This window comes from Panicum virgatum, chromosome 8K (assembly GCF_016808335.1).
Source record: "Panicum virgatum strain AP13 chromosome 8K, P.virgatum_v5, whole genome shotgun sequence".
NCBI lineage: Eukaryota > Viridiplantae > Streptophyta > Magnoliopsida > Poales > Poaceae > Panicum > Panicum virgatum.
The window spans coordinates 38,410,086-38,551,255 of NC_053143.1; the positions used below are offsets into that span (position 1 = coordinate 38,410,086).

General features: G+C 44.0%; 8 protein-coding genes and 4 long non-coding RNA genes across 26 annotated transcripts; 8 read left to right on the plus strand and 4 right to left on the minus strand.

Annotated features, from left to right (window-relative positions):
• Nucleotides 1-388: 388 nt before the first annotated feature.
• On the minus strand, nt 389-3,205 carry LOC120644570. 2 transcript variants are annotated; one of them, XR_005663824.1, is made up of 4 exons: nt 2,684-3,205; nt 1,681-2,531; nt 1,135-1,165; nt 389-598 (listed from the first exon to the last, which is right to left on the minus strand). It is a non-coding gene; the product is annotated as an uncharacterized LOC120644570 (long non-coding RNA). The 2 variants fall into 2 exon arrangements; XR_005663823.1 differs by having other exon boundaries at nt 1,135-1,460; nt 2,405-2,531; nt 2,684-3,195.
• Nucleotides 3,206-9,108: 5,903 nt separating this feature from the next.
• Nucleotides 9,109-12,967, plus strand: LOC120644571. Of its 2 annotated transcripts, XR_005663826.1 has the most exons (6): nt 9,112-9,294; nt 9,388-9,452; nt 11,518-11,557; nt 11,662-11,744; nt 11,911-11,969; nt 12,641-12,967. It is a non-coding gene; the product is annotated as an uncharacterized LOC120644571 (long non-coding RNA). The 2 variants fall into 2 exon arrangements; XR_005663825.1 differs by having other exon boundaries at nt 9,109-9,294; nt 9,388-11,557.
• Nucleotides 12,968-20,891: 7,924 nt separating this feature from the next.
• Nucleotides 20,892-31,200, plus strand: LOC120644572. Of its 2 annotated transcripts, none has more exons than XM_039921212.1 (3): nt 20,892-21,395; nt 27,893-28,474; nt 30,363-31,200. In XM_039921212.1, exons 1-3 carry the CDS (start codon nt 21,264-21,266, stop codon nt 30,879-30,881), a joined length of 1,233 nt encoding a protein of 410 aa, XP_039777146.1. In that variant the 5' UTR covers nt 20,892-21,263; the 3' UTR covers nt 30,882-31,200. The 2 variants fall into 2 exon arrangements, with proteins under 2 accessions (XP_039777146.1, XP_039777145.1); XM_039921211.1 differs by lacking the exon at nt 20,892-21,395 and adding an exon at nt 24,384-24,835.
• Nucleotides 31,201-46,181: 14,981 nt separating this feature from the next.
• LOC120644574 (nudix hydrolase 13, mitochondrial-like) lies at nt 46,182-49,412 on the plus strand. Of its 2 annotated transcripts, none has more exons than XM_039921216.1 (6): nt 46,182-46,548; nt 46,612-46,778; nt 47,099-47,219; nt 47,441-47,524; nt 48,668-48,817; nt 48,909-49,412. In XM_039921216.1, exons 2-6 carry the CDS (start codon nt 46,675-46,677, stop codon nt 49,092-49,094), a joined length of 645 nt encoding a protein of 214 aa, XP_039777150.1. In that variant the 5' UTR covers nt 46,182-46,548; nt 46,612-46,674; the 3' UTR covers nt 49,095-49,412. The 2 variants fall into 2 exon arrangements, with proteins under 2 accessions (XP_039777150.1, XP_039777149.1); XM_039921215.1 differs by having other exon boundaries at nt 46,624-46,778.
• A 2,448-nt stretch (nt 49,413-51,860) lies between these two features.
• LOC120644573 (retinoblastoma-related protein 1-like) lies at nt 51,861-57,732 on the minus strand. 2 transcript variants are annotated; one of them, XR_005663827.1, is made up of 18 exons: nt 57,543-57,732; nt 57,355-57,453; nt 57,155-57,273; nt 56,964-57,060; nt 56,817-56,863; nt 56,429-56,612; nt 56,245-56,311; nt 55,956-56,135; nt 55,674-55,861; nt 54,719-55,586; nt 54,010-54,166; nt 53,846-53,918; nt 53,588-53,761; nt 53,390-53,503; nt 53,157-53,299; nt 52,963-53,075; nt 52,433-52,548; nt 51,861-52,340 (listed from the first exon to the last, which is right to left on the minus strand). XR_005663827.1 is itself a non-coding variant. In XM_039921213.1 (18 exons), the coding sequence occupies exons 1-18, from the start codon at nt 57,603-57,605 to the stop codon at nt 52,187-52,189; spliced, it is 2,940 nt and encodes a 979-aa protein (XP_039777147.1). In that variant the 5' UTR covers nt 57,606-57,731; the 3' UTR covers nt 51,861-52,186. The 2 variants fall into 2 exon arrangements, 1 of the variants encoding a protein (XP_039777147.1); XM_039921213.1 differs by having other exon boundaries at nt 53,157-53,283; nt 57,543-57,731.
• Nucleotides 57,733-60,557: 2,825 nt separating this feature from the next.
• LOC120644576 lies at nt 60,558-61,589 on the plus strand. Its single transcript, XM_039921220.1, has 2 exons — nt 60,558-61,156; nt 61,255-61,589. Exons 1-2 carry the CDS (start codon nt 60,708-60,710, stop codon nt 61,358-61,360), a joined length of 555 nt encoding a protein of 184 aa, XP_039777154.1. The 5' UTR covers nt 60,558-60,707; the 3' UTR covers nt 61,361-61,589.
• Nucleotides 61,590-63,164: 1,575 nt separating this feature from the next.
• On the plus strand, nt 63,165-74,899 carry LOC120644575 (ATP-dependent DNA helicase At3g02060, chloroplastic-like). 3 transcript variants are annotated; one of them, XM_039921217.1, is made up of 15 exons: nt 63,165-63,778; nt 65,391-65,616; nt 66,494-66,739; nt 67,235-67,369; nt 68,582-68,706; nt 69,383-69,522; nt 70,114-70,184; nt 70,573-70,734; nt 70,915-71,001; nt 71,806-71,979; nt 72,711-72,755; nt 72,874-73,044; nt 73,130-73,315; nt 73,959-74,323; nt 74,418-74,899. In XM_039921217.1, exons 1-14 carry the CDS (start codon nt 63,180-63,182, stop codon nt 74,058-74,060), a joined length of 2,469 nt encoding a protein of 822 aa, XP_039777151.1. In that variant the 5' UTR covers nt 63,165-63,179; the 3' UTR covers nt 74,061-74,323; nt 74,418-74,899. The 3 variants fall into 3 exon arrangements, with proteins under 3 accessions (XP_039777151.1, XP_039777153.1, XP_039777152.1); XM_039921218.1 differs by lacking the exon at nt 63,165-63,778 and adding an exon at nt 64,123-64,320 and having other exon boundaries at nt 65,374-65,616; nt 74,418-74,892; XM_039921219.1 differs by lacking the exons at nt 73,959-74,323; nt 74,418-74,899 and having other exon boundaries at nt 72,711-72,783; nt 73,130-73,205.
• Nucleotides 74,900-75,513: 614 nt separating this feature from the next.
• Nucleotides 75,514-79,988, plus strand: LOC120644577. Of its 4 annotated transcripts, none has more exons than XM_039921223.1 (4): nt 75,514-76,651; nt 77,932-79,293; nt 79,354-79,433; nt 79,606-79,987. In XM_039921223.1, exon 1 carries the CDS (start codon nt 75,722-75,724, stop codon nt 76,622-76,624), a length of 903 nt encoding a protein of 300 aa, XP_039777157.1. In that variant the 5' UTR covers nt 75,514-75,721; the 3' UTR covers nt 76,625-76,651; nt 77,932-79,293; nt 79,354-79,433; nt 79,606-79,987. The 4 variants fall into 4 exon arrangements, with proteins under 4 accessions (XP_039777157.1, XP_039777158.1, XP_039777156.1 ...); XM_039921224.1 differs by having other exon boundaries at nt 77,932-78,756; XM_039921222.1 differs by lacking the exon at nt 79,354-79,433 and having other exon boundaries at nt 77,932-79,353; nt 79,606-79,988.
• Nucleotides 79,989-87,056: 7,068 nt separating this feature from the next.
• Nucleotides 87,057-119,079, minus strand: LOC120644579 (putative disease resistance RPP13-like protein 3). Of its 4 annotated transcripts, XM_039921226.1 has the most exons (4): nt 118,456-119,061; nt 111,526-111,744; nt 88,871-90,041; nt 87,057-88,629 (listed from the first exon to the last, which is right to left on the minus strand). In XM_039921226.1, exon 4 carries the CDS (start codon nt 88,526-88,528, stop codon nt 87,383-87,385), a length of 1,146 nt encoding a protein of 381 aa, XP_039777160.1. In that variant the 5' UTR covers nt 88,529-88,629; nt 88,871-90,041; nt 111,526-111,744; nt 118,456-119,061; the 3' UTR covers nt 87,057-87,382. The 4 variants fall into 4 exon arrangements, with proteins under 4 accessions (XP_039777160.1, XP_039777159.1, XP_039777161.1 ...); XM_039921225.1 differs by having other exon boundaries at nt 87,057-90,041; nt 118,456-119,071; XM_039921227.1 differs by having other exon boundaries at nt 87,057-90,041; nt 118,456-119,063.
• Nucleotides 119,080-124,075: 4,996 nt separating this feature from the next.
• On the minus strand, nt 124,076-125,907 carry LOC120644580 (probable protein S-acyltransferase 6). Its single transcript, XM_039921230.1, has 3 exons — nt 125,751-125,907; nt 125,458-125,640; nt 124,076-125,374 (listed from the first exon to the last, which is right to left on the minus strand). Exons 1-3 carry the CDS (start codon nt 125,874-125,876, stop codon nt 124,334-124,336), a joined length of 1,350 nt encoding a protein of 449 aa, XP_039777164.1. The 5' UTR covers nt 125,877-125,907; the 3' UTR covers nt 124,076-124,333.
• On the plus strand, nt 125,532-126,386 carry LOC120644582. The gene is made up of 2 exons (XR_005663830.1): nt 125,532-125,669; nt 125,767-126,386. It is a non-coding gene; the product is annotated as an uncharacterized LOC120644582 (long non-coding RNA).
• Nucleotides 126,387-134,411: 8,025 nt separating this feature from the next.
• Nucleotides 134,412-138,610, plus strand: LOC120644581. 2 transcript variants are annotated; one of them, XR_005663829.1, is made up of 10 exons: nt 134,412-134,703; nt 134,928-134,978; nt 135,069-135,807; nt 135,955-136,063; nt 136,432-136,488; nt 136,892-136,934; nt 136,965-137,323; nt 137,421-137,514; nt 137,632-137,701; nt 138,343-138,610. It is a non-coding gene; the product is annotated as an uncharacterized LOC120644581 (long non-coding RNA). The 2 variants fall into 2 exon arrangements; XR_005663828.1 differs by having other exon boundaries at nt 136,892-137,323.
• Nucleotides 138,611-141,170: the final 2,560 nt, after the last annotated feature.

Below are 141,170 nucleotides of genomic sequence, written 5' to 3' on the forward strand. Positions count from 1 at the left end.
TAGCTTGCTAAAACTTGCAGAAGATTATTAGTGTGATTATTGGTAGTTTGACAATTATATTGAATAATAATATATGAAGGTGTCATCATCATTCCATATACAGCAGGGACTGAAACACGGCCATGTTGCAACAGATCACAAGGCAGACGTAGAGCTCCTCTCGGACAATATCATGACCTACTTACCCTGTTTTTAACATCGGGAGAGGCTGAAAGGATCGAGGCCCAAGAAGAGGGGTTGAATTGGGACTTTTTCAACTTCTAGCAAGTCCTTAACTGAGCATTAGTGTTGCCCAATCTACAAATTTGAAACCTACCAACTAGAGCACACTAACAAAGGATCCTTAGGTAAGTACTAGTAAGATGCTCGTGCTAACGTCACGGATAAATTTCAGACGTAAACCAAACAACACATGATCTATAGTTCAAACTAAGAAATATATGTTTCACACAAAGTACAAAGTTGTTATGTTGATTACACAAACACATCCACATAGTAAATTTCCTTCCTGGGTTTGAATGTCCATATTGAGATGGTCACCAGCTGTGACGGCATCGAGCAATGTCTCTCCAACATTGGCCTTTTCCTGGTTCCCCCTCTATTAAGCAAAAGTATGTTAGTAAAACATTTTTTAATTCAAATGGGGAAAGCCAGCGTGCTTACAATAGACAACACATGATGTATAGTCCAAAATAAGAAATATATGTTTCACACAAAGGAGATGTAACATATAATTATTATGTTGATTACACAATCACATCCATAAAGCAAAATCAATTAAAAGCAATGAATTTCACATAATTTTTAAATTTTCTCAACATCTATTTTTCTTGATAGGAAAATTTAAAACCAATGAATCCTGAAAGTCTAACATAAAAGCATCAAAATACTTTTTAAAGCTCGTAATTTAAAGGATTTGGTTTCCAAACTCCAAAGCTTGCTCCTGTTTGCCAAATATACTGACAGCATGTGTTGTAGCAACACAAGTGATCACACGCTTTGAGTGGCTTTATATCAATCAACTGCTTGCTACCTTTTCCAACAAGTCAACTAATCTAGCTGAGTGATTATAATCTAAAAAACAAAAGGTATGGATTCAGCAAATAGTAGTACTGTAGAGTGATCAATTCTCACCTAGTATGAATCTAATAGCGCCCAGTAGTTTCTGAAAAATAAACAGAAAGCAGTCATAATTAGACAATTAAAGTTGGTTATATCCAATGAGAATGAAATAAACCACATCAACTGGCTCAAAATGTTCTATTGATCACAACTGGTTGAAAAAGGACACTCGGATGGCAAAACTTAAAATGGATAGCAAACCAGGGCCAATAATCATGTAGTTCATGATAGTGTTGATTGTAGACTGTTTGCTGAATATAAAGCCCCTGCAGTACATGGTAGCTTTGATTGTAGGCTCATCTATTTCATCTAGAGACAGGATATAGAGATGAACAAACCTGCAATTAATGTTTTCAAATCGGCTGGTCGGTCCTGGTCGCCTAGGGACCGACCAGGCGATTAATCGCGATTAGTCGACGACCAAGTCGACCTGGTCGAGCCTGGTCGTTCCCTAATCATCCATATGTCTACATGTTCAGTATATACTATATAGTGTATATATAATTATATATATAATATAGTATACAGCAAGCAATTCTGCAGGTTTTGGTGACTTACTTTTGATATTTGCTCTCCAGAACTCCAGCTTCTTGTCCAAAACTCCATATTTTTCTTGCTGAATCCCTGCTGCTGAAACAAAAAAATGAAGTTGTTAGGAGAAAGTGAGAAACCTTCATGCTGCCCTGGTCGAGAAATGCCCTGGTCGACCGACTAATCGCGATTAGTGGACGACTAATCGGACGACCAGGTTTCTGGTCGCTCTGGTCGGGTCGGTGGTGCTGGTCGGACTTGGAGAACCGACCTGGGCGATTAATCGCGATTAATCGGACGACTTGAAAACATGGCCTGCAAAAGGATCCCGGTTAGAAATTTGGACCAACAGAGTTCAGCTATCGCAGCTGTTCATAACAAGCATATACTACAAACCAATGGAAACAGGTTTGAATATTTAGACTGAAGGACACATTCAGAGATGGTGGCATTTTTATGGATCCCGACATTCAGTTAACAGTCCATCAGAAATGTCACATGCCTACCAAGTCGGTTGAGTTTACCTTCACTACTATTTGTCAATACAGCTATTTATCCTACATCGAAAGTACCTTCCCTTGCAAAACATCCTAGATCCTATAATTTCTGCAGATAATTGCTTGATTTACTTTGTAAATATGTATAGCTCTCTTCTTAAAATTCTGCATCTATAGAGATTTTAATTACTGAGCAAAACCATGAAACAGACATCATTATTCATGATAACTTGATCATCGAGTCAGTCACCTACTTGTATCTTGAACTGAATGACATGCTTGAATCCATGAGGTGAGGAAGCAGGCAAGGGCATACTGCACCACATTGTGCAGAACTTTGGAGCTAGCCAAATAAGATAAATTTTCCTCTCTTGATGGATACTAAAAACATTGAAAAAAATTGCCAACTATCAGATCTCATGAGAAGGCCTGCCCTACACAGGAATTTGAACGAACACACTCCTGCCTCAACTATCAGATCTTGCGAAAATACATCAAAAGCCAAAAGCAAAACAAGATGGAGAACGACGAACCTCAGCCACCCCTCGCTGCCTTCGTTATTGAACCAATCGACATCAGCACCAATCGAGACAGGATTCTAGGGTCAACAAATAAGAGGAGGCCGCCCAAGCTCGGCAGAAGCCGGGATCCGCCCTCCTCCGCGCGTTGCGCTGCTCGCTCCGTCGCCCCGCTGCCGGGATCTGCGCCGTCACCCGCTCAGGCGCCGGAGACGTCGCTGCCGGGACACCGGAGCTGTGCGAGCTCGCCCCGCCGCTGGGATCTACGCCGCCACACGCTCACGCGTCGTCTCCGCCGCTGCCGGGATGCCGGAGCCGCGCGAGCTCTCCGATCCCCGCCGCCAGGATCCACGCGGCCACGCGCACACATGCCGGAGCCCCGCGAACTCGCTGCAGCGCTTGCACCTGTGCCGCCAGGATCTGAGGAGAGAGAGAGAGGATGGGGAAGAATCTGAGAGGGGGGGTGGGTGTTGGGGGGTGCGCACGAACTTGCTGCAGCCAGGATCCGAGGGAGAGTAGGAGCCGTGCGCGACGATGGTTCGCCCGTGAGGGAAAAAAAGAAGCGAAGGGAGAAAAGAAAGGAGTACCAGGATTCGAACCTGGGCCGTCGACGCCTGCCGCCGCGCGTGAGGAGGCGGGGGAGTGGGGCGGGGGTTGGGAGGCGCGTTGAAGCCAGGGATGATCCAAAGAATACTGATCGTCGGATCGAGTTGAGCCCATCATTCAACCATTGTGAGCCATTGATTTTGATGAAGAGGAATTTGTGGGTACACTTTTCTGGGTGTACAGCAGTTAGGCTCCTCGGGGGGACGCATTGGCGGGTGGCTCTAGAAAAATTTGAATCGGTGCTTTAGTGGAGGAAAACACACGACATACTCGTCTTGCCTAGGAAAAACCATACTAATAAGAATAAAACCTAGTCAAGCGATCACACTATCATGTATGTGTCCTAAATAAAAGACATGCAATCAAGAGCGAGAACAAATATAAAGAAATTTAATTGCTTGAAAGTAAATCCAAAGGACACGAGACAACTGGATTTTTTTCCCATAATGTCGAAGAGTTGACGCTCCTCTCTAATTCACGTTGGAACACCCACTAAGGGTTTTGCTCCCTTGCCGCAAGAAACAAGTCTTCACTAAAAATATTCCTTCTCCATCTCCGGAACGACGAGCTTCGCACCGTGTACAATCTTCTCTTCTTGGGACTTCCACAAACTTCAAGAGCTCACCAAAAACCTCCCGATCGCCAAGACCGTCTAGGTGCCGTCAAACACTAAAATTAACAAGCTCTTAAGTTTTTACTTGACCTACACTAAGTCGGCCCTTTGTTAGCAAATAATACGAAAACAAGATCGAACACGAGACACGATTTTTACGTGAAAAATCTTTGCGGGAAAAAACAACGGACACCAACCGGCGATCTTCACTATAATGAGTGTTACAACGCAGGGAATACAATGAGTCGTCCACTCTTCCCATGCAGCTTACAAGATGTATATATAGAGCGGACTGAACTGACTGCAGTCAAATACGGAAACAAATCCACTAATCACATAACCCAAACTGTGGGCCCTCCAGGCGTCCCCACAAGACACACATTATAATTCGGATCACATCTAGCAAACTCTACCTTGAGACGAATTTCATCTTGTAGCAAATGAAGTATCATCAATAAACTCACTTCAATAATAAATAATCGCCGACGCCAAAAGTAACTAGGACTTAAACTTTAACACCAACCAAGCTTGAGCATAACTCAAACTTAGCTACAGGAACAAGCTTAGTCATTATATCAGCAGAATTATCATGAGTACTTATCTTGCATATTTTATCATCACATTTAGCAACAACGCCTCGAATAAAGTGATATCTCACATCAGTGTGTTTTGTTCTTTCATGAAACATCTGATCTTTAGTAAGACAAATGGCATTTTGAGTATCACAATGAATAGTAATGCAAGAAGAAACCCCGCAAAGTTCAGAGTATAAACCTCTCAACCAAATAGCTTCTTTACAAGCTTCAAAAATAGCCATATATTCAGCTTCAGTAGTGAACAAAGCAACAGTAGCTTGTAAACTTGCTTTCCAACTATCAGCATAACCACCAATGGTGAAAACATAACCCATAAGAGACCTCCTCTTATCCAAATCACCAGCATAATCAGAATCAACATAACCAACAAGTCTATCTCTAGATTTTCCAAACTGCAAACAAGCACTAGAAGTACCTCGCATATATCTAAAGATCCACTGAACTGCATTCCAATGTTGTTCACCAGGATTAGCCATGTATCTACTGACAGCACTCAATGTATGAGATAAATCAGGATAAGAATAGACCATGGCATACATAAGAGAACCAACTGCACTCGAATATGGAACTCTAGACATGTACTCAATATCATCATCTGAAACTGGACATAAAGCTAAAGATAATCTGAAATGTGCAGCTAATGGAGTACTCCCTGGTTTTGCATCATGCATATTAAAACGACGAAGAACTTTTTTAATATAACCTCGCTGACTAGGGTATAATATAACAGATTTTCTAGCTCTGATGATTTCCATACCAAGAATTTTTTTAGCTGCACCCAAGTCTTTCATCTCAAATTTTTTATTCAATTGTGCCTTTAACTTAGCTATTTCTGATTTATCTTTTGCAGCAATCAACATATCATTAACATAAAGAAGCAAATAAACAGCTGAACCATTAACTGTATTCAAATAGACACGACTATTATAATCAGACCGCTTAAAACCATGAGAGATCATAAATGAGTCAAATCTCTTATACCATTGCCTAGGAGATTGTTTCAAGCCATAAAGAGATTTCTTTAATCTATAAACAAGGTTTTTTTTTCAGGAACAACAAAACCTTCAGGTTGGTCCATATAAATGTCCTCTTCTAACTCCCCATATAAGAAAGTAGTTTTAACATCTAATTACTCAAATTCAAAATCATGCACAACAACAATACTAAGTAATGTGTGAATAGAACTGTGCTTCACAACTGGGGAAAAGACATTATTAAAATCAATACCTGAAATCTGACTATAGCCTTTAGCAACCAACCTTGCTTTATACCTTGCTGGCTCACTTGGACACATAGCTTCTTTTCTTTTGAAAATCCATTTGCAATGGACAAGCTTTTTATCCTTGGGCAATTTGACTAAATCCCAAGTACCATTTTTTTCAAGTGACTCCATCTCATCTTGCATAGCGGTCAACCAATTGCTGCAATCAGCAGAAGTAATAGCCTCAGAATAATTGGAAGGTTCTGCAACACCTTCAATCTCTTTTGCAACACTCAAAGCATAAGCAACATTGCATTCTTCTATCAATCTTTTAACTAGCTTAGGAGCCTTTCTGGCCCTATTAACTACAACAGAATGTTGTGGAGCCTGCACAACTGGAGAAAAATGCTCAGCAACAGCTGAATCAACAACAACTGGTGGATCATCAATAATAGGTGCATCTTGAACATCAGCATTATCATTATCATTATCATTATCTGGTGTGCTATCAACATTAAGAAAATTCTCCACCTCACACTTGATTTCTCAACAGGAGCATCAGTAGATAGGTTGTGAGGTAACATAACAGACTCATTAAAGATAACATTCCTGCTAATCACAACCTTCTGAGTTTGTGGATTCTACAATTTATAGCCTTTAACACCAAATTTATAACAAAAAAACGCACTTAGTAGTTCTAGGTTCCAATTTACCATTATCAACATGAGCATAAGCAGTACAACAAAAAACTCTCAATTGCGAATAATCAGCTGGAGAACTAGACCACACCTCAATTGGAGTTTTCTTATCAATAGCAATATTGAGTGAACGATTAATAAGATCGCAAGCAGTGGAAGCTGCTTCAGCCCAAAAACGTCTATGCAAACTAGCATTAGACAACATGCAACAGGCCTTGGAGATGATAGTCCTATTCATACGCTCAGCTACACCATTCTGTTGGGGTGTATAAGTAATAGTGTAGTGTCTAACAATGCCTTCAGATTTACAATATGCATTAAATTCTTTAGAACAGAATTCCTTCCCATTATTAGTACGAAGCATCTTAACCTTCTTTTTAGTTTGATCCTCAATCATTACCTTCCACTCTTTAAATGTTGAAAATGCTTCTGATTTATCTTTCAAGAAATAAGGCCATACTTTTCTAGAATAATCATCAATTATGGTCAACATATAACGAGTACCACCAAGAGAAGGCTTGCGAGATGGTCCCCATAAATCAGAATGCACATAATCGAGAATATCTTTACTTGTATGAGTAGAGGTATTAAACATCACCCTCTTGTGTTTGTCAAACACACAATGCTCACAGAAATCCAACTTGTTGATGCTATGCCCATCGAGAAGTCCTCTCTTGCTCAACACTGCAAAACCATGTTCACTCATATGCCCAAGACGCATATGCCAAAGATTAGTAGCATCAGAATTGGATAATGAATTAGAAATTACAGCAGCATCACCTGTAATTGTAGTACCACGAAGACGGTACAGATTGGCAGATTTCAAATCACCTTTCATGACAATAAGAGAGCCTTTTGACACCTTTAAAACCCCATCTCCACCGGAGTACTTGTACCCTTTGCCATCAAGAGTACTCAAAGAAATAAGATTCTTTCTCATATCTGAAATATGCCTCACATCTATCAAAGTTTTGATAATACCATCATGCATCTCGATCTGAATAGAACCAATACCAATTATCTGAAATGGACTGTCATCACCCATCTTAATAGAACTACCATTAACAGAATCATATGTGTTGAACCAATCTCTATTAATGCATGTATAAAAAGATGCAGCGGAATCAAGAATCCATTCATCACCACTATTTGCACATCCAGCAAAAGCAACAGGAACCTCATTACCATCAGAACTACCCTCAGTAGCAACAGAAGCATTATCTTCTTCATTGGGTTTACCTTTCGGTCTGTATGTGCCAGCTCTCTTTTCTTTGTTCTTTAATTTAATACACTTGGATATGAAATGAGTGTTCTTCTTGCAATACTTGCTGAATTTTTCATCCTTGTCTCTTGACTTTGAACGGCCATGATAGCCGTTCGAGCTTTGCCTCTATAAGAATTATTTGATTTCTTTTGTGTCCTGTCACGAACAGACAAAGCTTCTCCATTGGAAGTTGAACCTTTAGAAGATACCATTTGTTTCGTCTTTTCTTTAGCTTGCAAAGCCTCATAAACCTCATCAAGCGTTAGAGTATCATGACTGTATAATAATGTATCTCTGAAGTTTGCAAAAGAACTAGGCAGAGAGCACAAAGGAATAAGAGCCAAATCTTCATCATCATAATCTACCTCCATAGACTGTAGATAAGAAACGATCTCCTTGAAGACCGAAAGATGATTAAGCACAGAACCACCCTCTTGGAGCTTGTGCGTATATAATTTCAACTTCATATGCATTTTACTTGTTAAATCCTTTGAAATGAAAATTGACTCTAACTTGAGCCATAAAGTAGCTGCAGTTTTCTCCTACAAATAATCTTGCAAAATATCATTTGAGAGATGAAGTTGAATTTGAGACAAGGTCTTACGATCTTTTCTCTTCTCCTCATCGGTCCAAGACTTTGAATCTTTGTTACCGAATTTATCAAGAGCATCATTCACTTCAGTCTGAATCAGCATAGCTCTCATCTTGACTTGCCATAGAGTGAACCTTGTGGTGCGATCCAGAGGTGGAAGATCATACTTCATCGAAGCCATTAAAAATAACAAAAAAAAAATCTGCAGTAAATAATTTAGATTTAAAATTGTGTAACTCTAAAAATAACCTACAGCCTGTATACATTTTCGTGCACGTTCAGCGATGAACTGAAGAAACTCCTAGTACGCTTCCTGGGTGCGCGAAGCAAAAATCTTCAATTTGGAGAAAAGAAGGCGCACGGCGAGTGGCCTGCTCCTCGATCCGCGAGCAATCACAGCAAGCTCCTTCGATGCGTGCGCAGCAGGCGTGCGCTGACGAACCACGTGAGCGGCGCTGGACCTGCGACTTGCGTGCAGCAGTAGCGATTGACGGGCTCGCGAGAGGGCTGGCGGCGCTCCCTAAATTCCGAGCGCAGCAGCCTCTTGCAGATCGCCGACTCGGCGTAGGAGCACGCGAGCGACGCCGGGGAGCAGCTGGTGAGCGCGGGCGTCGGCGTGGTCGATGAATCCGCCGACGGTGGATCGGCGGCGCGCGGCGGCGAATAGGGATGAAACACTAATTTTTTTTCTCAATCGATCTCATGTACGACTCTGATATCACTTGTTAATAAATAGGTAAAGACTTGTTTCCAGCGGGCCGTAATTTTACAGGGTCGCACGGCCGCTCAAACAAGCGATGCGCGCACAGCTCATGTGTGTCTAAAATACTAGTCCCACATGTCAGAAGCAGCAATTTATTCACAACATGGGTTCTCACTGAGTCATTCTCAGGCTGTCTGTTCATTTCGTTCTCATCCCCTCTCTCTAGGGTTTCTCTCTCTCCTCTCACATTCAGCAGCGACATACTCAGATTCCCCTCCTGGGCGGCATCCATTCCCGGATCCTGTGCGCACCCGCGCAGCGGCATAGGGATGGGCGGCGCAGATTAGGCACAGGTGAGAGATCCCTGCTCCTCGCACCATGGAACAATCCATGTTTCCGCGTCGATTTTGAGTTTGTTTTCGTATTTGTTGGATGGATGTCATCAGTGAGCGCATGTGGGATCCGGCGAGCGCATCCGCTATGGTTGGAGGAGGGACTAATAGCGTAGAAGGTGTGTTCATACCCCCGTCCCTGTGCACCCCCAAATGCTCTGAGCTCGTCACATTGATTTTTAGGGGATTTTTGTGGTTTGTTCTGGTTTTTGGGGAGGTCATTTTGGTTTTCGAGGGTAAGGGGAGAGGAATTTCACACGCGTGCACCAAACGCTGTGGATCGTGGCACACATCAATCCTCTGCACTGGGTGGATGTGGATGCAGAGGATTTTTTAGCATGTAGATGTTCACTGGGGTGTCGGGAACACATCCAAGCTCACATCGGGTTGTTTTTTCACATCAATTAGCAGGGATTTTTTTACCAGTTTTTAGCTGGATTTTATTCACATTTTTATTCCACAATCCATGAGCAACTAGGAGGATTTTTTGTTGCTTCATTCAGTTTCAGTTCAAGGAACAATATACCTAGTTGCTAGATATTAGAATGTGTGGGTCAAGTATCTGCCTCCACACTAACGAGCCAACAGTGCTTGATTTTCAATAGCAGTTCCTATGACATTTAAACATGCTCATGAACAAGCTAATGAACTACTATATTTCAATGTATTTTATGTTCCAGTTAGTTCTGCATTTTAGGTGGACAAGTTGATATAGTTGAACAAGTGCAGACAGCAGAACTTGTTGTAAATACAGTAGAGAATAGGTAATTAGGATCACGAGCTAGCCTTTATAGTTCTCTATTGTATCTGACATGTAAACATGCTAACATGCTAATGAACTATCGTAATTCAGTTATTTTTTCTGTTCAGTTTAGTCCTGCATTTTTGGGTAGATAGGTTGATCTAATTGACCAATACAGGCAGCAGGACTTGTTGTAAATATAGAAGAGGATAGGTATTTAAAATCAGGAGCTGGCCCTCATAGTTCAATTATTATTATTTTTTCATTCGCCCCCTTGTCAGCTACCTGAATGTTAGCTAGTGATGGGGTGGGGTTAGCTTACTGATCATCAACACATAGTTTTTCTAGGTTGTGAAAAAATATTACTAAATGATCCCGAGCTATAAAAATATATCTCCTATCTGACTGGGAGGCATACTTGGTGTCTCTTAGCAGGGATGGATTTGTGTTGCAATTACATAGCTGATTTTTTTTTAAAAAAATCTAGGTGTCCTTTTTGTATTTATCTGGTTAATTTTAGGTCTTTTTTGACATGTGTGTGGGGGGAGGGGGGCTGAGTGGCATATGTGTTTATTTGGGACCACAAAAATCCACCAGAGTGCTTTTGCGGTTTGTGTTGTTATGAGGTGTTTGGCAAGGAGGAATGTATTTTTTCACAGCCCCCTGCACAAAATTTGATTGCTAGTCTGCGGGCTTGATTGCACATGAACTATATATGCATTTCAACATCGTATTCGCCAATCTATCAGTAGAGTTTGTTGCTGATTTACCCTTGTTAAGCTGCAACAGTACTTAAAAGCCATGGTTGCTTTTCGTCTGCTTTGGTTTAGACACGTTACTTAGGTTAGACAAGTACTTTTTTTAGTTAGGCAAAGTAATGTACTTAGATAGGTAAAGTATTATTATTATTGAGGCAAAATATTGTTATTAATTTAAGCAAAATTTAATTTTTGATTTAGGCGAATTATTGTTATTAGTTAGCCAAAGTATTATTATTAGAAAGGCACTTTTCCTTTTGAATTAGTAATATACCAAACTTAGTTATTTTCAGCTTCTCAGCATGCTTTTTAGATGGCTGGCTTGTTTTTATGTTTGATCATTGTCACCTCATTAGAAATTGACGAAGCGATACATATTTGTTTGATTTTAGTTACCTCATTGAGAACTGACAAAGCAAATGTTTTCAGGCCAAATCAATAATCTGAATTGGTTATGATTTAAACAGCAAAATGACATGCAGCATATATGGATTAGTAAAATGTTATACAGAAATTGAAAGTGCCAAAGCTTGAACCTTTTAGTGCACTGTACACATGCACATTATTTGTCTTTGGCTATCTAATCGAAGCCCCCCTCCATTGCTGAAGTGCTCTGGGTTTTGTCGAATTTTTTCTCATTGGTTTGTTGCTCATCTTGGGTGTGCGAGGATTTCTATGTGGCAGCATTCACGCGTGGTTCGTAGAATCACAGATCGAGGCTAAGGTGAGCCTCCTTTGCCTCTTTTTCTCTGTGCTCCCCTGTGCGTCCTAATCGAAGCCTCCCTCCATTGCTGATGCTTTTGGGTTTTGTTGATTTTTTTTCATCAGTGTGCTGATCAGTGGGCGGCGGGGGGAGATCCCTGTGTGTTGGCATCCTATGCGGGGTGCGCCGAAGTGCGTAGCAGGTTAAGGTGAGCTTTCTCTCCCTCTTCTCTGTCTGCGGCACATCCAAAATCGCGCTCACCTGTGTGTCCAATCGAGGTTTTGATTTGGGGGGTTTTTGCATGGTGTTTGTTTTTTGGAGATGGTCATGGAGTAGGATACTCGTGTGCTCATCCTCAGTTTGATTTTTTGCAGTTATCAGCAGAGTATGTGCTTGGATCATTCTAGGTAAACATCGCTGCCGCTAATTGCAGGTGAGCTACCCTCATTGCTGGGATCATTTTTCAAATATGTTTCACACTTCATACTAAGCAACTTTTCTGTTTGACACAGGCATTAATCTGATCATAGACAGGCAATAATATTCTATTAATTAGGCAAAGTACCATTTATGTGTTGGCTAGTTTATGGTATTTCTGATGTGCTTTTTTTGCTCCCATTTGATATGATTTGCATATCAATTTGTGTAGATTACGCAATATGCCCCACAAACCTTTATCTCAGTTTTGGATCAGCAAACCAGCAGCTTAGCGCTTCAGATTGAATTGTTTTTTTAGGTCAGCATCATTTTTTAGCTCCCCACATGTAGAACTAAGCATAAGTTTTTAGGCTTCACAACAACAAATCTGATTTTTTTAGACAGCAGCAGCATATATGCAGCAAAGCATTATAAGTCATTTTAATGGGAAATAATATGTTCTAAATAGGCATATCAGTGGTTCTTGGTCAGGTAATTATGCATTTCTTCTTCCAGATTTCTTTCTTAACCAGCATCAAAGCCATATAAGTTAATGTAACAGGCAATAATATGTTTCTGAACAGGCATATCAGTGTTTCTTGGTTAGGCAATTATGCATTTTTTCTTCCAAATTTCTTGTTTAATCAGCATCGAAATCACTAATCAAAGGTTTCTTCGTCTAATCAGGTCTACAACAGTAGATATAGGGATGGAGGGCAACGAGGTGTATCCACCAAATCAATTCAGAAAAGGCAACTCTTTCAGCATCACAAAACAGATCTGTCCCGGAGAAGATGCGATTGTCTTGGGAGCATCTGCTTCGTTGTAATTGCTCCGTTGTAATTGATTGACTATATAATTTTTTACCAGAAAAGGAAAGATGTCCGTACATGATTTGTCTTTTTCGGTTTTTCCCAAAAAAAAAAAGAGGATGCGATTGTCCTGGGAGCATCTACTTCCGTTGTAATTGATTGACTATATATTTTTTACCAGAAAAGAAAAGATGTCCGTACATGATTTGTCTTTTTCCCAAAAAAAGAGGGGCCGTACGGATGGCATAATTTATGGCCGGCCGTAAATTTGCCGCACCCTAATAAATAATGTTAAAACAAGATCGAACATAAGACACGATTTTTATGTGAAAAATCTTTACGGGAAAAAACCACAGGCGCCAACCGGCGATCTTCACTATAATGAAAGAGTTACAACACATGGAATACAATGAGTCGTCTATTCTTCCCGTGCGGCTTACAAAATGTATATATAGGGCAGACCGAACTGACTACAGTCAAACATGAAAACAAATCCGCTAATCATATAATCCGAACCGTAGGCCCTCCAGACATCCCCACAAGACACACGTTATAATTCGGATCACATCTAACAAGCTCAAGCACACTTGCTACACTCAAATGGATGATTTCTTTTGGTTTGGATCAACTTTCAAGCTAATTTTCAAGCTCTAGATCTTCATATCATGGCTCAGACACTCTTCTCTTTAGCTCTTGGGTGGCCTCAGATATTCAATACATTAAAGGCATCATAAATGAGCCAGGGGGTGAGCTTATATAGAGTGGAGAAGCCCCCATAGCTATTGCAAGCCACTGCACAAAAGTCGTGGGCATCGGTTAAACTGATGGGGGTGCATCAGTTAAACTAGTCACTCTGAGACCAAATAGTAGCCGTTGGAGAACTGACACAGTGTGTAGGCTTGCGTCATTACACCGATATTTGCTCCTATGGGACATCGGTTAAACTGGTGCTGAAGAATTTTTTGATTCCACCAGAACATGCTCTCTAAGTAATAGTAAACTGAATGCACCAATGCCTATCTTGGTACCATCGGTTAAACCGGCGCTGAAGCAAGGTTTCGTTCCTCCAAAACATGCTCTCTGGACAATAGTATGTTGAATACTCCGATGCATGTCTTGGGACCATCAGTTAAATCGGTGCCTAAGGATTTCTGACTTGATTCCATTATGCACAGAAAGTTGCACCGATGCATGGGCGTCAGTCATCGGTTTAACCAGTGATGCTGTTTTTCTTTATTTTCTATTGAATTGGCTTGGAGTTAATTCTTTCTTTGACTTTTTCTTCTTTCAAGTATTGTTTTGACTTCTTTGAGTTATCTTGGACTGAGTTTGAACAAGTGTGCTAGATTTTTTAAGCCAACTTGATTTGGGTCAAGCTACTAACTCAAGAACCCCCTTAATAGTATGGTCAAGAACTAAAAACTATAAAATCTCAACTAAATAAAGTGTCCTTCATCTCCTTGCTACACTTGATACTGGAAAGGCTCTTAATCGTTATAAACGAGTCCTTGGCACGCATAAATATTTAAATTGAGGGATCTTCTTTAACATTTCGTATGTGACTTAATTTGTAAATGATATTTCCTTCAAAACACACGTTAGTCGTATACAGTGGTCATTAATCACCGAAACTTACTATAAGCATCTATTAACTTAGATGCGCTTCAGAGGCAAAAGGCATAGGATCCCCAATGAGTCGGCAGTAGAAGATGCTAACATATCAAGACCGAGCTGAAAGATCGTGTCAAACAATAGTATGTAGGTTTTATTTCAAAGAAAATCTCACTTTGTTGTGTGGCTCATAATTATGCACCTGCACTATGAGATTCACATCTCGTGAAGTAGTGTGTTATTACATCACCACGGTAAAAAAAGCTGAAATATCATTAGGTGAAGCCTGCCTATCTGTTTCACACTTTAATAATAAAAATCAACTTGATTATTTATCTTCCACCCACCCCCACTCCCAAAAAACCTCAAATTGGTCCAATTCATCTATCCAATGTCTGACTTCTTTTCTTCTTCTTTTTTTGGTTTCTCCTCCTACAAGTTGTCTTTGCGGTTCAAACCTTGGTGTGTTAGATAAATAAATTAACTTCTCATATATAGTTATTTTCATGCACCAAAGGTTCAAGTAATGTCAGACTTACCCAACGGACATTCCCGGGGAGTAAATCAGGGCACTATTTTGCAATGGGGTTAAACAGATAAACCAAACAGTTTAGGGTACCAGAACGGTTTTTTTCTCCAAGAAACAAGTATTTAAAACAAATTTTTCCAGCTGCACGTAGCTGTTTGCTAAATCCCCACCCTGCTTGGTAAAGCATTTTCCCTGACTCCTCCCACTACTACTGTACAGCAAGGACGATCAAGATCCCAGCGAGAGTGTGTCCCCCGTGAAGATCAGTCGAATAATTATGTAACCATTTTCCTTATTACAAGCACGTCATTTCTTTTTCAATACAAGCTACAAATGTTTTGTACGAATAGGAAGCGCACATGATCTGGGAACCGCGTTCCAATATGCCAGGGAGTACGTTGACACTAATCATCTCCTGATGATTAAACAACAAAACCAAATCCCATATCCCAACTCTTCTCTTGGTTCTTTTTTTGAGTACAGTACAACAAAGACGCTCACAACACGCACGCACACTCACCCCTATGAACACACGTACGCAAACCCTACCCCTATGAGCCCCTCCGAAGGACTGGACCGGCAGATCTGGAGATTCCCGAAGTCACCATTGACGCCTCGTTGTCGACGGGGACGTCGCTTACCACTTAACGCATAACGCCGGAAAATCCTGGAATAAATCCAGAAAAGTGCGAGCACTCGTGCCAAGTCGAGGACTTGAACCCGGGTGGATAGGTTCCGCCACAAGGGACCTAACCAACTGATCTACGATCAGTTCGCAATACACTCTTGGAGTCTTGGGCATTTTAGATCGAGTTCAACTTGGGCCCGTTCCAGGCGTAGCTGGGCTTTCAGACTTGGCATGAATTTGTATAATTGAGAGCCCATTATGAGAAGAGGTGTGCTGTTTTTCGCGGTGAAGTTTGGAATTTGGATGGGCCGTGTGGCCCGGTACCATTGTTTTCATAAATGATGAGTCTTTTTGTGTCAACTGTTTGATTCCTTTCCAAACTTAAAGCTCAAAGGTGTTGCACCAAACAGTATAAGCAGCAATCTAAAAAAACAGTATGAGCAGATGATAAAAGTTAGAGGTAATTTGATTGGTGTTATTTTACTACTAGGATATAGTTGCGCAATTACCACTAAGCCATTGGCAGAAAAGACCATAACGTGGTTGTAGTCCTCCTGGGTGCTTGGGGCACAAAGTGTGCTCAACTCGGGAGAGGTATTGAATGAGCATGATTCTTGTGGTATTACAAGAATGAAGCTCTCATGCTCATCAACGGAATCCTTTTCTATAAACTCTAGAGTTGGCGCCTCACAAAATTCCATGGCCCATATATTCTCCATCTCAAGAGATTCATCGTGGGAAATCATAGTTGAATCCCATGTGTCATGGCCTGTCCTAAGCTGATTTGCCTTGGTCTTTGGGCTTGTTTTGATCCAATTGATCCTAAACACATGCTCTGATTGGTCGACGTATTTTGCCTTGGATTGAGGAGTGTGTTTCTATTATTCTTGAGGTGCGTTTTCTATCTTATTTCACCTACATACAAATATTTAGCAACACTTGTGGAAATAGTTAGTAATAAACCCCTACCACTAGGTTGATGCTCACATTTTATATATTTATGCAGGGATTGACGGCCTAAATTTGGTGTTTAGCAGCAGTCAACACCTTCTCCCCGCGCTGGCCTCCTCCCCACGCTAGCCCTTCTATCCATGCACACCTAACTTCCCGCACGCCGGAGCTCCGGGCCTCCTCCTTCTTGCATGCCCGAGCTCCGGCCGAGCTCGAGCACGCCCTCCTCCCTCCTGGGGCCGCCGGCTGACCTCGCATCACCACCTCCTTTGATCCGTGCCACTCCTCCCTATGGGGCTCCTACTCCCCATCCTCCCCTTGGTTTGCTTCAGATTTTTTTCGTTGAAATTAGTTAGTGAATTAGCTAGTAAATTATTTAGTGAATTAGCCGGTGAATTTCATGTGATATTCTGAAATGTAATTTCATGTGAAATTTGAATATGGCGAATTAGTGAAAAATATCATAGTTATTTCATAAAGATTTCTTTATCATAGTGAAATTTGATTGTGAGAAATAGTGAAAAGTGAAAATTGTTCCATATGATTCCATATTTTGGACAGTCTTTTATTCCGAGCATTTTGTGAATTATGAGTTTCAGGATCCATAATTATCTTAGAAAGGTAGATATTCTGTGGTGGTGGCGGCCATTGTGGTGCTGGCCGTGGATGCATGTGTGAGGACGCATTGCCTCATCGTCCAGGACTACACGTCTATGAAGCCATTGCCTTGCCGCTGGGCGATCGACCCGGACCAATTCTCAATGCTATAATATTCATTCATTCTTTTAATATATTTTTTACTACACATGAATAATTTCTAAATTTACTCACATACAATGCAATATATCAACCTTATTAGATGGCTCAAAGATGTTGTCAAAGGTTTGGGTAGTACTACTCCTGTGGTGCAAACCGAAGTTGTTCGTGAACCTCATTTCAAAATGGTACATATTTCTTTTTCAAGTACTTGTTCAACACATAGATTGACCTCGATGGCACTAGGAGAGGCCACCCTGATGGTTTCAGTTACCGAGGTGGGTGGAGTAGCACCAATTTGGGTAACTTATGAGAGGCTAGCCATGGAGGCTTGCCTACAACAGCTTCAGGATCATGGGTACTTTGTGCGTAACTTTTCATATTTTTTAACTAAGTAGCTCGAGGTGGGAGAAAGCAATATTATTCTGACTACTTTTTTAATTAAGTAGCTCGAGGTGGGAGAAAGCAATATTATTCTGACTACTGAGAGGCTTTGTCAACTTAATCAACAAAACATAGTATGAGATATTCTTTTTATATTAGTAACTTCAGTTATGTTACATCTTTCAACTTTCACAATGTTATTATCAACTTTTAGGATCTCATCTATGGTACTACTACCATTGCGGTAGCGAGCTTTCGAGCTATTCTGGATCAAGTCTTGGAAAAAGTTGGATTTAACCTACATGGGTGGAGAGCCATTCTTCATCAGAGGTTTGAAGTTCCAAGCAAAACTCACCTTCTATATAGAAAATCAGCTTAACACTGCATTGTTTGATATTTATAGTTTTGAATATGAGTACCATTGGGAAGTGGAGGAGAGTGCACTCATCCGTGCCCTAGCTTATTTTGATGAAGTTCTAGGCTGGACGATTGGAGATCTTAACTATCTTCCATATCTACAGAAGCGGGCCGGAGTAGCATGAAATTTGTAATATGCATAGATGTACCTTTACCCTTTTCTTATGGATTTGAATAGCTTGTACGAACAAGTATTGATTGATGTACGAACTTAAGAACTAAAGTATTGATGTACAAAAGTAGTTATATATTTTAATTGCATATACATGGTTATATACATTGTTATTTGAGTGTTGGATCTAAAATGGGTTAATTGAGAACCTCATTTTAAAAATTTGGCATGAAAATGGTATAACTTTTTGGCGGGAAGGATATGACAGGGTGGGTCAGCCCCCCCCCCTACAAATCGATTTTCAGGGGCGGGTTAGGGGGTAACCCGTCTCTGAAAATGGGTTTTTATGGGCGAGCGCATTACCTGCATCTAAAAACAACATTTGTAGCTGCGAGAACTAGGGACTGGTATCACACCCGCCCCTAAAAATTGTTTTCGTAGTAGTGCGTGGAGTTAGGTTTCACGCCTGAAATAAATTTGTTTCTTCTTCTCTACCCAACTATTTGTTCCTTCTTTTGACGGGTACAATCTGTTTCAATGGATTGCACCAGTTAGAACGCTACCTTTGCCTTGTGAAGACATAATTAAAGAAGATATAGATGTATATGTATTGTAGATAGACACACACAAACAATTCTTCTTTCTTTTTCTTTTTTCTTTTTTTGCTCCGCAGGAGATGGGTGATAACTAATTCAATACAGGATAGCACACGAGGAAACTAACCTAACAGCTCAAATGAAACAGAGGGAAAGCAGAAGAAGCTAAGTGTAATATTTGATCAAAACATACATGCAACTTCTCTTAGTATTCTACATGTAGATGGCATTCTCGTGTTGTGCATTTAGAGGAAGTTTCAAAGGACGAATAATTTGCAGCTAATAAATATATATTGATCATCTCAGGGACATTTGCTGCATGGTCAGTTCAACTCATAGATCATGGATTAAGTAAGAACAACTATATATACTAGTAAACAATTTCTGTTTAATTCTCTCCTTTTTTATCATGAAATTTAATTATTGGTTCAACAACTGGCAAGCAGCCTGCATGGGTGGACCCAGGGCCCGGCGAGCCTTGGCACGGCCCAGGCTCCGGTGTGATGACTGCAAGAGGCATGCTGAATCTGCTAGAGCCAAGCTACTCAAAATGGTTGCCATGGCCTCAGAAAGGGATGGATATCTTAGATTTTGCCCAGGCTTAATTTAATCCCTTGGTTGGCCACTGGCGGCGGCAAATGTTAGAAGTCGTTCGGGTTACTGGCAGTCAAACTATCGCACAAGGTCCAATAACTACTTTTTGTTCTGGAACAAATTTTTTTTGTTTCCAAACAATTGTTTTGTATTGCTAGAACAATTAAAAAATTATTCTGAAACAAAATAAATTTATTCTAGAACAAATTTCACTATAAACATGTTTGTTGGGCCAGTTTAGACCCAATAACATAAATTTTGTATTGGGTAACAAGTCTGCTGGGGGGTGTTATTGGGCCAGTTTAGACCCAATAACATAAATTTTGTATTGGGTAACAGGTCTGCTGGGGACAACCCCCAGCAGCGCCCCTGGCGGCCTGCATGCTGCTTCTGCTACTGATATCCCCCCTCTGTTGTGCTTTTTTTTTTTTGCTGCCCGTGATTGGGCCGTGAATTGTTCCGGTACTGGGTAGATGGCCATAACGGGACATGCGACATATGCCTTACCTAATATAAACTCCACTGTATCTATGGTCATATATCCATGCTTCAGGATCATGGGCCATGCTGAATCTTAAAATTTGTAGGATATCATGTTTGATCTACGAAGAATCCAATTTTAATATTTTCCTACAAATTAGTTTGGAAGTTAAATGACTCAGGTACCCTAAATTTATTTTTTGAAAAGTGGTACCCTAAATTTATTGCAGTCATAAGTGGCATCATGCTTGACATTGAGGCACTAGTGCCACTTCATCAAAACTACCTACATTTTCTTTTGATTGATGTATTATTTAAATTGAAATTTTCTCTTTTGATCGTCTGTTTGAGTTGTCATTCGGGTTTGACATGGACTGAGGAATATTCATGAAAAATCGTTGCTACTAACAAATAGTGCATGATAATTTAATTAATTGGATGATAAGTAGGACCAGTCTCCTGGATCATTGTGATTAGGTGAAATAGGTCTTTTAAGCGAGAATGGAGGGAGTATGTATGAGAATCCGTCGATCCAGTCTTTCTAGTCGCTTGTAGCGATAGCGAGTGCGTTTAGGGGTAAGTGCACCTGCATAAAAGTTTAAGGATAGAGGAAAAGAAAAATAACATAGTACTGAAGTGTTTTAGCATTTGGAACCCAATATAGACGAACGAAGAGTCCCACTTCCATAGGGAGAAAATTATGTGCATCGATCCTGCAATCTATAAAGAGAAAAATTTCCTGCTCTAGAGTTCCATCCAAAAAAAATTCGTCCACGAAGGCATATGATTAGTCAGACGAGCAGCCGATGAGAGGCTCCCCATCCCATGACTTAGCAGGGAAGGAAATCGCTTCGCTGCACTTTCTGACTCGCTGTACTGCAAAGCATCTCGTCTGTGTTTGCTAGGAACTCGGCTGTCCCAGCTCTTTCTTTGAGTCTTTATTAGAGCGGAATATTTTCGCACCAAGTGCCTTCGGAAAAGCACAAAGGAGCTGAGGACGTGGCTTCTTAGATCCTACCAGCTTTAAATCACCGCGGCCAACCTTTTTCAATCGTGCATAATAATCTGTAAAAAGACCGTCCCTGCATGACAACCAACTAAAGAGGACAGCAAGACAGCCTATACCTAGGTCGGTCTTCCACTACGGCTGATCAGCCTGTCACTAGCATGAAAGCAAGATCGAGTACTGCATTTTGAAAGCTAAGCAAAGAGTTCGGGAGCTGGGACTTATCACTTATTTGCATGATACTAGTATTTTATTAGTAGCATTTTTGTCCATTCCAACGGCAACAAGCTCGACTCCGACTCCCCCCCCCCCCCCCTCCGGCGCCGGCGGCCCACCGCGGCGCCCCCGTGAGGCGGCAGCTGGACTTCACCAACGCCGACGCTGGCGCCGGCGCGGGTGGCGACCTGGAGCTCGACGAGTTCGTCCTCAGCGCCATGGAAGACATTGAGCGGGGCTACAGCGAGGCCAAGCGACGGGCCCCGCTGTGCGTCTGCCGGCGCGGCCAGTGCGCGGTGCGGCAGGACGAGCAGAGCGGCCGGTGGATGTACGTCTGCTCGGCGCAGCCGGTGAGCCTCCCTGCACCATCCAAAGATCGTTTTTTCCCCCTTGATTTTTGCTCAGTTGGGGGAAGGATGGTTCCTGAGACTGCTTTGGGTGGGGGAAATTCACGCCCTGTTTGGTTCACGTTAGGAAGTTCATACTAGCCACTTTAACCGCTAATTATGGGTATTAAATAAAGGCGGTTTGCAAAATCAATTTCAGAACCTTGCACTAGGAACCTTAAAGAATCTATAATGAGGTCTTTGACCGCACGATAAGTACTCCGTGCATGCGAGATTTTTTTTTTTGTAAAACTTGCATGTTAGAATCCTAGCGCGATCCAAACACAGCCTCAGTCCGTGGGGAGGGTACTGTTTAGATGGGGGGATCTAGATTCTTGAAACTTGGTGGTGAAAGGTGTTTGGATAGAAGATGCGGATTTGAGAATGTTAGCATCTGGGCTGGGGGATGGATGCAGAATCCAGGAATTCGGGGAGCGTTTCCTGGGTTGAAGAGCTCTTGCAGGGGTTTTTGCTTAGCCAGTGATGTCCTTTTTATCAGTGAGCAGCTGGTTGTGGTTGGTCTGTTGGATGAAATGTAGTCGACATGTAGTGGTTCCAGGGGAAATTGCGGCTTGTCTGGGCCAAATTTGGCAGTCATATGTCACTTTCGGGCAGTTGGGCTGAAATTGGGGTTGCAGGTTCCCCAGTTGCCAGCAAAGAGATCCTATTTTCAGTTTGCTAAATCCCCACCCTGCTTGGTAAAGCATTTTCCCTGACTCCTCCCACTACTACTGTACAGCAAGGACGATCAAGATCCCAGCGAGAGTGTGCCCCCCATGAAGATCAGTCGAATAATTATGTGACCATTTTCCTTATTACAAGCACGTCATTTCTTTATCAATACAAGCTGCAAATGTTTTGTACGTATAGGAAGCGCACATGATCTGGGAACGGCGTTCCAATATGCCAGGGACTCAGGGAGTACGTTGACACTGATCATCTCCTGATGATGATTAAACAACAAAACCAAATCCCATATCCCAACTCTTTCTCTTGGTGGTGTACACTCTTGGAGTCTTGGGCATTTTAGATCGAGTTCAACTTAGGCCCGTTCCAGGCGTAGCTGGGCTTTCGGACTTGGCATGAACTTGTATAATTGAGAGCCCATTATGAGAAGAGGCGTGCTGTTGTTTTCTGCGGTGAAGTTTGGAATTTGGATGGACCGTGTGGCCCGGTACCATTGTTTCTTTTCATAAAAGATGGGTCTTTTTGTGTCAACTCTTTGATTCCTTTCCAAACTTAAAGCTCAAAGGTGTTGCACCAAACAGTATAAGCAGCAATCTAAAAAAACAGTATAAGCAGATGATAAATGTTAAAGGTAATTTGATTGGTGTTGTTTTACTACTATTCCTTCCGTTTCAAATTATAGGTCGTTTGATTTTTTTTTTACCCCAAGTTTGACCACTCGTCTTATTCTAAAATTTGTGCAAAATATCACTTCTTTTGTTGTGGGTAGCTTTATTAATACAAGATCTTCAAAAATGATTTAAATTTGACAATGTTTGTACAAATTTTTTGAATAAAATGAGTGGCCAAACTTAGGGTAAAAAAAGTCAAACGAATTATAATGTGGAACGGAGGTAGTAGTATATAGTTGCGCAATTACCACTAAGCCATTGGCAGAATCACTGCCCTCATCTAAACCCACCAATGACCAGCGGCCCTCAAGCCCTAATCTCTTGTAATCACGGCCGTGTCTTCAAGTCCGCGGTTGCATAAATGGAGTGGCGCGCTGTGCTTAGTATTTCTCCATTTCTTTTGCAACACAATTTCGTTACTTTGAGTGCGCAGAGGATTTTTCCTAAATCATTTGAGAAACAAATTTCTGTTCCCTTAAATCCAAATTATGGCATTTATTATTATATTATATAGTGTATAGCTGGGTGAATAACAAAAGGCGGGATACACGTGTCTACAAAAATCAAAACAACTACAATTTAGAATGGAAAGAATAATTGATTTTATGCATTATTTAATCTCTCGCGTTCCAATATCCTATAGCATCTTGAGGGAAATTTTTGATTTCCTTCTCATACAGAAACTCCATAGAGATTCTATAGGACTATGGTCATGTTTGGTTAGAGGGTGAAAAAGTTTTCATGAAATTTTTTCACTTTTTTTACCACTAATTAGAGATATTAAATGAAATCTAATTACAAAACAACATTCACAATTATGGTACTGTAGCATGTAATGTGGTTAATAAAGTCTTTGATCACATGATTAGAGGATGATTAGAGACGGTTAATGTAGTATCACTATAGCCAATTATGATGAAACTTGATTTATTATATTCATCTCGAAAAATTATATTTATCCGTGAAAAAGTTTCACAAATATCCATATATGCATTCGTTTTTTTATAAAAAAAATTCACGAGAGTTCGTTTTTATATAAAAAAAATTTCACGAGAGTTTTCTGTACTGCGAAGTTCGCGTGACTCACGGGCCCAAAAAAAAAATCATGTTCCTTGTTCTTCGGTCTACACAAAAAATGGCCGTTGGTGACAAGACAGGAAAATAAAAGCCTGAAAACCCTATACCCTGTGAACATACTATACTACTCCCTCCTTCCCTGTTTATAAGGCATACACGTATATCAAGATTCAAACCTTGTCATCTTTGACCAATAATTTGACTATTAAATTTTTATTTTTATAATGCAAATTTCATATGATTGGATTCATAATCAAATATATTTTACAATGATTATAAGTTTATAATCAAAAGTGATATAATATATGATAAATAAATGGTCAAAGTGTTGTTTAGAAGACCGTGTCATGTTCCACCATGCCTTATAAACGGGGAAGGAGGGAGTAGTATTTTATTAGTACTATTCCCTCTGTTTCAAAATATAAAAGCCTGAAAACCCTATATCCTGGGAACATACTATACTAGTATTTTATTAGTATTATTCCCTCCGTTTATGAACGGAGGGGTAGCATTTTTGTCCATTCCAACGGCAACAAGCTAGAGAGAGAGAGGAGTTTCCCTAGAGAGAGAGGCGATGTGATCATCGGCGGCGGGGGGAAAAGCAGGGGCAAGGCGACGGCGAGCGCGGCAATGAGCAGCGCCACCGCCGACAGTTACCCGGAGAGCGTCGGCTCCTGCCGCCCTCCGTCCCCACCGACTCCGACTCCCGCTCCCCCTCCTCCGGCGCCGGCGGCCCACCGCGGCGCCCCCGTGAGGCGGCAGCTGGACTTCACCGACGCCGACGCTGGCGCCGGCGCGGGTGGCGACCTGGAGCTCGACGAGTTCATCCTCAGCGCCATGGACGACATTGAGCGGGACTACAGCGAGGCCAAGCGACGGGCCCCGCCGTGCGTCTGCCGGCGCGGCCAGTGCGCGGTGCGGCAGGACGAGCAGAGCGGCCGGTGGATGTACGTCTGCTCGGCGCAGCCGGTGTGCCTCCCTGCACCATCCAAAGATCGTTTTTTTTCCGTGGTTTTTGCTCATTTGGGGGAAAGATGGTTCCTGAGACTGCTTTGGGTGGGGGAAATTCAGTCCGTGGGGAGGGTACTGTTTAGATGGGGGCAAATCTAGATTCTTGAAACTTGGTGGTGAAATGTGTTCGTATACAAGATGCGGATTTGAGGATGTTAGCATCTGGGCTGGTAGTGAATGCCGATTCCCGGAACCTGGATAGCAGGGAGCGTTTCCTGGGTTTCTTGCAGGGGTTTTGCTTATCCTGGTGGTGTCCTTTTATGAGTGAACAGCTGGTTCTGGTTGGTGTGTCCATTCAATGTAGTGGTTCCAGGGGAAATTGCTGCTTGTCTGGGCCTAATTTGGCAGTCATATGTCACTTTCGGCCAGTTGGGCTGAAATTTGGGGGTCCAGGTTCCCCGGTTGCCGGCAATGAGAGATCCTATTTTCAGTTTGATCCTTCATCCATCGCTGGTCCAGTTTTTCTACCAGTTTTCTTTGGAGAAAAATCAGATGACCTTGATCAGCAAGTTTGTTAAGTGTGACTTGTACACCTTGGATATCGTAGTTAAATAGTTTTATGCAGACTATAGCAACCTTTTTTTATGACCAAAGCTAGCTAATTTAGCAATGGTTCTGTTTGTTTCACCAGCTAGCTGTGTGTCACTTCAATATGGAGGAAGTTCTTATTATGTCTTCTATTATTACAAGTTTGCAGGAGGGTATGAACATCACATTGTTATGCTTCTGGCTCAAAAACTAGATCTCATTTTTTTGCCAACTAATGTCTATTGTATAGTGGTCAATTTGGTGACACTGGATGCCGTAGTTATCCAACCTAGTCTAATTTTAAAGAGTAAAATGCACTGTGGGTACATGAACTTGTAGTGCTGTGTCAAATAGGTCCATAAACTTAGAAACCGGACATCTAGCCCCTCGAACTTGCGAACCCGTTCACCCCAGGTCCAGTCCGGTTTTGCATGGCTTGCATGGCACTGTGCGCCCGCAATTTGCTACAGTAAACCCGGATTTGCTACAGTTACCGCGGTTTTGTTTTTCCTTTTCTAATTTATTTCGGCTGAATCTTTGAAAAATCATAACTCTTCGATACAACATCGGATGAAGATGATTTTTATATAAAAATTGTAGCCCTCGACGAGATCTACAACTTTCTAGTTTTGAGTTTTTTCATTTGATGAAGTTAAGTTGCCCAAAAAAATTATACAAAAGTACTGTAGCCCAAAACAGTATAAAGCAGCATATTCATGATTTTGTATAATTTTTTTGGGCAACTTAACTTCATCAAATGAAAAAACTCAAAACTAGAAAGTTGTAGATCTCGTCGAGGGCTATAATTTTCATATAAAAATCATCTTCATCTGATGTTGTATCGAAGAGTTATGATTTTTCAAAGATTCAGCCGAAATAAATTAGAAAAGAAAAAACAAAAATGCGGTAACTGTAGCAAATCGCGGGCGCACAGTGCCATGCAAGCCATGCGAAACCGGACTGGACCTGGGGTGAACGGGTTCGCAAGTTCGAGGGGCTAGATGTCCGGTTTCTAAGTTTATGGACCTATTTAACACAGCACTACAAGTTCATGTACCCACAGTGCATTTTACTCAATTTTAAACTACTATACACCTTAAACTCCTTAATGCATCGCCTGTGCCAGTGCCCTCTTATGACTACTGTTATTCTCAGAATGTTGATAATTTCTTACCTTCGCCTGTGGATGCACAATTTTTGTGTCCCCATTGCTCAGCGTGGAGATTTTTAATGGGCATAGAAGTAACTTAGTTCTCTTTGTGTTCCATTTCCTCAACTTCTGCACACTTATTAACAATAATCACAAGATGACTTTGTGGTACTACTAAATTTGTGTGATTGGTACCATATCTTAATCATTTGCCTCCAGAACAAAATCTTATTTTACTGACGTGAGCAAATATCCATGTATCTTGTAATACATTGTATTAGTATACAACAAATTAGGTAGAGGCATTTTAGAAAGATGTATCCATGTCTCTTCCTGCAATCCTACATCAAACAAAAATGTCACCTTTGCACTCCTAACATGACAAACAAGAGGAGCTCTTCGTGTGTAAGTTTTAGCATGTGTAAGAACCAATGAAGTGATGCCTGTGCAAGTTTTATCTTTATTAGATAACTGTAGCCTCAGGTGCCACCCTGTTTTTCCTTTTTAATGCTTGACCAGTGAATAATCACTCATCATGATAATTTTGTGGACCACATTGGATATAAACATGTGGCACTTTTGTCTGAATCTTAGATCCTTAACTATTTATGGTAATGTATCCATCACCCAACCATATGCGCTTTTAGGCACATAATGTAGTAGGTGATAAAGCAGTAATATCATGTTGCAACCGTGATATATGGTTATTGTTTATGTGAATGTACAACCATAATAATGTCAACTGTTTCTATTTAGACTCAAGGACTTGTTTGTAAGTTCTCTTTTTATCCCCAACCTTCTGTTATATTCATTACAAATCAATCTTTTGAAACCTTAGCTGCAATCTGCTTCTCTGGTGTCTAAATGTCAATATCATAATGCCAGTTTCACAAAACTCATATTTGTAGCTTCAAGTTTGATCACATAGCTATTCCTCGCATTTTCCATCATATGCCCTCACACACATCTTTCAGAAAACACAATCATAACCCCTAGTTCTCTAAGATGGCAAGATATAATAGCTTAATGTCGATGTTTCTGAACACAATTACCTTTTGTTTGCATTATTATTGTTTTCTGAAGCTGCAGACTTATTCTTTATGCATTAAAATTTGTACAAGTTCATTCCATTGGTTAGAATGCTCCAATTTGAATCCCACTGTATTTACTTTTGTTTTAATATTCGAAGAATTGAGTTTTATTCTTCATTTATGCATTGTCTTTCAAGTAGCTTGTAAAGTATTTTGACTCGTAAATATTTATGTTTGTTTATATAATACACTACTTTTTATGTATATAGTTGACAAAGTGTTTTATTGTTGAACATGACTTTTCAGAAGTGCAAATATGTTGCTCTATGCGAAGAAGTTATTCTTAGTCCTGAATCACAACCTGCTGTTAGGAGCCATCCTGAACCAAGCAGTCCCTGTGTGCATATTCCAAGCAATCATGTGCCTGAACATGCAACACCAATTAATACCATTAATCTCCGAGGTGCCGGTGCTACAACTCCGACTAATGTCAAACCCCAGGCTCCACTTAATTCCACTTTCCAAGGTCCTGGCAGTACAACTCCAGTTCATGTTAGTGGTGCTACAACTCCGACTAATGTCAACCCCCAGGCTCCACTTAATTCCACTTTCCAAGGTCCTGGGACTACAACTCCAGTTCATGTTAGTGGTGCTACAACTCCGACTAATGTCAATCCCCAGGCTCCACTTAATTCCACTTTCCAAGGTGCTGGCACTACAACTCCAGTTCATGTTAGTGCTCAAGGTGCAGGCTCTGCAGCTGTGGTTAAAGTTAACCCCCAAGGGGCTGGATCCAAAGATGCATGGCCAACCTGCAAGTGTACAGCAGGTAAATGCAGAGTGCTGAGAGTGGACGGTGAAGACTGCTATGTATGTCCTATACCCAAGGTAATGTTTCCTATGGTAAATAGTGTTCTGTTTTCTTATTTCTCTTCAAATGCTTTAGTGTGCCTTGATATTATTATTTAATGGTTAGTCAGTTATAGTTTTCCTTTATTAACTAGATATTTGAGCTCCTGAGATTGTATAGTACTAATATTTTCAAAAAAAAAAAAGATTGTATAGTACTACCTCCAGAACACATGACATTCAGAACATGGGCACTAGTTCCAAGAAAAGTAATCAAATAAATCATGAGAAAAGGGTTCACATGGTTCCCTGTTTTGTGGCAATTTGAACTTTGAAGTAACATGTACTGCTGCCTACTAGCAATATATATTTCAGTGAAGTTGCTCCTGCAATCCTACAGTTGCCGAGTTGCGTAACATGCATACCAAGCCTGCTAGCAGCCAAATGGAAGAGAGCCTTTGAAATCCCCCACCCACTCTGATACGGCAGGATCTTTATTTATGGAACTCACGAAGACAGCTTACAGATAGAGGCAAGTTAACCCAGATCGCCCTCCCTTGGAGGCTCTGATCTCTTTAGGGTTATCTTCTTGCTTACAGACTCCGACTCACACACGACTTATATAGATCCTAACAAACCTGATCCTGCCAACAACTAAGCAACTAACTCCCCTACTCAGCCGGCGCAGCAGCTGCTGATCCTGCATCCGATCCCGCGTCCTTTGGGCGCTTGCGCCTGGAGTATGTGCGCCCAACAAACGCGTCCACAACACACTCGGATTTCAGGCCTAGGACTTGCTTCAGTCAATAGGGTGCCCATCCCATTCAGTGTTTGCAAGACATCTTATGTATTTTCTTTCTTTAACAGAAAAAGAAAGCACATGTTTTCCTTAGGAATGCTGGAATATTATACTTCATTTTCTATTTATCAACACTGAATACTAAGATTTGTGCATTTTTATATTATTCAACTAGATTCTACTGACAAAACTTAAGTAGGCCTGCGAGTTTAGGGCAGTTATAAGACAATGTATTTTTTTTTCTCGAACATGCAGGAGAGCTGCGTATCTTTATATTAAGAGAGAAAGAGCAGTCCAATTACAAAATCATTCCACACCTTGGACCATAGCTGTGTATCTTTATATAAGACAATGTATTAGGGCATAGATGATAGCAATATAGCATCAAGAAAACAACTTACAAAATACAAATTTCCAACATCTTTCTCCGAAATAGATCTTAGATGTATTGTCAGATAACTTTTATTGAAATCATCTGTTTGTGCCTTGTTCAATTGTTTAGAAAGTGTAGATTTGTTAAGATAACCATTCAAAATCACAGTTGTAGATACTTTTAGCTTTTCTAGAAAAAACTTGTCGTAACTTGATGTTAGGCTCATAATCCAAAATTTTAATCTACATGCAATTCGTCAAGCTTCAGAAGCAAGATCAAGATCATGTTGCAGTTGCATTATTTGATCTTGGCCACATGCAAAATTTAAAGACCTAGTGCCTTTTTTTCTAAATAAGTACATCCAATTCCTTTTTTTAATGGCATACTGAAGGCTAGCATGGATTGTAAATTTATTACTGTCGTTGACCAGTAATAGAGCATGGATGGTCTATGACCGTAATTCTGTCTCCAATTCTTCGTGGAGGAATTTTATCAGTTTCGCATGCATTTTTCTTCACTTTTAAATCAACCAGATCTAAATGTTCTTATGAAAAATATAAACAAGCCAGTCCTCCTATGTTATTTGTTAACTTGTGACGAGATGATTGCCAATTTGCCATGATGGATAAGAACCACCTATGATTATTCTTTGCTCGTTATCAAAACCCATTGTTGGACCTCTACACTTACATTCTGTATGCATCATGTATGGTATCGCTTACTGTTTGCTCTGCATATTACTGTTTGCTCTGCAGGGACAAGGTGCATGCAGTCACAAGGTTCCAGTCCATGCCCATGCTGTTGCTAATGACCTACTACAAACTGGAGATGACAACAAAGGAGGGGATAAGGATTTGAAGGACAAGCCTGCTGAGAAGGAAGCCGATGGGAACAACAACCCAGCTCAATTGGTAGATAACAATGCAAATGGAACGGTCAATCATGCTGAAGACGATGAGTGGCCATTTGATGTCATCAATGAAGAAATTGTGCCCACAGCTCAGGCAACACCCTGCGCCGAAGTCCATCAGGGATCACCAAGTATGCTGCGCCAACCGATTGCCACGCAAACACCCACAAAATCACCAATGCCACCTTACAACACCCGCAGCCCCATGACTCCACGCTCAGATGCAATCTGCTATGGATGCCAAGAGAAGGGTCACTATATCAGGGACTGTCCTAAGCCATCTCCGACTCCGAGAACTGGTTGTTTCAATTGCGGCAAGCCCGATCACTGGATCAGAAATTGTCCCCAACCGCGACGGTCTTGAAGCATGTGGTGAACCGTGAACGGATGATCTCACTCTGCCTCTGGGCTATGTGCCTCTGGCATGCTCCTGCTTTTAGTAGTCTTATTAGTTATTAATCGGCTCTTGCATGTTAGTGAAATGTGTGATATATAGAGGGACAAACGCCTAAAAGGTCCCCTAATACGTTTGGGACCAGTAACTGCTTAGTTAACAACTTAATGTAGGTCGTAATAATTCGTGTCTATTGTGTATATATGTGCTGCTACTGTAACCCGTATGTACGTATCGGAATGGTACCTCTTTAGAATGGGATGAATTAAAGAAGTTGTATCCTTGAATCCTTGGCTGCTCTTCTGGATCCGTCTTAGACCAATCTCAGTGGGAATGTCATAAGAGTGTCATGGACATTAAATTTGCTGACACGTACCAATAGTATGAGAAGAGATAAGAGAGGAGTGTCATGAAATGTGAGAGTCCACTGGCACAGTTTTTAAGATTTCAGTCTAAGTAACTGTGATGATGACACTCCCACTGAGATTGGCCTTACTTAACTGGTTGCTTTACGGTTGTGTTGAATTCGATGTTTGCCCATGTCGTAAATCTGTCATCCTGTCAGTTACTCAGATTGTTTATGAAACACAAAGAGGGCATTACGGCAACCTTATGAACACCTTCCACATGTTACCTGGACTCCTTGGTCAAGCTGTGTATGTGATGCGATCAAATCCTGACGGAAACACTTCAATTTCCGCGGAATTGTCTGAACGGGTTTTCGCAGAAACTGCCCAAACGCTGGTCAGATCCCCGCGACTGAATCATGTCGGCTTGTGAAACAGTTCAGCATTCGGAGTCTGACTCGGATGGGTTCTTTGGATTCCTCCAGTTTCAGACACGGCCACTGGGCGGCGCCGTTCAATCCGTGTCCGTCCGTCAGTCGGGCAGTCAGAGGCGGGCACGTGAAGAGCCAGGAAGGACTCTTCCTCCCTCCCCATCGAGGCCTTGACCCGACTGACCGAGGAGCTGACCCGCCGGCGAGAGAGGAGAGACGCCGGTCGTCGTCGTCGCGGTCAGTCGGGATCGAGCTCACGTGCGCCCCGCAGATCGATCTGCAGCCATGGAGATGGAATCGCCGGAGCCGGTCAGAGCAGAGCAGGAGGTGGATCGAGCCGGGAGGTCGATGGAGCCCCGGCTGGCTGGAAACTTCTCCCGCTTTGACTACTCCGGATTCGTTTCGTCCGCGAGAATATACGTGGACTGTCCGACGTGTCCGTATGTTTGGAGTTTGGACTCTGCGTGGCGGCCACTATGCTTATACAGTACGTATATGTATGCGTACAGTCTACCATTCTACTTTGGTTGCAGGTACCTGCAGGCTGCAACTACCCAGGGGCGGAGCTAGAGCTAAATAGAGGGGGTGCAGTGCTTCATAGTAAATGAATGAAATTGAAGCAAATATGGTCAAAATATGAATGAAATTGAAGCAAATACGGTCAAAATCTAAAAAAATATAAGTGATTGTGAAATTTTTGTGGGTTTAGGGCACCCGCACAGCTATAGATAGCTTTGCTCTCTATGGTGGCCACATCAGCTATAGTGAGCAAAATAAACTAGCCATCCGACAGATGATCTCTAACATCTATTAAAAAATTGTGGGTTCCATCTCATCTTATCTCTCCTTCACCTCCTCCCTCCCAACTCTCTACGTTCTCGTGTCGTCGACTACCATGGGGCCCACTCTGCGTGGGAACTTGCGCTATCGGCACTCGCCAGCCATAGCGAGAGCGCCTTCTCTCCCCTCTTCTCTCTTTCCTATGTGTTATCCTTGTAGCAAGTTTAACGACAACGTTGAGGCTGCCCTTAGGGTTTAGAGTTCAGTGGGTGACACACGCATGGGAGGGATAGACCGCGGCACACCACGGGACCCAGGAGGGCCAAATGTACGCCCTGCAAGGCCCAGAATGGGTGAAGCCCGTCACGGCTACCACTGGGAGCGTGTGAGCTACCTGCGCGAGTTGTGCGTGTGCTCGTGAACTTGTATAAGAGAATAAGAGAGAGGAGGCATGTATGAACTAAACCAAAACTAATCCTCTAGACAATTTGTCCTCCTCTAGAACTCTTGCTCTGATCCCCAATTCCTCTCTAGGGGTGGTAATGGACCATGGTCCTAGTGGTCACTTCACAATCCAACTTAACTCTTAACCTTTTTATATTAAAATTGTGTAGAATTAGAGCTCAGTCTTTTTAAGATCCGGTTTTTAAACTATCTGGACCAAATTTGCCGACCCGACCCTATCCCCAGTCCCCCTTGTAGCTAATAAGTTACTGTAATAACAAACGCCTGCGCATACTTTTTTGGCACAGAACGGGAGTCATTTTTTTAAATTTCCGCGAGCACGTGCGTAGACCAGTGCAACTGCCAAGTACTAACGTCTAAATCAGCCCTACAATCAGAGTGTGATCGATAGGAGCGGGCTCAGTACGGCCAGCTCGTTGTGAATGGTGAATTTCAAAAGGATCCTAAATCCAAAAAAAGATGTTTCTACTAAGTTCCTATAAATTTTTAAGAGAAAATTCATTATTCCAGATGTGCTATAGTTGTTAGTGTTGATCTTCACCAACTCGGTCCAATGACCGAGTCGGGCCCTTGACTCGGCTCCCTGGTGAGAGGAGGCCAATCCAACTGTGTTGTGGCCTCTATCGCGCCGGCACTATATAGAGGAGGTAGGGGGCCACCAGAGAAAAAAAACCTAGTAGAATCGTGTCCACTACTCCCACCTCTGCGACCCTGCTGATCAAGGGAGTCACAGAAGCGACGAGAAGGCCTACCGCCGCTACCGTCATCGCCTCCACCGCGGCGCCACTGCACCACCCGTCGCCACCCTAGAGCGGACCTGCACCGAGGAACTCGCGATGGCCAGCAGCACAAGCTCCACCGGCGAGGGTCTCACTCCCCTCCCTCTGTGTTTTCTCTCTCTCAGTTTCTGGTTGTAGATCTATGACATCTTGTTGTATCATGTAAAGAAAAGAGCAATGAAACCCTCTCGATCTGTGCAATGTGCGGTCCTAAGGGCAGCTCCAGTCCTCAATCCGAACTGTGAGTCCACGCCAGACGAACCAAACTTCAGGCCGTGTTTAGATGTTTTGTAAAAAAAATTTGCGATAGAATCTTGCTAATTTGAAGTACTAAATGAAGTCTATTTACAAAACTTTTTGTACAGATGGGTTGTAAATCGCGAGACGAATCTAATGATGCTAATTAATTCATGGTTAATCAATAATTAGCGGATGGTTACTGTAGCATCACTGTTGCAAATCATGGATTAAGTAGTCTCATTAGATTCGTCTCGCGATTTACTGCCCATCCATGCAAAAATTTTTGTAAATAGACTTCATTTAGTACTCCATACATATGTCGAAACATTCGATGTGACATTTTTTGCGTTTACGAGGTTTATGGGCATAAAGAGGTTTCGACACATGCATGGAGTACTAAATGAAGTCTATTTACAAAATTTTTTGCATGGATGGACGGTAAATCGCGAGACGAATCTAATGAGCATACTTAATCCATGATTTGCAACAGTGATGCTACAGTAACCATCCGCTAATTATTGATTAACCATGAATTAATTAGCATCATTAGATTCGTCTCGCGATTTACAACCCATCTGTGTAAAAAGTTTTGTAAATAAATTTCATTTAGTACTTTAAATTAGTAAGATTCTAGCAAAAATTTAAAACACGGCCTTAGTGTGCGCATCGATTTGTGGGACCCGGTATTTATCTGCCCACCAATTCTGCTGCCCTGCCGCTTGGCTGTCCTGTACGCATTTGCCGTTTGACTGAGTTTTTTAATCGGCTCGGTTCGACTCGTGTTTGGATGTCGATTTTCGTTCTGACATCCAAAGGTCGACCGTCACAGTGTATTCTGTTCGTCTTTTTTCAGCCACGGTTCGCTTTCTCCAAACGCGGGAGCTGCCCTAAAGCATAACATTAGCTACTCTATCCGTTTCAAGTCATAGGCTGTTTTAGAAATATGCATTTAGACATATTGTTTATTTAGAGGTGCATAGCAATAATTATGTATTTAGAAAATTCAAAAAAAACCTATAATAATTTAGAACCGAGAAAGTACTATCGATCTCCGGTAATGATAAGTTGATGTCTCGTAGAGCAAATTCAAGCTTAAAATGGCTAGTTTTATTTTCTGGTCTGAACATCAAGTGTAACTGACTGTAAGAAAAGTATGTTAGAAGACTTTCACAAGCGATTCTAGTTGGCCATTTTAACAGATGCATATATATATCGACTCGTATTTACAATATAAGTGAACTGTCAAGCTAATTCTTTTAATGGTTAACAGTGCAAGTGCAACATATCGATGGTTGGATCTGAAGTTCCTTTTCTGTCAAAGGTTCAGGGTTCAGGAACTTGTGTAGCGGCCTCAATGACTAGAAGTTTTCACGTTTTCCCCAATCCTCGTCAGACAGAAGATATGTACACAGCACGTTTCTTTGAAGAAGTGTCGTGCCGTACGTGCTGTCACGTTAAAAACGCCTTCTTCTATGCTTCATTCAGTTGAGTCGGGGCGTGTGTCGCGGAAAAAAAGGCACACACAAAAGAAAGGCGTCGCAGTTTTGCCTTTTTAACACTGGCCTGCGTTTTGTTTATCATAACATTTGGCCATGTATTTGGCTTTTCTGCTGTTCACTAAAAAGTTACCTTATAAGATTTGATCATTTCTTTGGAGGCTACTATGGCCGGCATGGCAGGACTTTTGGTACGTACTTTTCATTTTCCTGCGACCATTTCTTTCATTTTCATTTACCTAGAAGTTAATTAAAGTTTTGGGCAACATACATGCAAATAGTAGAAACCACCCATACAAGTCTCCAGACAATATCGTCAACTGGAAACTTTTTTATTACAAGTACAGTTGAAGCATAGCGTATACTCTCACACACCACAAGTACGTGCGCCTCGTACGTATTACAAATAAAAACCCCAATATGCATGCCTCCACCACCAGACTAATTAAGTGATTTCTACATACTACAGTTTTCTAAAGATAAGATCATAAGAGGGAATCTTTTTAAAATGAAACGTAAGGGAGAAAAACTATTGTTCAGCCAGGCCTTGTTACACTCCAAGGTTTTGCTACAATAGGTCCGAATTGATTGTGGACCGTCCATTTATAGTTAGATCTACATGGCTACGATCACTTGTTACCTCGGTAACACAAGAATTATATATTCATGGACTATAGGTACTTTAGTCTAGATACTTCTAGGTATTTTCTACATTGATCACCATACGATTTTGTCAGATGGGCAGCTCTTATTTTTTTCAATCATTGTAAAAATTCTCATATTTATATATTCTTTTAGAAAAATATTATAAATCTATTATTTTATTATTTGGCCAACAAACGGAGCCTCCACGTTCGCTCTCGTGGCCTAAAAATTTTCACGTTAATCGAAGAAAATAAGAGAAACTAAAATTACCCACCACTGCCATTATGATAAAAATCGACCCAAAATACTCATGTGTCTGTCTAAATATAGCCCACCACGCCATTATAAAGAAATTAATCCAACTACTGTCGTTATGATAAAAATCAACCCAAAATACCCCTGCGTCTGACTAAATATAGCCCACCATGCCAAAATTAATCTAATATTTAACATAGTAATGAGACTCCAAACAACTAGCATTGGGTAAGTTAGGAGATTCTTAAAAATTACGATCATGATTTTTAATTCATTTTTTCATGGGCATAAACATTGATAAAAAAATTCCGACAAGCTTCAAAAAAATATTTGCACACCACAACACCATGCTGGAAAAAAGTAGAAAAATTGTAGCCTTACAGTGTGTACTGAGATATCTTATTATTTGGCCAACAAACGGAGCCTCCACGTTCGATCTTAAGACCTAAAAATTTCCACGTTAATCGAAGAAAATAAGAGAAATTAAAATTACACACCACTGCCTTTACGATAAAAATCGGCCCAAAATACCACTATGTTTGACTAAATATAGCTCATCATGCCATTATAAAGAAACTAATCCAATATATAACATAGTAATGAGACTCCAAACAACTAGCGTTGGGTAAGCTAGGAGATTCTTAAAAATTACTATCATAATTTTTAATTCATTTTCAGACAAGCTTTAGGAAAATATTTGCACACCACAGCACCATGCTGGAAAAAATAGAAAAGTTGTAGCCTCACAGTTTACCGAGAAATGCTATCATTTTAGTTGAATAATTGTAATATTATTTTTAGCATACAATCAAAACATGTACACACAAAGTTAATATATGTTCTATTTACTAACATTTCAGTCAAAAGTTATGTTGAAACTAATAAAACAATGCTGAAAAAACCAGAAACAACCTTATGTCAACCATTGTTTATCTCACTATCTTAGTCAAATCAATCGCAACATATTTGAATTGCAGCATATTTGAATTGATTAAATGAGTATCCAAGGTTAAGAGAGGAACAAAATAGATGCACTAAATCCATATTCCATTGGACTGGAGACGATAAGGGGGATGAGAAAAAATAAGAGAAAAGAAAAAGGAAAATGAGAAAAAGGAAATGCCATAAGCCAGCACGGATACGGAGTGGACGACGCGGAGTAGAGTGTGGAGTATGGAGGAACTATTATTGAATTAGGGGCAACAACAAGAAAAATGAATTGTTGGGGCCTTGGGGGTGAATATGATTCACACGCTCTATCGATTCTACGAATTAAGCTAGGAATGAGAGAGTAAATTTCTCCTTTTTGTCTCCCCTTGAGCAACCAAGATAACAACAAACAAGAAGCAGCAACACCATCAGGTGAGTACCAAGAAGACGCTAAGAAGCTACCGCAAATCATTGACTTAGAATCCAAATTAAATAAATAAAAATATTACGCTACAACATTAACCGTAACATATAAACCTAAAAAATGCTCAAAAAATTTCTTATGTCAAAAATGATACTACCTTCAAATGAATAATAATATGTTTGCCATTGACTCGATCCTCAAAACACAACTTTGAGCACTTTAGTGAAACTAAATATTTTTTAATTAATTTATACAACAACAAACTTAGAACTATCTCAAAATGGTATCCAATTCAAATCTAGTAATATGAAAATAAAATCAAATTATTGATCCTCAAAATAGCTTTAATAGATCTTGATTTTCATCAACAAAAAAATTTACTTTATGAAAGCCGATTAAAAAAATGTAACCTTAAATATACTTACACCTAGCCGCACAAATAATAAATATAAATAATTAAATAATTTAAAATATAACATTAGAGATGGTAACATCTAGCCATGCAAATGCGCGGGTGGACCTTCCTAGTTAAGATTGTTTAGTAATTATTTTTAGCTCTCCTGAAGGCCTTCCACTGACCATCCAATGGATAGGACCTTGGACTAAACGGCCACCACATTCCACCCATGTAATTGGTTAGGATAATGTACTTCCTCTATTTCTTTAAAAAAACAAAAGGATAATATAATACTAGTTATTTGTTCAAGAGTCGATGATTTTAAGTTTTTTTAAAAAAGAAGCCTAATAGCTCCAAAACCATGGTGGCACCTAAACATGGCTAGGTAGATTACACTACTGGCATATTTAATTTAATGAAAAGGAACCACGCGGGTCTTTTCCATCCCTTGGTTGGAATTTGGAAACCGAATGTTAGCACCTGGAGTCTTGGTGGATTATGACGCCAGCGTTAGGAAATTTGTTTGGAATATTTTCACTGTAAAGGAACGGCTGTAGTCTATCTTCAACCTCTGGCGATTTGACAAAGGAGCAGCTAAAAGCATGAAGAAAGGTGCAAGAAAAGATCGAAGCAGCTGCAGCTAAACGTACATACAGATAAATGGAAGGGCCTTTTGCGGAAGAAAAAAAAAAGAAAGAACGAAGGAAAGAACATCTCTGAAGAGAGCCATCTCGTCTAGTCACCTTCAGCTCATCCTCCGCGGTGGTGAGTGAGCAGGACGGACCCAGACCGAGATAAAGTCTAGCAGAAAACTTTGAGCTGTGCTGTGTTTATAGGGGTGTGAGTGTGCGCGTGTTGTTAGTGTCGGAGTTATACTGTGTGATTAAAAAAACTTGAGTTGTATGTTTGTCAGTCAGGGCATGGAATGAGAACAAAAGCATGAAGTTGCTATGTACTTCGACCATATGTAGATCGCATTTTCAGTGTAGTGGTGGCGTGTATATATATATATATATATATATATATATATATATATATATATATATATATATATATATATATATATATATATGTGTGTGTGTGTGTGTGTTAATTGGACGTGTCACTCACTGGCTCACACGTGGCACAGTACTCCGCCACTCCGGATAGATGCACACACGTGCAGCATTTTTTTATCGGGCTTTGCTACGGTACACCCATTACCTCCTAGGAGGTAAGATAACAAAAAAATATGAGCCAATTTCAAGAGAGACAAAATAATTAATTAAAACTGATAATTGCTATAATCAGTGTCTCATCTGCATGCATGCATCAGTTTGTTTTAGATTGGTTGTAACCGACAACAACAAATGCACATTTCTTGGAAGGCTGCCTTGAGATAATTTTGGATCGGGGAAATTAAGTGGGAGATGCCTGTTATATTTTTTTTTTGAAAGCGCTAGTGCATCGTCAGAATCAGAGGTGATGTTGTATACGGAGTCTTCAAATTTCATCGAAATTTTGAGATGGACTCCACCTCATGTTGGGGAGGGGCCCGGGGTGTAAAAACATGTCACGTTACCTCATTTTGGGGAGGGGGGGGGGTGTTACACGTTTCATGTACGTCCATGAGGAAAAAAATAGTATTATTACGACTGACCCATTTCATATCTATTATAAGATCTATTACATATTTAGATCACACGGCATGCCACTTTTTTTTCTAGCAAATCCATGTCAAAAGATATGATTATCAAAATGTCATGTAACAAGATGGCAAAAGAAGAAAAAAAAAGTAAATTTACTTGCAATGTGCTGAGGGTATGTTACGTGATTGGAGGGGGAAATGTTTCTTTTCTCAATCTAATTCCCAAAGCCGGCACATCAGGTGGAAAAAAAACAGGAATCTGAGATCTCAACTTTTTTTTCCCACTGGGAGGGGCAACGAATCATGCATGCAATATACGGTAGATCTAATTCTCTATTTTCTAATTAAAATCTATAAAATAAATATTAAAAGTATTACCTCCTAAGAGGTAATATGACATTAGATCAACGGTCCACATTCATTTCGGTGTACCGTAGCAAAGCCCTTTTTTATCACCACAATTCTAGTTCTTAATCAATCATTTCAAAATTTCATCTACACAGTCGTACAATTATTATTTCAGAATGCGGAGTGTGAACACATTCGGGGAGATGTAGAATTAAAATATTTGCCAATAATAACTCACAAAAATCATAGAAATGAAAACAGAATACAGAGTACATGATGTAATTCCATCAAACTCCCGTTTCTTCTTTGAACATATAGGAACTTATAATTTGGAATGCAAAATTTTTATTTGTAAAAGAAAATTATAAGTTTAGCCTATCACACGTCTACAAATAAATGAACCATAAAGCATCCCAGATGTAATTTATTAAATTATAGCCTTATATGTACTGGATTTGAACTCTTTGGTGGATGGAGCCATGCCGTCTCACTTCAACTCTCATCTCCACCACAATACATACAAGAATCTCATTAGAAATTTGTAAGTTCTTTTTTGTGTAAAATCAATTCAGTCTCCGCAAGAATCAAGAGAACTATTATTGTGCACTTTAAACCTCACACATCACTTTTGTTCGGCTGGCTGCGGCTGGTGGTAGGCGCTGATTTATTGAATTTTTTTTAAAATAATATTATTTTAATAGTTAATCGCAGAATTAAATAGAAAAATAGAAAAATTGCAAAAAAAAGGTGCTTGTCGGCTCTTGGAGAGCCGACTAGTGACTTATCAGCTTTAGGGTAGCCGACAGGCTCAAGTCGGCTCCTCAACAGCCGACTGGATGCGGCCTGTCGGCGGACAAGCCCAGTTGGCCCAACTAGGGGACCTGTCGGACGCTGAGGGGTCGACAGGCCTTATCAGCCCGATTAGGGGCTAGTCGGCCCTTGGGCAGCCGACAGGCCTCTCGGCCCTTAACCCCCCCCCCCCCCCCCCCCCCCGCCCTTCACTTTGACCACCTGCCCTGATCGGAAATCCAGCCGCCGCCGCCCCTCCACCGGCTGTCCCTGGCCTGCCACGCCGCCGGCGCCCCCCACCCGCCCGCAAGCGCCGCCGCCTGCCCCACCACCGAGCCTCCCCGGACCTCCACGGCGCCGGCAGCCCTTACCCCCGCGAGCGCCGCCGCCGGAACCCCCCGGCCCGCCAGCGCCGCCGCCGCCCCGCCGTCGATAGGCTGCAGGGGGCCGCCGCTCCTCCCTCGCGGCTCTGCCCGTGTGCGGCAGCAGGGGGCTGCCGCCCCTCCCTCGCCGCCCCGCCCGTGGGGGGTTTGCAGGGGGCCACCGCCCCGCCCCGCCTGTGGGCGGCTGCAGGGCTGCCCCGCCCCGCCCATTTTCAAGGCGTGACTCCGTCCTCGGCTCCCGCAAGTCCGGCAACTCCATCGATGAAGGTGAAATATTTAACTAAGTCTTATTTAATTATAGTTTAGTCATACTTAGATTAGTTTATTATAGGTTTGTCGTGGACGCCGTCGTGTAGTGTAGGAATGACATGATGTACTTCTAGGAAATTGAAACCAATAGATTGTATGCACATGATTGAATGTGTTGATAATTAACTTTGTTTAATTGATGTTTCTGATAGATTTTGAAGGAAGTTTTATAACTACATTGCAAGCACATGATTGTATGCACCCGTTTGTTCATTGTTTTGAACTGATGAAATGACTTTTCCATAGCTATTATTAGAAATTCGAGTTCATTATTATGTGTCGTTATTTGTATTGTGACTATATATAATTATTGCATAGGAATACTGATTTTATTTGAATTGCTTTTATAACGTCGTTCTTTGTTCGCAGTTGGGTTATATAAAAATTGATTAAGGATGTTCCGTCTAACGTACGATCATCTAATGCATTACCAGGATGAGTTTTGAAATAGTAAATATAAGAGTTCATTATGGCAACGAATTCATTGATTATTGTGACTCCGAGGTAGATTTGAGTCAGTTTCAGTACGTAGATACAACTGTGACCAATCCGTTGCACATGCGACATGCGGATTTGTTAAGTTGGATGCATAATTTTCTACAAGTGGACCCAAGCCACTGGACGATAAAAGTTAGTGGTGTTGTTCCAAGGCATCGTGAGCACGGTTGGCGGTGAGAATTATGTGAGTGCGAGCGCAGTAGCGCGGATCAGTGACTTGTCACATCCGAGTCTGGGCAATGAGAGCATCAGTGCGAATTAGTGAGTGCTCTTGTCCGTGCCTAGCGTGCTAGTGCAACAGTGCGGAGCAGTGAGTGGTCATGTCTTTGCCTGCATAACGAATACCATGCAGAAGCATCCAATGCTATGTATCCAATGTAAATATTTTGGTCATAATTAACAATCCGACAAGATACTGTTGACGTGAAATGTCACTGATAATCCTAAATGATAGACTCCGGCATGCTTCAACTCGTAACTCCGTCGCTCTTTGAAAGGACGTCACTACATGGAAAGTCACTATTTATAATACTGTTTCGATATGATTACATCCTGAGGCCTTCTTTGGTGTACTCATCTCGTGACTCCATCACTATTTCAAAGGACGATGCAGGGAGTGTTGCGTCTATAAAAGGGACGATGTCGTTGCCGAGAGTAGAGATAATTTACCTTCCAACATATTGGAACTGTTATGAGCTCCTCATCTAGGGCAGCTTTGCGTCGGGAAATAGAGGCGCATTTAGGAGGCCCACCCAACGATCCAACTAGATGTGTTACAGATTGCAAGGTATGGCCGAAAGATGTAGAGCCACCCTATTACTACTGCCAGATGCATTGTGTTCCTAACATATCTCGTGAGTACGAGACTTTTGGCCAGAGGTATTGGTCTTGTAAGAATACTGAGAAAGTCCAAAAGGCAGGTGCAATATCACAGGTATAGATATTTTTTTGAATATGTTTGTCTAGTTTTTTTTTAATTTTTCTAAGAATTTTGTTTCATTTCTTGTTTATGAAACCACGCATTTCAGGAGATGAATACACATTTTTGTCATTTCCATGAGTGGATTGACACATCCATCAGTCGTCGTGATCAGCAATATGTGGCGTGGTTGAAGAAGGTGGATGATGATGTACGCAAGTCCGGCATTGACAAAGCAAAACGTGGCAACGGTAGTGGCCGTGAATGATGGATGTTGTAGTGGTCCGTTTCATTCGGATCAGTCCTGCTGTCTTGAATAAGTTACGTTCCTTCCGGACCAATATGTTGTGTGTTTGTTTCGGAAGCCTCTTCTGACTCCCTATGTAATATTTTTTCTGCGTGCTTTGTATGTGTACTTGTACTTCTGGAAGTTGTTATCGTTCGTAATAAAACCGTGCATCGTTCTCTGAATAGCCGGTTGGAGCACGGCGGTAACACACAACGCCGTTTAAGCAAGAGTAAAATTTGAAGTATATATTTTTGATCAGCTGTCCAAAAATATTAAAGTATAAAAATAAATTCATTTACTGGGAAGTCAAAATTTCGTTTCTAGGTTGCTGGGTCCCTTATCGGCCAAATAAGGGGGCCTGTCGCCTCCCCAATAGCCGACAGGTCTTCTGGGCCGACTGGGGAGTCGGAACGACTGGGCTGTCGGCCCAATAAGACTAGTCGCCTCTTCAGGAGCCGACAGGCCTACTCGGCGCCGATAGCCCCCCACGAGCGCGGTCAAACTGGCCGTGGGGTGCCACGGTGGCGAGCCACGTTGGAAGTCGGCTTCCCAGGAGCCGATAAGACTCTAATCGGCTCCTCAATAGCCGACAGGCACCTACTTTTGCAAAAAAAAATTACTATTTATTTCTGAGATTAACTATTAAAATAATATTATTTAAAAAATTCAATTTGTTGTGAGAGAAAAGTACTGCTGGCTAGTTGGTGCTGATCGCTATTGCTGATTTGGTGTGAGAGAAAAACACTGCTGCTGGAGCCACAATATTAAATTTAGACCTTGACGTCCCTTTTGCTGCCCAAGTGTCACAAAGAGCCAAAGTTCAGAAAAAGAAAAAGGCAGAAACCCAGTGTCCTTTTCCTGTCCATATGCTGCAACACAGATCGATCCAATGGGTAACGCTAAAGATCGATCGAGAGCCGTGCACATCATGAGTTGAACGGGTCTACCGCGCGAAATTTCTCAACAAGCCTATCCTCTGCCTGTTCCAGGACAAATTTTATTTGGCAGTCAAAGCATACATCACGAGAGGGCACAGATTGATGAGTGGACGGCCCGACCGGAAGCCGTCAAAAGAGCTGCCGTTTTGCCGAGCAGTGGCCAAGTTGCAGCAGGCACGAATTCCTCCATCCTCGTGTGCATGGCTTCCTTCTCCGCGTCGTCTTCTCCTCCAGGGGCTAGCGCTGAAAATACGACCTCGGTCTCAGATGTGGTTGTTGGTTGCACAAGATTTTGCACTTTGTCGTTGATAAAACTTGCCCTCTTCGATAATGCAGAGATCCCATGCGCACCAAACATGCTCAAAATTTAATTTGCAAACATTTGTTGGCAGTTGGCACATGATGATTCAGTTGGTCACTGTGTGAAATTCTAGTGGTAGTGCGGCATGTCAAATGATTATCCTTAAACTTTTTTTTACTTAATGCAATTTAAGGTGGCAATACTTGTCCTGCATATCTAGAAATGTACTTATCTTGTGACAGAGGGTGGTATCGATCAATTATTGGGTTCACGCTTGCGCTTGTTAACAAAGGTTATGAGGGTAATAAATATAAAAATTATCAAAGGGAGTACAATGTGCGAGTGAATGCTAGACGGATGGTCTGGCCGTGCGCTTCGCACCCTGCCAGCCGGAGCCCGGACCCCCTCGGGAGCAGATTTGCTGGCTGGAGGTACGCACTTATGTGCGCGTTGAAAAAAATCATCTCACTTGTCTCATGCCAAAGCAGGTCTAAGGCCAATCTAGTGTCATTGTGTGTATGGGTGGGGTAGGGATTGGGGGGGGTGTCTGAACCTGCGTGAGAAGATCTTCTTCTTAAACACAATGCCGGAGAGGATGTCTTACCCTGCATGTCGAGTTTTTTTTATGAGCCTTTCTTGTCATGTTAATTCTGAACCATCCAATTTATTACTACCCAGGTTTACGAGGCTTATTAGAAGCCAGGAAGCAACCTTCATCTTTCAAACGGAGTGGGAAGAATAGTAATATACCCTTCCAACTATACGATCCATGAACGATAGGACAGTGAAGGGACATAGGACAAGAACAGGATATTTTATCCTGCAACTCCTTTGCGGCTTGGTTAAAAATGGGGTTAGGAAGGTGTCGCGAAGTTTCCTCCACTTAGTAATTAAACTTACGGTGCAGATAAAATACTGTCCATTTACTTCATTTCACTAAGCACTAGCATGTAGCATGACTACTGACTAGTAAAAGGTACATGAGAGAATAGTGGACCTAATTTCTTAGAAAATGACTTCTTGATGACTTGCATATTTTAGTTTGTAGCTAATATATCTACCAGCTATTTTTTTATCGAACCCTACTTTCCTCCAAAATGACCTTGTCAGGTAGAGTATTTTCCGCCATGCCGGCCTGTTTGGAATGGGACAAGGTTCTTTTTTATGGTTAATATCGAAAATAAACAGCTTCATGTTGAAAACATACATACAAAATTCATGTGCAATTTCTGACGTGCAGTGCTCCTGGATTGTGCAACACTGTGTCTGTACTACTTGAGCTAGCATAATAATGTACAAATAGTATAAATAATTAGTTCGTGTAACAGAAATATCATCACTTGGTCATTTATAATTACAAACAAGATCAGTCTTCGTTTACTTTTGAAAGTAAATAAAAAATCCGTCTTCTAGCTACAAGAACCGTAAACCCCATGGGGGCAACACAGATACGACCAGGGAAACCCCCTTCGTCCATATTGGCAGTTTCCTAGCAAGGATGGTTTGGTTGACACAATAAGAAAAACCCAGCAACCCATTGACCAGCTGAGGAAACAAGAAAAGCAGGGGCGGAACCGAGATTGTACATAACCAAGGGGTTCAACGCAAATGAGTCCCCAAGGCAAGCCCATCCTGTCCCTATAAATAGATCCAAGAATCACAAGGAGCAAGAAGGCCATCTCTGGGTACTTTGTATATATAATCTTGTTGCCTTGGCTCAATTCATCAGAGCTCTCTAGCTGGTATCTAGCTATATAAACTAAGGTGTATAGGCTGCAGCGGATAGAAGCATTAGATTCCAGGAGAATTGGGTTCCAATTTAGTTTCCTCCATTTGGGCACCTTATCTTAGCTTGCAGCCATATCTCCAATTGCATCAGGGGCCAGTAGAGTGATGCAAAGGGAGAGATTCTTGGGGTCAGTGGCACGCAGCTGGGAGAAGCCTGTGGCATGCAGTTGGGAGAAGCTTGTGGTGGCATCAGGAAGGATACCAGCTGCCGGGTGTGATGAAGGACAGTTTGCACCGCTCTTGGATTTGTCTATTTGAGGTGAGCTTGCTAATCTAATTAAGCTTAAAGTTTGGGTGCATAGGTTGTGACCTCGATTTGTAGTTGTGTGCGTAGGTTCTTGCTCAGTTAGCAAGGAGATTGTTCCTGTGGGCGAGAAGAGAGAAGATGGCACCCCCTGCGGTGGCGGCGGCGCCGACAACCACCATGGTTTGCGCAAGGCAGGGACGCCTCCGGCAGCGCTATGAAGGATGCTATCGCCTTGTCTCAGGGTACTTACTAGCTGCTTGCTATCACGCACGCCTTGTTCATCAAGGGTTTATTTGCATTCATCATAGATGAGGGGTTCAGAGCTAAGCATGAACAAGAAGGGGTTACAAGTTATAACTCATCTCCAATACTCAAAAACATCACATGAAATCACAACTGAAGAGTTTATAGGAATAGAGAGCATGTAGGATTGCACTGTTGCTCAATAACCAATGATTCATGCCAAATAAACAAGTTGTCCACTACAAACAGTTACATTATAGCAAAAACTTCTCCTTCATCTTCTACTAATGGCTGGTCTTATCTATTTTCCTTCTGTCAGATGCATCCCTTACATGCTCAAAGAGGAGGGTGGGGAAAGCAGCAGCTGCCAGGATGTGCTAGGCAGGCTGCAGGTGCTCATGATCTCGACGCTGAAGCGAGGCGATCTCATCTTCCCAAAGGTGAGGCAACAGAATCACATGATCATGCATGCTCTCACACACACACACACCCTTCAATCAATCCTGCAAAGAATCGGCATATGCAGCGGCATAATTGTTGCTCAATGATAAGCTAGAAACAAAGCTCGTCAGGTCAATCATCGAGTGCCCGGATAGAAAAGGAATCGCCATGGGCACACAGAAAAAAGCTCTCTCTGACGACTGTGTCTGCGATGTTGCAGGGTGGATGGGAGGACGACGAGAGCATCGACGAAGCTGCGTGCCGGGAGGCCTTCGAGGAAGCCGGCGTCAAGGGCGTAATCAGCGTAGGTGCCTTGACCTACTCCTCATGACGTGGCACGGCTCTTCCATTAATTAATTAATTAATTAATTAATATATTATTAGCTGGTGGATTAATTAGAGGTTAATATATATACATGCTTGCGTCATGCATGATAGGGAGCCCGTGGGCTTAGTGCCGTGACATGTTTGGATTTTCGTTGCTGCCTTGGGAATGGGCCCGTTTGGTTATTCGTGCTGGCACGAATTTCTTTTGCATGCATGAAGTACTAAATGAAGTCTATTTGTAAAATTTTTTTAAAGATGGGTGTAACTTTTTGCGACGAATCTAATGACGGTAATTAATCGATGATCGGCTACAATAACCACTCTCAAATCACGCGGTCAAAAATCTCATTAGATTCTTTAAGATTCTTAGCACAGAGTTCTGAAGTTAATTTTATAAACTGTCATTTTTTAGTACCTTTAATTATTAGTTAAAGTTGCTACAGTTCCTAACACAGCACAAACCAAAATCAAATGCATCGGATATGGTAGGGTGTTCATAGGTTGCTTTCATGCCCAGTCGCTTTGGTCTGTGGACAGAATGGTCACGGCTGAGTGGCAGGCAGCTCAGAAAAGTCAAGTGCTCATCCTCTCATAGGCCATTGATTGCAGTATACTACTTTTTTCAATGGTTTTATATATAAGGAAATTTTCTTGGATGGAAAAAGAAACTGTAGCGCACAATTCATGGAAAAAAAATGAAGTGGGCTATTTAAATGTTCAAGATTTAAAACCTTGCAAAAGAAGGCCTGCATGATGAGCTTGGCAAACCTTGTATGTTTCCTTTATGATACTTCTAATCCAGTGGGAACAATACACAAATGGTAGGTGGCCAACAGCCCACATGCTGCACAGGCACGATCATGCTTAATCCATGCACATGATTTTCATGTGCTGGCATGGAGATACGCAGCATTACTGGTGACAGTGATTCACATGTTTACTTCAGAGAAGTCAGAGAAGAGGAATATGCCAATGAGAACACTGCGGCATTATTTACTTTTTGTGCATTTTTGTGCCTGAAATTGAGCTTAGGCAGCAAATGTTTCGGCCCAAAGTTCATCGGCGAAAATGGAACCATCAATATGTCAATAGCTAACAACTGAAAATGGCTTTGATTCAGGCAACACCGCTGGGAGAATGGATCTTCAAGAGCAAGAGCAAGCAGAACAGCTGCGGCCTGCAAGGGGCTTGCAAGGGCTTCATGTTTGGACTCCAAGTCACGGAGCTGCTGGAGATCTGGCCTGAACAAGTCACCCATGGCAGGAGATGGGTGAGCATGTCATTCCATAGCTCCAGCTAATCTGGGCAGACTTGATTATATATCAGCAGCAGCTCATGCAGTTGTTCCATGTTATGTTCAGGTACCAGTCGATGAGGCGTATGGTCTGTGTCGGTACGACTGGATGCGGGAAGCACTTGACAAACTGAAAGAGCAACTGCTGTTCGAGAGAAATTTCAGGCCTTTGCCATCGCCGGAGCTGGTGGACTCATCGAGCTTGTACATGGTGATGCCGGCTGCCGCTGAAGGTACTGTAGCACTGTGCTGAGGCTGATGATAATCTCACTCCCAATGGCAGTGACCAGCAGCTTTCCTCGCCATCTGAAGTTCCAGGAGCCAGATGGTTCAAGATGTATTTGTTGAGGATTAAATCGCACCTGCAGAAAGAGTCTCAATGTCAGAACCTTGTGGAATCACCAGAACGACATCACATCTTTAATTAATAACCATTTCATGTTGCTGAGAACTAATTGGAAGAAGTTAACAAATTTCAAGTTCTATTTGTTGAATGTTTCCCCTTATGAATGAAACAATTTTGACAACTGTAACATGTTACTGAATATTTGAATGAAGCCTCCAAGAATTATCTGGTGTCCTGAGAACAGAACTGAATGATGCAGAAAACTGATAATCTGACCTCTGGATGTGCAAGTCAAAAACTCAAAATAGCAGGGGATACAAAAACTAAGGAATTAATTAGCTCAGGGCCAACCCAGAGTCCCAGAGATGTGCATACTGGAATAAAATTAGTGACACACTGAATGGCATTTTCTAAGTTCGTGATCTTTGTGATGGTGTTGAATTAAATGGCCCAGGCAATGCAGGTGCACAGTACCATTAGATTTGTTCATCACGAAACCAGTAGTTTCCTTCAACAACTGAAATACTAACTGTATATGCAATTATCTTAACAACAAATGCAGAGACCGTAAGTAATACCTGGTGAAGTTGCATATGTCAAATCACTTGAAGTGCACTGGAATGGGGAACCATATGGCCAATGGAGAAGCTGGAGAAATACAGTAACAAAGAAAGGAGCATTAGAGAAAGTGCCCACAAAGTTTAAACCATTCCAATGGTTATCCGGAGACCATATACCAGAACACATTCCAAAAGTAAGGAATATGATTCGTTGAGTTGCTGTGAAAAACTAAACTGATACAACTCAAATGTGTAGGAATGGGAAGGATGCGTATAATGTGGTCGATTGTATTGCAATGAGCCCCTGGGAGGTATATATGAGAGTACAAGGCTTGGAGGGCAAGGCACCTCCCCTAGAGATAAGGAAGACTATCACAGAATTACATCAATCCTAAACTACCATATCTGGAGTTGCCTAATATACTCTAACAAAATGCTATACTACTTGAAGACAAAATATACCCATGAAAAGTACATTCAAAAGATAGAGCAAAGGATTTCGTACAACAAATGCTAGCGAATTATTCAGTGAAAATTAAGGTTAGTTACTCCCTCCGTTCCAAAATGTAGGTCGTTTTGACTTTTCTAGATTCATAATGTTTGCTATACATCTAGATATAACATATGTCTAGGTACATAGCAAAATATATGAATCTAAAAAAGCCAAAACAACCTACATTTTGGAACGAAGGGAGTAGCATTCTACACAGCTCAGATGTTACAACTCATTCAATCAGCTGAGGGATGAAATGATACATCTCAAAGCTAATTCCAAATTCTGCTGCTTGTATACAGAGAACTGAATTTGATCAACCGATCCCCATATCCCATTCATTTCCTAGCAACAAGCAGCTCTCTTTTGAGTATTGTCTGAAACTCCCATTGTTGTAGCAATGACTTCTGCTCCGAGACTTACGCACCATGACTCTGAACAACCACTAATGTGCCAATATGTCAGGGTGGAGACAACACCTTAAAAATGGCTTTTATCTTGGCAACACCACAGTGAAAATAGATCTTCAAGTTCACGGACAAGTGCAAACAGAACAGCTGTGGCCTGCATAGTGCTTGCAGGGCTTCCATGTTTGCACCCCAGGTCACAGAGCTGCTTGAATCATGCTCTGAGCAGTCAGATAATAAAGTAATGGGACGATCTCATTCTACAGCTGCAGCCATCTGCCATTATGCAGACTTGAATCCATGTCAACAACTCGTGTGCATACAAAGGTACCAGAAGGGGAGGCTCGTAGTCTTTTTCAATACAATCAGACGCAATTGCTGAATTAGTTTTAGGAGTGTTTAAGAGCAACTAATGCCATCGGGGGAGCTGCTGGGCCCTATTGTATATAGCGGTGACAGTCTGACAGATGTAGCTGAATGGGGTGGAGTAGCTTTGCTTATCATCTGAACTTCCAGGAGCCAATGTTTTAAATGGTAACGGTGTTTGAGGCTTTCCTTATCATCTCACCTGCATAAACAAATTCAATGTCAGATTTGTTGGAATAACCAAATGAACATCTATCTTGTTGGAGAATTGATTCACAACTGTTCAATGTTGCTGAGGAATAACTAAATGAAAGAATCTTAACAAATTTCACATTTCATTTATCAAATGTTTCCGCCTTCTGAACTAAGTGCAAATTTTTCAAGTGTAACTTGCCCCTTATGTCCCTAGAGTGATGCAAAATCAATCATTCTGGATGTGCAAGTCAAAGAAAAAGGTTGATTGTATTCGAGCAATGGAGTCAACAGTACTGTTACATCACCACAAAAGCAATTTCACCCAAAATCTCCCTCTCCCTCTCCCTCTCACAAACACACACGCACGCACGCGCACACACACCTCATCACCCTGGGACATACCTGAAGGAGAATCCACATGTAAAATCATTTGCCATGCACCGAATATGGAACAATTACTCTTTGGAGAAGCTGGAAGTGCACGGTACAAAATAGCAGAAACAGATGAAGTACTTGCAATTTGCAAAGGAGAAACTAAACGATTCAAATAGTAAACTGTCTGAAGAACCAACTAGTACTTGTGACTAATATTATTCCTAGTCAGGAAAATTATTTAGGTTTGGAGATCCTACTGAAACATTTGAAAATCAAGTGCAGTAATATCTGAACCAAATATACCCCTGACCAAAACCTTGCAAGAGCAAGGATAGAGATTTGGTACATGAAATGCGGGTCAATTCACTGAAAACTGTAAGCTTCATTAGCATTCTACACTGCAGATGTTACAATCTAATGCGTTCAATCAGCAGGCAAACAATGATACAACCTCAAAGCTAATCAGAAAGTCTGCTGCATGTAAACTGCTACTACTCACTAACACATACATGTACAGTTAAAGCACTCCACTTAACCCACTTATTCAGAAGAAATCCTTCTGTGGAATTGTGAGCTATGTACAGAGGTTGACATTTTATTTGATCAAGTATCTGGTTTTCTCTTCTTTGATGGGAGGCTAAATGCAGCTGCAGGATCCAAGGAGGTAGAACCACCATTTGTCTGGCCCAGACTACCAGCTAACACTGAGTCGCTCACCATGTCGAAGTTTATTCGAGTGTTTATTCTCCGGCCATTACTGCAGTTTTAACACAAAATGAAGTGATGCCAATTAGTGTTGTAAACATAAAATCAGGTTGTACAAAGAAAGTGTCATTTAAGCTGTCATACTAGTTTAGGCGGCTATTTATAGCAGCTAAATCTTTCGATGGGCTCTGATAAGCATGGGTGCCTTCACCAATGCATGCATAAAAACTCCTGGAACTTGGTGAAAGCAGCAGATCCTTCTGACAAGTAGCATAGAGAAGAATGTGTTACTGGAGAAGGGATTGCAGCAAAGAGTGAAGTGCTAAAGATATGATAACATTACTCTAGACCATGCTTAAACAAAAAAAAATATTGATATTCAGATACCTATAGATCACTATATTTGTGACATGATGGACAATAATAAGATGGCGGTAGCACCCATCCTCATAGCCTTTAAAATATATTACTATGTTGACATTACTATGTTGTAGATCATCTATTGTTGTTGATATTACTATGTTGTAGAATTTTAAACATGCATATGCTATACTAAAATATATTCCTAACCTCACTACCTTACCAAAACAGTTTGTGGTTATATGAGTTAGCTTACTTGATAGTACTAAATGAAGACGAAATAAAGCAATGAAATACATAATGAAAAAAAAAACCTTGGTTTGCCGCAAAGGAGACACATAAACATTATGAGAAGAAGAAACTTTCTTGGGGGACATGTCCGGTAAATTTGGGAAAGGAGATGGCTTGGGTGATCCAGAAATTTGACCTAAGTAAAAAAGTGATGACATCAGTTCCTCATAGGTGAAGAAATAGCAGTTCAAATTGAAAAGGCAGCTATAGCACATACTATTAGGATTCTTCTTGTCTTCTGGACGAGTACCAGAAGCGATTAATGACACCAGGAAAGGCTTGGCTGCTGGAACAAACACCTCATTGTAAAAAGTAATGATATCAACATGGTGTGATCCTAGTATCTGTTGATAGGAAAGACTGTCATAAAAAGGAGCAATAAAGGGCAACCAAAATCATGAGAAAGAACTGTCAGAATAAAAGATGACATATAGAAGCCAAGGTACATACCCCATTGCGATTCCTAGTCCCAACATAGATACTCAGAAAAACTTCTGGTTTGCATTGTGGCTCGCTCTTGTAATTGTTGAGTATCTCCCTGAATGACAGTTCTAATTGACAAACCTGTCAGAGAAGGCATGGACGCGTGGTCAGCCCAAATAAGAGGGAAGTAACAACAGGAAGTTCATTAAATAGCATAAATGATACCTTTGCAACACCATAAAGGCAGCAAAGAATAATTTGATCAATGTGTCGATTAAAAAACAATGCTGCCTGTTGATCAAGGATCTGCTTGAACACATTATAGACACGCTCTGTCTGTTCCACATATTGGATCCTTTCACACAAGTTCCTTATTCTAATAGCAGCCAACTTCAGAATCTGAACAAATTGCAGCCCAAAATTAGAACCTTAAAAGGAAGATAAATCATAGAAATGAAGTTCTAGATACAAGAAGATCCATACTTTAGAAAAGAATATCTGAACCGTTATGTCAGCACATTTGTCATTCCCACCAACAGGGTTACTTACAGTTGGACTGCACAGTAGACAGGCGGTAAATGTTTATGTTTGGTTAAGAGAGAAGTAAAGTGTGTGAAAACTAGTATAACTGAAACGGGTGAACAAACCTTGCAAACGTGGACTGGAGTGGATGGCATTTTGCTTTCAAGTTAGCCGATACGATGTGGCTTTGCTTGGGTGGTGGCGTCTGCAAATTGCGCTCTACTACTGTGTTCCTGGATTCATTGCACAGTCTCTTTGGCGATCGAGGATCAGTGTTGTCATCTGCAAGAAACAAGTGATGATCAAATAGTGAGAAGGGCCAGAAGTCCAAACTAAAGGACTAACAAAGTGAAATCTGTGAATTGCTTGTTTCAAAAGATTGCAATCGAAGAATTAAGGTATTTAAACCTTGAAATTCTTAAATGGTGCCTACTCGGTTCTATGAAACTATTGCACACTTAATATAAAGGAAATAGATCCTGGACTGCAACTTGAGTTAATGATAGCAGTAATAAATGGCTGACCATGCTCATGAACCAGAATTCATGAAAGGTTCTGCTGATAAAATGGCACTGACGACAACTATAACTACTGAGACACAGACTGCAAAACATTGTGCAACCAAATTGGCAAGACAAGTACTACTACCAACCTTGTTGTACAACAAGAAACATGACACATTTTGCAAATAAAGAGCAGAACACTATGCAATCAAACTGATTAGATGATGAACAAACTGCAAGTAGCATGCAGAAACTCAACAAGGAGAAGCGGCCTCAGGAATTGGAACAATTGATCAAACAAACTTTAAACTAAGGCTAGGTAGCGAAGTACCTGGCGCAGCAGCACGTTTCTTAGATGGTGTAGCTGGTAAGCCCTCGACAAGAACATTTTGCCTTTCCACTAACTCGTCAAGAGATGGCATTGGTTCAGCCAAAAGACCAAGACGGTTTATTTCTGAAGCAAGAGATGGCCTGGCAACAATCAGTGAGTTATACAATGATGAACCTTTCTCCCAGGCCATGCTTTCCAAAAGTTGTTCTTCTAAAGAATTTAAGTGTCTTTTCAATTCTCTTGGAAGGGTCTCTTCATGTCTCACAAAGTTCTCGATTATTTTGCTCAAATCAAATGCAGTTAGACCAGTACTCTCCAGAACAGCAGGAAACATCATGATTACTGTCTTATGTGTTGCCAATACTAGCTCAGCTGAACATGCAATCAAACATCGGTGAAAACGCTCGTTTGACAGCAATGGAGTTAGATTATTTACACTACTGTTCTGTGACTCAGCTCTGCAGATTGCCTCCAATACCCTATAGTACAACTTGGAGGCTTCCATTTTTCTTGCTTCTGCCCAAGGGACATCAAATGCATTTGCACAATTGAGGCCTATCGAACCACCCCGATCTGCAGCAGACTTTGTCGGGAAAATTGCTTCCAAAACTATGCTGACCCTTTTTGTCACATCATTTGTCAAATCCCTATCACATGATGACAGCAACTGCTGAAGCTTAGATGAAGGTTTATCTGGCAATGAAGATATGACCTCGCGAAGCCACTTAGCTGTTGTCATGGCAGAAGTTACTGGTGTCATTTGCACAATCTTGACTGAACCACCATTGACAGGTGATGGAGGCGAACAAGGGACAGTCAACATGTTTTTTATTGTCTTTGTGGGTGATGCTAATGTTTCAAAGGCACGCTGCAAAAGAAGAAAATGAAATGACTGAAATAATCTGCAAATGAATTCAACCTAGATTAATAAATGACTATGAACCATTTTGAATACCTTTGAACATCCTAAATTAGTGGAGCCCCCAGATGATTTCTCAGCAGAGGGAATGTAGTCATTGCACAAAAATAATTTCAAATCAAGCTCCCATTCCCAGCTATTGGAATCACATAGTTTCTCCAATTTTTCCAAATTTAGCTGGAAACTCTCCTCATCAATGAGACCATTGAAACACATCAGACCATCTGCAATAGAACATAACCCTTCAGCTAATTAAAGTGTGTGACATAACCACAGCTCAGTATGCATAAACACATGCGAGGGAGGAAGGTTCCGTACCTGTGTCTATTTTATCCAAATTTTCTGTTTTGCACTTTGAAGCACTTAGTGCTTTCACACCGAAGAAGTCCTCTATTGCCCTGTGAGATTTGTCCATCATTTCTTTCAAGCGTTCTTCAGAAGTATGATAGTTATGACATAATGAAGCAATAATATCTGCACCTTTCTCACTTTGTTTGACTGGATTCAAACAAACAAAACAAACATAAATAGGTGCTATATGCTACACGAATAAAATTAAAAAGTTAGATTTGGAAGGAGCAATTAACAAAATGTGGAGAATAATTACTTAAGTGAGAAGAGCCTTCAATTGTAAAGCTCCTAAATTTGGCAGGCACATGAATCAAAAGTATGGCCTGCATTTCACCAAACAGTTTTGTGGTTACTTAAAAGTTCAAGAAGCAGCTCACAGTATTAAGGGGGTCAAAGTTCAAAAATCAATGATGCAACAAAAGGAAGAAAAGCAAACTCACCAATACAGCAACCAATCCATGGATGCAGGATACTAGGTCCTTAAACAATTCCTGTGATCTCGAGCGAAGCATTAAGAAGAGATTCCACCCGAAAAGAAAATAGTCAGGAGTGTTTGTTGCTGAACCAGGTTCCTGATCAGTAGTTGAACTTGAGAACAGTTCATTATATGCCTTACGATAAAACCTGCCATTTCATGACAATGTTGATAAGACTTATTCTACCAGACAAACAAATAGACGAACTAAATTGTTATAATACAAATCAGCAGTTGTAATTAGTAACGCATTATCACTAATGATGAGCATCACATCTGAATACAAGACAAGAAAACCCATCAAGAATTTTGCCATTGTCAAATTGTGTACAAGGCATGGCACCTATATTTACCTGCTTGCATCGGCCAGCAGATTTACCAAACTCTCCAACTGCTTTAGCTGATTTCACAAGTCGAAAGCCCCATGCAGAAACAAGAAAGTTAGGGCCTCCCTGAATCTCCATATTTTCAAAACAAAACAAGATCAGTTCTCAACCAACCTCAAGATGACCCTCCCAGTCCCGGCCATAACGACTCTCTAAGATCTTCTCAATCTTCAGACTAATCTGCTGCATTTCCTTGAAGAAATCGTCATACCTGCACGCCAAACCAAAGGCAACCGCAACCGAACTCAATGGATTACTAACGAGCGAGACTAAAACTCAAATAAACATAACAAAACATCACCTACTTGAGCTTACAGCCCTTCAAGATCTCACACAGCCTTATCCTAGAGCCCTCCTTCCGCCCCTTCAGCTTCACCGCGCAGTACAGCACGAATGCGAAGCACAGCCTCTCCGCATCCTTAGCCTGCAATGGTCCGCTCACGCCCTAGTTAGCACAAGCACACAGAAATCGAAGGTTTCAGCCACAGAAGGTGATGTCCCTCACCAATCTGCCTCCAACAGAAGGCGTCCCGAGGAGCGCGCCCTTCGCCTCATCCAGCAGCGCCGCGGCCTCGCCGGCGACGCCCTCGCCCACTCCCAGCTCCTGCACGAGATCACCAACCCCCCAAAACCGTAAGACCTCAAAACGCAGGAAAACCACGCCAGCGGGCGGAGGGGCGCGAGAGATCTGACCTTGCAGAGATCCGCGAAGCGAGCCTCAACGGCGGGAGGCGCCGGCGGGGGCTGCGCGGCCATCGAAAACAAACCGAAGGGTCGCTCAGCACGGAGGCTCCGGACGCATCACACGGCGGCCGCGACGAATCGGCGCTCTCCGGCGAGCTAGGGTTTGAGGGATTTGGGGATCGGGGCGCGGGGATGTCGAGTTTAGGAGGGTGGGGGCCCCAATGCGAATTTATTTGTCTTCAGGGGGCTTTTGCGAAACCGGCGTTGTCCTGTCTAGACCTGGGCATGGACTGCCCGACCCGACGGACCCGACCCAACCCGCCCGAAAATAGCCCGACTCGACCCGAAGAGTTTGATGGGCGGGCTCGGGTCAAAATTTTTGACCCGGTATGACTGACGGGCCGGGCACGGGCTAAAATTTTTGACTCGAAACCCGAAAACACCCGAAGGAACCCGACATTTTACATAGGCCCGGCCCGACCCGACCCGAACCCGACCCGACCCGACTGACTGTCGGGTCGGGTGCGGGCTCAATTTTACGGCCCGGCCACCGGGTCGGGTCGGGCACGGGCCGCTAGAAAAAACATCGGGCTTTTTTTGGCCCGATCCGAATCCGACCCGGCCCGGAGGATGCCCAGGTAGTCCTGTCTTCCCGCTTGTGTACTGTGCGGGTCTATTTAGTATTCGCGGTATTACGTGGTTCTGTAGGGGGCTAAGCGCAATGTGGAGATTTTTTTTCTTTTTACCGTTGAGAAGCAGCGGTGGCCGATGGGATCGAGGGGGTAGCTCCAAGCGCGGGAAAGGGGGCGGTCGGTTTCTCCCGTACGCGCCAAAAGTTGGCCAATGAGGTCGTGCCACCTGGAAATACCCGCAATTTTTTACTGTTTAGAAGTTGTCAGATTATGCACCATGATCTGGCTTTGTCTAAAAAAATGCACCATGATCTGGTGGATATTAAGTTGTTGATTGTTATTTGTTCATAACTTCAGATCAGCTCGGTAGCTGGTGCAACCTTGGCGAGCTATGTGGTTGTGGAATTCTTTTTTAGCAGTAAACCCTATATTAATTTTATTTGATCCACGATATAAATGTCTTAATTTTGAATTAATTTGGTATCATAGATGTAATAATATTTTTTCCAAATATTGGGTCAAAATAGTAAATTATAAATCAAAATGAACTACAAAAACGAATGGAGTAATAATTCTTTCACTTTAGAAGCTCAAATACTAGACTTAGAGAAACTTTTTTTTTTGCGGAAGGGGCTGGAAGCCCAAATTATATTGATAAGAACAAGCTTACACAAGGTTTAGAACCCAGTCCCTGGAGTATTACGGAATTACAAGTAGATCCATTTACAGCACCTCTCCCGAGACAAACTTTTGTACAGAAGACTCTACAAAGCACCAAATTTGCACCCGAGCTCCACAAGGTCCTCTGCACATCCGGTCGCCGGCGTGGGCCACCGTCGCCGAGCAAGAGCCACCTCCCATCTCCATGCTTGATTCCAACGCATGGATCAGCCGCAAGATTCTTCGCCCAGACCAACCTCCAGCACGAATCATAGACGATGAAAGAGTATCGGCCATCAAGACATGAAGAATAGGAGAAGCAGAGAGATCCGCTGCCGCCGGCCAAACGACCGGCGACCGGAACAAGCGTCCGTCGTCGCCGACTGCGTCAGCAACCCGAACACAGAAGCCATCACCAGGGATGACAGAGGACCCCCACCCCTCCGCAAAAAGGATAGGACCACAAACCTCACAAGACGAACCACGATGAACTCGCCAGAAACGCCTCGGAGGACCAAAATCTTCACTTGGCCACCGGAGAGACGACCACCGGAGTCGAAGCCAAGGAAATTGAAGCACTACGCAGCTACCTCGTCGAAGCCAATGCCGGACCGACCGCCATCGCCGCCGAAAAAGAGCTGGGTGCACTTTATTAGCCAGATCAGTGACCGCGCCACCACCGGAAACCTAAACTCCACCACCAACGACGGCGAGGAGAAACCCTAGCACACTAGACTATACACCCTAGCAGCTAACCCTACTCCGGGCGTCAATCCGACCCCGGAAAGACCGCCGGAGGGAGGGGAACGGCCAGATTGACGCCGGAGACGACGAGATCGCCTTTCGCCTCTCTCTGTACTGTAGCAGGGAAGGGTAAAGGGACCGCGACAACAGTTGTCGGTGGATGCTGTTCGGCACTCATCAGACTTAGAGAAACTATGAAGGGGTATCTTTAGAATCATACTGCCCAAAACTCAATTTTTTTAATTAAAATATAATACTTACACCCTTTGTATATTTCATTTATTTAAATATGATATTGACATTTTTAATTCATGAAACATTTAAATTCAATTTTTCAGCAAATATTGTTGGGTGATGCATTGCGTTGAACTTCTTGTCTTAACTTGCATGTACCCTTTAAAAGTGATATATATCCAATACACGTTTCTAAAACTGATTTTGCGTAGTCCATAATATTGCACAGTGCGTGTGTATGGGGTGGCTGGTAAGGTAATGGAGCTGTTCGGCTAGTCCAATCTCGGCTTATCTCTTCTCACATAATACTATTCATTCTACCAGTCGAATACTATTCACTGGATCAGACGAAAGCCCCAATGATCGGCCGGATAACCATACGCCCGGGCTCAATCGTGCGTCCGCCGCGGCTGTGGGGGGAGTGTGGTGCCGGACACGCATGCACGGCCGCACTAGCCCACGGGGCGACGATGGCCGTCGCAATCCAACGGCCGGGCTTCTAGCTGAGACTGGAGAGACGCTACCGCCGCCGCACGGCCAGCGCCGTTGCACTCGTGTCGTCTTCCAGCCACTTCCAAAGTCCAGACCCCACCCCGCGAGAGGCCGCCACGCCGGCGCGTACTCGCCCCGCCGCGTGTCCCGGCGCCGCGCCACGTCCCGCGGCCTCCCGCGCCACCTCGCTCCCGCCGGCCGGTTCCAGACGCTTCCTCTCGCCTCCGCGCCCCTTCTCCGCCCCACGGCATAAAACCCGCCACCGCGAGCTCACCCCCTTCCTCAGCTCATCCGCCAACTCCCGGAGCGCGCGCCATCCCTTCCGTTCCCATATCATATCATATCACAAGCCTAACACCACCCTCCCTCGCCCACTACAGCAGCAGCAGCAGCAGCAGCTCTGTCCGCCACCATGTCCATGGCAATGGCATCCCGAGCCGCCGCCGCCGCCCTCCGCGCGGCCGCGGCGCAGCGCTACGGGCGCCCCTCGTCGTCCGTCCTCCAGTCCCGCTCGGCCGCGACGGCGGCCGCCGCCGCCGCGGAGCACCCGGAGGCGGCGGCCCGGAAGGCCGGCACCGGCGGCGGCGGCGGGCTCCCCCGCGGCGACTACGTGCCGGTGTACGTGGCGCTGGGCCTGATCGCGCTGTCGGCGGCGCTGGGGCTGCACACGGCGCGGCAGCAGCTGGCGCACGCGCCCAACGTGTACGTCGACAAGAAGAAGCGCGAGGCGGTGCCCGAGGTGGCGGCGCCGGAGGTGGCGCTGGACGAGGCCGAGCGCTTCGTGGGGCGGTCGCTCTTCCGCAAGGTCGCGCACGTGCAGGACGACCGCAGCCTCGCCGGCGGCGTCGCCGCCGAGTACCCGTGCGTTGCCGCGAGCTGTGGCTATTCTTCCATGGCGGAGCGAGAGTGATCTGATGATGATCAGTTAATTAATTTGCTTTTGGTGATCTGGTGCGCAGGACGAAGAAGGCGGTGACGCTCAAGGACGTGGGCGTGGAGACGCCGGGGATCGAGCAGAGCAGGGAGGGCATCGTCGACAGGATCTTCAAGAAGAACCACGCTTAGATTTGAGCAGCGACGGGGCGGGGCTTGATTGTACTTGGTTGCTTGTTGATGTTCAGCTTGGATCCATGGGGTTTGCTGCTGTCGTTCAGTGTCTACATACTGTAGTTTTGGGGGAAAATCGGCTGCACTTTTTGAAGGTCGATCGATGTGTCACTCACATGATGTACATAGTCGGAGAACACTCTGCTTTGTCAAATGGAATAAGATAAAAGGAAAAAGTCTTGAATTACTCTCCCTCCAATTAAATTACTGCAGTTTGGGAGTCGAATCGGCTGTACTTTTAAAACATGGATGTGTCGCTGACATGTACATGTTCAGAGAACACTCTGCTTTCTCAAATGAAATAAGGAGTGTCGCAGCGTAGTGGCATCACCTAAAGAAATCTTCACCACGGAACTTCCGGGTATGTGGCGTAGTAATGGGTGTTTGAAAAGAAAAAAAATTACTTTGTGGAATCAGATGGATGTTGCTCATATGTTGCATTCACAATGAAACCTAAAAAATCCACGCCATGGATTTGATCTTGATGACGACTGCTTCTCGATCCACGCCATGGATTTTATCTTGATGACGCCTGCTTCTCTTGCACAGAGCCATGGAAGAAGCGGCGGTCCTGAGGTGCTCCTCTTCTGCTCGCCGGCGTGATCTTATTATTCCACTTCGTCGCACCATGGCACCCATTTGAGAAGGAGAAGCTCCTGCTCGACCCGGTGCACCTCTCTTAACACCACAAGTACTGGTTCACCTTGCCGTCGTCGATTCCTCGACCACTTCTTGATCCCATATGGTGGTGTTATTTTCTTTTTATGTTGCAACAAAGTGAATTGATATGTTTTGGTTATTGATTTTGCGATGTTGCAATGCTAAGTGTTATGATTTTTTGATGTGGGCGCATGCCAATTAGTGGGATGTTGCGAGAGAGAATTTTTGATGTTGCATACTACTCCCTCGGTCCTGAAATATAAAACATTTTCCTGAAATATAAAACATTTTGCTTTATTTTAAGTCAAATTAGTTTAAATTTGATCAAATTTATAAAAAAATAACATCTAACACATCAAATTGGCAAATTATGAAAATATATTTTGTAATAGATCTAATTGCTCTCATTTGACATTCAAAATATTATTACTTGTTTATATAAATTTGGTTAAACTTAGAACAGTTTGACTTAGAACAAATCAAAATGCCACATATATATTTCAGTGGGAAGTAATTTGGTATGAGGAAATGTAGTGAAACTAGAAATGAATAAGTGATTTTTTGGGTTTGGTTTTTTGATGCTGTGACTTCTTTTTTGTGATGTTGTAATTACTTTGAATGTTGCATCCTCCTACTTTTCTCCCAGGGTTCTGCATGTTATATTCATAGCTAATAGATGTTGTGGATATGGTTTTTGAATGTCTGCATATCCATAAATTGGTTGGGTGTTCCATAAGTTAATCTTGTTTGTTGCATGTTGCAGCACACATCGTGATGATCAGACCTTACAATTTGCACCTAAATTTCTATTCTGGGAACTCGAGGAAGAATTTCGCTCGAGCCGGTTGTCGGGCCGTACGCAGATTAGGCCGACTACTTGTGGGCCGATGACAGCAGAGCCCATGGCCCTGAGACCCAAACCGCGAGCCAAATATCTCCCGCCCGTGCACCCGGTCCACGCAAACCCCACGATTTATCCGTTGCCCCCACCACCTCTCCCACTATCCACACGCTTCCACCCACCGGCTTAAACCCCACCGCCTCCTCCGATGACCCCCGCCTCCCCGTAGCCTCGGCGCCGGCGCCCGCGTCCCCGTCCCCGCCGCCCCGCCCCTCCATGGCCGCCCCGCCCGCTCGCGCGCCCCCGCCTCCGCACCCCCTGCTCCTGCTCCGCCTCCGCCCGCCGCCCGCTCGGATTCTCCCGCCCCGCCGCCTGCGCCCGCGCCACCTCGCCTTGGCGGCGGCCGCCACGGCCGCCGCGGCCTCCGTGGCCCCCGACGACATCTCGCAGCTCAACTACCGCCTCCGCGCCATCGCCCGCCGCCGCGACGCCGCCGCCACCGCGCCGGCCTCCTCGTCCTCGGCCCCCGTCGACCCCGCCCAGGCCGAGGCGTTCCTCCGCACGATCCGCGACCAGCAGCGCCTCGGCCTCCGCCAGCTCCGCGGGGAGGAGGCGGAGGGCGAGGGGGAGGGGGACGAGGAGGAGGGCGGGGAGAGGGCGAGGAAGGGGGTGGCGGCGGGGAGCTCGCTGGGGCACCGGGTGGACCCGCGGGAGCTGGAGCCAGGGGAGTACGTCGTGCACAAGAAGGTTGGCGTCGGCAGGTTCGCCTGCATCAGCGCCGAGGACGGTGTCGACTACGTCTTCATCCAGTACGCCGACGCCATGGCCAAGCTCGCCGTTGACCAGGCCGCGCGCATGCTCTACAGATACAACCTGTATGGCCTCCTTAGCCCCTCATCCACCCACCGTTTGCACATTGTGCTGCTTCTGCGCTGCAGCCCATATTGGAAAGAGCAAAGCGCATATCCGGTCCTTATACTTGTTGGGGTGTGTCCATAAACTCTCAAAATGACTAATTAGGTCCATAATCTCTGTTTTGGTGTCACTTAACTCCATTAGCACGGGTAACTGAGTTGTCTTATTGCAACTAGGCCCCTCAAGTTTTTAATCTGCGCTAGGTGCCCCGTACCCCTTCGTGACTCCTCGAGTCTCTCGTACCCTTCCCTTCCCGACTCTGCGAGCGATCGACGAAACGGCGGCAGTGTGGGCGGTGCCTAGGGCGGCGGCAATGGCTGCGTCGGCCAAGGCTGCATCGAGGGCTGCAGCGAGGGCGGCGGCCAGGGCTACGGCGACGGCTGCGGCGAGGGCGGCGGCTACGGTTGTGGCGAGGGCTGCGTACCAAACTGGAGCCACAACATTGCGGCCAAAAAGATGGTCGCGATGCTGCGGCCAAAAGGGGCTCGCTCCCCTGTTTATGGTGAGTTTGATCAGTTCTCTCTCTTCTCGATTCATTGAATTTGGTTGGCTAAGAGGAACATGAGGTAGATAGTGCCTTCATTAGCTCCAATCAACCTGTAGCAAGACCTGCACCACTGACTACATGCACGAAGCCAGGAAAGGCAGCTGCAAGTAGGAAGAGAAAGGCTGCAGGAACAACATCCAAGGATGGAGATCAAGGACCTGCAAAGAACTCTAATCCAAGAAAGCGAGCAACAACAAAGAAGTCCTAAATGAAAGGGAGCAATAGCTAACAACCTGGAGTAGCAGCAGCATGTTTGGCCATCTCTTTCAGTCTAGAATATTGCTGGAATTTTTTTGTCAGTATGGTGAAACTTGTGATTTTGTTTGCTAGATCATGCAATGATATGGTTAAACTTGGGTGGTTAAACCTGTTCTTTTTTTGCTGGATGATGCAATGATATGGTTATACTTTGATGTTTAAATCTGCGATTTTTTTTTGGCTGAATGATATGTCCATGACACATCTTTGAATGTTTTCCTAAGATCTGAACCTGTCGTGGACATGGTCTGAACCTGCATGGGCACAGCGCTAAACCTGAATGTGGTCTGAACATGGATGTGACCTGAACCTGCATGGCGATTCTTTTTTAAATGTTGCCGAGAGTGATATGTAGTAAGTACAAGGGGTGATTTGCAATTATAACAATACACACCACTCAGTTACCCGTGCTTATGGACTTAAGTGACACCAAAACAAAGATTATGGACCTAATTAGTCGTTTTGAGAGTTTATGGACCGGGGTGACACACCCCAACAAATATAAGGACCGGATATGCACTTTGCTCTATTGGAAAAATGAAATTGTGCTCCTTCTATCAATCTACCACAATTGGAAGTGCTAATTGGTACTAGAAACAGACATTTGAGACTGTCGTTTTCAGGATGGAGGTGGCTTTGTGATTCTGATTGGTTGCAATGGACACGTTCACTTGAATTTTGCTTTCATGCAATGAGCCATTATCTTGATCTCTACTGGAAACTAAAAATTCACGTTAACCATTTATTCAGATTAATGTCTTTTTCAGGCCTCACGAGAAGAAGAAGCCACGGAATTTGAGCAAACTGAATGATCCTTCTACCTGGGAGAAGCGGAAGCTGAAAGGAAAGCTTGCTATTCAGAAGATGGTCGTCAACCTGATGGAGTTGTATTTGCAGAGGATGCGGCAGAGCAGACCTCCATACCCAAAGCCTCTGGCAATGGACGAGTTTGCTGCTGAATTTCCGTATGAGCCTACTCCAGATCAATGCCAGGTCTACTTGAATCAAATGCTATTATTTGTCCTTCTAAAAAAATTGCCTTTTACATTCCTTATTTTTTTGAAGTTGTATAAATAGAAAAATTGCAGTTATCCTTTCACTGACATAGATGGTAGAGAAAGTAACACCCTTGATGATTGACGTGATGTTTGTATTTGCTACTTTAGATCTTGTTCAACATTGCATGATATCCCCCCCTCCCTCCAAAAAAAAAATATTCCTGGTAGATGGTTAGATCATGGGTGAAATGTACGACAACGCTGTATGCCCTCAGAATCTGTAGTTAGATTGCTTCCTGATTTCTGGCATACATGTACTGCTCTTTTTGGGTGGAACGTTTTTTCTTAGAAGTCTTTCTGATCCATTTGCAACCATGAAAGAGGGTGGAAAGGAGATTTTACATGCCTAGTGACTCTTCGCTGCTGACGTGGCATGACAAAGTGGCATGCCACATAGGAAAGGGGACAAAAGTGAGCCCAAAAGAAAGTTTGCGGATAGGAACGGTCGCTTTGATTGTTGAGGGATAAAATTGAGCCTCGGGGAAAGATTGAGAACAAACTAATTCTAAATTTCTAATCACAATAGTCCTACTGGGAGCCTACTGTCCTAATATATTAACACGAAAATTTCCCTGAGTAGGATCTGAATTTTTATAATTGCATGTCATTGGTATATTCTTCTTGCTTTTCACTTGTTTTGAAAACCACATCTGGTATAATTTCATTTTTCTTCCATCAGGAAGACATGATGGATTTCTTCCTAATTCCTGTGATGTCTGTTTGATTAAGTAGTTCACGTACTACTGTATGGAGAACAAAAATTCTGAATAATCATGAAGTGCTGGATTAAGTGGTGTTCATTCTGATGGCAGGCTTTTATAGATGTTGAGAAGGATCTGACGGAAAGGGAAACACCAATGGATAGATTAATCTGTGGAGATGTAGGCTTTGGCAAAACAGAAGTTGCAATGCGTGCTATATTCATTGTTGTATCTGCGGGATATCAAGCTATGGTTCTCGCACCAACAATAATACTTGCTAAGCAACACTATGATGTAATGACTGAGCGTTTTGCCACCTATCGAGAAATAAAGCTTGCCATATTTAGTGGTGCTCAGGTATGCCATGACAGAAATAAGTTTATCTGACAATATAATGCATTCCAGTTCTTTTCCCTTCAGAACATTCTAATTTTGTATTTTTATTATTGATCCTAGAACATTTGGAACCCTAATCTCCTGGTTCATAACAGTCTAACACGGTGTGAGAAAAAAAATCATATGCATATGACTTATATTATTCGCTAGAAAGGTAATATATATAATATATTGCAAAGCTGTGATAGTACTGCATTTTTGCTTAACGTTATAAATTGTTGGATTATCAAACTTATTATAACGAAGCATATTTTCTCATCCTTCTCATCCGATAGTGATTGGAAATTTAATAATTATTCATTACTTTTGGAATGGTAGTGTTGTTTTGATGTCAAGTGTGTCGCTGCAGCCTTGCAGACCCCTCAATATCAGAGTTAATACATCTTAAAATAAATTTATTTGCTTAAGGGTCAACTGTCCATTCCATTGCATAACATATAATCTCTTTTTTTGCAGAGCAAAGAGGAAAAAGATGAGCTAATAACAAAGATTAAGAACGGAAATTTGCATATCATTGTTGGAACTCATGCTCTCCTTACTGAAAGGATGGCCTATAACAATCTTGGTCTTCTAGTGGTGGATGAAGAACAAGTACTTTTCTGAATCTTGCTACATTTCCTTCTTCTGTCCTTGAAATGCTCTTTCTTGTTTTTTCTTGAATATGCAGGAGAGCTGCATATCATTGCATTAAGAGAGGAAATGGGCGAAAATAGCCTTACAACGCTCACCACACACACTACCCCGGGAGGGGTTTTTGTTCAGATTACATATGCACCCTGGAAAACAAAGAAACGACCACGACCATTACACTGATCCCAGCTGTCAGCCAGTACGGCTGGCAGCAACCAGAACACTAAGTCCTTTTTCCCCAGCCAGAAACCATATATCAGCATCTTCCTGAGCCAGGATCAGCGCTGGGTTGAGCCTGGGCAAGGCTCCATCAAACACAATTTCATTTCTTAGTCCTCCAAAGGGTCCAGGCGCCTAGAACGACCAAAGTGTTAAAACCCCCTCTAGCACTTGTACTGATTGAGTCACGAGCATGTCGCCACGAAACAAAAAGGCAAGAGTTATCCACTTGTGGTGTCAATGTATATATCCCAAAACGGCCTAGAAGCTGATGGCAAAATTGTTGTTGAAATACACAACCCGAGAGGAGGTGGTGGATGGTCTCATCTTCTTGTTCACAGAGGGGGCACTGCTCTGGATGAGGGAGTCCTCTCCTGGGCAGTCTGCCAGCTGTCCAGCAGCGGTTATGAGCCACCAGACATAGGAAGAACTTGCATTTTTTTTCCAGAGCCCAGGTTCCTCAAATGGTCAAATCAGTTGCTTGGTGCAAAGTATACTAGCCTGAAAAGTTGATCTAGTGGCGAATTGTCCAGAGGCCTCTAATTGCCATTTGTGCACATCTTCCACCTCTAGCTGTAATATCACTTCCTGAACCAAATCCCATACAGCAAGGAACTCCAAGAGAACTGCCACAACCGAATGATGGCTATTTCTTGTTTTACTGTCATTTGAGTTTGGTTGCCGTTCTAGTCTGGTGATGTTGTGCATTAGTTTGATTATGATGATTAGGATGTAAGGCAAGTACCCAGTAATGACTTTATTATTTGAAAGCTAAAATTAGTTTCATTCTTTTCAAAGCCCACAAAACTGAATTTCTGAAATGTAGGATCTAGCTCATGTAATTTAATGATGTGTTGACATCTTGCAAGAAAATTCGAGTCCGATTAAACGTTATCATATTTTATTTTTCTTTTATGCATATATCTTCACATACTCCATCTTTCTTCTTTACAGAAGTTTGGTGTCCAACAAAAGGAGAAGATTGCATCATACAAAGCTTCTATTGACGTTCTTACACTCTCTGCAACACCCATACCACGTACCTTGTATCTGGCTTTGACTGGTTTCCGTGATGCAAGGTAAGGTGTGGTCACAGTACCATGTTCTTTTGTACTTTTACCTTCTTGCTGAGAGAGGAGATATTGTGTCCTTTAGAGTTTAAACAGAGATGGTTTATTCTTTTATTGCAGAATGTGATGATTACTAGTTACCCTGCTTTCTTAAGACCACACCTAATGATTATCATAAGACATCAACAAGAAATTCAGTTTTTTGAATATTACTTGCTAACTGATCTACTGCTTCCTTTAGTCCGTACCAATCTGCTGATACTTCTCACTGGAGTGTTTTCCATCTAGGGTTAATGAAAATTTGGGACATTAATATAAAGGATGTGGCTTAATTGTCTTACTCTTACTGTATTTTTTTTAATATTTGTTCAAAAGATGGATAATTGCTAGCATTATACCCAATTGTTCCAAATAAAACTTCTTGTGGTAGTGTAAGGGTCTCTACAAGAGTACCATCTGTGGATTTTTCTTTTGCCATATTAAATTCCATGGATGATTGGATTGTAGCTTGGAACAAATCAGTCAACAATCAAAACTACTAAGGTGATATGCTTGATATATTAGATAATGTTATTCCTGTAGTGTTTATGTTTGCATGGTTCTTCATAATTCGGACACTTTAACTGCACTCAACTTTTATACTTCATTTTCTGTTTTTCTTATTGAAGTATATTTCTACTTTCAGTTTAATGTCTACACCACCTCCTGAAAGAGTTGCTGTAAAGACATATGTGTCAGCATTTAGTAAAGAAAGGGCCCTATCAGCTATCAAGTTTGAGCTACAACGTGGGGGTCAAGTCTTCTATGTTGTACCACGAATAAAAGGTCAACTTTTGTTATCTTCAGATGATTTTGTTCATGATAGATCATTAGATCCTCATAATGCACGAACCACAAATTTGTTTTCTTGATAGTTCTCATTTTACTGTTCTTTAAGTTTGTCCTGTTACCATGGGAAACAGTTGGCGTGGTTGAGCCAAATTCACAGAATTATTCTGTCAATGAGATATCTCGATTTGAATGGTTGTACTGTATGAACCGGACTATGTTGGTTCAGCTGAATGACTAGAAGTCGAGTTTTACAAATATGCATATAATTTGTGTCTATTATTTTATGTTGCAATGGATCTTACATAACTAGATGTACACCTGTACCTGGTTATTAAAACGACGTTTAAACGTCGTGAAAACGACATTTTCACGAGAAAACGTTCTTGTGAAATCGACATTTAAACGTTAAAACATCCGTTTAAACGATAAAACGTCCATCGTTTCGTTAAAATCTACCCTCTATTCGTTTCGTCGTTTTATCGTTTTAATAACCCTGCACCTGTATGAACTTTTTGGATAAAACAGTGCACTATTGCATTTTGAAATACATATGCATTTCTCATATTTCATTTCATCATTCAACAGCAATAGACGATGTGTTGCAGTTTCTCAAGGACTCTCTGCCGGATGTACCAATCGCTGTTGCTCATGGAAAGGTAAGTTAACTAAGCTGTCATGCAGGGGATCTGCTTTACTGTGCTATTTCATAATTCCTTGCTCTTCAATAAACATTAGCTATATTTGTATACCTTGCATTGTATTGGAAACCAAGATGTAAATGAAGATTTCCTACTATTTTCTCTTTAGGCTATTCCTTTGTGGGTATGGTACCATGGTGTGGTTGGTTATTGTCCAAAAAAATTCAAGTGGATGTTCTGTCTGGGACTTACGGACGACTCACTCTTCTATAGCTCATATCATTTTATGCATTGATTCATTAAAGCTTAACATGCCAACAATTCTTTATCTTAAATTGCTACTGAAAAGTGTTTATGACCCAGTTCATAACTACTGACTATTTTTCTTGTTAAATATTGCCTGCAGAAAATGTCAAAGAACATACAATTTGCTATGGAAAAGTTTGCTATTGGGGAAGTAAAAATTCTTGTCTGCACGCATATCATTGAAAGTGGAATAGATATAGCAAACGCCAATACAATGATTGTCCAATTTGCTGAACTATTTGGACTTGCTCAGCTGTATCAGGTGGCTTTCTTTTCTTGTATGTTTTTTTGTTTGCCTTGTTAGCAGAATATTTAATGTCTCAATGCTTGGATCATATCAGTATGATTAAGTGTTAAATCATGCTCAATTGACAAATACTCTAATAAGGTGCATGTCTCTACTATCTAAATCTCTAAGTCCATTGTTTTTCCTTTCCTTCAGTTACGAGGAAGAGTAGGAAGATCGGGCAGGGAAGGTTTTGCATACCTCTTCTACACAGATAAGTCTTTGCTCTCAAGAGTTGCAACGGTGAGCTCTACAGCAATGACTTTTAGTTTCTAGTGTATCCATTATTTTGTCCCGATACTGAAAGCATATTTGTCTGCTATACAAGATGTGGAAGTCCCAGTAGCAAACAGAACCTAACCTTGATTATTCAGATATCTTATGCTTGTTGCTTGCGCTATGCTAAGATAAATTTACAGAATAGCTGGCACTAGTACCTTATTAGTTGTTTGGGCACGTTTGTAGAAGAGACCTATTCACACAAGAGGCAGAATACTGCCACACCAATAACCCTCCCGCAGCCGCATACGCAATATATCATGTCATTAAGATAGGAATCATGCTATTTAGTTGGTTGCTTTCAGATATACTTTAAGATCAGGTCAAACTCGTAAAACTTTGACTTATTTTTAAAATGTTTGGTTTGGATTCATATATGTACATATGGCTTGAAAAGTACTTTCTGTTAAGGGTATAATAGTCAAGTGTAATATTAATCTCCTAGTCTAGGGTTCATCCTAAAAAAACCAACACCCTTAAACTCTTTCATAGTCTTATAATTTTTTTGTATTTTATAAATATATTCTAGTAGAAATAATGGTTAGAGGTACTCATTGGGAAACGTGGCATGTCCAAAATATCGAGTATTTTTTACTGGAGGGCGTATCTGGTTACTTATTTTTATAACCATGTGTTGGGGAGAGACTATGAATAGGAGGCTTCTTTTGCTTTACAGAATCAAGCAAGTATGTAATCTCCAAAAGAGTCCCATCTATGACCGGCAGATCAGAGGCTTCTACATTTGTCATTTAACATTTCCATCTACAGGATAGACTTGGAGCTATTGAGGAGCATTCAGAGCTTGGCCAAGGTTTCCATGTTGCAGAGAAAGATATGGGTATCAGGGGGTTTGGAAGCTTGTTTGGTGATCAACAGTCTGGAGATGTTGCAAATGTTGGCATCGATCTATTCTTTGATATGCTTTTTGACAGCTTGTCAAAGGTATCTTCATTTATCGAGACACACATTTTACTAGATTTTTCCTCATTTTATTCTTGTACTTAGTTCATTCTTTTTGGGCCTGTAATAGAGGCTGTAACTGTGATATATTTTGTCATCATGGCATTGGTTATCTAACATCATGTTGGGCCTTAAACTATTGAATCTTTTGCCTATGAAATTTCTTCCTTACAAATAATCTTATTGATACCATATACTGGTGAAAATAACACTTGTAATTGGGCTTTTTTTGGGGGAAAAAGAAGGCAGAAACTTCTACTTGATTTCCAATTTCTGAAAGGTGTTACTTACTATACTGGAAACACCAAAGTTAGATATGAAAGAAAAGCACTAGTAATGTATCTAGTTGTCTTCTACACTTCTGCATCAGTAAGGCTAGACTTGTCACTTCTTAGTATCGCAAGATGCATCTGTCTTGGCCAAGAGAACACCTGTTGTGAACAATTTTTTTTTTGAGTCTTGAGGTGTGCATTATTGTCTGTTGAATCTTGAGATTTGGGACCACTCAAAAGATAATTAAGACAGTTTTGGCTAGTCCATATGCATCAACCTGTATATTTGTATTTTTCAATTCCAGATTCAAACTACTCGGGAAGAATTATTGCTTCGCTTTTAATATTGAGTACTTTTTTTAGCTAAGTTCTAACTGCAGTTTCTGCATTCTGTGTTATTTTTCTGTTACAATCTTGACATGATTATTTGCACTCTTTCAGGTTGATCAGTTTTGCCTTGTACCTGTTCCTTACAAAGACGTTGAGGTGAACCGGAAAATACTTCTTAATTTGGGTAGCATAGCTTGCTTATGCAAGTATTACATCATGCTATGTTGAGATTTTAATGAAACATTGTTTCTGAGTGGCTCTTTTCTTCGAACAGCTGGATATAAGCATTTCTCCTCATCTCTCCTCTGAATACATAAGTTATCTGGAAAATCCTGTTGAATTGCTCAATGAAGCAGCAAAGGCTGCAGAGAAAGATCTATGGACCTTAATACAGTTCACAGAAGATCTTCGTCGACGATACGGAAAGGAGCCCCGTGATATGGAGGTCAGAAAGTGCTAATATGATCAGAGTTCATGGTTTCAGTTTAGTGTGGCTTCCTCTGATGTGTGTTTCTTTCTTTGTCTTGCAGTTGCTATTGAAAAAACTCTATGTAAGACGGATGGCAGCAGATCTTGGTATCAGTCGGATATATCCATCTGGCAAAACAATATTCATGAAAACAAACATGAACAAGAAGGTATTTAGGCTCATGACAGAAGCGATGACTTCTGAAACACATCGGAATTCCCTATTGTTTGTTGGAAAAGAGATTAAGGTAAAGACCCACATGTCCGATATGCAATTTCCCAAAGCAGATGGTACTGTCGAGGAAAATCAGCTTGCAGTGATCATTATTAAAATACTATAAACGAAGCTGCCACAGCAAACTTTAGTCATGCATGAATAAAATTAAAGTTGGGGTTTTATAGGTTTTATTTCCAAAATCCAATTGAACAATGTTGTCAAACTGAATAACCTCATCTATGAACCATGTTTCTAATGTAATTAATGAATGAAAGAGGATTAAGAAGAGATCTACTGTTCGAGCCTCATAGGGACAGACTGACAGTCATTTTACCTACTGGGTACATGACATAAAACCGTGACTTTTAACCTTACTTTGTTGATCATGAGTTGTGGTAATTACAAATTATTTCTTTTGCAAAAGTCTTAATACCTAGAAAACTTGGCAGGCAGGGCTGCCTCATTGTATTTGTATAGTGCCAAGTCACTTACAAGTTACTCTGTCCATCGTGACCCTTGTTATATATTGGGAATATCACATACATTGGTCCCTATTTTTTCTATGTTAATATGCATGTAGCACACAAATTTTCTTTTTAAGTCCATCTGGACGAACTTGTATTTACCTTTTTTTTCATATGTATTGCCCCTCTAACAAGTGTGCTATTTTTTAGGCTGAACTACTCGTCAGTTTACCAGACACTCTACTTCTGAACTGGCTTTTCCATTGCTTAGCAGACTGCTATGCTGTAGTACCAGCCCTTGTGAAGTACTAGATTCTTCTATTAACAGCAACTGAAGGTTTTTGCCACCACCATGAAAGGGAATGAACTATGTGTGCTCGAAGAGAGAGTTTATTTCAGACAGTCTTGGCATTTTGTTTAGTCCGCGATGGATGATTCTTCCTCGTGGTGATATTGGCAATCAGGCTCTGGCAAGCCAAGACATGCCCAATCATAGACATTATTGTTTTAGGAAAAAAAAGTTTGTCAAAATTGTTGACATAGCAGAGTATACCCATAATCCTATACATAAACTGGTATTCTCTAGAGCCCTAAAGTTCCCATTTCTTCTTTAACAATTTATTTATCTCATTATCTTCCTATCTGAAGTTGGTCTGCCATATTTTACAGGACATTCGACACGAAGCCACAGACTGATAGCAGTGGTCAATGGAGTGCCTTGCCTGCTGCATAATCATACTAACCTGGGATGCAGCTGTGACATTGGAAGCTCGGAGAACTCAGTTTGGATCCTATATGTCAATAGATTATATCTAAATTCGTTCAGGATTTTTGATAGATGAACCATCAAAATGTTGCTCGACTAACTGGGAGGTAGTGCTGGCATGAGCCATACACCATTTGTTTGACAAAAGGAGAAACATTAGGGAACTTTGGGCCAATTGGTCTGTAACTCAATATATGGTAGATGCTTATTCAAGCAGAGACTGCCCGTGATCATATTGGTTTTGTACAACTAAAGATGTGCAACAGTTAATGAGTTGTGCTTCAATGTATACGCTTAGCATGGTTCAAAATATGTCAGAGAAGCACTCTTATCTGTTACAAAAAAATTGCTTTGTAAATACACGAAGCTGTATATCAACTCGTGAGATCCAGGTTAAATTTGTTTAAATCTGTATGTTGATTCCAATCGAACACAATGGTCAATTGTGAAGCTGGCAATCGAATGAACAAAACTGTCAAACTGGCGTCGATAATAGGTGCAACCCAGCTGCAAATTCGTTAAAAACATTCCAAAAATGTTTTCATTTTTTTCTCTATGAATTTTTCACAGCTTCAGCGCCTGGTGAACTAAGGCTTGCTCCAACCGTTCGCTTGGAACCGCCCCCACTCTACGTAGGGGGAAATTCTCCAACGGTTCCCCCAAAGCTCCCTTTATATACGGGGGAGTTGAAACTCCCCTCATATATAGAATGAGTTTCAACTCCCTCTATATTTTAATCACACTATTTCTTCATGATATTAATTTCGTTTGAGCCTCGTAATATGATGATAATGTATATTATGATAGTACAAATACTGTATATTTTTTTTAAAATTCAAAAACAATAAATAAATAGTTAGTTAATGAGTGATAGCATATAAAGTAAATAGATATGGGAGAATGGTTGGAGAGAAGGAGTTGGGGAGGAATCTTTTGGAGAGAGATAGTAAAATATAGTAAATAGTACGTTTACGGAGAGTTGGAGATGGAGTTTGGTCGGAGATAGCCTAAAATTTTGCGAGTTCATTTCATGCTGAGTGATTTCGGGGGAGAAAAAAAAACCAGGTACCCCGCCACCGTCCTCCTCGGACACGGTTGACCGCGCCCTCCCTCCGCCCCGCCGCATTTCTCGCCGCCCTCCCCCTAAACTCCGGCATCCTCCGCTCCTCCTCCTCAGACCCCTCCGACCGCGCTGCCACCCACCCCAATGGCGGAGGCGCTGCTCCTCGCGTGCCACCTCGCCCTCGCATTCTCCCTCCTCGCCGCGTCCCTCTCCCACCTCCTCGTCGCCGCCGTCTCCCACCTCTCCCCGTCCTCCCTCCACCACCGCCTCCTCCGCGCGCTCCGCCACCCGCTCCTCCGCCTCCTCCCGCCGCTCCTCGCGCTCCCGTTCGCCTTCCTCCCGCTGGCCTCCCCGCCGCCGCTCCCGCTGCTCCTCCTCCCGCCGCTGCTCCCGCTCCTCCCGCTCCCGTTCCTCCCGCCGCACCTCCCGCTCCTCCGCCCGCTTCTCCTCTCCCTGCCGCTCCTCCTCCTCGCCCGCGCCGCCGGCCTCCTCGCCGCCTCGTTCCCGGCCTCCGACCTCCAGCAGCACGCGCTCGCCGTCGCGCGCCTCCTCCTCCTCGCCGCCGCCGCGGCCTCCCTCGCGGCGTCGCTCTCCGCCCACGAGCCGAGGGCCGCCGCGGCCGCCGCCCACTTCGTCGCCGAGGCGGGGCTCGCCTGCGCGGGCGCCGTGGGCGGGCTCTGGGCGGCGCAGGCAGGGCTCAGCCTCTACGTCGACGCGTGCGTGCCCGCGGGGTGCCACCGCCTCCTGGACGCCGGCGGCGCTGCGCCGCCCGCCACGCGGTGCGAGGTCGAGGAGGCCAGGCTCAGGGCCGTCGCCGTCATGGACCTCGCCCTGTCCGTGCACTGCGTCGTCGTGGCCGCCGTCGCGGCCGGGGTGCTTCTCGGGGTGGCGAGGTGGTTCGGGGTTGACGGCGGCGCCGGCGCGGGGAGGAGGCATAATGGATCGTCGTATGATGCGTTGCCCACGGTGGCGTCGGCTGGTGCCATGGCAGAGATGGAGCATTTGCAGGGTAAGGGCATTGTCGGCAAGAGCGTGGCGCAGGAGTGAAATCAAAGGATGTATTGGATTAACTAGGTACGGCCGACTATAGTATCTGATCTTGTCCAGAAGTGAACCCCTGAAATCGATGGGAAATTTGGGTCGAGCTTGCAGCAGGATTTTGTTCCTAGAGATGCTGATCTTTTAGTTGCTAGGGGAGAGTACTAGTAGTTGCTGCTGTGGGCCAATTGCTTTGTTGATTTGGCTGATAGCTCAAGCTATACCTGGGAAATTGTTGTAGGTTATGACACTGATCTCAGTGTTTTGTTGATGTTTGCAATATGAAGTATGGTAGTTGTGCCTACTTCCATCAACAAAATTTAATTTGCAATATTTGTTGTTTATTACTGGTTTCATAGCTGTTGTGCATCTGTAGCACTTTTGAAGCAATATATGCTTTGTGACTAGCTGTTGAGCTCTGCCCTTCCATCCAGATACCGCTAGGGAATTATTAGCTTGATTTTTGGCCTGTGATTCCAGTTGTATTTGAACAATCGAGTCTTGCATACTGTTTCTTGGCCAAACTCAAACATTTGTTAGGTACTTAGTTTTAAGAAAGAGTGAAATCTTGAAGGGGCTGAAGCGATTACCTGATGACCTCATGATGATGTTAGACGATGCATCAGATGTTATTAATTTCACAAGTGGCATAAAAAATGAACTGTGCAACCAGAAGTCGAAGAATTCAGAATCTCTTTGCACCAAGAGGATTATTCAGAATTAGAACCCCAGGCAATATCCTGTAGCTAGGTTCTCATCTCGATGATTTGTTAAATCTGATATCATTACTTTTTAGTTATTTGACTAGAATGTGAGAAAAGGGTTATTCATCAAATTGAAGCTAAAGGGTTGCCAAGAACCTTATCCAGTCATATCATAATTCAGTAATTCGCTGCATTTTATTGGGCCTCTACCCTTTACTAGGCATAGGGTCTGTTGGTAATAGGCTTGCATGATGCATAATTTGTCAAACTTTAAAATGCTCCCTCTTTTTATGACCATGTTCCAATTTTTGCTTTGAGATTTATGATTTTGAATTTTGGAAATGAAATTTCATTTATGGTATCTGTGGGGCTTTTTATTTTTTGTTATATCTATCACATATTAACTGAACTATATAGCTATATCTAGGTGTATCTGTTGAGAGTGGCAAACCTGTGTTGTTTTCTTCACAACACTTCTTTTGTGTTTGTGGAAAAATTATCGTAATCTTCTATTGATTTATATTTTATCATAGATATGCCTTGCAGCAAAAGATGTGCTCTGGAGATCCTGACATTGACAACTAACTACTTGTTGTAACATCTGTGCTGCAGATCTACATCTTTCTGGATCTCTTGCCTAGTGCTTCTTTTTATTAGTGGAGAAGCTGTTTGGCTACTACTTAAACCGAAGGGTCACTTAGGACTATAATCTATATTTCCATCCAATATGAGATTCTTGATAAATTCTCATTTAGTTTATCTGTGGGTATTAGATATAAATAGTTGCACTTCCTCTTGTAACTATTTTATATCTAATAGTGGGTGAATACCATTTGTCTCTGGTTGAACAAAGTGAATTGCTAGGTTCAGAACTACGTCTTCGATTGTGTCTGGGTCTCCTGTATGCAATTTCTCCTTGTGGTTGTATATTATGTGGTGAGTGGGAACCATACAGTAGTTCCTTGCACCTAAACATTTTCAGACAACTATCCAAGCATGATACTTTTATTTGGACAGGTCATCCACTCCTTGGTAATTCTGATTAATATTTAAGGAAGTGCACATGCTTTACCAGTAAAAGTTGTGATTGCATCTTCGAAGAGGTCGTGAAGAGTGAACCATGTGATGTGGCTAATGTATTAACTGCACTCAACCTATCAAGAACTTCTGTTGGCATGTAATATTATTGTCTTATGCATAGGTGTCAAGTCTGATAAAAAAACTGGTAAACATCAAAGTGAGTGTTTAGCATTCTTTTGAAGCAAAGCTGATTAATTTTGTTTTAGCCTTGTCATATAAGGTGAGATGACATGAAAGATGGAGGTTATCAGGTTGAACTGCAAGTAGGAACCAAATGCAACCTTGAGTCGGACCAATTGATGGGCACAGTCAGATACCATTGGACAAAAGCTTTCTTCAAAAAGATAGTTCCACTAGGTAAAGTATATGGTCTCTTTCTAGGCGGTTGAGCCTATTTTTATCACTTTACCACTCTGTAATCCAGCAGCACCTTGTTTTAATTATACATCAGTTGCTGCTTGTGTTGGTCATATTAGTTTAGTAATTTGTGATAACTGCATCATGCATGCATAGTAGCTTCTGAGCACTATATAAATGGCAGCTAAGTTCATTCATTTCCATATCCCTCCAATGTTGTCTGCATCTTGAGTTTAGAACCGAGAGCAATTGGCATGGCTCTCTTGGTCCCTCTCTCCCTTGAAGGCTCTCTCTGGTAAATCTGGTTGGCTTCCCGGCACATATCCAGTACCTTCTTGAGAAAGCCTTCGGGGAAGAGGGAGCCCAAGCAAGCCACAGTGCCTGTACCAAATACAGAAAAGATGTGTACTCATTGGTTATTTTTATTTGATTTTTTTGAGAACTTGAGTATTTACGTCTTGTGTTGATTGTTTAAAATGAGCCTCTCTGCCAACTGACATCGGTCTGGATGTACAAGGAATAGACAACGGAGGGTTTGTAAGTTTCTTATCTTTACAAGGACTGGAGGCATGAAGCTACTGATCATCTCGTAAACAGGTACGAGAAGACTGAAGAAAGTCAGTTGCCAGGGTTTTTCTTCACTTGGAGGTCTCATCACTACTGAATTATGCGAATAGGTACATATGAGCAACGTTATCATAATAGAAGCCAAACAGGCTAACGAAACCCAAATCAGTATTTAGTATTTACCTTTCCCGATATTTTTTTTAAAAAAAATTCCTGCCTATACCTTTCCTGCTATTATTGTTGTACAAAGCTGATATTTTTTTAATTCTTTCTATTCTATAGGTGGATGTTACCGTTGTTGATCGTGCTCAACTTTCCTAAATTAATGGGTGCATTGGTTAGCAACATCTGCTCTAGCTTTGTGGGTGCTCGCCAAACCGCCAGTGTACCACATTGCGTCATGAGATTGGACTTGTGGAACGTTAGTTCAACACAGTCAGATGCCAACCAACAGATGAACTCATAGAAAATGGATACCATTGTGTTTTGTTACTTGTCGAGTGGTAGTGAAGCTAGTCGCTCTCTATCCACTCCACAGTCGGGAGCCCCTGTTTTATTTGGTCTTGAACGTTTGTAGTTTTGACATGATGGATGCTGCCTCACCCTATTGATTGTTCTTGCTCCGTTTACACTCAGCTACGACTTGGCTGCGTTACTTCTTGCACCTAAGTTGACGCCAGGATGGTTGTGCATATCTTGTCATTTGAGGGCTGTTTGGTCGGTGACGCTAGTGTGTGAACCCAAAATTTGACCATGGCAAAATCAGGGCTTGCCTCTTTTTTGCGAGGAAAATTAGGGCTTGCCGAAGTGGAACTATTTCGACTGCTACTCCCTCTGTCCTTAAAAAATGTAACTTTCATTTCCCAAGGAGTCAAATAATTTTAAGTTTAATTAAATTTATACAAAATAGTATTATTTATATTACAAAATAAGTATCATTAGATTAATTATCTAATATATCTTCATACTAAATCTATTTGGAGACATGAATTTTAGTAAATTTTTTTTTGAAAGAGATCACTCGGCTTATATTGAAAGCATTAAAAGGTGCGGTACACACTGGGAACACCAGTTTTAAAAGACACTGCTCAAACAAAATTAAAAGGACTAAGATCTATCTCCACGATAACTGTCGAGACTACATTACTAGGATTAAAACTATTCAACCTGCTCCTCATCGCATCCACAGCTTCGGTGAGCTTCTCCTGATCAGCAGGTTTCAACAGTCTCCACCATTTCTGCATGAAAGAGATAGCTGAGTACACGACATCAATAGAATTATTAGGGAACGTCTTCTCGATAGTCATCTTATTGCGTGTTCTCCAAATGGACCAAGCGATTCCTGCAAACAGAAAGAGGCTCAGCCTCATGTTAGTTTTAAACATGCCCGTGAGCTTTGCCCCCCCTGCAAGGCTGCAACTCACCCCAAGAACTGGGCATCGCTCCTCCAAACACTTCAGAAAGACAAGCCCAGACAAAACGAGCCAAAGAGCAGTGAAGAAAATACGAGAGGCAGATTCCTGCCGTCCACAGAGCATGCAACATGTGCTACGTTTCCAGCCCCACGCCGCTTCAGAGCCACTGCGGATTGTAATTTGTCGTGAGATTTTTTTGAAATAAAAATTTGTCGTGAGATAACCGCCAAAGAAAGACCTTTATCTTTGTCGGCAAGCTAGTTTTCCAGATATTCTCCGCGTCCTACACTTGCGCACCCCCGTGCATGAGGAATTTGTACAGGATTTTTGTGGTGAAAATTTTAGATTTCTCCAATTCCCATTCCACCTCATCCTGTCGATCAGCATCTATCTGAATATTCTGCAAAGACTGAATAAGCAGGTCCAGACTCTGATTCAGACCAAATCAAACTTCTTCTGAACTCTATTTCCCAGTCCCCATCCTTTAGCTAGCAGACATGTAAAGCCTCCTCCAACAGTTGAGCTAGCTAGCTAGCTCATAAGCTCACGTGGCATATCCACGTCAAGAGTCTGTATATTAATAGAGCATATAGCTTTAGATTATTTTCATTGTTTACTTCTTGGCACGCTTATTTAGGGAGAGAGAAGCTGGGGGTTTTAATTTTTATAGTGCTCTGATAGGTGCTCACATGGTGATGCCCACAATTACCTCGGGGCGCACGAATGAGCTAAGAGCTTCCCCTCTCTAGTGGTTGAATCGATTTCTCGCCACGGTGTACGTGATTGGACTTTAGAAATATTTCTTTATTGCTTGAGGTTTCTCTCTTCTTTATATGCAGAGGAGCAGCGCCTTTACATGCAGAGGAGCGACGCCTTTACATGCTCAGAATTCGATTCATGCAGAGGATTCGATTCTTTCTCTCTCCTTCGTGAATAACTTCTTCCAGGGGTTTTGATTCGGTTCATCGACACCACGTCGGATGGAGGTTCGGCCATTGGAGAAGCCGGCAGCTCCAATGTAGACAAAAAGCGAACCGTGGGCAGCTGAAACCGAACCAACACACTGCGGCAAGCGAACCGTGTGTCAAAATCTGAAATCGAACTCCAAAGACGGTTCGGCTGTTGGAGAATTAAAAATGTTAGATGAGGCGTGCAGAGGTGAGAGCATGCGCCTTTACCCAGATAAAGCAAACTCAAAGACCATTCTTTATTCATTGTGGGTCCAAAAGCCAATCGAACTCAGTACTGACACGTTCTGCCACGGTTCGCATACAACACTAGAGATGCTCTAAGGCTATGCGCAGTGGGCAACGTCACAGCTCCCTCCATTGGCGAAAGAGTAAAAATCATCTGTAGCAGCATCCGCTATGGCATGCGCTAAGAGCTAGTTTAGTTCCCAAAAATTTTCACCTCGAAAAACGTATATTTTCCTTTGGACATATGTATGGAGCACTAAATGTAATTAAACAACAAAATTAATTACACAGTTTGGATGTACACGACGAGATGAATTTTTTGAGCCTAATTAGTGCATGATTAGCCATAAGTGCTACAGTAACCCATATGTGCTAATGATGTGGTCAAAGGCCTCAAAAGATTCGTCTCGCGGTTTCCAAGTGAGTTCTGAAATTAGTTTTTTAATTAGTGTCCGAAAAACCCTCCCGACATCCGGTCAAACGTTAATGTGACATCCAAAAATTTTCACCAAAATTAACTAAACGCCCCCTAAAGAAGAGGAGGGGATGGCATCTGCTATTCTGAGCGAATGTAGAGGAGGTCCTGCTACGCGCATACGTGGCGCGGGGCCCACCGCGACGCCTCCCACCAGGTCCCCTAGGCCCGTGGCAGAGGTTCTGGCCGCCACGCCGGCTAAGAAGAAGAAGAAGCCGGCATCGGGGGTGCCGCCTAAGAGCAGAAAGAAGAAGTAAGAAGGGCTCGGCGTCGGCTCTGCTCTGCTTCCTCCGCCGCTGGCCGCCCCTTCTTGGCTCGCCACCCGGCCGCAGTGGAGCTCGAGCAGCAGCAGCTCGCCGGCCGCCACACCGCTGAGGGCCTACGCCGTCGGAGCTCGAAAGCAGGGGTTGCCGGTGGAGGGAGGTTGGCAGCGGGGGAGGAGAGCTCCACCGAGTAGGAGGGCCGCTGGGGAGGAGAGCTCCGCCGTGCCACCCCAAAGGGAGGAGGGATGCCGCAATGCCCCGCCCGCGAGGGAGGAGGGGGTGCCGTGTTGTGCCGCCCGCGCCACGCCCGCCAGCGGCAAGCAAGCCGGGGGGAGAGGGGGAGGTGGAGATGGAGGCGTGGGGGAGAGGGAAGAGGGGCAGTAGATAAGGTTGGATGGGCCCCACTCGTCAGTCATAGTAGAGAGAATAGGTAGAGTAGATTTGAGTAGGAAATATAGATGACTGGGATATAGAGGATCAGATATAGAGTATGATGAGTGCAGGAGAAATGAGGATAGAGAAAAAAATGTTGATGGATTTAGAGTATTTCTTTTAGAGGATGGATTTAGAGTATCACGAGTGTGGATAGCCTAAGCGCATCATCGTGCACTAGCGCATAAGTTCTCTTGCATTCTCTTTCTTCCAGGTCAGTACCTAGCTGACGTGCCTTCGGTTGAGCTAGCTGATCTATCGCCCATGGAGGAGGCCTAACAGCAGTGGCGGAGTCAGAATTTTGAAGTTGGGTATTCCTTTTTCTAAAGGGCGTACCCAGTGCCGTAGGCTTCCCGCACTGTGCGGGGTCTGGGGAAGGGTTGTTTTTAAGCCCCAAGCTTTACCCACACAAATGTGCAGAGGCTGGGGCTCGAACCCGGGACCTTCCGGTTACAGACAGTAGGCTCTACCGCTGCACCAAGCCCGCCCTTAGTTTATAGGACTTTAAAGATATATAGTAACAACGCAAACACTAACTAAATAAATTAAGCCAGAAAAAAGGAGAAAATGAAGTTTTGCCCAGTTAATACTCCATCGTTTGATGCCAGACTACTACTGGACGATGTCTTTCCTCTCCGGTGTCCTTGTGCCAATGTTGTTGCGCTGCGCAACAGCTGTCAAGAGGCCCAGTTTTAAGCTCTTGGCAGCCGGCCCCCTGTTGGCCTATCAGCTGCCGTGGCACCAATTGCCTCATTCGGATGCCGACGCTCACAGTTCTGGCTTTGGGCGTAGCCATGTAGGATGCTCCCGCTGCGCAGGCTCTGGCCCTTGTCGCGCTCTCCACCAATGGTCGCTCACAATCCTCGGATGTAGAGGCCGGATTTTATTATCCATTATCTAAAAAAAAGAGACATACTGCACCTCTTGGATGTGATTCGGATCGAAGTGACAGTGGGCTAGCTTTGAAGAGACTGGGATTACGCTAATCGACTGAATACTAATTGAATAAATAGAATATTTGGCCCAACATAATTTATACTCATTCATATACTTGAGATACACTAATTTTTTGCTGAAAAAAAGTTGGGTATTCCTGGGAATACTCAGAATCAATGTGCCTCCGCCGAGCAGGGCAGGCAGCTGACCTGACGCGGGCACCATCGCCGTCTCCGTCGCCGTCGCCTCGGCCATAGCAGGACTACGGCTACATCATTCCACTTGCGCACACTAAAAGCGAGGGAACGCGCTACCTCCACGAGCTGAAGAGATCGCCGACGACCATGCTATGTGCCAACAACTTGGACGAGGACGCTCGGTGTGACCTGCAAGTCCTGGCCATTGACGTCGAGATGCTTGGCGAGGATGAAAAGGAACTTGGACGAGTCTATAGGTTGGTGCCGGAGACGATGATGCAATTGATCGGGAACTTGACAGCTTCCAAGCGACGTAGGTCATGTCCACAGGGTTGGAGACAATGAGCAAGATGGCGTCCGGCGAGTAGTACTCCGCCAGGGCGGGCACGATCTTGCAGGTATAAGCAAGATTTTGCGGATGCCTGCTAGCTTGTGTACAGGAGAGTTGGAGATTGTGTACGGGAGAGGAAAAGTACTAAACTATCCTTAACATAATTAGTTAAATTTCTTAATTAATACTTGCGGCAATTAATTTTTACTAGAAAAAATGCCCGTGCGTTGCTACGGGTAAAAAATACTTGTATTATTAACCATGAAGAAATCAAAATTCTCAAAGATTTCTATTTGTTTAAAGATTTCATTTATAATATTTAAATTTGAACCTTTCTAGCTAATAACAAGATGTTATTGTTTAGTTTTTAATAAAAAATGTATATGAATTTCGCAGCACCTTCTTCAAGTTTTTTCTAGGTTTGTTCAAGATTTTTTGGACTTTATTTGCGTGCATTTTAAACTTGAACCTAGTTCATAAATCATAGTAATCAATACTATCATTCTTATATAATCATTTGATACAAATGCCCTTCCGATATTAAACATTGAGTCCCGTGTCAAATTCCCTTGATCTCAAAGTCCGAAAGTCCAAACTTGCTCTTTCGATCGGGTAAAGTTGAAAGTCAATACTCAATGCTAACTACCGAGACCTAGACCTTGCTATTTGAGCTAATCGTCAATTTCAATTTCGGACCATCTAGTTATCCTATTCTGGTAGAAATTAAATATAAATAACGCAAATGAACATAATTTTGTTGGTTCTTTGAATGAATTTCTTTCTAATTATTAATTGGATTCTACAAATAGTCTAAATTATTTGCACCAAATTTTATGAGCTTAATTTATTTTTTTAGACCAAATTTAGGCCCCTCCAATGTCAATCTAACCCAAGTGTAACTAAGTTATAACCGATCTGCTCAGTTTCCTCCCCGCCAAAGAAGCAATGCAGCACAAAGCAAGCCGTGAGCCTCTTCTAACTCCCTTTCCTCTCCACCTAGCACAGCAACTGCCGCTCCAGACCACAGCAGCACACGCTCTCGATCTTCCTCAGCTCATAATAATGCTTCCTCTCATATCCAATCTCGCTTCCTCCTCCTTTGTTCTTGCTTGCAACAGCTCACCCCTCCACCTCCCTACTCCCTCGATCCGTCTTCGTGCTGTGCAAGCAAGAGCAGATCAATGAGCTGTAGCAAAGCAAAAGCAGCTAGCTCCCCTCTCCTCCGAATTCCAAGCAAAAGACTTCGATTTGCCTTCCAAATCAGCACTATCAGTGCCGCCTCCTCTCCTATCCAAAATTCCAAATAAACGCCAACACCTTCGTTCTTTGCTATCCCAATCAGCCAGCTCTTCCATCTCCGCCAGCTCTTCCATCTCCTCTGTCCTGTCCACTGCATAGCTGCTCCACATCCAAGAGGCCATCCGCCCTCTACCGTCTCCTTCCCAATCTGACCAAGAGCGCCCGTGCCGGCAGTTGCCTTGCCATCAGTGGCCCTGTGGTCGTGCCGCCGCGTGGCTGCGACCAGGTCAATGGGTGACGGACGCAACCGAACAGGATTAAAACTAAAATCGATGCATGTTTCCCTGCACGGCCAGGATTCGGCAAGCTCCTCCGCCACCATGGAGGCGCCCCGCCACGAGCGCTGTGGGCTCCATTGTCGTGGGCGGTGCGTGCGGGAACCACGAGCTCCGTCGTGCGGTCGCTTGGCCGGGTGCTCCGAGCTCTGCCGCCAGCATATTGAGTAGAGTGTAACCAGCGTGCTTCGTCGCCTCTAGCGTGCGGGTGCTCCGGCACGGAGAGCGGGAAGCCATGGCGTTCCTCCTTCGCAAGATCACCACGCCACCTGCAAGCTCCCCCCAAGCCCCCTCCTCAAGCCTCTGCTCGCCCTGCAAGGCCACGGCCGCGGCAAGATACAGGCTCCGGGTCTAGCACGGCACAGGCCGCAGCCCCGGGCCACCCGCGGGGGAGCTGCCCCGGCCACGCGTGGCTGCACCGCGGCCCCGCGGGAGAGCTGCCTCGGCCGGCCAAGACCCATCCGTTCGCAGGCCCCGCGGCGGTGCTAGAGCTGCAGCGAGTCCCAAAACGCGTGTTCTTCGTCCTTTCAGATCCAGCGGCCGGTTATCTCACGATTTTGACACGCAACAACGGACCAAAGTCAATGATACCGTAGAAACGGTCTGCTCTTTGTAGATAGGTATAGATATAGATATAGATGGGAGGAACCACCCGTTCCTGCGGAGGATATTTTATGTGCTGTACATGTGCTATAGAGAAGCGAGAGTTGAAGGGACGGGTGGGCTATAAGTTTCACGGTTCAAAAATGGCACGAGAATCTATAGAATCAATTTTTATCTCACCTCATGAATTTAAGATAGACTTATATCCAAGTTTTATTAAGTTGTGGAATATCAAATTCCAAACCATATAAATTCTTCCTTAGAAATGAAGGATCCAACCAGCTCCTAGAAAAATAGAGTAAAGAACAACATTTAAATAAAAACATTCATCAACATTCAATAATTTAATAATTATTATCCATGATCCACAGTTTTTCTCTTTCACTTATTTCACAATTTAGGAGTACACACACCAAAATACACGCGCACACAGATTTTTTTTTTGCGGTTCCATAAATATTTAATACATGCATACTGTAGCCAGGTGTGGCTAGCAATTATTAGGTAGGCATGTCAATCAGCCACCACATACACACTAATAAACTCATGACAGAGTTGTGTACATATTTTTTACAGAACAGGGAAATCGAAACAACATCATGTAGCACTATATTGGTGTCTTAGTTACCTGTTTTCTTCAGCTAGCCACGCGTTGCTTCATGCTAGGTTGCTGACCAATTTTCTTTGGAGCAACTGGAACTTTAGTGATACGGCCATAAAGGTATTCGTCCACTTCTTCAATTTTGTTCACAAACTCACGCTCGCCATATATCTCAATTTTGATTTCTTCAGGGTACCACTCAACCTCCAAATTTGTGAGTTCTGGAAGTGCATTTTTCTTAATCTCGAGTTTCAAAATTCCCAGATCAGAAAGCATCAGCTTTGTAAGACTTGTAAATCCACCAGCTAGGAAGACAAGTTGATCTTGATCATCCTTGTAGGAGCCTCTATCCAATATTAGAGTGGTGAGCGAAGGCAGCTTCCCAAGCTTGTTGATGAAATCCTGCGACACCTCTGTCTCTTCCAATGATAGGAAGCTAAGGTTGGGGAAATGAAATTTTGACTCCTTTCCAATAGATCGCAGCACCAACATGTCCAATTTGCCTTTTAAGTTTAGCCTATGAAGACGCCTCAGGGAAGAACTGGTGAACACACTCAATGGGATGTTATTAACATCAAGAGTAAGGGTATCTAGGTGTTCAAGGAAATTAGCTTTATCAATAACAGTAGATAGAGCCTCTGCATTAACACCATTGTAGTTAGAATCCCAAACATGAAGGGACTGAAGGTGAACCATTTTCTCAAAAGTGCTGCTGTCCCAACCATTCTCCTGATCAGGATCTATGCTTTCAAGTGTCTGCAGGTGTTTCAAGTCACCCACCTGCTTAGGCAAGAAAAGACCTTCACCAAATACATGGCGCAGTGTCGTTATACTCCAAAATGCTTCTGGAAGTTTATAAACATATGTGCCTCGAACATCCAATGTCTGAAGATTTTTAAGGTTTTCAATTGTCGATGGGATATATTTCAAGGAACAAGCAGTGACACCGAGGTACTGCAAGTGTGCCACATTCCCAATAGTTGGTGGTAAGCTCTCACCAATCTCAATGCCTTGTAGACTGATGACGCGAAGAAATTTGGATACTTGCAACATTTCTTTTATGAATAAGTTGGTGCTCGCTTGAGGGCTGCCCTGTTCCCCACAACAACGAAGCAAGCCTGCTGATAGTGGTGTCACCCAACACTGAAGCAAGTTTGATAATAATGGCATTGTACTGGGCATCACATCCTGTTTTGATTCTTCACTTGTTTCATATTTCCCCTCTTCCTCAGTAATTTCGTATGATCCCTCAACCACCTCATTGTTTTCATTGTTTGCACATAACACAATCTCATTATTTTCGTCTTCTTCTCCCTCTTCCTCTACCTCTATCTCTCCATCCCCATCACCTTCTACCTTTGGCTCAGCCTCCATGTCTCCTTCCTCTTTTGAATCTTCCTCACCATCTTCACTTTCCTCGTAATATTCACTTTCCACATTATCTTCGTCACCTTCGACATCTTCCAGTTGGAAATTGGACAAGATAGATCGTAGTTTTGGCAAAGACCTCGACAGAGCAGCATATTTATCTGTATAATTTTGTAGAGAGAGGCGACGAGTAGTTGCGAAAGAAGGGATATCGTCACCATTATGGATATCCACGAAGCTAGCCTCTTGTGCTTCGTGCTGTAAAAATGCATGGACCTTATGGTGGACAGCCACAAATTCATCAACACCACTGGCATTCTCCGTCTTCACTAACTTAACTAGATGCCTCATAATCAACTCCCTCAAATAGATTCTTCCAATTTTCTCCATTGTTCTCCCATCTTTCGGTCTGAGAAACCCCTCTGCCATCCACATACATACCAATGTGTGAGCCTCAATGCGTGTGTTCATAGGCAATGCAGCAAAGTAGAGGAAGCATGATTTTAGGTCATGTGGGAGATCGTCAAAACACATGGCAAGCATGCTATCAAGCCTTTTGGACCTTTTGGACTTGAGGTGTTCAAACACTGCTTGCCACTCATTTGGATACTCCTTTGTTTGTATAAGGCCAGACAGAAGAACAATGGCAAGGGGAAGGCCTTTGGTTATACCATGCAGGACAACATCGAAGTCCTTCATCTGATCCTCAATTTTTTCTTCCATGCATACCGTTTGTTTGAATAGGCTACTGGTTTTTTCTTTATCAAAACATTTCAGCTCAATCCATTCATGGACACCACGTGGCCTCTTATGTATACCTTGCATGATACGAACAATCCTGTTACCACCCTTGTGAACCTCTGGATCACTATTGCTAACCTCTCCATCTGGTCATGCATCAAGGATGGCATTCCAATCACTATTGCTAATTTCTCCATCTATGACCAACAAGAACCTGTTCTTACCCAATAGTTTCTTGAATAATAATTTCTCCTCTACATATTTTCTTCGAAACCAAATATTTTTTTCCTTCAATTCCGGATAGCTTTCCAACAATTCATAATCAATTAAATCCTGAAATTCCTGATGTATTAACTGTATGATGCTTGAGGACCTTAAATTCGGTTGGAAGCTTACCCAAGCTTTTACAAACTGATTTGACTTGGTTGATGGCTTTTCATATAGTTCTCTGACTAGTGTTGCCTTGCCCACACCACCTTCCCCTGTCACACATATAACAAGTCGTTTCTCACTTTTAGAAAAAACTGCGTCTTCAAGCTTCTTCCCCAGCAACTCTTGTTCGATCGGAGATGGTTGGACATCATCCCTGTACACATTAAACATGCTCTTTTTAGTCCTTTCATAAAAACAAAGGCTTCAGTTTTCGAAATTCACTGGACTTCTGGTATTTTGTACTGCATTCAATGCAAGTTATTAATAAGCACTCCATTCAAAGGTAATAAAATGATAATTTATATACCCACAGCCACCTGCACCATGTTTTTCATTTTCCCCCCCTTTAGCCATACTATAAAGGGGGTATGAACTAGTGGCTTGAATTAGGGGAGTAATGATTTAGGTGTGGTGCGTACTTGTGAAACCTAGCACTATAATCAGCTCTAAAAAGCCCCAAGAATCAAATGAAACTAACCCATTCAGAAAGGTTCTGAATCGGAAGTGAATTGAGGGGGTCAAAGGACCGTCCAAGTATGCATGGTCGTCTGACCATTATGGCCGAGTTCGACACCTACGTGGTGTTCCTAGAGACCTTCTCAGGTCAAGAGGATCATCAGACCCTGCCAGGCAGGGGTGTTGGACTGTACACGCCCACTGCTCCACCTAGGGTTTGCTTTAGGGCTCTTCGTACCTAATGAACAGGAGAGCATCAGACCAATGGACACAGTGTCCAACGTGATATAGAATGGCCCCAGAATGGTTTTCGCGCCGTCGGACCAAGCGCCTGCGATGGTTTGCCAACAGCTAATTTTTGGTACAATAATAGCCGTACATAGAAGTTGTGCTTGGTCGGACTCAAGTGAATTGCGAAAGAGTTTGCACCGTAATGTCTGATTGTATTGATCTCATCACATGTATATATACAAGAGCCGAGCAACTGCCGGCGAGCGCGACGCGCGGGCGTGGCGAGCGAGACGCGGCGCTGGGCATCGTGGGCGCGCTCCAAGCGGGTGCACGACCAGCGGACTCGCTGATAAGCGAGCTAGAGTAACTGCAAGCAAGCGGCCTAGACGAGCGCAACACTAGCCGCTTTGACACCCCCCGCAGTTGGAGCATCCCTGACAATGCTTAAACTGGATCGAAAACCCTCAAAGAGCACAGACAACAGGCCCTTGGTCATGATGTCGGCGCGCTGATGTTGTGTGGGAACGTGTAGAACACGGACGTCGCCCACAGCAACCTTCTCACGGACAAAATGCACATCCAGTTCGACGTGTTTTGTGCGACCATGGTGAACCGGATTCTCAGATAGGTAGCAGGCGGAGACATTGTCACAATAGACAATGGTGGCCTTGTCAACGGGAACACTGAGCTCGGTGAGGAGATGTCGCAGCCAGCAGCATTCGGCGGTGACATTGGCGACGCCGCGGTACTCCGCTTCGGCGCTTGAGCGAGACACGACCGCCTGGCGTTTGGAGGACCAGGAGATGAGTGAATCGCCAAGGAACACGCAGAAGCCCGATGTAGAACGGCGTGTGTCGAGGCAGCCGGCCCAATCGGCGTCGGAGTAGGCGACGAGCGACGGTGAGGTAGAACGCCGGAGCTGCAGACCCATGTCCATGGTGCCATGGACGTACTGGAGCACGCGCTTGACGAAGGACCAGTGGACGGCCCTGGGATCGTGCATGTGGAGGCACGCTTGTTGGACGGCATAGGTGACGTCGGGGCGCGTGAGCGTCAGGTATTGAAGAGCGCCGACGATGCTGCGGTAGAACGTCGGATCGTCGAGCGCACGGCCGTCGTTGCCGGACAACTTGGCCTTGGTGTCCACGGGTGTGGCTGCAGGTTTGCAATCTTGCATGCCGGTGCGTTCTAGGATGCCGGCAGCGTACTGCGCCTGGGAGAGGAGGAAGCCCGTGTCGGTGTGCCGCACCTGGATGCCGAGGAAGAAGTGCAGCGGCCCGAGGTCCTTCATGGCGAACTGAAGACGAAGTTGGCCGATGACGTGGTGCAGGAGGCGCGTGGACGATGCGGAGAGGACAATGTCGTCGACGTAGAGGAGGAGGTGTGCCTCGTCGTGGCCGCGCCGGTACACGAACAACGAGCTGTCGGCCTTGGACGGTGTGAAGCCCAGCTGGTGAAGATGTGTGGCGAAGCGTTGAAACCAGGCTCGCAGTGCTTGCTTCAGCCCGTAAAGGGACTTGCGAAGGAGGCAGACAGCATCGGGCCGAGCCGGATCGGCGAAGCCGGCTGGCTATTGGCAGTAGACCCACTCAGTGAGATCGCCGTGGAGGAATGCGTTTTTCACGTCGAGCTGGTGTACGGGCCAATTGCGCGCAACAGCAAGATGCAATACAGTGCGGATGGTGGCCGGTTTGACGACGGGGGAGAAAGTCTGATCAAAATCAAGACCGGGACGCTGAGAGAACCCATGAACGACCCATCGAGCTTTGCGGCGTTCCAGCATGCCGTCGGCGTGGAACTTGTTTTTGAAGATCCATTTGCCGGTGATCACGTTGGCATGGCTAGGCCGCGGGACGAGCTGCTAGGTGCCGTTGGACAGCAGGGTGTCGTATTCATCTTGCATTGCTGCGTGCCAGGCCGGATCTTTCAGAGCAGAGTGAACAGATCGAGGCACGGAGTCAGCGGTGGCAAGATGAGCATATTTGGGGTTGGGTTGGATGATGCCAGCTTTGCGTCGTGTGACCATAGAGTGGCCTGCAGGGGCAGGGGTAGGGGGTGCCGATGCGGTGGGGAACGCAGGAGGCGTGGCATCTGTGGGAGGGGAAGCTGGTGAGTTGTGGATGGGTGATGCTGGAGCTGGTACAGGTAGGGCATCCGGTTCAGGAGCGCCGGCAGGCTGGTGAGCATGATGATCACCTGGCGAGACGGCCGCGGGAGGTGGGATGGCGTGGCGCGGCACGGGCATGGGAAATTGTTCGACCAGAACATGTGGTGGGGGAGGGGATGAGGTCGTGGATGATGAGGGCTGGCGGAAGGGAAAGACGTGTTCATCAAACACGACGTGACGCGAGGTGAGAACGCGGCGAGTCGAGGGATCAAAGCACCGATAGCCCTTGGTGTTGTCCGGGTAACCGATGAACACGCAAGGCACAGAACGTGGTGCGAGTTTGTGCGGAGCCGTCGCGTTGGTGTTGGGGAAGCATCGACAACCGAAAACACGAAGATGATCGTATTCCGGTGCTGGCCGAACAGGAGAAGAAAGGGGGAAGCATGAGCACGCGGTGTGCAAGGTCTTCGGTTGACGAGATAAGTGCCTGTGTTCAGCGCATCAGGCCAGAAGGAAAGGGGCATGGCTGCGTGCAGAAGCATGGTGCGGACGCAGTCGTTGAGAGTGCAAAGAATGCGTTCCGCACGGCCGTTTTGCTGCGACGTGTAGGGGCAGGTTAGACGGAAGACAATGCCACGTTCGGCGAGAAAGGTGCGAAACGTGGTGTTGTCAAATTCCTTGCCATTGTCGGTTTGGAAAGCAAGAATGGGCTTGCCGAACTGTGTCTGTACAAAGGAGTGGAAGGTTGAGAGGGTAGACACAACATCAGACTTGCGGCGTAGCGGGAAGGTCCACACATAGTGGGAGAAGTCGTCAAGAATGACAAGGTAGTGCTGAAACCCAGAGTTGCTAATCACCGGTGATGTCCAAACATCGCAATGAAGTAAACAGAAAGGATATGGCGAAATGTGACTAGAGTCTTTAAAAGGTAGCCGAACATGTTTTCCTAACCGACAAGAGGTACAAGTGTGGGGGTGGGAGGGAGAACATTTGAAATCAAAGGAGTCTAGGATCCTGGAGAGTGTTGGCGCCCCTGGGTGTCCAAGCCTGGCATGCCAGAGATCGACGGAGACGTGGAGACCGCGGTGGAGGGGCGCAGACTGCTACAGGGGGTAGAGATCGCCGCTACTGTCACTACGGAAGAGAACCGCCTGGGTACGAAGATCCTTGACAGAGAAACCAAGCGGATCAAATTCGATAGAAATGTTATTGTCACGTGTGAGTTTGCGGACAGAGATGAGATTGTGAATAAGAGGAGGGGAAACGAGGACATCACGGAGATGAAGTGGGGAGGTGGGGGTGGAGATTGTGGTTGAACCGGTGCACTGGACTGGCATGGATGCGCCGTTGCCAACTATGATGCGAGAAGAACAGGGAGACGTGGAGGAGAGCAAACCAGTGTCACCGGCCATGTGCGTGGAGGCGCCGGTATCGAGAACCCAGTCCTGAGCGCTGGGTGGCGAGGACTGGAGGGTGAGGCCGTTGAGCGCTTGATAGAGCACCGGAGGAAGAGAGCCGGCCGGAGAATGCTGGGCCGTGAGAGACTGCTGCGGAGCAGCCCCTAGACGAGACCCGAGGACGCCAGCAGCCGGCACACCAGGAGGAAGATGACCGAGGGGCCAGGCCTGGACGACACCAGTCCAGGGATTCACCCAGGATGGCACGGTGCCGCCGCGTGGCGCCGGAGGGTTGGGTGTAGGAGTGTTGTACACACCGCCAGTGCGGGTGGATTGCTTCTGACGGTGTTGACGGTGGTGTTGTTGGAGGCCGGAGGAGTCGCCGCAGATCCCATGGCAGGTACATTGCCGAATGCGTTGGAGGAGCGGGACGCGGCAAGAAGAGCGGTGGAGGTGACCTTGCGGGCACGATCGGCAATCCAGATCTCCTCTTGGTGGAGAAAGGAGCGGGCTTGAAGAAACCGCATGCCGGACGCCTAGATCGTTGGCGCGCAGTGGGCGAGCTTGTCGCTGAGGCCGCCAAGGAGGGTGATGACGAGTTCCTGGTCGGTGAGAGGGGAGCCAAGGTCGCGCAAGATGTCGGCCTGGCGCTTGATCTGAACACAGTAGTCGATGACGTTCATGTCGCCCTGGCTGAGGGCGTGGAGTTGTTGGCGGGCCTGCGATGTACGCTGGACCACGTTGTCGAGGAACTGGGTGGCGATGGCAGACCAGACGGAGTGGGCGGTGTCATCGGGCTGGATCACGGTGGAGAGCAGGTCATCGGAGAGGGTGGCGTAGATCCAGGAAACGACACATGTGTCGATCTGGGTCCACTCCGGATCGAAGACCTGCAGCTGCGCGTCGACAGGGCCATCGACATGATCCAGAAGACCGAACTTCTTGAGGGTGTTGGTGAAGAACGTGCGCCAGGTGCCGTAGTTGGCAGCGACGAGATCAAGAACGACAGGAACATGGGACTTGATGCTGATGAGCTGGGCGGTGGAGGCGTTGATGGCGACGGCGCCCATGGCGAAGGGGTTGGAGGAGCCAGAGGAAGAAGAAGGGCTCGCCATCGGGTGGGAGGTTGCGGAAGCGAGGAGTTAGGAACCGGGGTAAGCTGATACCATGAAAGAGTTTGCACCGTAATGTCTGATTGTATTGATCTCATCACATGTACATATACAAGAGCCGAGCAACTGCCGGCGAGTGTGACGCGCGGGCGTGGCGAGCGAGACGCGGAGCTGGGCATCGTGGGCGCGCTCCAAGCGGGCGCACGACCAGCGGACTCGCTGATAAGTGAGCTAGAGTAACTGCAAGCAAGCGGCCTAGACGAGCGCATCACTAGCCGCTTTGACAAATTAGTCCGACGCCTCGATGATTGCAGAGAGTTGGCTCCAACGGGTAGTCCCATTTATATTCAGCTGAGAAAACACTTTTTTGTGCAAGGGAGAGGAAGAACCTTGTGAGGTGATTGAGATTTGATGATCGCAAGATTAAGGAACTCATTAGTGCATAAGGACTAGCAAGTGTGCATCCACCTTCATCGTCAGGCTTGTTTAGGTCAAGTAAGTGTTTATTATGCTTGTTACTCTTGGTGATCGACATCACCTAGATGGCTTGGTGGTGGTTGGGAGCTTGGTGACCCAACTCATGGGGTGAATAGTTGTGGGCAATTCACTATATCCCAATACTATAAAAAAACATTAACCGCGACATTTAAAAATGGCCTCGGAGGCGAGCGTGCCGCCCCCCTCCCCCCCAACCCGGTTAACCATTGCCGGCCCGCCGGTTGTACAACCGCCTTGGTTCATTGGTTAACCGAGGCGGGCTACGTAAGACAACCGCCTCAGTTAATCATGTATTAACTAAGGCGGTTGAATTATGCCGACCGCCTCCGTTAACCCATTAACCGAGGCAGTTCATATTAACACAACCGCATCGGTTAACAAAGATTAATTGAGGCGGTTTTCTTATTTTGCCCACCTCGGTTAAGTTTCCTATATATAAGACAGCCCCGTTCTTCTTCCCTGCGGCTCCTCCATTTTTTCACGTGTTTTGAGCTCAAAACACGAAAATTGGTCATTTTGGAGGGGGGATATTTTACCCTTGGATTTTGTGAAGGTGGGCACTGGAAGAGGTTGATTTCTTCCTCTCCAACTCTCATCTTCTCCCTTTTACATGATTTAGGTGCTTTTTTTGTAGATCTAAATGGAGAAAAGAGAAAACTGGATCTAGAGCTACTCGAATGCGTTTTTTTTCTTATATTGATCGACTTATATTACTTTAGTTTCTTGAAAACCACCGCAAGAGGCCAAATGTACCAGGAACCAACCCCTTTCTTCATCAATTCACAAAATATTCCTTTTTCCTCACCAAATGACTTTAGTTTCTCGCTGTGCGTGTGTGCAAGGTCTCGGTCATGGACAGGGAAGAGTGGATGTACAAGTTACCGAGAGTTGGCAACAATCTTTCTTTACTGCATCATGTGAGAAAATTTGTTGCCGCTGCAAAAAAACATTGTGTGAGTCTGGGTCGGGAGCGCACCATTTGTTCGTGCAATAACTATCAGAACAAATGTCTCCAAGAAGGTGGTGTGGTACAATCTCACTTGATCCGGCATGATTTTTTCAAGGATTACACCGTCTGGAAGTTTCACAGTGAAGCAGATCTGAGTGTCACCAGTGCATCTGAATAAAACTCGTTGACAACCTCGACAGTAAATGAAAGAGGACAACAACCCACATCATCAACATCAATAGTGGGTGGTGACAATGCGAATCACGATTACATCAACATTGATGAACTTCTGCAAGATATGGCAGACAATGATTGTGATGGGGATGGGGATGAGCAGGGTGATTTCTTGGGGTCCGAAGATCCAGAGATTTTTTAAAGCCTTGCTAACCATATGGACCAAGATGATGTTCTTTTTGGGAATCCGAAGTGGCTGGAGAATTTCAAGAAGATGAAGCAGGCGGCAGTTGATCCGCTGTATAAGGATTGTCCGAAGCATTGGACGTCATTGCGTTTTAACCTTCAATTGCTGATGATGAAGTCTCGCCATGGGTACAGTGGTCCGACACTAGCTTCAACGACTTACTACGTATGCTTGCTGACACATATCCAGAGGGTAACAACAAGGTGCTCGCCAATACCTATCGATCAAGGAAGATGATCCGGCCAGTGTCGATGAAGCATAAAAAGTTCCATGTGTGGGGGCAAGTATGAGCACTTGCAGAGCTATCCGCACAACGGCATGAGCCGGTACAAGAGGAATGCTGGTTGTCGCGCCGACGTGGATGACGAGGGACCCAAGAGTAGGCAGAATAAGAAGAAAAAGACGGCCAAGCAGATACCGTTTCCTAAGGATGAGGAAGAAGAGGGCTTCTTGTAGAGGAAAAGTCCTGCACTATCTGTGTGGTACTTGCCTGTGAATGATCGCCTGCGTGCGCTATTCAGGAACCTAGAGGATGCCAAGCAGATGTCTTAACATGCATCTTCAGAACGCATCAAGGATGATGGCAAGCTATGACACCCTTCCGATCGCAAGCAGTGGTAGAGTTTCAATGCCAAGTTCCCGAAGGAGTTTGGTGACGAGGCGAGGAATATTAGGTTCGCACTGAGTACGGATGGGATGAATCCGTTCGGTGACCTCAACAGCTCCCACAGCACTTGACCAGTCATCCTGACCATCTACAGCTCTATCTATGTTAGAAGCGTAGGTATCTTTTACTAACCATGATTATTTTTTGCCCAAAACAGCCTCGCAGTGATATAGATATGTTTCTGGAGCCACTAATGGAGGACATGAAGATGCTATGGGAAGATGGGGTCAAGATGATGGATGCGTTCGTAAAGAAGTTCACTCTAAAAGCCATCATCTTAGTCACCATCACTAATTACCCCGACCTTTTTGCACTGTCGGGGCAGATCAAAGGTAAGTCAGGTTGTGTAGTTTGCATTGACGGTAACTGCTACACTTATCTTATCGAAGAAGTCAATGTACATGAGGCATAGACGATTCCTCAACAAAAAAGCACAGGTACCAGCATCCCTCGATGAATCAGTTCTTTGACAACAAGACCTAGCCTCAAATTGACAAGCCAGAAAAGATGAGTTATGGGCAAAGGTGTTTCACATGTGAATGTCATAAACATATAAAGAAGAAGAAAGCTAAGGAAGATGGGACCACAACAAGGAAGAAGAGGTAGCAAGATCAGGTGGAGGAGAAAAAACCACCTGTCACCCCAGTTGCTTTCAAAAAGCAGTCGTGTTTCTTCAAGTACCTATCATACTGGAAGGAATTAGATACGCCCCATGCCGTCGACTGCATGCACCTTTTGAAGAATGTCTTCAAAAGCACGGCCGGGGTCCTACTAGACATCAAGACTAAGACAAAGAATGGTCTGAAGTCACATCTAGATCTTGAAAACCAAAACATCAGGACCGAACTTCATCCGACCCTAGCGGTGCAGAGCGGGAAAGTGGATCTTCTATGCATGAGCTACAACCTCATGACAGATGAGAAGAGGGCCATGTACCAATGGCTTAGGACTGTGAAGGTGCTGACCAGTTTCTCTTCCAACATCAAGAGTCTGGTCTCGATGAAGGACCTCACACTAACTAGCTTCAATGCACATGACTGCGACATCATGCTCACGGTGTTCCTCCAAATTGTGATTAGGGCTATCAGTCCAGAGTACGTGAACATGGTCATCACACGCCTCAATTACTTCTTCAACTGGATCACACAAATGGTTATCTATGAAGCTGAGTTGCCAGGCATGAAACAATTCATCGCAAGGACTCTTTGCCAGCACGAGATGTGCTTCCCACCATCTTTCTTCGATATTATTTACATGGTTGATCAGATGCAGGACTTTGGGCCTGTATACCTACTGTAACACCCCTGTGTTAATCGTGGTGCTAATCATGTGCTTAACCCGCTAATCATAGACTTAAGCTTGTCATTAGCGCTAATCAAGTTGCATAGTGAACATCAAATTAGCTAAGTTCGACCATGTTTTTCTCTCTGATCCGGGTCTCAAATCAACTTTTGCTGAAAACAAAAGTTGTAGATCTTTTCTTTCTCTACAACTTTTATTTTGGCCAAATTTCAAGTTCCTATATGAAATTTTGAGTTTTATTGGGTCAAATCGAGTCAAAAATCGGTCAAAACCGATCACTGTTCTTCTTCTTGTGCTGCACTGTGCTCGTACGCGAGCCCATGCCGGCAACCGGCACACCGCCAGTGACCTCCACGCGTCACGCGCGCCAGCGAACCTCGCCCTCTGCGCTGCACCGCCCTTATCCGCTCGCGAGGCCTCATCCATTTCCCCTCCCCTTCTCCTTCCTCGCGCTCGGGTCGAGCCGAGTCTGAGCAGAGCGACCGCCAATGCCGATTCCGGCCGTCACTCGCCGCCCCAGCTCGATTCCTCGCGCCCGACCTCCACCGCCTTGCCCCGCACCCACGCCGCCCCTCCCCGAGCCCGTTCGAGTCGTCCCCCGGCCGAATCGACTCCTGCACCAGCCAGCCGCCATTGTTGGCCACCCGGAGCTCCGCCTCCTCCGTCGATCTCCCCTCTCCGGCCATCCTCCACCGATTCGAGCCCGTGGTGAGCTTCCCCGCAAGCCCCTCATGCTCCCCGGCTCCTTTCCCCTTCGATTCCGGTGCCACCGCCGGCGGAACGTCGCCGCGCTGCCTCCGCCACTCACCCGCCACGGGCTGCTCCTGCGTAGGCCCGCGCGCCACCGCCGTGCGCCCCGGGGCCGCTAGGCTCCCTTGGCCGCGGGCCTGCCCGGCCCCTTTGCCGACCGGCCTCGCCGCCGGCGGGGACGCTGTGCCAGCCATGGCTGGCCATGGCGCGCGTGAGCGAGCAGGGGGCTGGGCTGGGCCTCTCACTGACCAGTGGGGCCCAACTGCCAGCCCCTGTTTAGGTTTTGTTTTTTTTTCAAAATCATTTATTTCGGCTGAAACTTTGTAAATGCATAACAAATCATAGAAAAATGATAAAAATGCAAACTAAATTTTGGGATTTTTCTTAAATCAAGATCTTCAAAGGAAAAATACTCATGCTTGTGAAATGCTAGTTTAGACCATGCTAAATTTTAGTGTGTGTGTGTGTGTAAGCTAGTTTAATTTGTCCCTGCTGTTTTGGTGCTCTAAAAATTATGAATTTTATGTAGTAGCTTACTCTTCACTTGTGTTGTTCACTGAAAAATTTTCAGGTGCATAATCTATGTGCATATTTGTGGATCTATTATTGTTTGATTTCTATCCTAGGGCTAAAATAAATGTTTTCGGTCACCGATAAATGTTGGTGAATTTTTTGTTGCTTGACTTATCAGTAGCTTGGCATGCTGGTAAATTTTTATTACTAGGTTTGCTTGCAAATTGTGTTTTCGCATTTATTTAGTTCCTAGCTATAGTCCTTTTCCTTTATTCTTGTGGCTAGTTAATTCCTTTGCACATGTATAATCTCATTAAGGCATGTTCTAGAGTCAGTCCTAAGTAAGTTTAATAGCTTTCCTTTAAAGGAGACACTTTACGCTAAACTAGATTGGAAACTAAACTTACCTAGCAGCACCAACCCATTTCCGTTATCGCTTGGTTTTCCTTGTTGTTCGTTAAATGATTGCCAGTCATATCTTCTTTTAATCACATTGCATTGCATCGTAAATGCCTTGCATCGTTTTAACTATTGCATGGCATCCTTTTTCATACGTGTAGATGCCGCGAACGAAGCCGTCTACGAGCTAGTTGCTGAGCCGGTCCAGGAGCCGCAAGCAGGAGAGCAGCAGGAGGAAGCCGTTGAGCACACTCTAGAAGAAGTCACTAACCCCGCTGACCTGCAAGGCAAGCCCCGGAGCATAACCCTAATTTCAGTATTCAATGTTTATTTAAGTATTTGTGCATTTACGTTCTAGGAGTTGTATGGAACCCTAGTATGCATGTTCTCCCTAGGTACTTGAGGGTCTATACTAGTATACAAGGTCATTAGAAATGCTCTGCTAAGTGGAATATCGGTAGAAGTCGACTGATTCTTGTCACTCGCGAGATTTAAGATCTTGTTTCTTATGGCAAGTTTCTTGGAAATGAATCAATAAGGAAAGAGAAATGGAGACCGGGCGGAGATGAGTTGGTTCCGGATATGAAATTGATGGAAAGTAAGTCTCCGCCTGTGTCGATTGAGGACCGTACCGTTGTTGGCGTTGTTGATCGAGGATTGAACAGTACTAACCACATGCCGGAAGTAGGAGGTAGTCGAAATCGGTAAGCTAATTACCTGATTTGCAATGATACTTTGAATCGCGACCCGCTACTCTGGGAGTGGAATGATGGCGGGTGTTGGATGGTATGTCGCCTCCAAGTTCTCTGGGAGTTTGCCATGAGGGACCCTTCACCCGGGTTTTGGCAGGTGTGATTCAGATGTCGGGGTGATGATGGGAACAGTTGATGTGTGTGGGCCGACGGAGTTTGCATGTGTCGTGTGAGTTAGGTCCACCTTGCAAGGTTAAATCGGATCGATTCGCCGTGACTCGCGGATATGAGAGCCTTGGTCACTGTGTCACATCGTAGTAAAGAAGTGGAATGAGAACGGAATGGAAGTGTTGGTTTGTGTTTCATTGAAGGATAATCTGATCCACCATGTGTGCTCTAGATGCTTAAGCTAATTTAGTTAATACTCAATATAATAAACTTGAGCTAAAATGTTGAAAGTAAGGATCCACTGCTAGCAGCCTTTCAGCAAAAGAACTCCAGAGCTAAAAAGCTTTGCATGTCCAGATAATGGGCTAAGTATACCCATAGTCGGGTAAGCCTTGCTGAGTATTAGTATACTCAGGGTTGTTATTGTAACCCATCTGAGCAGGTTGTGTCCCCGCTGACTTCGAGGAGGTCTGTGTGTCTTGGATTGGACAACCACTTCCTCCTAGGTGGACCGTCGAGTGGGCCCCGGCTTCCCCCGTGAAGCTCGGGCTGGGTGGCATCACATTGGTGGGCAGGATGTGGAGCTCACCTTTATCCTCGTTGGTAGCTATCGTATTGTATTTTGAACTCTGTTTTAACTTCTGCTGTGATTAAACTCTGTAGTTTGTATTCAAAACTTTTATGTAAAACTCGTGTTGTAAATTAATTTGAGAATCTCTGTATGCTTGTATCACCTGTCCTCGTCTTTATGCGAGACTTCTAGTGCAAATATGATCCTGGAGTATAGTAGTTTAATTGGGAATTACCCGACGGACTGCCGGATTATACCGTTTTAAGTGCTTGGTAACTTGATTATTCATTAAAATGATAGTTAGCGCACTTAAGCCGGTTTAATTTGGGCGGATCTGCTATAGCTGGCATCAGAGCTCTAAATTGCGCTAGGGGTGATTACTTGCGTGCTTAATTAGGTTAAGTAACTCTTACCTTGCAAAGATTTTGGGTTTTTTCGAAAAGTTGAAGCTAGATGCGCTAAGGAATAGGATAGATAGTTCGTATGCCCTAAATATGTTACATGAGTTAGGTGGCATCTAAGTATCTATTTTATTCCAGCACTTTCAGCATTTACTTTTTGTTAAACCTTACTTTCTTGCACAACTGGTCTTTAATATCTGGTAACGACGCACCTACGCTAAGGTAAGCAAGGTAAGCATTCTTGGTAGTCCTTTACAATAGCGCATGTGTTTCATATGTGCGTAGGTCCCGTATGATGAGCATACGAGGAGGTGATAAGGCTCAATTCAAATGAGCCTGTCGCTATCTGCCGTCTGATATGGAGTGCGGATTTCCTACTATGTGATTGTAATCACGGCCATCTCATAAGTCAATGTTACGAGATGTAGACCTGTCATGCGGTTGGCCATGACCGTGACCCTTGGGACATGTCTACCCTTGGATGTCCCGTAAGGCGAGTGTACGGGAAGTGAATACGTTATTATGACGTATGCAGCGCTGCCCATTCAGCGTCGAACGTTTGGGTGCCATCTCTATAGTGGATGGTAATGTATGTGTGAATATGTGGGAAACTGCATATGCGTTATCCGTGTGGCGTAGGACACACGGGGGCCGTTCGTGAGTGCTGGCACGAAGGGTCCAGAAGTGGTTATTATACTCTGTGTTCTTTTGCAGGTAACTAACCGCGTTAAGTACGTTATGAAATCCTTGATCGTAGGAACGACTAGTATATATATAGGGAGAGTACGTATTTGTGCCAATAGTCGTCCTCGTATACCATATTTTGGTAATTATTTTGTGTGAGAAACGATAGAACGTGCATGCATCTTGCATATCCGAGTTGGTTGATGGCCTTGTTTGTTTATGGTTGTGCTTCATAAAAAAATATTTGATCGCCATGTTTTTACTGTTGCGTTTCTTGAAAAATTTATTTATGTTGCGTTGCTAAATTTCAATCTGTTCTCTTTTTAAAACTGTGGCTTATGTTAGCGCTATGTGTCCTTACATATGTCTAACTTCACGCACGTGATCGTGGACGCTGAGGGTTGGGCACACTCCAATGCCCTCCACACCGGCCACTTTCCTCGTCTGCTGTGGCAGATGCTCCGGGCGTTTGACTACACTGAGCCCCCATAGTACTCAGGACATGAGTCTAGCTTGCTGGGCACCGAGCGCTGTCAGATGATAGTGAAGATTCCTGCATGCCCCACTCGCTTGGATTGGGACTCGTGGCAGCTCACCGTCTATGGTAGGAAACTCACAGACTCTTGGGAGATCGCTGCTAGGAAAGCCATTGAGGAGTTCTCTGAGATGCATAGTGCGGAGGTTATGGATACTCCCTACAGTGTTATTCCTCTGAAGGATGAGACCACTCAGGCTTATGCGGATCGGGTGAACTGCAACTTAAACCACATGATGCCTGACTACAACGACAGGACGGCCCTCTCATTCAGCTACTCCTCAGCTTTGATCAACATGTACGAGCAGCTACACGAGGAAAATGCGATATACAGGAGCAAGGCTCGAGAGGCTCACATCCATGAGCAAAACATGACTGGTGCCCTGAATAAGATCAAGACCTTGAAGGCCAAGTCTAGGGCTAGGAAGATAAGGATTCAGGAGTTACATGAGGAGCTGGAGAACAGGACTCAGATGATGCAGCACCTTGAGGGGCAGCTTCAGCAGGCCCATGAGTTCATTGAGGACGTCCAGGCTCAGGTGCAGGCAGTGGCAGATATGGAGGCCAAGGAATATGAGGAGGATTCAGAAGAAGAGGAAGAAGACCCTGAGGAGATTGAGGGAGTGTCAGGAGTCGAGTCTGGACTTGGGACCCCGTGAGGACGCAACTAGACGGCATCGTTTCTCCCCTTGCAGTGTAGCCTAACTGTAGGATAGTTGGATAGGATGACCAACATAGCGTTTTAGGCTAACCTTGGGTTGAGAAATTCTTTTGTGACTCAGTAGCTTCGAGTCATGTAGGATAACCCCTTAGCTAGTGTTGGTGTTGTTCGGGTCATGTATGAACCCTCTCTAGTGTTAGTGTGTTGCTTGGGTTGTGTATGAACCCTTCCTCTTATGTTAGCTTGTCGTTGCACTAAGGTTATGGTAATGTAACAAACTTCTTGCAGATCAAGCAGCGTGGCTGCTTAATGTAAAGTACCCCTGTTAATGATCTTTTTGGCTATTGTTTTATTTCGTTAATGTCGGTAGTGTGAAACTTCATTTATGTACTGTGCTTTGAATGTCTGCAAATCTGAAATCTTGTTGACAAATGTTTAGTATAGCATACGCTAGATCTGCGGTTCAAATTGAGTAGATGCGGTTTCAACCGAAGCAAGTCATTTTATTTCCCTTGGTGAACCATATCGCGAGGGAAATGATTCATGCCGTGTGTTCATATTAGATATGCACATTCTTTATTTGCATGAATTAGTCCTGATAGCGGAATGACTAACCAAGGGGTGGTTATTTTGTAGATGGGCGATAACCATAGCAATGAGAATCATGGAGCACAGCCACAACCACCTCCCTCTTTGGCCCAGGCTGTTGCGGCTCTTATTGCCGACCACAATGAGCAGACTGAGTTGATAAGGCAACTGGTGCAAGCCATTGCCGGCAGAGGCCGACAAGCTCCCCCACCACCAGCAGCAGAAACTGACTATGTCGGTTTTCTGGCCACCCAACCACCTTTGTTCCACAAGGCAGATGATCCCCTTGAGGCAGATGCTTGGATTCACACCATTGAGGAAAAGTTTAGCATTCTCAATTGCACAGAAATGGACAAAGCTTCCTTTGCAGCGCAACAGCTAAGAGGCCCTGCAAAGATATGGTGGGTTAACCACAAGGCTCTACTTCCCATTGGTACGCGTCTCTCTTGGAATGAATTTGTGGCAGCTTTCAGAGCCCATCACATCCCTACTAGCTTGATGAGGAGAAAGATGGCAGAATTCCTAGCGCTGAAGCAGGGAAATAACACGGTCCTTCAATATGCCCAAACTTTCAATCAGTTGTCCCAGTATGGTGGGTTCCATGTGGATACTGATGAGAAGAAACAGGATTGCTTCAGGAGGGGACTCAACACAAAGCTTCAGGATAAGCTAGCTCTCACTACTTGTGACAACTTTATTGAGCTAGTTAATAAGACCATCACCTAGGAAGATGACACGCTAGCACACAAAGCTGACAAGAAAAGGAAGACACCGGTGGGATCCTCTAGCAATGCACCCCAGAGGTACAAACTGGTTCAGACGGGAACTCAGCAGACTTCAAACCGTCCTCCACAGCAGGGTCGTTGGGTCGCTAGACCACCACAGAACAGCAACAGTGGGCCCCACGTCTCCCGACACAGCAGCAGAGGCCTCTAGTGCTACAAGTTCCACGCCCCAACAACTACCCTTGTTACAATTGTGGTAAACTGAGGCACTTCGCACGTGATTGCCGTATGCCACCTCGGCAGGATTACTATAAGACTCCTGCGCCGTGTCAAGGTTCCAGCCAGAAGGATCAGAAGAAGAAGATTGCACCAGCCAAGACAGGTCGTGTGAACTACACCACCCTAGAAGACGTTCCTGAGGGCACTCAAGTAATGGCGGGTATGTTCTCTGTTAACCACTGCCCCGCTATTGTGTTATTTGATTCTGGAGCATCTCACACATTCATCAATCAAGCATGCGTAGCACGACTCAACTTGCAAGTAATTCAAATGAAAATACCTTATGTCATTCGTGCACCGGGTGCACAACTGCACACCCATCGAATAATTCCGAGTGTGTCCCTTGATTTCGGTCGATTTTTTTTTCAAACCAAGCCCATTGTCCTTCCAAGCCAAGGAATAGATGTCCTACTTGGAATGAATTGGATGAAAGAACAATGTGCCATCATCAATACTTCTTCTCGTATCATTCAACTTAATTCTCCCACATATGGTCCTATGGATATTCATCTCTCTCAGCATGAGATTCCAATAAATGCCATATACCATCTTCAAGGAAAGGCCTTGGAAGAAATACCTGTGGTTTGTGAATACCCCGATGTGTTTTCGGAAGAATTACCGGGCATGCCTCCAGATTGGGATGTGGAATTTGTCATTGAGTTACAGCCTGACATAGCACCCATATCTCGAAGGCCATATAGAATGACTTCGAGTGAGTTAGACATGATAAAGGTTTCATTCGACCAAGCACCTCACCTTGGGGATGCCCGGCTCTATTCGTAAAGAAGGACCAAGGGTTAAGGTTGTGTGTGGATTATCGACCTCTGAATGCAGTCACCATCAAAAATAAATACCCAATTCCTCGTATTGATCTTCTCGTTGACCAGTTAGCTAGAGCTAAGGTATTTTCGAAAATAGATCTTCGATCTGGCTATCATCAAATAAAAATCAGACTGGCAGATATACCAAAAACAACCTTCTCCACCCATTATGGTCTTTACGAGTATTTGGTGATGTCTTTCGGATTAACCAATGCTCCCGCTTACTTCATGTACCTCATGAATTCAGTATTCATGCCGAAGTTAGATAAGTTCATCGTGGTATTCGTTGATGATATCTTAATCTACTCCAAGAATGAGGAAGAACATGCTCATCATCTTCACATAGTTCTTCATCGTCTTAGGGAACATTAGCTTTATGGCAAATTCAGTAAGTGTGACTTTTGGCTGAAGAAAGTTCCATTTCTCGGTCATTTCATATCTGCTGAGGGTATCTCTGTGGATCCGAGTAAAGTACAGGATGTACTTGATTGGGAGGCCCCAACTTCAGTTCCTGAAATTCACAGTTTTCTGGGTTTAGCTGGTTATTATCGTAGGTTCATTCCAGAATTCTCCAAAATTGCGAAGCCGATGACTGAGCTTCTTAAGAAGGGTGTAAAATTCTATTGGAGTAATCAATGTGAATAAGCGTTCCAAAAATTGAAAACGCTCCTTACTTCGGCACCGATCTTGGCCCAGCCTGACACTACAAAACCTTTCGATGTCTACTGTGATGCCTCAGGCACAGGACTTGGCTGTGTTCTGATGCAAGAGAACCGAGTGATTGCTTATGTTTCTCGATCACTCAAGCATCATGAAGAGAACTACCCAACCCATGATCTTGAATTAGCAGCTATAGTCCATGCTCTGAAGATCTGGCGACACTATCTTCTAGGTATATTGTGCAACATCTATACCGATCACAAGAGTCTCAAATATCTTTTCACTCAATCTGATTTGAACATGCGTCAAAGGAGAAGGCTTGAGTTGATTAAAGATTATGAGCTCGAAGTGCATTATCATCCGGGCAAGGCAAATGTAGTTGCAGATGCGCTAAATCGCAAAGCTCACTGTCATTGCATCTCAGCTATACCATTAAACGAGTATCTTTGCTTTGAAATGGAAAAGCTGAATTTAAGCATTGTACCACATGGCACATTGGCTCATCTAGAGCTTACTCCTACCCTACGTGACCTAATCATCGCGGCACAAAATAAAGATAAAGGGATGAAGGAAACTCAGAGAAGGATATCAGAGGGAGATCCCAAAGTAAGTTGTTTCCACCAAGATAGTGAGAATGTGTTATGGTTCAAAAACCGAGTAGTGGTGCCTAAGGATTTTGAACTCAGAAAGCAAATCCTTGATGAAGCCCATACTTCTCAACTATCGATCCATCCAGGTAGCAATAAAATGTATCAAGATCTAAAACAACGATTTTGGTGGACGAGGATGAAACGAGAAATTGCCAAGTATGTGTCCGAATGTGACATCTGTCGAAGAGTTAAAGCCAGTCATTTCAGGCTAGCTGGAACTCTTCAACCCTTGAATATTCCTGAATGGAAATGGGAAGATATCAGCATGGATTTCATCGTCGGTTTACCTCGAACTCAAAAGGGTTACGACTCTATTTGGGTCGTGGTGGATAGACTGACCAATTTAGCATATTTCCTTCCAGTCAAAACTCTATATCCAGCAAAGAAGTATGCCGAGTTGTACATGGATCTCATACTATGTTTACATGGTGTGCCTAAGACCATCATATCAGATCGAGGGACCCAGTTCGTTGCTCGCTTCTGGGAGCAACTACATGCTAGCTTGGGAACCCATCTTATTCGCAGCTCTGCATACCATCCTCAAACTGATGGCCAAACGAAGAGGATAAATCAAATTTTAGAGGATATGCTCCGTGCCTGTGTCTTAGCCTATCCACATAAATGGGATGAATGCTTGCCATTAGCTGAATTCTCTTATAACAATAGTTATCAAGAAAGCATCAAAATGGCACCATTTGAAGTACTATACGGTCATCGATGCCGTACACCTCTAAATTGGTCGGAATCCGGGGAAAAAACTATCTTTGGGCCCAACATGGTTCAAGAGGTCGAGCAATAAGTCTGTCTTATCCAAGAGAACTTGAAGATCGCGCAGTCTCGGCAGAAGAGCTACGCTGATAGAAGGCGTAGGCCACTGGTCTTTGAAGTTGGTGACCATGTCTACTTAAGAGTATCACCTTGGAAAGGCGTGCAAAGGTTTGGAGTAAGAGGAAAATTAGCTCCCCTCTACATTGGTCCATATCCAATTGTGGAAAGATGCGGTCCTGTAGCTTAACGATTGGATCTCCCAGCAAATCTCTCTGTAATTCATAACATTTTTCATGTATCACAACTCAAGAAGTGTCTTAGAGTTCCGACTGAAGTTGTTGAAATTGACCCGATTCAATTAGAGTCTGATCTCACTTATCCTGAGCATCCTATCAAGATTATTGATCGCAAGGATCGAGTTACTCGCCGCACAACCAACCGATTCTACAAAGTTCAATGGAGTAATCACTCCAAAGATGAAGCTACTTGGGGGCAAGAGGAATTTCTGATATTCAAGTATCCGGACTTTTTAAACACTCATCTAGGTACTTCACCTTTGAACCTTCTCGCCTTATACTTTCTATCGTGCGTGAATCTCGGGACAAGATTCTTTTAAGGGGGAAGGGCTGTAACACCCATGTGTTAATCGTGGTGCTAATCATGTGCTTAACCCGCTAATCATGGACTTAAGCTTGTCATTAGCGCTAATCAAGTTGCATAGTGAACATCAAATTAGCTGAGTTCGACCATGTTTTTCTCTCTGATCTGGGTCTCAAATCAACTTTCGTCCAAAACAAAAGTTGTAGATCTTTTCTTCCTCTACAACTTTTATTTTGGCCAAATTTCAAGTTCCTATATGAAATTTTGAGTTTTATCGGGTCAAATCGAGTCAAAAATCGGTCAAAATCGATCACTGTTCTTCTTCCTGTGCTGCACTGTGCTCGTACGGGAGCCCATGCTGGCGACCGGCACACCGCCGGTGACCTCCACGTGTCACGCGCGCCGGCGAACCTCGCCCTCCGCACTACGCCGTCCTTATCCGCTCGTGAGGCCTCATCCATTTCCCCTCCCCTTCTCCTTCCTCGCGCTCGGGTCGAGCCGAGTCTGAGCAGAGCGACCGCCGGCGCCAATTTTGGCCGTCCCTCGCCACCCCAGCTCGATTCCTCGCGCCCCGACCTCCCTCGCCTTGCTAAAAAGCTTTGCATGTCTAGATAATGGGCTAAGTATACCCATAGTCGGGTAAGCCTTGCTGAGTATTAGTATACTCAGGGTTGTTGTTGTAACCCATTTGAGCAGGTTGTGTCCCCGCTGACTTCGAGGAGGTCTGTGCGTCCTGGATTGGACAACCACTTCCTCCTGGGTGGACCGTCGAGTGGGCCCCGGCTTCCCCGTGAAGCTCGGGCTGGGTGGCATCTCATTGGTGGGCAGGATGTGGAGCTCACCTTTATCCTCGTTGGTAGCTATCGTATTGTATTTTGAACTCTGTTTTAACTTCCGCTGTGATTGAACTCTGTAGTTTGTATTCAAAACTTTTATGTAAAACTCGTGTTGTAAATTAATTTAAGAATCTATGTATGCTTGTATCACCTGTGCTCGTCTTCGTGTGAGACTTCTAGTGCAAATGTGATCCTGGAGTACATTAGTTTAATCGGGAATTACCCGATGGACTGCCGGATTACACCGTTTTAAGTGCGTGGTAACTTGATTATTCATTAAAATGATAGTTAGCGCACTTAAGCCGGTTTAATTTGGGCAGATCTGCTACATCTACACCAGATGTGGAGGTACGAGAGGTTCACGCCGACCCAGAACAGATATGTCCATAACCGTGCTTGCCCAGAGGGTTCTATGATCCAGGCATACACAACGGAGGAGGCCATTAACTGCTGCACCAAACACATCTGGGACGGAAATGCGATTTGGTTGCCCGTCCATCCGGACGAAGGCAGAACCTCATGAATGGGGTGAATGGGGAGGAAACCGGGCTCCGATGTACAAGACGAAATGGTGTAAGAAGCTCATCACAACGCCCTTAACAAGTTAGTAGTCATGGAGAAGTGGGTTGAAAAGCACCTGGAAGAGATCCGCCATGGTCGTGATGGATGCACATAGGCATGGGTACAGAGACAACACAAAATCAATTTACAATACTATTGAATAATGAGATAATTTTAAAAGGGACACCAACAATTGCTAGTGATTTACAAATAACCCTTGCAAAACACATTTCTAAATCTTTTGGAGTGATCTGACCTCTATTAGTGATTAGATACCACAGGAAACATGCCCATCTAAAAGCGATAACAGTACCTAATCATCTCGGTGAATATCGTAATGGAATGAAGCCAATGGTCCCTAGCATGTTTCCTAAGAGAGAATAAACAATGAAGATAGAGAGTTGGGAAAACAAATGTGTATCCTTTGAAGTTATATATACATAATATACATACATATGTACATGCATACACATGTTCTACTATAATGGTATTATAATAATACATTAAAACTATATGCTTGAATATTGACACAGTTTGAGGGATGGATATTTTACATGCTTGATGGTCATTAAGAAAGTTTTACTTACACTAAAATCTATGAACTTAATTTCAAAAAGTAGTGTTGTGGGAACTTACAAATTTGTTTCCATAGTAGAGATGTCCGTAGAAGGTTTCCATGTCACCAATGGAAAGTCATTGGGTGCAGCTTCAATCTTGTATTTATCCTTATTGTTAATGATGTCTTCAAGTCGTAAGTTGATCTCTGCAATCTTTCTTGACAGATTGTGTCGAATGCTTATTTGCGTAGTGAATCCAGCGAAAAAGCGAACAATGGACTGGCTCCAACTTGGATACCTTCAAATGAGAGAAAAACTTATTCAATCAAAATTATGCAGAAATTTTGGAAGCTAGCAATAAGTGAGGTCACTGGCCAAAGAGGGGCATTCTGCCAGTACCTTTATTAGTGCCAAACTATTTGTTTTCAAAAGAGGTTGCTGTGAGATCATGTGATGAAAATTTGATTTGAAACGAAATTGACATTGCAAAATGATTGGAGTTATGGTATTGGTAATGTGCATGTGTTTCTTATATATGCATGTGGTATGGTGATTTGGTATTGTTGCATGGTATGCTCCTGTGAGGTGCTATGCGGGAATTGTGTCAAGTCTGTGTAAGGAAAATGACACCTAGCTAAGCTAGGGCCATTAATTATTTTGATGGATTAAGTGACAACATGATCTATTGAAATAATGTTGTGTGCTAGTATTCAAGGTTTTATTTCTAGGATGCAAGAATGGACTAGGGCGAGGCGACGGTATGATCAACACCTTACGCAAAAAAACAAAAAGAGAGAGAGATGCTTTGAAGACCCTAAAGAGCAAACAAGAAGTCCAAGACATCAAGTGGAAGAAGTATTGATGAAAAGACACGACAAAACCGAGCTCAGTGGGCATCAGAGAGTGCACCACCAGAGCTCTCCAGTCAAGGCTTCCAGTTAATTTTTTTCACAGCTTGGAGAAAAATGTCTCAAAATTTCTTTGGTCTTCTATGAACACAAAATTTTGATACAATATTAAAATTTTGTTTAGCAACTATGTGTGGTGTAGATTAGCACTAGTAAAAAAGATCTCTATAGTGCTGCTACCCCTGGATTTTATCCTTCGATTCTTTGTCACTTGAAATTTTGCATGGAAATAGAACATGACATGACCCAAGCTGTGCAAATTTCCAAAATTTTGAAAGCTTATAGATTGGCACTTGACTCACAGTCATCTAGATATTATTTTTATCTGATTAATATAAATAAATGAGATCCAAATAGACGTGTCATTATTATTCACTGTTACGCGTCACGTCAGTCCCCGATGGCGAGAAGCGGCACCACAGAAATTGAGTTGGAAATTTATTATGAGAATATGGAGGTTAGTAGACTTTGTCGGAGAGTACAATGATTGATGTCTTTTTTTTTGCGAATAGTACAATGATTGATGTCACGAGGATGAATGTTGTGATGGAAAATTTTCTTTCGATTCTGCTCCCTCCGTCTAAAAAATCGTTTTCGCTTCCCCAGAAATAGCTTTGATTAATTTTATATAAAAATATTAATATTTATGATACATAATTAATATCTTTAGATAGATCATTGAATCTATTTTTAAATTTAGAGATATTGCAAGTATTTTCTACGTATCTAGTTAAATTTGTGACACAAAAACCAAAATTGACTTTTTTGACGGAGGGAGTATGTTATCTATTATATTAATAAGAGAATATTAAAAGAAGCCACCACGTTCGCCGAGAGGATGTATAAATTCTCACGTTAATCTAAAAAAGAGAAGGATTTGAACCGTCGGATTTTATGAAGATCCGACGGTTTAAAGTAACGAAAAGAGTCCATACCAATTTAATTAAGATGCAACCGTGTAAATTAATGTAGAGCCCATGTCCAACTAAAACTATGTTACATGGTTGAGTCTAGAGTCCCTATTGCATTAGAATCTGGCTTGGCTTCTGCATACTTATAATGTTCCATATTCTATAAAGTGTACGCATATGTACTTGACTGGAATCGGTTAATAAATAAAATTTAGGATTTGGACAAGAAAAATAATCCAGCCAAGTAAATAAATAGATGGCTAACTAGCAGGTTCCACATAGCAACAAAACCAACGAGATCTATGAGCTTTTTTCACGCCTTGACCTTTGCGCCAGTTGTTTTGACTATTTTCTCCCCGGACGCTCCACTTGCTAGGACTTCAAATCGCATTCTTTGTAAACATGTATTAACAATCCAGATTACCACTACAACTCATCATTTTCCATCAAGTTCAGGTATTATCCCATGCCACCTCTTCATCATGTTCTAACGCATTATCTCTTTGCAAACCTTTTATAGGTATTAACAATGGGAACATATCAGGTGCAAACCATCCTCTTCGTGCAAACCGTGCAAACTTCAATCACGAAGAAATTGATTTGTACCTGATATATTCCCATTAACAATATGACATACAAAAAAGATATGACAACTGACAACAATGGGTAGTCATGGAACATTAAAGTCATAAGAATATGAGAATAAATTAATTTTGCAATTGATGAACTTATGAGCTTAGATATGACTCTTGTGGATGAACGGTTTTATTTGCATCATATGTTTTTTACAGGGTGAAACAATTCATGCTACTATTTGAAAATATCTTATTAGAAATGTCAAAGTTTAAGAAGATGCAATATCATCCAGTAAAGAATCTACTAAAAGTAGTTTTTGTTTATAATACAAATGTCAAGGAGTTGCATGAGGATTTAAACAATTTTAGAAAGTAATAGTTCGAGTTTTCCACTTGAGATACACTGTTAGAATGGAAAAAATATAGATAAACATGGAGAAGAGCGCTTCTCCAACCGCCTACAAAGGAAAATGACTCCGGAGCAGGTAGCCGAAAAAGAATAATACTTGAGATTTAAAAGGCCACCACATACCATATCCATTTGATGTAAGCCGGGAGTTAGAAATCCGCATGTTAATTAATGTGAACAAAGAAAGATCTACAATTTTTATTTATTTATTTGGTGAATTAATTGCATCAACACTAGAGAGTTATAAGTACAAACAAAAGTTTAGATTAAAAAGAAGGAAAACAAATCAATTTTGTTATGTTATATAGAGTTGTTAGTAGGTTTAACCACAGTTATTCCAAAAGCAACATTTGGTGTAGCCTTGAAATGAAAAAATAATATTTTAGCGGTGTGTGGATTGGCTAAAATAGGGAAACTTAAATTTATTCCCTAGGTGCTCTAACAGGCTCTAACAACCAACTAAGCATTATCTGAGAAATTAGATTATCAATTGGCTCATATTTAGCCCCTCTTACTTGGCATCCAAATAACAGAGCTAAAGTTTAATTTGAAATCCAAACACCACCTTAATACTTAAGTGTTAAATGAATCCAATAGATGCACCTATGGGTTTATAAATTACTACAATAATTGGTCAAAAATCATAAAATATCTCCATCATTGATCTTAGTGGATCCGTGTCATAATGGATCAATTTTTTTATGATACAAGAGTAAACTAAAAGCATCTCGATCAGGATGGCACACCTATGACGATTACCTTAAGTGCGTAGTATATAAGTGCAGAGTGAATTAGTATTCGTAGAATCATCAAGGTGCAACAAGGGGGAGTCGAGGAGATCCTTTGTGTCCTAATTTCAAGAGCCAGTCTAGAGAAAGATCAGTGGAGCAAATGCAAAAAACTGAATAGAATCGGTGAATGAGCTTGCGGAAGAGGCTTCCTAGCTACGGGAGGGTGCACCAGGAATTGGTACATGTCAATGAAATAATTTTAGAAGTAAATGCTTTTCGTGAAACCATAGAAACAATAAACGAAATAAAAAAGTATGAAACAAATTAAAGATCCATAGTGAATCCAAGAAAACAATAGAATTAAGTGAAATTAGCATCCTAATTTTCATACAATAGTAAAAGTAATCAAATAAGACTATATATCAAATACATAAAAGTAACTCCTAGAGATTTTTAAACAAGTTGAGCAAATCATTACATTTTCATACATATTTTTTATGAGACTATTTTCATAGGTATCAGGAAGAAAAAGAAGTAAACAAATGAATAAATCTAATTCATAATAACTAAATGTTTAGACAAAAAAATGGAACAAAAAAGTATTAAATACAATAATAACAAAAGGGACACTACTAGCGAGCAAATTAAAGGAGGATTGAAAAAATATAACATAACCCGTACTTTTAGTGTTTTGCTCTTAATTTCATAATCCGTCCTAATTGAGGGGATAAGGACTAATCAACCAAGAGAAGAGTTTGTAGAAGCTCCATCAAAATAAGGCATACGCATCTAAACTATGTTTATACATAGATACTCCCTTTTATCATGTACATGTTTTGGGCAATGAAATAAATAAGATGATAAAAAGGTGATATCATAAATTGAGATATTTTGACAAAATAATAACAATGAAATAATGAAATAAAATCATTTGAATATATTTGCTTTTAAGTGAAAAGGATGTCAAATATTATTATGAAATAAGTTAGCTACCCGCGCTATTAGCGCGGGCCACCTTGCTAGTTCATATACATTCTAGAAGCTTATTGCCATCTAGCTTGGAGATTACGACTTCTAAATCATTTAATTTATGATATTAATTCCTTATTATAAATAGATAGTACTATTAATCTAAAAAAAAGATAGTACTACCAACTTTTTATATATATTATGCTAGAAGTCTTCTTCCACACGTAACTTGAATCATGTGGTTCCTCTTTCCTCATCGGAGTGTCACCCCTTTCGCCACCATATATCGACAAAGTCAAAGGAGGCCTAGCAAACCCAGTGGACATCGTCACATCGCCCTTTGTTACCACTCATTAAATGGGCAACCTCCGTCATTATACGTCCAGACTTGACCACGACTCTCACGAGCAGTTGGTCTGAGGGACATGTTTTTTTTTTCCTTCTTTATAATTTTGAATGGGGAGAAATCAACTACTTCTTCCGTCTCTAACTAAATCAGTTCTTAATCAAATATTTTATATATTTAACCAAATTAATAGAAGAAAGTATAAATGTTTATGACAACAAATACATTAGAAATATTTTTTTTGATGTATCTCATAATGTCGCAATACTAATTTGGTTTCTTAAATTTTGACGCTCTTTTGTATAAATATAGTTAAATAAAAAGATTAACTTAAAATAATTTTAAGAATTAACTTATTCAGACATAGAGAGTGTATTCTTTATAGCAGCAATGTGTCAAAAAGAAACATCTTGATTCTTGCCTCTCTGGTCTTTATCACAAAGGGCCACATTGTGGTGCGCAACATCATCACTTTGTTTTTTTTTTGTTTCATTCAAAATGAAATAATCCTTTTCTTCTCTGGTGTGAACCGAGAATTTCTTAATTATCAGAATCAATTTCCATTTTGTCATGATCAAATAATTAACCTGGGGACGAAAAAAATCTGCAAATAGATCTATCATTGAATAATAAAAGTCGGTAATTAACTCCATACCCCTTCAGTTCAGTGTGCTTGTAAACATTATGATATATATAGCACCGGAAAATTTAATATGAAAAATAATAATCCATTATTCTATTGTGGTGCGCTTACTTTTCCATCTATGACTCTGGTTGGCTTACTACGTCTCCTTGATCAGCTTTGAATTTCTTAAATATGAATATGTGAACTTGATTACAATAATCTGAATTTCACCTATAATTTTTTGATCAGGTTTAAGATGGATTATAGGATTCTAATAGCATGTTGATTGAATTATTATAACTAAGTCACAATCATCTAGAGATTATTTTAACTGATTATTAATAGTATAATCCTAATAGACCTGTCATTATCATTCACGGCACATTCTCCCCCACGGTGGTGGTCTGACGAGTCACACGAGCCAGGAGCGGCCCACGGTTTCTATGGCAAGTTGGTGTAACAAGTGTTTATGGAAATTGATTACGAGAACATGAAGGTATGTGGAGTTCGTCGTAGAGTACAATATAATTGATGCCACCATGATGAGTGTTGTCACGGAAATTGACCGCTGCAATAATGCAACATGGGTGGGCACCATGTAGCTTTCAAAATATACCTAGTAGCTTTCAAAATATACCTAGTAGCTTTCAAAATAGTTAATTTTTTTCACAACTTGGTGAAAAAAATGTCTCAAAATTTCTTTGGTCTTCTATGAACAGAAAATTTTGACACAAAATTAAAGTTTTGTTTAGCAACTATGTGTGGTGTAGATTAGCACTAATCAAAAAGATTTTTGTAGCTAGTGCTGCTACCCCTGGATTTTATCCTTCGATTCTTTGTCGTGTATATAGATTCTTTATGTTTAAACTTGAAATTTTGCATGGAAATAGAACATTACATGACCCAGAGCTGTGCAAATTTCCAAAATTTTGAAAGCTTATAGATATTATTTATAAATAATGTTTGGCACTTGACCATGGTCACCTACCCTTGCATTGCTATCCCCCTTTTTTTAGGTGGAGTTTTATTGAATCAAGCAAAGTCTTAACAGAGACTGAATGTCAAAAGAAAGGAAAACACAGCTCCAACCATTTGTAATGGCCAATTGGGCTAATAACTCGTGCAAAGGAAAATAAAGTCAAGCACCAATGATGAATCTATATATTCATCTTATTTCTTAGAGTTCTTTTCTTACTTACAAAGAAAAATGTTTGGTTTATCAGTGCCAGTGTGTACTCCCAGTCCCCCTTCAGTTCCTTACTTCCTTGGCTAGGCCGATCCATCAGCCCGACAGGGAGGGAAGCCAACATGTGGACTAAGAGGTGTGGTCGAGTTTGAAAGTGTGTGTTCATCATGCAAGTTTAAGTTTATAGAGAGTTGACAAAAGCTACAACAATTTTAATACAAAATAGGCTTAAAGTTTTGCATCGTAAGGGGGGTCGTTTGCTTTTCATGGATACAAGAAAACCTTCAAGCTTACTTTGCTGGAAAAGCGAAGCTTAGGGTGTGTAGTGTGTGTGTGTATGTATTCATACCTAGAAAGGTCGACCTTGAGGGAGTAGTCGTCAATGGCGTCCTCAGCGTCAAAGGCAACATCGCGGGTCTGCTTGAGCCACACCCTGATGAGCTCGTCGGAGGTGTCGCGCCGCCGCGGATCGGCGTGCCGCAAGAAGGCCTGCATCCACATGAGCCGGTCCCGGAGGCCGCGGATGTCGTCGTTCACTGCAACTAGAGCCTTGGCCTCGCTCACCGCCATCTCCTGGAGCTTCCCCACCAGCGGACCAACGATGGCCTCCGCCATCCTGGAGCAGCATGCGGGCGCTACCAATCCAGAGAGCTGCTTCTAGTACTTGTGTAACACACACCCTCAACTACCTAACACCAACTTGAGTGGCTGTCCAAAAAAATAAAAATAAAAAGGAACATCAACTTGAGTGTCTTTTCCAAGTACGCCACTGATGCAGCACATGTGCCAGTTCTGTAGTGCAGGTCGTGCTGCAATTATCACCACTCGTGTTTTTCAAAAAAAATTATCAATACTCGAGTGGCCACTGCCCCTGCTCCGGCAGTAGTTGGGCCTGGCGGCTTGACTCGGTGGTCGTCTCCCATGTCCCCACTATCCTTGGGTTATGGTGATCAAAGGAAGTTTCCTGCATTATTGCCATATTGTCTCCGATACCCCACTGTCGTCGCTCTCTCCTCATCTTTCATCACTCTTCACATCCAGGAACGGCTGAGATTGCTGTATTGTTCTTCACACTAGATTACTGTATTGTTCTTCCTCAACATTGGCCAAGGAGGGGTGCCTTATTATAGATGCGAGGAGCAGTTGACCGGAAAGCTTGACTTCTCTTGTTTTGTTTTTTTTATTGAGCACTCACTCCATCTCAAATACACTACGGGAGCCAGGGCGTTTGCCGGAAGCAAGGCCCTTTTGGTGTGTAACAAAGTGCACACGGCATCCAAACGTCGGCAAAGAGCCACTTTGCCGTGTGCTTTTTCTTGGATACTCCGCAAAGACTTTGCCGTGTGTCAGAGTGACACTCGGCAAACAGTTTTCCAAAAATGTAAAAAAAAACACCAGTAGCTGCTGCCGCCACCATGCCGGCCCCCACCACCACGCCGCCGGCTGCTGTCACCATCACCACGCCGGCCAGCCAGGAGAGGAGGAGAGGGGGCAGGCCGCGCCCGTGGCCGTGCCGCCGCCACCCGCAGGTGCCCCCGCCGGCCACCGGCCGTGGCCGCGCCGCCGGCCGCCGTCCAGGGCAGGGCCGCCGGCCGCCGCCGCCGCCCGAGGCTTCACCACCGCCCCTTGAGGCCCGCGTCGCACCGGCCGCCACTCGTGCCTGCGCCGCCGCCGCCGCCGCCGCCGCCCAAGGCTCGAGGCCGGGAGAGATGGAGGGAGGCAGGGAGGGAGAGAGAGTGAGGGGAGGGAAAGAAATGAGAGGTAGGCACCGGCCTAATCCGGTGGGAGAGGAGGGGACCGATAGGAGAGCTCCATCCAATGGGTGTGGATTGATGACATGGCCTCTTTTCGAGTGCCCAATAAAAACACTCACCAAATGTTTTTTTGTTTTTCTTTTTTCTGTATAAAACTGTAAATGGTTTGTTTGAGATTGGTGCGCTCTCAGACTCTAAACTACTATGCCGCTTTACTGTAATTTTTAAATTTAATTCAATACATCGATACGATGTTGTTTCGAACATAGTAGCGGATAATATCTTTCCATTAATATTATCCACATACTATTCAGACGGGACCTATGTACTATTCAAGCAGAACCCACGTACTATTCAGACGGGACCCACGTGAGGCCCCGGTTCTATTAAGTGAGCCTCTTTATCTTAAAAAAAATATTTTTCTTTCATTATTTGACAATACAAAATATATTTAACTACTCCCTACATATAAAAATAATAACTAAATTTTGTATACTACATTCACATGTAGTAGATGTACTACTTTTTGGGTTTGGGTTTCCCTCCGTAAACTCACAAAATATAATTGAACTGTTCATTCATTCCTAATCTTACTTTTTTTCCTACTAAAGTAAACTATACCTACTGACACAAAAAAATAACGAATTCCTAAGAAAAAATTATCTGTACCTCTATACTAGAATGCTTGAGATTGGCGCGCTCTCAGACTCTAAACTACTATGCCACTTTACTGTAATATTTAAATTTAACTCAATACATCGATACAATGTTGCTTCGAACATAGTAGCGGATAATATCTTTTCATTAATATTTTATATTAATATTTTTGGTATAGGCGCGCGTATCGCGCCAACCTGACTAGTTTCTCTTATTTGTCATTATATGAGATGCAAAGACAAATGGCTGATGTGATGTGTACATATATAGTTGCGTTCTTTAGGTAAAGAAATACAAATATTTCAGTCTTTTGTTCTTCATCTCTAGAGACACTAGCCAAAACACACACACCATTCTTCAGGATCCTCCTTGTGTATTTTCTCTTCTATAAACCACAACAACTAGTATAAGCATAATAGAGAAACCTAAAAACAATACAACAAGCAATAAAAAAAATAACCTATATAGACTTCTAATGAATAAGGCTTGATTCTACGATCATGTGAGCACAGAAACACTAAAAACGGTGCAACGAATTGAAATATGCAACTATCAGAAAGTTTATTTCATTAATGAAAAAAGACTATATGCTTAAAACCATATAAAGGACATTCGTAGAGAAATACCCTAAAACTAAATTTAGATCAAATTATATTTGAATTTAAAACATTGATGTGGAATTTAGTCATATTTTATTATAATAACAATTTGCATATTATTTAAGCACTTTCAAAATTTAATTTAGAATTATATGCTTTTTGTTTGGATTGGTTTGGATTAAGCAATACATTTAAAATTACATTTATGTTGATATTAACCAAATTAACATCTATTATGGAAACCAATGTGAAAAACCTAAGCTGCTTTTAACTAGAAAACCAATTGCTTGACAATTAGTCAAATTATTATTTAAATTAGAACTACATAAATATGTGACATATTAAATGTCTTTGCTAACACATAGCTAATAGCTTAGGTTATTACGAAGCTAACACAAAAGTTATGTTAAAACTAGTTAACACAGGCATAACCTCCTCAGGGCCTAAGAGCATCTCCAACGGTATTACTAAACACACTACCTATTTTCTTATTTAGGTAGCTACCCATTTTTATACTACCTAAATTTTGCTCCCAACTCCAACAGTACTACATAAATCTTGACTCAAATTTAATTTAGTAGTGAATGACATACGGCATGTCATCTTCTTCCTCTTGTTACCATAGAGTAACTTTTCCATCCAACGGAACCATGGTTGGAAATAGCCTGCTATAGTCTCGCTATAGCCCGCTAATAACTTTTTAGAAGATCTACCGCTACGCTATACAACATTTGTCCGCTATATCTGCTAAAGGAGGTTTTATGAGATTTAGCCATGCTAAATGTCCGCTAAATAGGTTTTTGTGAGACTTAGCAGCGCTAAATGTCAATTGGGTATTGTTGGGTAGTTAAGAGACGTGTTAGACTCAAATTTTAGGTGTTAGACCAATGATACTTATAATTTGTATGAGATTATTTATTATTTTATCATTCCGCTAAATGATTTAGCTTTCGCTATAGCCCGCTATAGTTTCGCTATAGCTATTCTATAGCTTTTAGAGAAGGTTACCGCTAAATTTCATAGCCCGCTATTTCTAACCTTGAACGGAACCGAACGAGAACGATGGTGTCGGAGGAGCGTGACCAAGGCCGTTGGTGATGGTCACTAACATCAACATTTTTCCAAAAAAATTATTATAAAATATGATAATTCAAACACCAACAGAGAATTAGAGCTTTATTACTGACAAATTCTACTACATGAAACTATTTAATCTGTGACGGAACGAATTTGTCATGGATCGTTGAAAAACCATCATAATGCAGTGTCTGTGACGATTCGGAATAACGTCATATATTGAGCGTCACAGATTAAATCAATTAATGTAAAGATGCAGTCTGCACGAATACTTCGTCATCCATATACGCACCCGGATAACAAACAAGTAAGCTCATTTGTTAGGAGGACAATGCTTGAAATAATTAACAAACTTTAAAACACCTGAGCTCCTCGGTCCATCCTCTATCTTCCCTGGCATAAAAAATGAAGTAGCCGATAGGCGGGCTCAAGCCCCGCTCCCCACCGGGGAAAGGAAGATCAGCCTCTGCAACATGTGCGTATATGCACCAAGGTCTTGTTTAGTTGCGAAATTCAAAATTTCAAAACTATCAAATCGAATGAGAATCTTACATACATGGAGTATTAAATCTAGACAAAATAAAAAAACTAATTGCATAGTTTGCTTATAAATTACGAGATAAATCTAATAAGCCTAACCAGACTATGATTAGACACTAAATAACAGATTAATTAGTCTTAATAAATTTATCTCGTAGTTTACAGACGAGTTCTGTAATTAGTTTTGTAATTAGTCTATACTTTAAATGTGAAAAGATTCTATTTCAAAAAATTTACGGATGCAACTAAACAAGCACCAAGGTAAATATCGGTAATGATTACCTACTGATGTCTGACGGGGCTAAAAAAAATTCGGACGCAGGGTGGCCTCCTCTTGTCCAAATATATCTTATCTTCTTCCCATCGCTGTCTTCTCTCACCGCAGCAGCACAAGCTCATGCTGTTTCCCATTCCTCTCTCTCTCTTCGTCCTCTCTCCCCAGTGGAACCAGTCAAGGGGGCGGAGGCCGCCGCCGTCGTGTCCGCACTGATCTCTTTTGGTTGCAAGCTCCCCCGACACGGGACCTCGTCGGCTACAGCCTACAAGCGCTTCGCGGAGCGGGCCATGGAGCCCGACACGCTCCTCCCCGACGCCGATGATCTCCTCGCCGTCGCCGACCCCCTCGCCTCCCAATCGGCCCTCTCCAGCCCGAGCCACTCTAGTCTTGCAGCTCCCGCCCAAGGCCGACCCCGACCGAGCCATCGTCTCCTGCGCCATCCGGCGCCTTGCGCTCCTCCTCGGCCGACACAGTTAGTTCTCGACGGGAGGCACGGCGAGGGCAGCGATCTAGAGCTCGACGGCTTTTTCTCACTTTGCTCGACGCCCAGGTAGGCCATGGAGGCCGCCGCGGCGCCCGCGCTCGCCACGCTCGATGCCATCTTTGTCGGGCCGCGCCACCACCAACTACGCCCCGCCGCCACCGCCGGCGGGTGCTTCCTCCTCCCTGCCGCCGTCCTCGTCACGACCTGCAAGCGAAGGCGAAGGAGGTGATATTGCAAACATGATTTTGCCATGTTGCAGTCGTGATTTCGTGGTGTTGCAGCCATGATTTGGGATTTTTAATCTACTTTTAGATGTTGCAACATGTTTTTGTGATGTTTCAAATGTGATTTTGTGACGTTGCAACTACGAATTCGCGATGTTGCAACTGCGAATTCATGGTGTTGCAATGTGATTTTGTGCGATGTTGCAACTGCAGATTCGTGATGTTGCAAATGTTGCACCTACATTAAATTTTGCAGTAGGAGTTTTACTGGGCTGTTACCATTCGATGCTGTGCCCGGACAAGTCCCCTGAAACTAGCTTTCGGTTCCGATCGACTTCTTCCAAGCATCAACTCGTGTGCATGTATGTGCATAGGCAGCCTATATATACATATATACATGTATACAACTATATATACATACATGACGCCTTGAACCAACTACGGTGTACCAGCAGGAAGCAAGTAGAAGAATTCTACATATACAAACACGGACGTACACATCACACGAAAAAAAACAAGCGCAAGCAAATCGCGTTCGCAAGAACGGCGGCGTTTGCTCCTTCGATCGATCCCCTCCCTTCTCGATCGGCCATGTCCGCAGCGCTAGCTGATCGATCACACCGCCTCGAACTCCCACCCGCGCGGCCGGCCGGCGCCGGCGTACTGCTGCATGGTCGCCCCGAGCTCCGCCGTGACCGCGTCGGCCTCCTCCTCCACCTTCTTGGGCTCCCTGCCCGGGCCGCCGAAGATGGAGTGCCGCGGCTGCTGCTGGTGCGCCGCCGTCGAGACGTGGCTGCCTTCGCCGCCGCCGTAGATGTCGCCGAAGTCGGAGGACGACGCGACGCTGGTGCGCTTGGCGGAGTAGCCGAGGTCGAAGCTGGCCTTGGCCATGTCGAAGCTGAGGCTGGCCCGGGTGTAGAAGCTGATCCGCGACTCGGACGAGAGCGGGCCGAGGTAGTAGAGCGCGGCGGCGTCGGGGTCGGCCGGGGAGACCTTGGCCCGGAAGTCGTTCCTCGACGGCGGGATCGGCGAGAAGAAGATCTCGGCGACGTTGGCGGCGGCGCCGCGGTTGAAGGGGTTGGCCTTCCCCTCGTACCGGTACCGGAAGTTCTCGTACGTGGTCTGGTTGGTGCAGACGAGGTACGAGTGGAACGCCGTGAGCCCGCCGACGAACCACGCGGTGACGAAGGTGTAGGCGATGAGGAAGCCCGACACCGGCGAGTACTCCGCGACGGCGCCGCCGAGCCCCACGCCGTACCGCCGCGAGATGAGCAGCAGGTTCACCCAGGAGAAGCCGAACACGTAGAGGCACAGGAACGTGGTGGAGGAGATGAAGAGGAAGAAGAAGCGGTAGTTCCGGCGGCCGATGCACTGGCCGACCCAGGGGCAGTGGTGGTCGAAGCGGTCGACGCAGTTGTTGCAGACGGAGCAGTGGGAGCAGCGCGGCGGCCGGTAGAGCATGCACGTGTGGCAGTACTTGACCTTGACCACCATGCCGTTCACGTACACGTCGCGCGTCGGCGGGAGCGACCACGACGGCGCGCCGCCGCCGGCGGGGGAGGCCGTGCTGTCGCCGTCGTCGGGCTCCGGCGGCCGCGCGCTCCGGGGGATGATGCCGGGGTCCCGCCCGGAGGTCAGCACCAGCACCACCACGTCCTAAATTTGGCTGAATTGAAGCAGGGGTAGCCGGATATACAGGGATGGACAGATGAACGGACATGCGTGGGCGACGGACTCACGAATACGCCGACGGCCATGGCGGTCGCCGGGACGGCGGTGCCGAGCGGCTTGCCGATGAGGTCAGCGACGCGGAACGAGACGAAGGCGACGAAGAGCGCGAGCGGCGTCATGATGAGCGCCGCCGTGAGCACGATGGAGCTGGCGTCCGGGCCGAAGATGAGCCGGCCGCCGCAGAGGAATCTCTGCACGCGACACGGCCGGCAAATGACTAGTAACCATCTTAGCTGGCTTAGAGATCGAGCATGATCGATCGATCGAGCATGAGACGCAGGGAATTTTAATCCTTAATTACATTCTTTCCTCTCCAGACTTGGTAGACGCGGTGGGTGGCGACGGCGGCCGACGACGACGAGGCGCTGGAGGTGTCGGAGAGGTAGCTGCGGGGGAGAGGGCTCTTGAACAGCGACCTCCCCTTCATGGTCTCCGCCGCCGGCCGGTCCGGTGATCGCCGCGCGCCGCGTGCGTCGTCGTCACCTCACCCGCATGGGCCGGCCCTGCCCCAGGAGCGGCCGGAACGACGGAGGCGGTGGGAGAGGAGGCAGGAGGGGGAGCTGCTCTCCTCGTTTTCCCGTTTCAGACATCGCCGGGCTATCCATAGGAGGGAGGTGCTATAGCGCGTCGTGCTTGTTATCGGGGTGTGCAAAGAATGGATCGGAGGAGGGGAATCGCCTTGGCTAAACATAGCACGCCGCATCTCTCTCTCTCTCTCACACACACACACACACACAGCTCCGGCGGAACACACAGTATAGTACACAGATATCTCGATCGATCGATCATATCTGCCTGGATCGGAGAAGAATAATCGATCTCATGAAAAAGTAGTACTGTATGAGGAAGAAAGGGTGATGCATGTTTGAGAGTCACCCTTTGAACCATGGATTGTTTGAGAGTCAAATTAGAGGAAATTTCATTCGGATTTTCCAAATCGTTTAGTTAGACCTCATAGATTGGTGAAAAAAGTTGTTAAAAGAGTTTACTCTATATGAGATGTGTTTTCATAAAATAATTTCTCGCACAAACAACGTCAAACATGTCATATGGAAATGATGAACTAAGTCTGAAAAACTGATGGACCAAATAGTTTAAATACTTGATCGCATGAAAAAAAGACATAATAAAGTATAAAACATGGCCATATTGTTTTGTCAATGACAAAGAAAAAGTCAAAAAGGGAAAATCTGTTATGCGATGACAAAACACGGCGACAAAACGTGGCGGTGGTGAAACTACCCCACCGTATTTCATTAAAAGGGAGCGACAACGGCTTCTCCGGCCGCAGAAAAATCCCCCGAACCTTGGCCCATGCCCACATGGTGAAGCGTACCCTCATGAGAGAAGACTTAAATGTGATACAATATCAGTCCCAGGAGGCTGATAATACATTTATTACATCAGATGGTACATCACCGTACAACTCTACGCGGTAAAAGGCAGTGAAGCGCCACTATCGCGAGGATAACAACTAAAACCCAAACGACGACATTAACTACGAAGAGATCATCAGAGTCTTGCGCCATACAGAGCTTCCTGCGGGTGACCTTATCCACAGGCAAGGTTGGGTGCAGGACAGAACCCCTACTCAATGTCTTCGGGAACGAAGTCTGGATCTTCCTCTGTAAAAATTAGGAAAGGGGTGAGTACAAACGTACTCAGCAAGTCCAACCACACCCACGGAGGGAGTATAAACAGAATATAATGCACAGGGTAAACCAAGAGAAAGGCTAGGGTTTAATTTGAGGAAAGCTAATTTTTATGCATGGGTTTATTTGAAAGAAAGGGTTTTCAAAAGCCATTGTCTTGCACTGAGTAACACGTAGGGTTGATCCACACAGAATCCAAGTTTTAAATTGCTACCGGACTCTTCGTTCGACTTAGCACACGGCACAACTGCCGGACACTTTCCCAAAACGACTCACGCCAACCCATCCATTCCCGGAAGAAACACTAGTTGTGTGACCGAACCGTAACTCGCAGTACCGTGGGCACGGCTATTCGAATAGGTTTTAACTCTGCAGAGGTGTGCAACTTTATCCACAAGTGGGGTACCATAGCACGATCACCTTAGTGTCGGTGCAGATCCCAACAAAGCCATTACCCACCTTAACTAGACCTAACTAGCCAACACGGGATCCACCAAGGGGCCATTGGCCTATCTCCGAGGTATAACCGGGGCATAAGTCACACAGAGCTTATCCCTTCTCCTTGGTCACCCGTTGCTCTCAGCTCTCCAGATGGCTATCAGACCAACTAGTGGGGTTTATGCTAAGCCGTTGCCCATACAACGGTCGAGTGGTTTGCACGATAGTGGAGTTAGACAAGATGACACACCAACTCAGTCCTTAAATGTGACAAGATGGATATCTCTCTTCCTTGCTCAACCACACAGGTACGAGCACACCATTCGGCAAATCACACAGAAATGCCATCTATCCTGTCTAAACTCATCTTTCGAAAATTTCACATTTTCCCTTCCCACACACTCACACATTTTCTTTTCGTAAAGCAAGTTGTATCATATCCAAGGTCCTAAGCGTTCTAGCAGCGATTAACATCCAAATAGAATAAATCATATTCAGATATTAATCTGGGTGGTCAAGGAATGGTTATAACAAATCAAGAGGTGGCTATCCGACTATGTTTTCAGCAGTCAAAATATATGCAGTTTTATAAAGCAGGCCAATAGGTTGAATTTATAAAAACTGGGACAAAACATGCATCAAAGGCGCGAGATTGAACTTGCCGTTCTCAAAGCCTTCCGGGAAGTCCTGATCGAGGTACTGTCCTTCGGGTTCGGGGTCGCGGTACTGATCCTCGTTCACTTGCTTGCAGTACTGCTCATCGACGGGTTCTCCCTCGTTCACACCGTGATCTACGACGCACACAATCAAGAAAAAGAAATAAAGGTTTTATCGTTGAGCTCGAATCGGAAACAATTAAGGTATGGGGGCAAAAGTAATATTTTTGGGCAATTTTCTAATGGCATGTCCAAAATTATGATATGAAAGGCGTGGTAAAGTTTCAAGTCAATCGGAGGATTTTTGGCGCATGAAATGATGAGTTAAAGAGGGGTTCAGGGGTTAAATAAGGGTCCGTGGGCCTATTTGCAATTTGCTTTGGTAAGGAAAGGACTTGATTGTAATATTTGAAAAGGGTCAGGGTCACTCTTGGAAAGAGCATGGATCTATTTAGAATTATTTTCATACAGTGGTAGGGTTTATCTACAAAAAGAAAAATAGGAAGGGTCTCTTTTGGAAAAAGGTTTAGAAGGGTGGGGCTCTTAATAGAATAGAGGGAAGAGGAGGGGGTTTTGGGCAAATGTGCCCTCCTTCTTCCTCCTCACGCGCGGAATAGAGGAGGGGGGTGCAGGGCACCGGCGGCGGTCCTCGCCGGCGTCCTGGGCCATGGCGGCGGCCGGGGAAAAAGGAAAAAGGGAGAGAGGGCCATAGGGAAATGATTCCCCTCCATGATTCGGGCGGAGGCGGCCTGCAGGGGCGGCGTCACGGCGGTGGGCGGCGGTCGACGGTCGGCGTTCATGGCAGCGGCCCTGCGAGGCTCGGCGGCGGCCGGGGCTAGGGGAAAAGGAGAAGGGAGGCGAGGGGATCCTGTTGCGCCCCTTACCTTGGGCGGGGACAGCGCGAGGAGGCGGTGCGATTGTGGCGGGCGGCGGCGGGCTCTGGAGCTCGGCGTGGTGGTGCTGCAGAGCTAGGGAGGAGGCGAACGGCGGTTGGGGTGGCTGTGGTGCTCGGAGGCGAGGTGGAGGGCCCTTTTATAGACATGGCAAGGCGGTGGGGAGGAGGGGCGTCGATGGAGGGGCCGGCGAGCTTGGCGGGGTGCCTTTAATGGCGTTCGGCGTCGCGGCGCGGGGCAGCGCGATTCGCGGCGGCGACGCGATGGCTCGGGCAGGGAGGGCGCGCAGCGTCGGGTTGCGTGGCTCGAGCGGCGAGGCGAGGCGTTGTGCTCTGCAGTGCGGCGGCAAGAGCGGCGAGACGGGCACAGGAAGGCGGTGCTGATCGACGGGCGGCACGGCGAGCGGCGCGGCTGTGTGGAATGCGTGCTGCGCTCAGTCTCGTGCGCGTGCGGCGCGTGGATGTGACGGAACGAGTCGGCGATGAGCGGGCAGCGCGGCAAGCGGCGCGGCCGCGTGAATCGCGTGCACACGCGTGGGAAGGGGCGCGCGTCGAGGCGGCGAGGGGGCTCGGTGTGCGCAACAGTGATAGGCCAGGCGAGCAGGGGCACGCGCACGCGCGCGTGGACGGGAGCGGGGAAGTGGCTGGTGGCGGGCGCGCTTGGCGCGTCGCGCGTGTCGGAAACCGCGGCAGAGGAGAGAGAGGGAAGGATAGAAGAGAAAAAAAGAAAAGGGGAAGGAAATGGAGAAAAGAAAAAGAGAAAGAGAGAGAGAGAGATATTCGCGGCGGCGACTGCGGCCGGACGCGCATGCGCGCCGGTCGGGCGTGACGCGCCGGACGAGGAAGAACAGGGAGATGGGACAGTGGTTGGATTCGGATGTCGGGACTGGGAGATCGGGCAGGGAACGATTTTGAATGGACTGAGCTCATCGATGAAAAGAGATTTTGAGAAAAAAATATTTTCAACGCGTTAATTATCTTGGTAAATTTTTCGGGACGTTACAAACCTACCCCACTTAAAATGAATCTCGTCCTCGAGATTCGGCTGGCTCCTAAATAGGTGGGGAAACTCTTTCTTCAGGGCATCTTCACATTCCCATGTAGCTTCTTCTACTCCGTGTCTGCTCCACTGAACTCTGCAAATCCGTACTTCGGAGTTTCTTGTCCTCCTAGTGACAGTGTCCAAAATCTTAACAGGTACTTCCTGGTACCGAAGGTCTGGTTGTAGATCTATCTCTTCTTCTGGCACATGCTCTTTCTCAGGTACCCTCAAACATCTCCTTAGCTGGGATACACGGAACACCGAGTGTATATCTGACATTCCTTCTGGTAGCTCCAGTCGGTATGCTACGGCTCCGACTTTCTTCATAACATGGTACGGTCCAATGTACCGAGGGACCAACTTTCCTTGTACTTGAAATTTTCAAGTTCCCCAAATAGATGAAACCTTAAGGTAGACGAACTCTCTCGGGTTGAAGCTTATTTCTCGTCTCTTCTTGTCTGCGTAGCTCTTCTGTCGAGACTGGGCGGCCTTTAGCTTTTCCCTAATCTCGGCCACTCTTTTTTCTGCTTCCTTTATGAGTGCGGGTCTGACTAGGGCACGTTCTCCAACTTCTGACCACATCAGGGGAGTTCTGCATTTTCTTCCATAAAGAGCCTCGAATGGTGACATGTCCAATCTTGCTTGATAACCGTTGTTGTATGAAAATTCCGCATAGGGCAAACTCTGCTCCCAATCCTTACCATAGGTAAGGACGCATGCTCTCAACATATCCTCCATAATCTGATTCACCCTTTCTGTTTGGCCATCCGTTTGTGGGTGATAGGCGGAGCTGAAATCCAATTTGGTGCCCATGGCTTTATGCAAACTTTTCCAAAACCTAGAGGTGAATTGGGTCCCTCTATCTGAAATAATTATGCTAGGCACACCATGCAACTTTACTATGTTTTCCACATAAAGCTTGGCTAGCTTTTCTCCACCGTAATTGGTCCGCAAGGGTATGAAATGAGCCACTTTAGTGAGTCGGTCCACTATTACCCATATGGAGTCATGTCCATTCTGTAATCTGGGTAAACCCACAACAAAGTCCACTCCTATCTCATCCCATTTCCAAACAGGGATGGGTAGGGGTTACAACAATCCTACTGGCTTCTGATGTTCGGTCTTGATCCTTTGATAAATATCACAATGGGCGACAAACCGTGCAATATCCGTCTTCATTCTCTTCCACCAATATTTTTGTTTTAAGTCCATATACATCTTGGTGGATCCTGGGTGGATAGAGTAAGCCGAGTTATGGGCTTCATCCATGATTATTTGTCGGAAGTCTCCTTCCTGGGGCACACAATTCTATTTTTATACCATAAAGTTCCCTCATTATCCACTCTAAAATCCGGTGCCTTATTTTCTCCAGTCTGCATTCGGATTTCCATCAAGTCCTTGTCCGAACTTTGGGCTTTTCTAATTTTGTCCTCCATAGTGGGTTGAATGCTCATCTTGTGAATGGAACCTCGAGGGACAATGTGCACATTCAATCGTGTCATTTCTTCCTGCAGATGGGCATTCTTGGGTCCATAAGATTTCCGGCTTAAGGCATCGACTACCACATTGGCTTTGCCAGGGTGGTAATGAATTTCCACATTATAATCCTTAACCAGTTCTAACCACCTTCTTTGCCTTAAGTTTAAATCTGGCTGGGTGAAAATATACTTCAAACTCTTATGGTCGGTATAGATCTCGCACTTATTCCCAATTAGATAATGCCTCCAAATCCTGAGGGCATGCACTACGGCTGCAAACTCCAGATCATGTGTTGGGTAATTCTGCTCATGAGGCCTGAGCTGTCGGGAAGCATAAGCTACTACCTTCCCTTCTTGCATGAGGACACATCCTAATCCTTGTCGGGATGCATCACAATAGATGACAAAGTCCCGATGAATATCTGGTAGGGTCAGCGCCCGGTTGTCAACTTATTCTTCAATTCTTGAAAACTTCTTTCGCATGACTATGTCCAGGTGAATTTCTTATCCTTCTTGAGCAGCTCTATTATGGGTCGAGCTATCTTGGAAAATCGTTCAATGAATCTCCGATAATACCCAGCTAACCCAAGAAAACTTCTGATTTTACTAACATTGGTCGGTTGCTGCCAGTTGGAGACTGCTTCGACCTTCTCGGGGTCCACTACTACTCCTTCTGCGGTCAGAATATGACTAAGGAAAGCTACTTTCTCAAGCCAGAATTCACACTTGCTGAATTTGGCATATAGCTTATATACTCTCAGCTTTTCCAATATTACCCGCAGATGTTGCTCTTGTTCCTGAACACTCTTGCAGTAAATAAGTATGTCGTCGATAAAGACTACGACAAACTTATCTAACTCATTCATAAACACCTTGTTCATGAGATTCATGAAATAAGCAGGTACATTGGTGAGTCCAAAAGACATCACCGTAAACTCAAACTCCCCGTAACGGGTGACAAAAGGTATCTTTGGAATGTCACTTTCTCTAATCTTGAGCTGAAAATATCCTGACCTCAGATCAATCTTGGAGAAGTACTTGACTCCTTTTAGTTGATCGAAAAGGTCATCAATCCTGGGGAGGGGGTACTTATTCTTGATGGTAACCTCGTTCAGTGCCCGGTAATCTACACACAACCTCATACTCCCATCCTTCTTCTTGACAAATAGGACTGGGGCACCCCAAGGCAACGAGCTTGGTCTGATGAAGCCAATTCGTTGTAGCTCTTCCAGTTGCTTCTTTAATTCCGCCAATTCAGAGGCTGCCATCCTATAGGGTCTGTTGGCTATAGGAGAGGTTCCAGGGACAAGGTCGATGACAAACTCTATATCCCTATCTGGTGGTATTCCGGGAAGTTCTTCAGAGAAAACATCTGAGTATTCGTTTACTACCGGGACTTCTTCCAAGGTCTTGGCTTCCATGCTAAACACCATTGGGTCCGTTCCACTTCCCCGGGTATGGCAGGTCACTCGTACTCCTTCTGGGTTCGTTAGGTGTACCACCTTGTCAGTACAACCTATGAGACCATTGTGCAGGCTTAACCAGTCCATTCCAAGTATCATGTCTATTCCCTTAGACTTAAGTACTACTAGGTCTGCTAGAAACTCTACCCCACTTAAATTGATCCTTACCCGCAGACAACCTAGTTGATACTTGATGTCACCTCCAGGCGTCCAGGTTAATAGGGGTGTTTTTATTAGTACTGTAGGTATTTTATGTTTATCCACAAAGCTTGACGATATAAATGAGTGTGATGCTCCAGAATCAAATAATACTGTTGCCAGAGTTGAGCTGGCTAGGAACTCACCAAGTACTACTCCTTTGTGCACCCTGAAACTCCTGCGCGTTGATGTGGTTGACGCGGGCTCGTCCGTAAGGCTGCTGGCTGTTGTTGTTATTGCCCTTGTTGTTGCTGCCGATGGGGACACGGTTGGCTCCGGACACAGGTGGCCTAGGCCCATTCACTGAGTTGGAGAAAACCGATGCAGCAGGCTTATTTTTGGCATACGGGCAGTTGGCAATGTAATGCCCTGTCTCACGGCAGTTGAAACAGGACCTAGTATTGTTGGTGGTGGTGGTGACCTGGCTTACATTGCTCTGCGGGGCCTTCATGGTGTTCTGGCTCCTGAACTGTGTGTTAGGGGCCTGTGGGCCTATCACCTGAGATTGGGTCCTATACTGCATTGGGGACTGAGAACTTGGTGCATGTAGCTGAAGCTTCTTGGTTTCTGAAAGCAGTCCTGCTGGCGGGCCTTGCTCTCCAGAAATTTGCGCTTGTCATCCTTCATTTCTTCAGCTTTGGCCCTTTCTGTGAGAATGGCCTTGTTCATCAGAGTGTTGAAGTCTGGGTAGATCTGAGGGGTAAGCAAGGTCCGGAGTTCTGGGTTCAATCCCTTCTTGAACATGTCCTGCTTTTTTTCATCATTGTCCACTTCCTCTGGTGCATATCGGGCCAGCTCCATGAACTGGTAGGTGTACTCTTCTACTGACATGCTTCCTTGCTATAGTGCGCGGAACTCATCCACCTTGCGCTTCATGGTGGCCGAGGAGATATGGTAGCGGCGGAACTCCTTCACAAATTCTTTCCAAGTGATGGTGGAGGCATCTTCGGCAGCGGCACAGTAATTCTCCCACCAGACTAAGGCAGTCCCGGTGAGTTGGTGGGCTGCCAGAAGAACTTCGTCTCGATCTTGGCATTCGAATGGCTTGAGCTTCCTCTGGATCACATGCAGCCAGTCGTCTGCATCCAAGGGGTTGCTGGATCCGGCAAAGGTGGGTGGCTTGGTCCTCGGAAAAGCGAGACTCGTTCTAACAAGCTAGGAACTTGATCTGGCCAATACTAACTTCCTCTCTGCATATGTCCTCTTTTCCCCCAAAAAAATCATGCTGGTGCCATTCTTAGTTATCTTATTTCAGAATCTTGTATTGACATTCTTTGATTCTGCAGCTTTAGTAATAAACTCCACAAGATTTAATTAGATTATTGCAAATTATTGTAGATGGAAACTGTGGCATGACCGTGAGACAGGTTGCAAGTATTCTCTTGAAGAACTTTGTTGCGAAAAACTGGTACCCTGCTGATCCTGGTATGTGAAGGTCAGTAATTGTACACCATTTGTATGTGCCATGTTAAGTTAGCCCTTTTTCCTTTCTCTAGAAAAAAGCAAAAAATTATTAGAAACTGAGCAGCCAATATTCCTAGTGAAAAGTTCTTTGCTGAGCAGCCAGAAGTCCACATGATAGTTAAATTAGCTTTTCTACTTGTGCAACTATGTTTGTGCCCCTTTCTGTTGACTACTTATTGATGCCTTTATTTTTAGGTGAGGAGGAAAACTGAACAATGATATGATAGGGTCCCTCCTTATGATAAGGTGAAATTACTTTGCAAATTCTTTAGTTTTTCTAGTAGTATTTGCTTAATGTATTGGCTAGCTTGATAAGAATGTTCCTTCTATATGCAGGCAGCACTATTTTTTTTGCAGTATTTGCTTAATGCAAGAAGAGTGTTCACATGGAATGCAGAAAAAAAATAAGAATCTTGAGAATTGGAGAGAGCAGGCGTTGCTGTGTAAAATAGGCTTGTTATTAGTCTCTATTTGATGATGTATGAAAGTTTCTGGTATTTCAAGTTGTTTAGCTAGTTAGTCTACAAGCCTGATTTGTATCTGTAGCATTCCATTTGAGTAATAATCTTTGGATAAAGAATTACCATTTGCTTTACATTAGATATGATGGATAATATTAAATTGAACTACAATTTTTTTATGGTGCCATGTGTGTTTTGGCGGTTGGTAGCCAAGGAAATCCCAAAATTTTTGGCGGGCAATGGCAGCCAAGGAACCATATATCCTAGGCAGGTGTGCGCAGCCAAGAAATGCGTTTTCCATGGTGGGTCATGGCAGCCAAGGATTTTGATTTCCTTGGCGGTTGTTAATTTTTCTTGGCGTTGTGTAGATTTTGCCGGTGTTCTGGTTTTCTTGGCGGCCGTACCGCCAAGGAAACAATACTTGGCGGCTAGCAGCCAAGGAAATTGAATTTCTTTGACGCTCTACTCCTGGCGGATTTTGCTTGGCGGCCAGGATCATTTCCTTGGCGGTTTAGGCATTTTTCTTGGTGGTTTTTGGCCGCCAAGGCAATTCGATTCTGGTGTAGTGAATGCTATTTCGACTTGCAGGCAGCAACACCAAATCTATAACGTAGGTACTTGCCTCCCTGCACGCAATCAAATTTTCCTCATTTCTTTTTATTTCTCCATGAAACCATCATTCTTGGATCCTATGGACTCATGACATGGAGTAAGATGGAATGTCTGTTTCGATATGAAGCTTTGTGCTTTTCGGTGGGCAGAGGATGAGAGTCTTTCTGTGTATTGCTGGTGCGTCCACGCACATTGTGGTGACGAACAGACGGGGATGTTGAAGAAGGGAACCGGCTCCAATCTGCTGCTCCTATTTGTGTACGTGTGTTTTCTGATCCTTTAAACTTTTTCCAATGCAACCACAGATGGAGTTCTAAAATGTTGCAGAAATTTCATGATCCATGAGAATGTTGTTATCATATATAGTTGGTTATGGTGGTGAACATTAGTATCGCCATTATGTAGCTTTTAATAGAAAGAAAGAAAATGCTTACTTGGTGGAAATAGTTATATTGATGGTTGTACCTGAACCAAAACATGCTCTTAAGAATCATGACTATGTTCATGACATTGCTGCTCTGTCTTGTATTTATTATTTTTTCCACGATATTTCTTTATAATGTATTTTTACATCTCGAGGATCTTGCTTTGTGATCCTTTTTTTTTTTTGTCCTTTGCATACACAGCATCTGTAGGCTACATTCTAGCAGTACATGAAGAGAAATAATGAGGTGCCTCTGGAGGTATGATGCTGCTCATTATTTCTAATAAGCCAAAACATTCAATGAGAGTAAAACATTCAATGAGAGTAGTTATCCTTAGCATATGAAAACTGGTCATTTTGTGAAGCAAATTCAATTTTAAAAGGCTCTATCACATGGTCTCTGAATGTCTGGATTCTTGGGTGCCTATAAATTGTTGTGTGCCAGGAGGCTTATATGAGGTCTCTTTCTGGTTAGTGGTTAGATAACAAGAATGCTCAAAATGTAGTTGCTGGTTTCTGAATGGTGCCTATTTGGGGGGCATATATGCTACATATGCTTTACACTCTTCAAAAATATAATCTTTCATTATATTATATTTAAATAATTGGTATAGTATTAAATTATATTTTGCTGAATTATATATTTCTCTCATTTTCTGAAGGGATGGTGTGTGTTGGCTCTGGGCTGCATGGAATCATGGGGAGGTTTAGTCAACTGGTTGTTATTTTGGGGAGGTTTAGTCAACTGGTTGTTATTTTTCATCATCTAAATTATTTTGTGAGACAAAGGAAGCAACAATGTAGATGAATTTTGTCCGAGCTGAACAATACCACGTATTAGCTCCAGATTGTTCTCGATAACTTACCTTAGAATTCTTTCTGCTAAATTTCTATTTTCCTTGGACCTTTCCAAGCTGAATTAAATTCCTTTTCTAGGTCGTTTCATTCTTATCACAAATGTTGGTTGAACATATAACTTATGGGTACTCTCGCAGTGGTGGTGGCAACATTCGGAGGGTCTAAGATTAAAGCAAACAAATTGATGAACAACAAGGAATCAGTAGCGGGTGCATCATCGATGGTGCGCGCCAAGTGTGAGATCTTCCATTCTCCTCCTGGCCTAGATATTTCTCTTCCTGAATTTTTTATTTCTCTTGTTTTTCCGTTCAACGTTGACGGGCTCTTTTCCAGGAAGAACATATCAACTATCCGCTCAGCCTCCTTTCCCCACTCCTGTCCAGCAAGAACCCGTAGCATCTATTCATTTGATTGGTCGGAGGATGAGGTGATTGCTTCCATGATGAACTGATTAGTGAACTAGACACGAACTGCTAATATGTTTATTGCATGTCTAATCCATTTAAATTTTTTCTTGTGGGCTAATCCATTTTAACTGTTGCAGACACTATCACCCATGACGACATCTCTAAAATTATGATTGGAGATGATCAGGATGGTGAAATCTCACTCAGGTAAGTCTTCAGCTACACATTGCAATTATATTGACAATAAGACAATTTGACAAGTCAATCATTTGGAAACCTTGTGTTTATGAATTATGATGTATGGTTTAGTTGTTGTCTTTGCTGTCTTTGTGATGAGTGAACTGCAGTGCGCAAACGCTATGTATGTCAAGTATAATTTGGCATTTCCTCTGTGTTGATATATGTAACTTTTAGCTTGTGAATTGTGCTCCCTTGTTAAAATGCTGCTGTTAATCGATCTGGTAGATTGCTTCAAGCATACAACTGGAAAAAATAACTTTTAGTGAATAAACTCGAAGTATTCAGTTTGGATCTATGATGATGTTCATGATCTCAGAACCACTTCTATCGTTACCTTGCTTCCATGTATTTTGTTCAGCCAGATTCATGCATGTATGAAAATCTGATGTGCTTGTGAAGCCCAAGATTTAGAGGGACTGAAATTTAGATTCCTTTGATGCTACTGTCCCCGCCTTGCAACATTTTTGTCTTCAGAGACTCATCTTGTAATCACCGTTTCTAATTTATCAAACATGTGTTGTTTATTTCATTTACTGCACAAAGTGTGTTCAGAGATTCATCTTATCATCACGGACTCTAATTTGTTAAACCTGTGCTATTTATTTCAGTTACGGTGCTACTCCGGTGTGGCAGGGATAGGGCTCGACTCTGATGATCCCCTGCCTGGTCACTAGGAACGGTTCTGCTCCCGTTGTTCTTAGGGTTGTATCCTGCTCCGGCGGTGGCATGCTCCTTTGCTCCCAAGGTCAGTGGATCTCTTTCCTTTCCTTCTATACCTTGCCTGTCTTTAAAATGTTACATGTTTATCTGGCTTCTAGAGGTTTATCTGATTGATTATCGTGCATTAGCCGGAATGAAGTTTTTTCTTTGTATGTCTTTAGAATTATGTGTTGTAAGAAAATAGTTTATGTGATTAAACTCTGTTCATGGCATGTCTGAATATAAATTTTTTTTAGATAACACAATATAACTTTATAAAGTACATGTGGGTAGAACTTTCTCTGTCTGAATGGAATGGTTGCTTGCCTGGTCCACCGATGTGTGTGTGGGTATGCTGCATTTTTGTGCAGGTACCATGCTTCAAATCTAATGTATGATAGCTCCATTTTTAGAATGGAGTAGATTGCTCTATTTTTAATAAAAAAAATAATTTAGTTGTTTTAGCAAAATTTAATTGTTTTAGTAGTCGGTCGATTCAATGTAATCCGACTTTGCTTTGTTATATCAATTTCAAATCTCATATTATTTTTAAATATAATTATTTTTTAAACATGTGATATTTTTAAATATAAATATTCTTTAAACACGTGCCACAGGCACGTGCATCTCCACTAGTACTTTTGTAAAAGATGGTTAAACAACTTATCTATAAAACCCATCAAACCTCAATTAATGATCAATTCAACAGTTTACTGAAAAATGTTGAACTAGCATAAAATGTTGAACCAACATTTCAAAAATATTAAACTAATATTTTGCAAATATTGAACCAGTACTTTAAAAATGTTGAACAATATTTTGAAAATGTTGAACCTCGACCATCTTCTCCGGCATCAACGCCGGCACTGCGGGCGCACGACGGCGGGTGGCCGGCCGCGGAAGAGGCGGCGACGCACAGGCCGCGGCGATGCTTTGGCAGGCTGCGCGGGCCGCGCGCGCGGGGCGGGGCGGGGCGGGGGAGCGCCGGCGCGACGCGGGAGGGCGTCGGGGCGCGGCGGCTGTGTAGGACCGCGTCGGGCGCGGCGCACACGAGCTCGCCTTGGTGTGGCGGGTTGGCCGCTAGGCACGGGAGGGAGTGCAAGGTGAGAGAGGGTGAGGGGTAGGGTTGAATGTGGTAGATCCAATGGTTATAAATGATTATACGGATCTCAAACACTAGAAGTTAAGTTGGAAAAAAAACTCTCGGAAGATGGATAGATTTTCCAGACTCCACACTAGCCCAAGGCCCGGCCCATGACACGGCTTTTTGCTGATCGTACAAGATTAATTGAGCCCGGGCTGGGCTGGCACGGGCCTCATGTTGTGCCTGGGCTGATGCCTCAGCACATGGGTTGGTCTGGCCCTATATGATTACAAGTTTGGCCTAATATGGCTTTGTAATTTTAGCCCTCCTAACAAAACTGCACCGCCAGCTTGATATATAGATGTCCATGCAGCCCGCAGCCTGTTAACCCGTCCGAAGCACGGCTAATTTGGCCCGGCCCAAGCACGGCCCGGCCCGGTCCAAACCGTGCTCGTGCTGGCCCAGCCCGCTCCCCGTGCCCGGGCTTGGGCCGCACCCCCCCCCCCCCCCCCCCCGCCCGTGGGCCGGCACGGAAGTTATAGGCTGGCCCGTAGGCGGTCCGCTAACTTCCACAATGCAGCCCAGCCCACAGCCTGGCTGAGCCAGCAGCCTCGCAGGCACCCACCCGGCCACCCCACGCCCCCTCCCCGCCGGCTAGCCCCCGCACACGGCTCCCCCCCAACCCTAGCCGCATTTCCACTCCTCCTGTGGTCTCGCCGCCTGCTCGCCTTCGCGAGGACGCTGGCCCGCCTCCGCAGCTCCGCCTGCAGCCGCCCCCTCCTACCTTCCCCGGCGGTCGACGGCGTCGCCCTCCGGCCTCCGCTCCCTCGCCGCGTCGTCGACGCCGCCACCTTCGGCCTGCGCTCCCTCGCCCCGTAGACCGTCGTCGACCCCGCCCCCGCCGGCCTCCGCTCCCTCGCGGCCTCGCCCGCATCGACGCCGCCCCCTCCGACCTCCGCTCCCTCGCGCCGCCATCGACGCCGCCCCCTTGCCCTGCAACCCTAGACCTAGCGCCGCCGGAGTCTGGCAGCTCCACTCGCGCTGCCGCAACGCCTTGCCGTCGATCGACGCCGCCGCACTTCCTCTCCTCGCCGTTGCCCCCTCCCGCTCTCCTCGCCGCCGATCTGCCGCGCGCCCGCGCCTCACCGCCGGTCCGCCATGCCTCGTCCAACGACCGCGAACCGCCCCCATCGTGGGCCACGGACGGCCCGAGCCCGACAAACAGGCCGGGCTCCATGGGCTGGCCCGGCACGAAAGAGGCCTGTAGGCCCGTGCCTGGGCCGTCGGTGCAGCCCGTGGGCTAGCACGGCACGGCCCGCTGGGATATCGGGCCGGGGTAGGCACGGCCCAAGAAAAGGCGGGCTAGGGTGGGCCCGGGCTCGGGCCGGGCGGCCCAAATTGGCATCTATACCTCGATATGGCACGGCCCGTTTAGCAACCATGCCTAACCGGGTTGTGCCCGTGCCCGTGCCGTGTCGGCCCGGAATGCCTATTTGGTCATCAAGTGTGGCGACCTTAGAGCATCTCCAAGAGTTTGCCATATTTTACTTGGCATATCTTGTGTTTTGGCAACTTCTAAAAAGATATGCCAAGTAAAAAAAGAGGTTATCTCCAACAGTTTGGCATAATTCACTTGTCAAATCCAGATCTAAC

Bases quoted from the DNA above. Each gene is read 5' to 3' on its own strand.
- LOC120644576 (XM_039921220.1), top strand. From the start codon at position 60,708: ATGTCCATGGCAATGGCATCCCGAGCCGCCGCCGCCGCCCTCCGCGCG. The intron at 61,157-61,254 runs GTGCGTTGCCGC...TCTGGTGCGCAG, and splicing joins GGCGTCGCCGCCGAGTACCC to GACGAAGAAGGCGGTGACGC.
- LOC120644574 (XM_039921215.1), top strand. From the start codon at position 46,507: ATGAAGGACAGTTTGCACCGCTCTTGGATTTGTCTATTTGAG. The intron at 46,549-46,623 runs GTGAGCTTGCTA...TTGTGTGCGTAG, and splicing joins CTTGGATTTGTCTATTTGAG to GTTCTTGCTCAGTTAGCAAG. The intron at 47,220-47,440 runs GTGAGGCAACAG...GCGATGTTGCAG, and splicing joins GCGATCTCATCTTCCCAAAG to GGTGGATGGGAGGACGACGA.
- LOC120644575 (XM_039921217.1), top strand. From the start codon at position 63,180: ATGGCCGCCCCGCCCGCTCGCGCGCCCCCGCCTCCGCACCCCCTGCTC. The intron at 66,740-67,234 runs GTATGCCATGAC...CTTTTTTTGCAG, and splicing joins CCATATTTAGTGGTGCTCAG to AGCAAAGAGGAAAAAGATGA. The intron at 68,707-69,382 runs GTAAGGTGTGGT...TTCTACTTTCAG, and splicing joins ACTGGTTTCCGTGATGCAAG to TTTAATGTCTACACCACCTC.
- LOC120644579 (XM_039921225.1), bottom strand. From the start codon at position 89,539: ATGCAAGGTATACATAAGAGGCCACGTGGTGTCCATGAATGGATTGAG.
- LOC120644580 (XM_039921230.1), bottom strand. From the start codon at position 125,876: ATGAAGGGGAGGTCGCTGTTCAAGAGCCCTCTCCCCCGCAGCTACCTC. The intron at 125,641-125,750 runs GTAATTAAGGAT...TGTCGCGTGCAG, and splicing joins AAGTCTGGAGAGGAAAGAAT to AGATTCCTCTGCGGCGGCCG. The intron at 125,375-125,457 runs GTGAGTCCGTCG...AGCCAAATTTAG, and splicing joins CCATGGCCGTCGGCGTATTC to GACGTGGTGGTGCTGGTGCT.
- LOC120644573 (XM_039921213.1), bottom strand. From the start codon at position 57,605: ATGGCCGCGCAGCCCCCGCCGGCGCCTCCCGCCGTTGAGGCTCGCTTC. The intron at 57,274-57,354 runs GTGAGGGACATC...GGACCATTGCAG, and splicing joins CTTCTGTTGGAGGCAGATTG to GCTAAGGATGCGGAGAGGCT. The intron at 53,762-53,845 runs GTATGGATCTTC...CAATTTGTTCAG, and splicing joins TTCAGATATTCTTTTCTAAA to ATTCTGAAGTTGGCTGCTAT.
- LOC120644577 (XM_039921222.1), top strand. From the start codon at position 75,722: ATGGCGGAGGCGCTGCTCCTCGCGTGCCACCTCGCCCTCGCATTCTCC.
- LOC120644572 (XM_039921211.1), top strand. From the start codon at position 24,497: ATGAGCAGCGCCACCGCCGACAGTTACCCGGAGAGCGTCGGCTCCTGC. The intron at 24,836-27,892 runs GTGTGCCTCCCT...ATGACTTTTCAG, and splicing joins ACGTCTGCTCGGCGCAGCCG to AAGTGCAAATATGTTGCTCT. The intron at 28,475-30,362 runs GTAATGTTTCCT...TTTGCTCTGCAG, and splicing joins ATGTATGTCCTATACCCAAG to GGACAAGGTGCATGCAGTCA.